General features: G+C 50.0%; 8 protein-coding genes across 12 annotated transcripts; 3 read left to right on the top strand and 5 right to left on the bottom strand.

Annotated features, from left to right (window-relative positions):
- Positions 1 to 3,723: 3,723 nt before the first annotated feature.
- AHSP (alpha hemoglobin stabilizing protein) lies at positions 3,724 to 10,328 on the bottom strand. Its single transcript, XM_059898306.1, has 3 exons — positions 10,138 to 10,328; positions 4,335 to 4,413; positions 3,724 to 4,087 (listed from the first exon to the last, which is right to left on the bottom strand). The coding sequence occupies exons 2-3, from the start codon at positions 4,407 to 4,409 to the stop codon at positions 3,854 to 3,856; spliced, it is 309 nt and encodes a 102-aa protein (XP_059754289.1). The 5' UTR covers positions 4,410 to 4,413; positions 10,138 to 10,328; the 3' UTR covers positions 3,724 to 3,853.
- Positions 10,329 to 10,354: 26 nt separating this feature from the next.
- On the top strand, positions 10,355 to 25,736 carry RUSF1 (RUS family member 1). Of its 3 annotated transcripts, XM_059898302.1 has the most exons (13): positions 10,356 to 10,701; positions 10,912 to 11,026; positions 15,198 to 15,243; positions 16,868 to 16,900; positions 16,983 to 17,088; positions 19,311 to 19,412; positions 21,532 to 21,602; positions 21,682 to 21,866; positions 21,948 to 22,005; positions 22,382 to 22,452; positions 23,524 to 23,667; positions 23,778 to 23,855; positions 24,332 to 25,736. In XM_059898302.1, the coding sequence occupies exons 1-13, from the start codon at positions 10,402 to 10,404 to the stop codon at positions 24,427 to 24,429; spliced, it is 1,407 nt and encodes a 468-aa protein (XP_059754285.1). In that variant the 5' UTR covers positions 10,356 to 10,401; the 3' UTR covers positions 24,430 to 25,736. The 3 variants fall into 3 exon arrangements, with proteins under 3 accessions (XP_059754288.1, XP_059754285.1, XP_059754287.1); XM_059898305.1 differs by lacking the exons at positions 23,778 to 23,855; positions 24,332 to 25,736 and adding an exon at positions 23,282 to 23,396 and having other exon boundaries at positions 10,355 to 10,701; positions 23,524 to 23,647; XM_059898304.1 differs by lacking the exon at positions 23,524 to 23,667.
- Positions 24,184 to 31,433, bottom strand: SLC5A2 (solute carrier family 5 member 2). Of its 2 annotated transcripts, XM_059898301.1 has the most exons (14): positions 30,973 to 31,426; positions 30,366 to 30,437; positions 30,185 to 30,289; positions 29,152 to 29,316; positions 28,736 to 28,841; positions 27,949 to 28,029; positions 27,568 to 27,797; positions 27,120 to 27,255; positions 26,775 to 26,882; positions 26,498 to 26,648; positions 26,208 to 26,376; positions 25,917 to 26,132; positions 25,027 to 25,156; positions 24,184 to 24,951 (listed from the first exon to the last, which is right to left on the bottom strand). In XM_059898301.1, exons 1-14 carry the CDS (start codon positions 31,096 to 31,098, stop codon positions 24,725 to 24,727), a joined length of 2,022 nt encoding a protein of 673 aa, XP_059754284.1. In that variant the 5' UTR covers positions 31,099 to 31,426; the 3' UTR covers positions 24,184 to 24,724. The 2 variants fall into 2 exon arrangements, with proteins under 2 accessions (XP_059754284.1, XP_059754283.1); XM_059898300.1 differs by having other exon boundaries at positions 24,184 to 25,156; positions 30,973 to 31,433.
- Positions 31,434 to 32,092: 659 nt separating this feature from the next.
- Positions 32,093 to 39,893, bottom strand: TGFB1I1 (transforming growth factor beta 1 induced transcript 1). 2 transcript variants are annotated; one of them, XM_059897605.1, is made up of 11 exons: positions 39,831 to 39,893; positions 38,396 to 38,496; positions 38,175 to 38,227; positions 37,938 to 38,080; positions 37,685 to 37,772; positions 37,463 to 37,568; positions 37,156 to 37,350; positions 36,182 to 36,355; positions 35,831 to 35,912; positions 35,381 to 35,529; positions 32,093 to 35,136 (listed from the first exon to the last, which is right to left on the bottom strand). In XM_059897605.1, the coding sequence occupies exons 1-11, from the start codon at positions 39,841 to 39,843 to the stop codon at positions 34,870 to 34,872; spliced, it is 1,371 nt and encodes a 456-aa protein (XP_059753588.1). In that variant the 5' UTR covers positions 39,844 to 39,893; the 3' UTR covers positions 32,093 to 34,869. The 2 variants fall into 2 exon arrangements, with proteins under 2 accessions (XP_059753588.1, XP_059753589.1); XM_059897606.1 differs by lacking the exon at positions 39,831 to 39,893 and adding an exon at positions 39,263 to 39,326.
- A 2,396-nt stretch (positions 39,894 to 42,289) lies between these two features.
- On the bottom strand, positions 42,290 to 49,063 carry ARMC5 (armadillo repeat containing 5). The gene is made up of 6 exons (XM_059898204.1): positions 48,495 to 49,063; positions 46,759 to 46,866; positions 45,874 to 46,660; positions 44,291 to 44,799; positions 43,476 to 43,608; positions 42,290 to 43,372 (listed from the first exon to the last, which is right to left on the bottom strand). Exons 1-6 carry the CDS (start codon positions 48,970 to 48,972, stop codon positions 42,553 to 42,555), a joined length of 2,835 nt encoding a protein of 944 aa, XP_059754187.1. The 5' UTR covers positions 48,973 to 49,063; the 3' UTR covers positions 42,290 to 42,552.
- Positions 48,943 to 52,762, top strand: LOC132349644 (zinc finger protein 501-like). The gene has a single exon (XM_059898205.1). It carries the CDS (start codon positions 49,716 to 49,718, stop codon positions 51,117 to 51,119), a length of 1,404 nt encoding a protein of 467 aa, XP_059754188.1. The 5' UTR covers positions 48,943 to 49,715; the 3' UTR covers positions 51,120 to 52,762.
- Positions 52,763 to 62,695: 9,933 nt separating this feature from the next.
- LOC132349645 (cytochrome c oxidase subunit 6A2, mitochondrial) lies at positions 62,696 to 63,337 on the top strand. The gene is made up of 3 exons (XM_059898206.1): positions 62,696 to 62,836; positions 62,985 to 63,121; positions 63,210 to 63,337. The coding sequence occupies exons 1-3, from the start codon at positions 62,764 to 62,766 to the stop codon at positions 63,291 to 63,293; spliced, it is 294 nt and encodes a 97-aa protein (XP_059754189.1). The 5' UTR covers positions 62,696 to 62,763; the 3' UTR covers positions 63,294 to 63,337.
- A 923-nt stretch (positions 63,338 to 64,260) lies between these two features.
- ITGAD (integrin subunit alpha D) lies at positions 64,261 to 89,869 on the bottom strand. The gene is made up of 30 exons (XM_059898208.1): positions 89,805 to 89,869; positions 87,892 to 87,997; positions 85,776 to 85,879; positions 85,567 to 85,637; positions 85,327 to 85,441; positions 82,211 to 82,341; positions 81,305 to 81,450; positions 78,412 to 78,565; positions 78,162 to 78,312; positions 77,885 to 77,958; positions 76,490 to 76,619; positions 76,237 to 76,379; positions 75,947 to 76,087; positions 75,649 to 75,858; positions 74,831 to 74,961; positions 74,554 to 74,711; positions 73,404 to 73,558; positions 73,008 to 73,139; positions 71,920 to 71,993; positions 71,543 to 71,684; positions 69,573 to 69,686; positions 69,381 to 69,460; positions 69,189 to 69,272; positions 66,450 to 66,528; positions 66,183 to 66,290; positions 65,998 to 66,075; positions 65,691 to 65,804; positions 65,467 to 65,568; positions 65,092 to 65,202; positions 64,261 to 64,629 (listed from the first exon to the last, which is right to left on the bottom strand). Exons 1-30 carry the CDS (start codon positions 89,848 to 89,850, stop codon positions 64,516 to 64,518), a joined length of 3,498 nt encoding a protein of 1,165 aa, XP_059754191.1. The 5' UTR covers positions 89,851 to 89,869; the 3' UTR covers positions 64,261 to 64,515.
- Between the last annotated feature and the right edge of the window lie 29,791 nt (positions 89,870 to 119,660).

The following is a 119,660-nucleotide window of genomic DNA, read 5'->3' as shown; positions in this document are numbered from 1 at the left end:
GGGTCTTGATGAAGGTAAGGGTCATGCTCAAGGTCAGATTGAGTGTCATTGTGAGGGTCAGAATGGGGGTTAGTGTCAGAGTCAGGAAGAACAGTCAGGGGTGTGAGGCAAATGTTCAGAGTCATGATCAGGAAGAGGTCAAGGTCAGTTTCAGCACCAGGATCAGGGTCAGGATCAGGGTGGGGTGCCAACCCGGGCCAGAGTGAGGGAAGGGTAGTGTCAGGGTGATAGTCTGGTTCAGGTTAAGCATAAGTTTCAGATTCAAGGCAGTGTCAAGGGCCTAGTGAAGGTATGTGTAAGGGTCATTGAAGAGTCAGAGTGAGGTCAGGCTCAGGGAGAAGGTAATGGTCAAGTCAGGGTAAATGGAGAGTGAGTATCAGAGTCAGGGTCAGGGTCAGGTAAGGGTCAAGTTTATGGCCATGATGAGAGTCGTGGTGAGGCTGAGATTCAGGGCCAGGGTGAGGGTCTAGTTGAGTGCTGGTGTAGGGTTAGCATCAATGTTAGGGGCAGGGTGAGGGTAAAGATGAAATTGAAGGTAAAGGTGAGAGTGAGAGTCAGGGTTAGGTACAGAATCAGGGTCAGGGTGAGAATGAGATAGAGTGTTTAAATGAGTATCAGGATCAAAGTCAGGGTGAGTGTCACAGTCAGACACAAGGTAAGAGTGAGTAACAAGGTGAGATTCAGGTATTGAATAGAGGTGGTGTCAGAATGAGAGTGAGAGTCAGAGTCAAGGTGAGAGTGCATATACACTTCAGGGTCAGAGTGATGGTTATAATCAGTGTTTAGGTCAAACTGAGGGTCAAGGTCAGGGTCAGGTGAGGATGAGTGTGACAGTCAAGTTCAGTGTGAATGTCAAGTAAGGGTCAGGGTGACAGAGATTCAATGGCAATGTGAAAATCGGGGACGTGGGGAGGGTCAGGGTAGGATCAACATCAGAGTAAGGTGGGGTCATAATGAAGTCACAGTTGGGGTCAGTGTCAGGTTGAGTGTCATGTCAGTGTAATAGTCAGGATCAGTGTGAGTAAGTAGTTCAGGGTCAGGCCAAGGTTAAGAATCAGTCAGGATTAGCATCAAGAGCAGACTCAGGGTGAGGGTCAGGGTGAGAGTCCTTATAACTTTCAGGGTCAGGGTGAGGTTCAGAGTTATGTACTATGTGAGGTTAAGGGTCAGAATATAAGTCAGACATGAGGGTCAGAGTCAGGTTTAGGAGCAGAGTGCTTATGTGTATCAGGGTCAAAGTCAACTTCATAGTCAGTGTCTAGGACAGGATATGTCTGTCAGTCAGGGTCAGAGTAGAAGTCAGAATCAGGGTCAGGGTGAAAAGTAGGGTCAGATAAGGTTCAGGGTCTAGTTCAGCATCAGGATCAGTGTGAGAGTAAGAATGAGAGATAATGTCAGTGTGAAGGTCAGGGACAGTGGGAGGGTGAGGGTGTTTGTCATGGTCAGAATCAAGGTCAAGTGAGAGTGGATAAGCGTCAGAGTCAGGGTGAGATTAAAGTTAAAGGTGAGGTTAAAGTTCACAGCTCTAGGGGCAGAGTCAATGTCAGGGTGAGGATAAGGGCAGGGTTATAGCTATAATATTTCACCTTTTGTTTACAATCTTATTTCTAGTATTAATTCAAGTACTGCTGTCAAAGTAAAAGGAGCATTATTCTTCCTGCTGATTCTGGTTAATTTTTCTGCGGGAACAGTAATGGATTTGGGGTACTCACTGGCCCAGTAATTTTAATTGTATTATTATGGACCATCAGATCCAGATAATTCATACCACTAACTCTGAAAAATCGAAATATTCCAAATTTTACTTCTTTGTAGATTTACTGCCAGATGCTTGGATGGTAGGAATTCAAGAACATGCAGAGCAATTTAACAGATTTCTGGCCTAAAAAATGTTTTGCAACTTCTCAGTTTCATACAGTTAATGGAATGGTCGGAATGGAATTTAGATGATGAGAAACAGTTGGCTTACAGCTTCAAGGCTAGATAGTTCCAAATTTATAGAAAGTTTACCTTCATTAATGGAGCCAAAATGGCTTCTTCTTCTTCTTTTTTTTTTTTTAAGAGAAAAGATATTAAATTATTTCTCGGTCTAATCTCTTTAAGCACTCAGTGTGTTTTCACAGTGCAAGGGGAGGAACTGCTCTCAGCCAACAATTTACCAGTGATTCCGACACACACAAAGCAACTCCAAATCACCATGCTTTATACTTACTTTTAACTGCTGCACTGGAAAAGAAAAGGAAGGTGTAAATGAGGACAGATGAGTTTACAGGGACTCCATCTTTGCCTTTAAATTAATCTTTGTTCTTGGGGGCAGCAGGGGATAAAAAAGACAGGAAAAGAAGTGGCTTCTGACCACACTTTTCAGCTATGCTTCCAACAGCAATGGGGTTAATCTAATATTTTTTTCATGTGGTACCTCTGTCTCTCTCTCTACCCATGCGCAGCAGTCCGGGTCTTTTTGCACAGGTGACGCTATTGACTACTATCCCCCCTGAGCAGGCCCTGGGTCCCCATTAACGGGCTGAGACGTTCTGATGGGCGCAGTGGGAAGGCCTTGGCCTCAGCCTGGGCCACCAGTCACACGGTAGAGGTGCTCGTTGCCTAGTTACCTGGAGGCCGCTACTCTCTTGCAAGGTCTGGGGCCTCCACATACCCCAAGTTTGGAAGGATGGCTGGGGTTACCTAGCTCATTCCCTTTGGACCTTGAACTGGACTACAGAGGCCCCAAAAACCAAAAGTCGGAGGTGCGAGTGCACAGATCCGAAATGAAGGCTCGCCGTAGGTTGGAATGAGAAAACACCCCTTCTCTATCCTCTCGCCAACGCGGTAGAGACAATCACCAGGAGAACTCCCCATTCCCTCCCCCTGCGCGCGCCGAGCACAGCATCTGATTGGTGCGCCCTGCCCCCGAGCCCCGCCCCTCCTGCCCCGCGCCCCGAGGTTTTAGGTAAGGGTCTTCCAGCCAGCGGACCCTTCCTCATTCTCCCTAAGACCTTCATTTCGCTTTTTAAAAGCTCGAGAGCCTGGCCCGGCCCTTGTTCCACCCTAAAGCCCTAAAATAAGGAGGCCTAGGGTCTGGAGGTCGTAGTGAAAGGGGGTCTAGTCCGGGGAGTGACAGGAGAAAGCTGGGGCGGCAGGGACGGCTGGCAGGAATCTTCGCTTCCCAAGCCTGGGATCTGGGGCTGAGGGGTGATAGAGCCAAAGGTTTTCCCGTCTGAAAAATAAGGGGTGTGCTGAATAGTTCCCAAGACCCCTTCCAACTCTAAATCAAGCGGTACTCCCAGGAGGTGTTCTGTGGTCGTCTTTAGAGTTAGAAGATCCTATAACGTTGTTCAAGCTGGGGCCAAGGGCAGCGGATTGGAAAATTGAGGCGGGAGGACTCTTGATTCCATCTAGTGAAGGATAAACAAGACTGGGAGATTTCAACAACTGTCTTCTAGACAGCATGTCACAGGGCCACAGTTTCTGGAGAGCCTCTATCTCCCTCGTTTTGTCTACGAACCCTTCCCCCGGTCCCTCAGCACTTATTCTTTAGCCTCTGCCGGCTGGCCCCTCCTTCAGGCTATTTTAGTGCTGCCCAGTGGTTACTTAAGGCTGCAAACCTCTGCTCTAAGGAATTAGATCTCCAAGATCATATCTAGGAAGCAGGGTGAGGGAAAAGGGACCAACTGTCTCCACGAGGCAGCGATGGAAACCGAAGAAGAGCCACAGAGCCAGGAAAACCATCAAAACAAGTACTGGTCTTTATTGAGGTGTCAGGGTGCAGTAACACCATGAAGGAGCAGAGCCTGAGGCCTTGAAGAACACAGAGGCAGCATTTAAGGGTCTCAGACAAGCCTGGGTCTCCCGGCTAGGAGGAAGGCAGCCTGTGATCGGGTGCTCCCAGGGACTTCAGGAAGTTCCTGTATTTGTCCAGGAAAGAGGCAGACAGAGTATCCAGCTCTTGCCGAAGTTCCTGCACAGCCTTGTCCTGCTCTTGCTGCTCCCCCACCATCTGCTGCCTGTAATAGTTGATGTAGAAGTTCACCCAGTCGTTCACCACAGTCACCATGGCTTCTTCAGGGACAGCAGGATCCGAGAAGACCTGGGGGGGAGGGTGGGATTGGGATGGGGGAGGTCAGGATTTGGCAAGGGAGACCACGCTCGGCCATGTGATTCAGGAATAACCACAAATTCTGACATCCTCTTTTCTCTGATTTGTATTACCTGTCTCTAGTTGTTTCCATCAACTCAACCATTACCCTCCCAGCTCCAAATTATTCTCCCTTCTCTGTCCTTGCCCACCTCCCAACGCTCCAGGCCTGTCCTCTGAAACAGAGCACCAGACTTACCTGCTGATTTAGCAGAATGTTAAATTCCTTTATTCCTGTAGCAATGAGATCCTTATTGGTTTGAAGAAGGGCCATCTGCCTGATTAGAGAAAGAGATGGAATTTAAGAATCTTTTTCTCCCAGGGTATTTCCCCCAATCTCCTCACTCCCCTTAAGCCTCCCTGGGGCCCTGCAGGGTCACCTCCCCTCCACCACCTTTCAAACCCTGCCCTGCTCTGAGATCACATTTCCCCCAGGTTGGCTCACTGTCAGGTCCAACAGTGCTATGTACAGACGTCTCACCCACACTTTTCAGGGTCTGGATGTCCCTCTGTGCCAAGCTAGAGGTAGACAAGGAGTCCAGTGTCAGCCAAAGAGGGAAACGCCCTGCATTTAGGTCCTGAGGGAGGGTGATAGGTCAACCAGGGGAGGGGAAGGAGGGAGAGGCTTCCCTGAAATTAGAAAGATAGCAAAGCCAAGAGAAGAGATAAGTGGGGAGACCCAGAAAACCAAACCAGGGAAAGAGCCATGCCCTCTCCCCCATAACCCAGAATCCAGGCTCCAAATGCTAACAAAACTAACAGTAACTGTTAGATGCCCTGTTATGAGAAAGGCACTTTAAAAATCATCCTAACAAGTGGTGGCAATTATTCTCCCAATTCATAGGTGATATATTAATAGCAGCTAACATTACAGTTATCATTTGTGCCAGGCACTGTTTCAAGCAAGTATTAAGGTATTTATTCTTGGGAGTTCCCTGGTGGCCTAGTGGTTAGGATTCAGGGCTTTCACTGCCATGACCCGGGTTCAGTCCCTGGTCAGGAAACTGAGATCCTGCAAGCCACATGGCGTGGCCAAAAAAAAAAAAAAAGTATTTATTCTTATAAAAACTCCTGTTAGGCAAGTTCCAATAATAGTCATATTTTGCAGATGAGCCACCTGTAAGATGGGGGGGACTGGACTCTACTAGGCTGAGTTCCACAGGAATGGAGACACATGTGTCTTATTCTCTAACATATCATCGGGTACTTAACAAAGCAAAAATACTCTTTTTCTTTTTTTAAAATATTTTCCTAATGTTTTCCATTTTTAATAGATTTTTTCAAATTTCAAAATCACCATATACTAATTGAAATAAGTAAAACATTATAAAAATTCACACTGAAAAGTGGATCATTTTTGCTCCCTTCCCCGACAAAGTAACCAGCATTCAAGATGTGTGTATTTCCTGTCACATCTTCCTCCATTCAAAAACCAGTTTTCATAGGCACCTATACACTCATGGCTTGTTGCTCTGCTTTTTTGCTTATAGCATTATCTTAATTAATACACAGCAAATTAACGTCCTTTTGGTGTACAATGTTTGGATTTTAATACGTAGATTCATGTAACTACCGCCACAATCAGGATACAGAACATTTCCATTGCCCCAAAACTTCTTCGTGCTACCCCTTTGTAGTCACCCTCACTCTCATCCCTAAATCCTGCCAACCACTGATCTGTTCCCCATCACTACAGGTCAGTGTTTTTGAGGATGTCCTGTGACGGAGTCATACAACATCTAACCTTTGAGACTGGCTTCTTTCACTCAGAATAATGCCCTTAAGCTCCATCCAAGTTGTTTCAAGTAGCAGTGAGCTGTTCCTTTCCATTGCTAAGTGTGCACCACATGGATGCACCACAGTTTGTTTATTCATTGACCCACTGGAGGACATCTGGATTGTTTGCAGTTATTGGCAAGTATGAATAGAGCTGCTATAAATATTTGTGTACAGATTTTTGTGTAAACGTGTTTTCATTTATTTAGGGTAGAAAGTATTTGTTACCACTAGGTCAGGAAACTGAGATCCTGCAAGCCACATGGAGAAATAATTGCAATATGACCTGACAAAGAAAATGTATACAGAATTTAAAACAAACTCTTAATAGTTCAATAATAAGACAACCCAGTTTTTTTAAATGGCCAAAAGATTGGAACTGGCACTTCACAAAGAAGATATGCAAATAGCCAATAAGCACATGAAGAGATGTTCAACATTATTACTCATCAGGAAAATGCAAATGAAAGTTATAATGTGATGCCACTACATACCCACTACAGCGACTGAAAGTTAAAAAGACTGATTAAGTGTCGGTAAGGATATGGGACAACTAGAAATCTCATACATTGCCAGTGGGAGGGTAAAATGAAATGTCTGAAAAAACAATTTGGCAATTTCTCATAAAGTTCAACATACACTTACCACATGACCTGGCAACTCCACTCCTAGGTGGAGTCCATACACATCTACAAAAATAATTACAGGCAAATGCAAATGTTCATAGCAGTTTTATTCATAATAACCCCAAACTGGAAACAACCCAAATGTCCAATAACCAGTGAGTGCATATACAAATTGTGGCATATTCATACAATGGAATACTACTCAGCAATAAAAAGAAACAGACTAATGGTGCTCATGACAACATAGAAGAATCTCAGAATCATTATGTTGAGCAAAAGAAGCCAAGCATGAAAGGCCATATACAGTATAATTCCATTTCTATGAAATTCTAGAATAAGCAAAAATAATCTATAGTGACAGAAAGCACATCAGGGGTTATCTGCGATCAGAATACAAGAGTGGACATTAAAATGCACAGATGCCCAAGAGAACTTTTTTAGATAATGGGAATACATATCTTGACTATGACAAGCATTCTTATATACTGTTAGTAGGAGTGTAAATTGGTAAAGCTTTTTAGAGGGATAGTTTGACAATACTTGTTCAAATTAAAATACACATACCCTTCAGCCCAACAATTCTGCTTTGGACTCATTTTAAAGAAATATTCATATTCAATGTACAGAAAGGCCTGTACAAGGAATTTATCATACCTATTTGTAATAATGAAAAAAGCAATATGGGGATCTTTCTAGAAACTATGGCACATTCATACCATGGCATGACATGCAACTATTAAAATAAATGAGGTAGCTACATATGTGCTGATAGGAAAAGATCTCAAAGACAATGTTAAATGAACTATAATTAGAGCAGGCCACCTCAGGCTGTGAGTATGGGAGAGGGGATTAAATGTAAAACTATATTTCTCTCTCTGTGTTTCTCTCTGTCTCTCTGTCTCTGTCTCTGTCTCTCTCTCATGATAAACAATGTTTACTTCTGGGCATTGACTGGTATTTGTTGGAAAATGGAAAGAGGGATAAATGTCAAGGGAGAATTTGACCTTCTCCATCTATATTATTGTTTGAATTATTTTACAGCGAGAATGTATCCTTCCATTATTTTTATAATACCTAACAAGAATACAAAATAAAAAAGAAAGAAACAAGATGGTATAGTTCTAAAACCATTAGCCTCAAATTGGACACCTGCCTCAGGGCCTAGAAGAGTAGCACCTTCTCACTAAATATCTGTTGAATGAATAGGAGAATGAATGCTTTTGCCACTTTTCAGCTCTGTCACCTTGATGAAGTCACTTCACACATGCAAACCCCAGCTTCTTTGTTTAAAGGAGGAATGAAATCATACCTATAAGGGTTATTGAGAAAATAAATTCATTCATTCCACAAATAGGTATTTGGCACCTGCCTTGTGCCAGGCTCCGGGAATACATCAGTGCCAAAGACAAAGTTCCTCTTCTCTGGGAGCTTATGTTCTAGTTGGGGGAGTGAGAGGATGAACCGTAAGGGGTGAAGTCTGAAGGATGAAGCAGGGCCCAGTCTACAGAGCTTCATGGGCCATGACAAGAAGTTCGTGTTTTATTTTCAAATATGAAGGAAAGTCATTGAAGGGTTTGGCGGAGAATACTGCAATCCTCTTCCATAAAAGTAACAGGAAGCTGCTGAAAGGTTTCGAGCCGGGGAGTTTTAAGCTGTGTAGGGAGTAGACCATAAGCGGGCAGTTGTGGAAGTGGGGAGATCAGTGAGGATAAAGTCAAGCAGATGAGTAGCTTGGAGTGTTCTGCCCGGTGCTTACTATACTGCTGAATGCAGGCTGCCAAGAAGTCTCGTGGGGTAGGGGAAGAGGAAGCATCCCTCATCTCTTTGTCAAGCCACTGATCTGGACACTGGGGTTGCAAAGAAGTGTATGAGCCCTCGTCAGGCACTTACAGTCTGCTTGGGAAGACAGGACTTAGATACCTAATAAAAGCAAGTACAAGCTGGCTCCAGAAAGCATATGCTAAGCGTTACATAAGTTCTACAGTGAACAAGGGTTGCCATGGTCTCTGAGCAGGGAGAGGTCAATGTGGACAAAGATGGTCAGTAAAGCCTAGAGGGTTGGTAAATAGTGTGACCGTATTTCTCAGTTTGCCCAGGATGGCTCCAGTCTGTTAGCCCGATGTGATTATTCATGGTGCCTCCTTTAAAAACACTCTCAAAAATCCTGATTTGGGGAATTCCCTGGCGGTCCAGTGGTTAGGACTCGGTGCTTTCACTGCCATGGCGCCGGGTTCAATCAATCCCTGGTCTGGGAACTAAGATCCCGCAAGCCGTGCCGCACAGCCAAAAAAAAATCCTGGTTTGGACAATATGTCATATAGTAGTGCTGGTCATGAGGGCCATATGGAGCAAAAGGCCTCACATTTGAATACTTGACATTAACTCCAGATAATGGTCAACACTTAACTAGCATGTACTATGTACCAAACATAGTTTAAGAGCTTTACACATATGACTCATTTAATCCTCATCCCAACTCTATATGGTAGGTACTAGTATTATTCCCCTTTTACAGGTGAGGAAACTGAAGGACAGAGTGTTGAGAAACTTGCTCAAGGTCTCACAGATACTAAGTGACAGAACCTGCATCCAAACTAAGGCCCTCTGGTGGAATTCATTCCTGGAGGTTAGTCTCAGTTCAATATACCCACAGAAGCTAACATTTAAAATATTACATGTTTGTATTCCTTCAATTTTTCACTCTCACAGGAACCAAACAAACAAACAAAAAATCAAATGCCCTGGGTCTACCTCAGCCTCAGAGACTCTGTCTAGGTTTTAGGTAAGGTGAGGTGGGGTGGAATAGCATTCCAGGCTGAGGTCCAAGAGAAAGATGATAGGTTGGGAGAATCAGAAGTTTCAAGCAGGGAATCAAACTGTGAGGGTCCAAGAATGCTGGGCTAAGGAACCAGGATATTTTAGTTTCTGAAGAAAAGAGAACTCTTTTAGCAAATTTCTATTTTGAAGGCAGCACACTGCACTAGATGGGAAGGGGAAAGGGAGAGAGGGAAAGAGAAAAAGAGGTGAGTTTGGAGGGAAACACTGTCTTTAGACTTTCCCCCCAATTTCATAGACCCTCTCCCCCAGTAAACACAGAAGAACTTCTTGCCTATTTCTCCTATTTGCTGACACTATTCACTACAATCCCTTGATTTTCTCGTTCCTCAGATGTTCTTAGGATCCTTTCAGAAATAATACTCTTCCAGTCGGGAAAGGCTGAAGGGTAGAAAATTTCTAGGGGAGGGAGACGCCCAGAAGGAAAACAAAAACCCCAAAAACCACAAACAAACAAAAAGGGAAGCTATACAGGGCCTCAGGGATCATCTGGTCCAACTTCTCATCGTGCATGCATTCATTCATAAATATTATCTCTTTTACGCACCTACTATGTGTTGGGTACCGGGGATAGAATAGGAGTAAAATACAGGCCCTGGCCTCACAACAAAGAAGCCACCCGAGGACCAGAGAGGGACACTGAGTTGCCCAAAGCCACACAGCTAAGAACTCTGTGGCCGCACCGGGTCTCAACACGATTCCCTAGGGACGCCCTCTTCCCTTCTCCCCATAACCCTAAGTCGTGGGTCACAGCAAAGCAGGTACCTTTAGGGCTTGGCGGGCCAAAGGGCTCCCGCGGCCCCAGACAAGATGCTACAAAGAACCAGGACCGGGACCAGCCCCGAAGGGTCGAGGCGGGGCCGGGAGGTCGGAAAGGAACCATCTGGCTCCTGGGATGGCTGGAGGAGTACGCGGAGGCAGGAGGTCCTTCCGCGAAGGAATAATGCCCCTTTGCAGCCGCCGTAGCCGGGCCGGACGCGTCTTCCGGCCACGTTTCTCTTCCCGCGGAACTAAAGGGAGGAATCCAGGATGGCATATGTCGCCAGCACTGAGGCCCCACTGTGCTCCGAGCAGTTCGGCTCCGGGACGGCCCGGCGCTGTCGCGCCGCCGCCGACGGGAGCCTGCAGTGGGACGCCTGGGGGCGGCGCTGGTGGGCGTTCTCCGGGGCCTTCACAGCGAAACCCGGAGGACGAGATGGGGGCGAAAGGGTGGCTCCCGGCACGGCCGTCCCACCTCTTTCACGGCTCCTGGCTGTCTTCCTGCCTCAGGGCTTCCCCGATAGCGTCAGCCCGGACTATCTGCCCTACCAGCTGTGGGATTCCGTGCAGGTCAGCCCGGCCGACTGGGGAAGGGAGCGACATGTAGCCGGGGCAGGGGAGACAGCGCGCCACCTCTCCCTCCCCACTTACAGACTGGACACTGACGCCCAGAGCCGAGCTGTGACACGTCCCAGGCCACACACCCGGGAGAGCTGATAACAGGTCTTAGACCTCCATGCTCCTGCGCCCACTCCTCACCCCACTTCTTTTCTTCTCCAGGCCTTTGCTTCCAGCCTCTCGGGTTCCCTGGCCACCCACGCAGTCTTGCTGGGCATAGGGGTAGGGAACGCAAAAGCCTCTGTTTCAGCTGCCACGGCCACCTGGCTCGTGAAAGGTGAGCTGGACCCCGGGAGTCTCATCGATCGCTCCTCTCAGCTCTGCCATTTCTCTGTCCACTTCTTCCTTCGGCTGGGAAGCCCAGCCCCTCCTTTCCCCTTCTCCCAGTGTTTTGGCGCCTAGCTCTGGGCTCTGATGAGTATGTTTATTTACGCATTCCTGTCTGATTAGATCCGGGAGCCAAGCCTCCCCACTTCCTAGAAGAGTGCCTTGTACCCCGTTAAAAAACAAAATTCAACTGAGTAAATTTTAAAGATTTGTATTGGCTTTATTGACGACTGACTAGTAACCCATGGCGGGAACACCCTCATCCCGCCCACTAGCCTGGGTAGCTGCACTCCGTTCCCCATTCGTACTGGGCAGTGTCCCTTAATCATCTGGAGCCCAGATCCCTAAGTAAACCGTCCCCTCCCCTTTACTCCTAATCTGTGGAGGACTGCCTAAGAGTTTGGACATTGAATAAAACTGCCAACTGCCTTGGGTGTGGGAAATTAGTTAATTCTAGACAAAAACAGTTTTGTAATAGGTCCTGAGTGGCAGAGAGGAGGTTTGGGGAAGGATGAAAAGCATTTTATATCCTCTGGGATACTAGATGATGCCATGAATAAGAACTATAGTAACTATCTGTTGAATGTGTACCGCTTTTTGAAAAACCACTAACGGGGGGGAAAAAAGATACAGTTTGGTACCGTGCTACCTAGAGAGTGAAGTAGAGAAGAAAAGGGAAACTGTCCACATCAGGAGGGCCCATGGCTCTCTCCACCATCCTTTGTCTTTCACTGTTGTTCCCAGTGGCAGTTTAAATCAGACCCAAGGTAAGGCTCATTCTACACCTGACATCAGCCTGGCCACAGCTCTGGTGAGCCTCTGTGGACCTTTTGGAGAATCTGGAGGCTCCTGCTTATACCCTTACCATTAAGACGAGCATACTGTCCAAATGTGAGTCACTGCTGGAAAGAAGCTCTTTCTCTGAGACTGCATATCAGTGGAGAAGTGGTGGTGATCTGTGCCTCTTGTCCTAGTTGTCTCTTCTTTTAATAATAATAGTTCCCTGAACAGTACTTACCGTGTACCGGTCTTTAAACGTCCTGACTCAGTTTTCACAATAGTTCTGAGATGGGTATTGTCATTATCTCCATTTCATAGATGGGAAAACTGAGGCACAGAACGGTAACTTGCCCAGGGTCACGGATGTGAACCCAGGAGGTTTAGTTCCAGAGTACATTTTCATACCACCACACTGTGCTTAATTTGGATCTTTTCCATTCCTCTTCTATTGGTTAATTGTTTGGAATGCAGTGGGAGCTTGGGTCAGTAGTTCCATGTCATTTCTAAGCACCCTAGTCTTATCACCAACATGTTGCTTATGTATGTCTTCAGCTCAGGCAAGTTACTAAGAAAAAAATAAGACCATTTTAAGATGTGGGAAAATATCCTCTTACTTTAAAGCCTGTTGTTGATATTAAAGGAAACCCCCTTAATTAGAAAGGATATTACAAACTTGTTTCCATGAAACATGGGGAATTTGTATGCAGAGCTTTATATAAGAAACTCCCTTGGAATTTTTTGATGTGGTCACTTTTAGTTACAGATCTCTTAATAGAACATGATGTTAATTGTCATAACTAGCAATAGTAATACTACTAGCAGCCAATATTTTGCCAGCTGAGAGTATGCCAGGCATTTTGACATGTAATATGTAACTTAATCTCTGCAGCAGCCATATTAGGTAGATGCCTTTACGAGTACCTTTTTCAGAGGGGGAAGCTGAGGCACAGAGAGGTTTAGTAACTTGCCTAAGGTCACACAGGGCCAGGATTTGGACCCAGGCCCACTGACTTCTGTGTCCCGCTCTTAACCACCCACTCTTTGGCCAGTTAGGATTTCAGAGTGGAGCCGAGTACAATTTATGGACAGTTGATCCCTTACTAGGACTCAAAATTTTTAGATCTTACAGCATGGCCAGTTGTAAGTGAGGCAGAGAGGAGCAGGTGGGAATTAAGTTTCTTGGTCTAGTGGCCAGTGTTGACTTTCAGATAATAGGGAGGATGTATGTCACTGCATCCTACTGCCAACCTCCAGTTTCTGACAAGGGCCCTGCAGACTGCCTCCGATGAAAGATAAGAGTAGGCCCCTTTCTTGTGTGAAGGACATACATACCTGATTGGCGAAGGCTGTGCAGTCGGAGGGAAGAAAAATAGTCTGGCCCTGTGAGCTCTCAACCAGTAAAAGTAACATTGCCACGTTCAGAGTCACTAAAATGATCCAATACAAAAATTTTGAACAATGAAAATTTTGTGTAGAATTAAAAGTACTTGAAAGGAAGAGGGTGGGTGAGTGACAGCGGGAGGAGGCTTCTAAAGCCACCCTGGGAAGTATAACTTCCAGGGACAGAGGGGACAGAAATAGAGAAGCCGAGCAGGCCAGATGGGAAATGTGTTGTACACACGCCTCTGAATGAGGCAGCTGCTGCTCAGCCCCAGCCAACTGGAGCGGTAAGGGGAAGCAGGCCTGGTGCTGCTGTGTCTTCAGGTTCTTCTCGGAAAGCTGTAAATCCAGATTTTCTTGTAAAATGCCCCATTTTCGTTTATCAATCTTCGAGCTTCAGTTGCTTCATCTTCGAAAGGGGAAGATCCCTCAAGCTCGTAGGATTGTTGTGACGATTGAAAGACACGGGTATTTCAGGTTTCTGCCAGCGTGCTTAGCGGTCTCCTTCAAGTCCAAGGCTGGGTAAAGATGTCTAGCTGGAAGGGGTCAATGCCCAAGGATGGCCGCCGTGGCAAGAGGAGAGGGAGGAAGGCTGGCCCATGTCACCACTTTTATATGTCGTGGGACGTTCTCATCCCTCCTGCCCACAGCCTGGTTCTCCTTCGTGCAGTCCCCCACTTAAGGGTCCCTGCCCTCAAGCTCAAACAAGCTAAGGGTCCTCTGCCCACTCTGCCTGTCCTTCCCCGTGCCCGCAGTGTGAGGCCTTCTCAGTTTGATTCTAGAACAGTCCTTCTTTGTGATCCCCCTGCTGGGCTTAATGAGTACTACTCTCAGTATAAGGTAGGGTCTAAATCAGTGGTCGGCAGACTTTCTGTAAAGGACCAGACTGTAAAGATTTTACACTTTGCAGGCTGTACAGTTTCACTTGCAGCAACTTGATTTTGCCATTGTGTTATGAAAAATGCCATAGACAGTCTGGAAACAAATGGCACAGCTGTGTTCCGGTAAAACTATTTACAAAAACGGCGTAGAAGCCCATAGACCACCGTTAACTGACCCTTGGTCTAAATCAGTGTTTTTCGTAGTGGCTGCTGTCTGCTTTTACACTGGCTTTTGAGCCTGGAGCCATGACTCTGGCTCACTGTGGTGCCCCCCAGGCCTCACGGCAGTGGATAGCCAAGAAGCACTTGTGCAAGTGATGGTCTAGTGGATTCCAGAGACTTCTCTGACTCTCCCTAGTCTGAGGAGGCGTCTCCCTCTGCCCCACACTCCCAGCTCGCTTGTCACCAACCTGCAGTTCAAATCCTTTTTATTATTTATACTCTGATGACCACCTGTGAACCCACTGCGCAACCTAAGAGCTAGAATATCAACAATAACCTCTGAACTTTCCACACAGAATTTCCTGCTTTTTAAAAAAATAGTTTTACCGGATAGATATATATACGCAAACACTATATTGTTTAGTCTCAGTCGTTTTCGAGCTTTATGAAGAGTATACTGTGCTGTATGTAGTCATCATGACTTACTTTTTCATGCAGGATGATAATACTAGGATTCACCCATGCCGACGTGGGTAATTGTCGTCCATTAGATTTTCACTGCTGTCTAGTATGCCCCTGAGTAAATGTACCAGAATTTGTTTATGCATTCTCCTGTTGATGAGCATTTGCATTATTCCCAGTTTTTTTCTGTTATAAACAATGCTGCAAAGAATATTTCTGGTCCGTGTCTCTTGGTGTGCATGGGTACCTAGTTCTCTGGGGTGCATGCTGAGGGACTGCTAAGTCTAGGCACTTCTGACCCCATAATGCAGCTACGTCTATCTAGAACTTATCGTACCAGACTGAGCTCCCAAGGGCAGCGATCCAAGGTGGAAAGCCATCTCAGTGCCAGGGTCTGCCAGGCCCTACAGCCCCCAAGGCTCTTGCTTGTTCCTTACCGATGCCTCTCTCCCCCAGATTCAACTGGCATGCTGGGCCGCATCATCTTTGCCTGGTGGATGGGGTGAGTTTTTCTTCCCAATCTGCAGACTTCTAGCCACTCTCCCTAGACAGGAGTCATGTCTTTCTCAGCCCTGGCTGTATTTTCAGCTCCCCCTCTTTCCTACCAGTCTCCAGGGGCGGGGAGATTTAGCAGGTATATCAGAGCTAAGGAGTCTTTAGTGAGTACCCAGTACAGGTGACTTGCCCAGGGTCACCAAGCAGTGAAGCCACAGAGCCATTGCCAGGATGAGATCTGCCTTCAAGAGCACCAATTTGCCCCTCTGCTGCCCATCATGGAAAAACACAGGGAGCCACAGGCTCTGAGCATCTCTGCTGGCTTGTTAAAAGGGAAGCTTGGATGGGACAGTGCTTAGCCCAGAAGGAATACCTTTACTCCAGAGGCTATTGTGGCGGCTTAGATACTTGGTTGGACTTTGCTGATTGGGGAGTGGGCTTGGGTAGGTCATCAGGATCCCTGTCCGACATGGGATCCACATCACCATTTATCTAGAAGGGATTGAGGGTCTCGTGCTGCCTGCTTCCTCCTTGAGTCACTACTGGGTGACCTCAGGAGTGAGTTAGTATCTGCCATCAGTCGTGCTTGTGAGGTGCAGTGAGCTATGTAAAGAGCTTAGCACATAATAAGTGTTCAGTAAACACCAGCTGCAATTACTAACCCTAACTGGACCTCACCAGCTCTCTGTGTATCCTCTCTAATCCTTATAATAACTGTGTAGAGTAGGATTGAATGTTTACCTTTTCCAGATGTGAAGCAGACCAAGACACACAGCTTGTAACTGGTGAGATGGGATTTGAACCTAAAGCCTGTGGTCTTTCTGTGGCATCAGGCAGAGCCCAAGACCAGGCCCACGTGTGCTAGTCCTGCCTTTGCCGTATATTCGTTCCATCAGGAGTCCCCCATGTGCGTCCCATGCCCCATCCAGGAATGCTCCCTTTCCCTCTAGGAGATTTCAAATTAAGGGTCAGGGCTAATGCTGCAAATTCTGAGCTGGGCAGGGGGCTGCAGCATCTCCTGCCACTGGGATCTTGGAGAAGTAGTCCCTGGGGGTTTGTGCAAGGGCCAGGGTGTCACTCGGCCTGCAGAGGAGGGAACCATCCGCGGCATCGTGTAATAGAGATATCCTAGGCTGGATGTCAGAGCCTGGCTCTTTCGGCCTTTTCCCCCCACTCCCATTTGATCCGAGGGAAGTCATATCCCTCTCTGGGCTAGTTGTCTATAACATGCAAGGTAGTGTTTACACTGTATTGTTTATGGAATATGTGGACTTCTTGCTGGGTACCTTCTATGAAGCAGAAGGAAGAGGAGGGGAGTTGGCAGAGGAACGCAGGGATGGCCTCTCTCCCAGGAGGACCCGAGGGTGGGGAGCAGCCACAAGACAATCAGTTTTTTCCTTTGGTGCCTCATGGGTTCGTAAGGGGGAAATATGAGTGACCACTGAAGGTCCTCCCAGCTAATGGTGGCATTTCAGGCAGCAGTGACAGGGTGTGGGGACAGATGTCTGGCTGGGGTGTGGGTTTTCCTGAGCCCTTTGGACCTTACCAAGGCATAGGAATGGCCTGCACTGCCCACAGGCTGTGTTTTCTCCTTAAATCCAAATTGCAAACCAATCTCTCCTCCCCCACAGGAGCAAAATGGACTGTAATGCCAAGCAGTGGAGGTGAGAAGGGGCTGGAACCGAGGGGAGGGGAGTCTTCTAGTATGAAGGTCTCTGACCTCTGACCTCTTATCCCTTCCCCCAGGCTTTTTGCCGACATCCTCAATGATGTAGCCATGTTACTCGAGATTATGGCTCCCATATTCCCCATCTGTTTCACCATGACCATCTGCATCAGCAACCTGGCCAAGGTACCCACCTCTGGGGCACCCCTGTACCCAAGATACCTGCCCTGGTGGTGCTGTGTGCGGGCTCACTTGGGGCCCACAGGGGATCCCAGCCTGGGCCCAGTGTTCAAGGCATTTCTAGAAGAGTAAAGAAGTTCAGATGTTTCTTCTGGGACTCAGCCATGTATTCTGATCCTCCTCCAGCCAGACAGCCTCTAGAGCCTCAGAGAGTCAGTCTAAGGCAGTGTCTGGAGCCACGGGACTGGTGAGGGAGCTCTGAGCTGAAAGAGAGTAAGGGTGGTCCAGTGTCAACATCTTGGGACCAGCTCCCTAGCTACCTTTCATTCTTTCAGTATAATATTTAGGGTGCCTACTGCATGTTTGGCACAGAATACAGGCCCTCCCATCTTTGAAAAAAAGCCACACATAGTTAAATATTTATCAAGTGATAGCTATAGGTATTCCAGATGAGAAGTGTAGGGGGCTGCAGAAGGGTTCAGCAGGAAATCTGGCCTGGTCCAGGGATGCAGGAAGGTCTTCCCTGGGGCTGGGTCCTGAAGTATGAATGTGAGGTACAGCGTGGGCATTCTGAGCAGAAAGAACAGTGCAGGTCAAGGTCCAGTGGCAAGACAGAGCACAGACCGGACAGCAAGGCTGAAGGGGCGATTGGGGTGAATCCAAGCTCTTCTCTGCCAGGCTGCTCACCCTCATGATTCCTTCAAGTTGGCCTCATCCAGATGAGGAAACTGAGGCCTAGCAAGGTTCGGTAAAGAGCTCAGCCTGTCTTCGCCACAGGGTTAAGAACCTGGCACAGAGTAGAGTCTTAAGATATGTTAAGACCCATCTTAAAGGCCCATCCATCTGTTCAAAATCACTTGTGTTTCTCTGCTGGGCACTACTGATATTTAGGAGCCAACAGTTCTTTGTGGTGGAGGCCACTGAGCTTCCCTGGCCCAGGCACTAAAGGCCATGAGCACCCCCTCCCCCTCCAGGGCAGGAAACCACAGAGAAACCAAGGATTGTGACCTCTGCCTAAATTCTGCACTAAGCTCCGCCTTGGGGGCCTCAGTCTCTTCATCTGTCGAATAAGGGAGTCGAACAGGGCCATGAACTTCCCCTTCCCCACCTTCCCGCCCCTCCCTAGAGTTCCAGCACCTCCATCCCCGAGGTACACCAACCAGAAGCCTGGTTGTCATCCATGCCTTCGTCTCCTCCCCCTTTACCTGTCACCCTCAGCTAAACCTCCATTCATGTCTGTTATTTGCCCTCTTAAATCTCTCCGGTCCTTTCACGCCTCCATCCCCATGTCACCTGGTGGTTCCTTGCTGCTGAAAAAGCACAGTTATTTCCTAGGTCATCTCCCTGCGTCTATTCTCACCCCTCTTCAGTCCTTCTCAGAGCAACCCCATAGTCCTTATTAGAGTGGAAATCAAATCCGGTCACTTCCCTGTGCCCATTGCTCTTGGTATAAAGACCTTAACAAGGCTTGGTAAGTTCTATGTGATCAGGTCCCCGCCCATCACTCCAGCCTCATTTTGATCCACATTCCTCTTACCTTCAAACACTGCCTATGTAACAACTAGTTTATTTGTTTACCATCTGATGATTTATAAGCTTCACGAGGGCAGGGGTTGTATTGAAGTCTCTCACAGCACCTAAATCCGTATCTGACATCTAAAAGAGATTTGATAAACATGAATGAAGTCAGTGACCCTAATCGATGAGCTCTCCCATCTCAGAGGGAGAGCCCTAGGAGGTCAGGGCCATTGATGTGGGTTTTGAACTGGCCTGGAAGGCTTGGCTAGGCCTCGACTGGGGCAGGAAGAGAGTGGAGTTAGTTCCAGGCAGGCAGAATGTAAGCACCAAGTCGGAAACCAGACTTGGCTCTGCAAGGGGGAGGATGCAGCCAAAGCAGAAGTTGGAGGCTGGGGAGGTTTCTGGGCTAAGAATGGTCTGTGGGCCTCCACCTTGCGGGGAGAAAGTGATCCTTGGGGCTGGGTCCACAGGGTGGTGTGACAGGCAGACCTTCAGTTCTCTCCTGGAGCAAGACAGGGGAGGTGGGCCTAGTGGAAATGCGGGGTGAGAACAGGAGACCAAGGACAGCATTCAGGGTTTTGCTGCGGGGTGGCCTGAGGCCTAGTTCTCTTAAACTGGTTTGAGCCATTTATTTGGCTCACCCACAGAAACTCCTGTGTTGCAGCAGATTATGGCCACGCTGACTTTCACTCTTCCCTTTCCCCACCCAGTGCATTGTGGGCGTGGCTGGTGGGGCCACTCGGGCCGCACTGACCATGCATCAGGCCCGGAGAAACAACATGGCCGACGTGTCAGCCAAGGACGGCAGCCAGGTGAGCAGCCAGAATTGCAGGGATGGTGGGGGGAGCACGGATGTACGGGACGGTGGGCAGACATCAGACCAAGCCACGATTTGGGCATATGAAGAGAAGCACCTGAGTGCTCCTGCGGGGCGGGGTGGGAGACAGACGGGAGCAAATGTAGCTTCTCCCTGCTCTGACTCTTAGGATAGGTAGTCGGTGTGAGGGCTCGGGCTCGGGCTCGGGCTCTGGCAGCAACAAGTCCAAGCTGGTCATCTCAGCCCTTGCCTGCTGCCCGTGAGGCCAAGAGGGAGCCCTTGCCCTGGACCTCGCCCTCTCTAGGCAGAGCCCCACCCTGGGAGGTGCGTGTTCTGACCCCATGAGACCCCACGTGTTAAAGCGCCTGGCAAGTCAGAAAGTGCTCAGCATGTGAGGAGGCCGGAGTCACTGCTGAGGCCTCCGCTGGGCAGTTTAGCAAAGCCCTTCCGGCCCAGCCCTCACCTGACCAAAGGAGCCTGAAGTGGAGGTGGAGGCACCCTTAGGCTGAACCCTTCAGGTATCGCCTCCCTCCGTACCCCGGTGCTAAGTGCCTATGTGCACTGCATCGTTTACCTCTCACACCAACCCTCTAAGGTGGATACTGTTATTATCTCTCTTTTACAGATGGGGAAAGTGAGGCCCAGGGTGGTCACAAGTGTGATGGTTTTCTTTGACACTGAAGCAATTTAGAAACCTCTGTTCTCTCCAGTCCTACTTTCTGGCCTTCTCTTATATTGTTTTGTTAAATAGAATTTCATTAAAAAAAAAAAATTGACTAACTCCTTTCAATAATATTAACACAAGCTAACGTTTTTTAAACATTAACCATGTGCCAACTATTTCATTTGTATGAACTCATTAAATCCTTACAATGGTCTTGCGCAGGGGTGTACCTTGTTGCCACTCTACAGATGAGGGGAAAAAAGGCACCGAATGGTTGAGTCTCCCTGGGTCCCCTTGGGCACATCCCTTCTACCCGGAAATGGTTGGATGAGTTCTTCCCCATTATCACTTCCACAGGTTGTTAGGGAGGGGAAATAAGTACAACCAGCCCCGTGCCTGCTGTCTCACCTGCCCTCTTTGTAACCCCCAGCCCCTTCCACCCCCGGATGCATTTTCCAAGGCCCCAGGGCTTCCTCAGTTCACGGAGGCAGTAACATCATTGGGGCAACCGAGGCACGTGCTCAGCCCCAGACTAGGCCCCTGCTTTCTGCTGATGTTGCTTTGCTGCCACTTGATGTGGCTGCTGGAAATGACTGTTCCCACCTGGGGGAGGGGAGGTCCCAAGGCCCCTGATCCCCAGTTTACTGTCACACCCACAGCCTTTATTTCCACGGCCCGCCCCTTTGCCAGGACGACTGGGTAAGAAGAGCTGCAGTCTCAGGCCCCCTCTGCGCCAGAACCGACTCTCCCGGGGAACCCCGTAGTCAGGGACACCAGTCCAGACTCCTCCTCTCTCATGATGAGTTGGGGGGCGGTGGCCAGGGGTCTTCTCCCCTAGGGTAAGCTCAGTCGGGCCATCAGAGGGGTCTGATCATATTGATTCTCAAGGGAAGTTTGGATCTTGTGCTTTTCTTCCTGGGTGGTTCCTTGACTCCTTTGCAAAAGTATCTGCTGGTTACTGGGCGGATGGACCTTTTTTTTGTTTTTCTGTTTTTCAGGGTTTTTTTGTTTGTTTTGGCCACGCTGCATGGTTTGCAGGATCTTAGTTCCCCAACCAGGGATCGAACCCATGCCCCCTGCAGTGGAAGCGCGGAGTCCTAACCAATGGACTGCCAGGGAATTCCCTTTTTTTTTTTTTTAAACCACCAAATAAAGTAGTTGTACTCTGTGGACATTTGCTTGCCTGAGTGTAGGGCTACACTTTGACTCTTGCAAAACAAAGAAGGCATGTTCCACAGGCATTCCAAGGGCATTGCACCTACCTGGGCAGAGAAGCAGCTGGTATCTTAAATGACAGCTCACTCACCAAAAACGTTAAAAATTTCCTAGGCACCCTTATCAGTGTAGGGAGTGTCTGGGGCAGGGAGGGGTGTGGTGAAAGGCACTCAGGGGTATTCATTCTGGCCTGGAGGGGAGCCCTCCAGCTCCCATCCCCTCTGCCATTTTCCAGGAGACGCTGGTAAGCCTGGCAGGGCTCCTGGTCAGCCTCTTGATGCTTCCCCTGGTGTCAGATTGCCCTAGGTAAGCCGGGATCAAGGGCAGGGAGGAGGCGCCCCACTGGGCCTCTGCTCCCATTGACCACCTCACTCTGTCACCCCAGCTTAAGCCTTGGCTGCTTCTTCTTCCTCACTGCCCTCCACATCTATGCCAACTACCGGGCAGTCCGGGCCCTTGTCATAGAGACCTTGAACGAACGCCGGCTCTGGTTGGTCCTGAAGCACTTCCTTCAGCGGGGAGAGGTACTTGGCCCCGCTTCAGCCAATCAGATGGAGCCGCTGTGGACAGGTGAGCCAGCCCCTCGGTTTCAAGTCTCCTATGTCTCCTAGTCTCCCGCTGCCTGGGCCTCCTGACTCCAGCTTCCCACAGGTTTCTGGCCATCTCTGTCTCTATCCCTGGGGGTCCCCCTACACCGTGTGACTTCCAGGTGAGTGGCCCAGCGTCTCCCACCCATCACCACTGTCACGCCCTCCCCACACGGGCTCCCTGTTCTGATTATACACTGGCCTCCCCCAACCAAGCCCCACCTCTCTGGTTCTTTATTTCCACCGAACAGACTTGGGCGTCAGTGTGGGTGCTTGAGGGCAGCAGGTGTATAATATGAAGTAGATATAAGGGATCTTATATTTGTTGGATGCAGGAAGAAAGGAAGGGTTGATGCGGGGGAGGGGTAACGGCTGAGGGATAGATGGCAAGGAGGTGCAGGACGGTTAGGGTTAACAGTGAGGTGGCTGTGCAGTTGACTGGGTGGTCACTGCTGCCTTGTCTTCTCCTCCCCCACTGCACGCTCTTCTCTCCTTCAGTGTCTTTGAGCTGCAAAAGCTGGTTGACGGGCACCAAGAACCCTACCTCCTTCGCTGGGACCAGTCACAGAGTAAGTGTGCTGCGTTCCCCCAGCTTCAGACTCACCCTCCTGGGCTCAACCTCTCATTCCTCCAGCCCCAGGGCCCCAAGCCCTGGACACGCGCTGGACAGTTTGGAGTCTGCCTAGTGTCCTGAGGAAGCTCTAGACTAAGATTGGATGCATTCAGATTATAGCTGCATGCCCCAGTGAAGTTCCCTTACCACTCTGTAAAATGGCGCTAACAATACCTGCCTTATTAGCTGCAGGGTTTTTATGAGGATCAAATAAGGTGACGATGTAAAAGCACTTTGTACATTGCAGCACACTCAGATAAGATTAAGACCCTTGGTTATCCCTGAGGAACCACTTTCCTCCCCTATCCGGGGTGACCTCTTTTTTTTTTTTTTTTTTTAGTGGTTTCACTATTTTCTTTTTTTTTTTTTTTTTTAATTTTATAGCTACTTTTATTTATTTATTTATTATTTATTTTTGGCTGTGTTGGGTCTTCGGTTCGTGCGAGGGCTTTCTCTAGTTGCGGCAAGCGGGGGCCACTCTTCATCGCGGTGCGGGGACCGCTCTTCATCGCGGTGCACGGGCCTTTCACTATCGCGGCCCCTCCCGTTGCGGGGCACAGGCTCCAGACGCGCAGGCTCAGTAGTTGTGGCTCACGGGCCCAGCTGCTCCGTGGCATGTGGGATCTTCCCAGACCAGGGCTCGAACCCGTGTCCCCTGCATTATTAGCAGGCAGATTCTCAACCACTGCGCCACCAGGGAAGCCCCGGGGTGACCTCTTGAGGAAGCATGTACTGAAGTTTACTGGTCTGCTGGTCGTGTGTTAAAAGCTGCTTATTCTCACTAGCCATTAAAGACGTGCAAAATAAACCCACCTCAGGGAGCTGCTCTGAAGTTGTATTTTGGAAATTACTTGGCCGGAGCACTGGGGAGCAACATGAGATGAAGTTGGAAAGGAAAGGGTGAGAGATGGCCTTTCATGCCAGACCAAGGCCTTTGGGCCAGACAGGGATGAAGCAGGCTGGTAGGCCTGAGAGTGTTCGGGGAGGTGGCCCTTCCCTGGTACCAGTCTGTCCCTGGTCTCTCCAGACCAGGTACAGGTTGTCCTGAGCCAGATGGCAGGCCCTGAGACCATTCTAAGGGCTGCCACTCACGGACTGGTGCTTGGAGCCCTGCAGGGAGATGGACCCCTCCCAGGAGAGCTGGAGGGACTGAGGAACCGAGTACGGGCTGGTAAGTGCCTCACAATCTAGGCTGCTTCTGACTCAAAGTAGGGTGGAGAGAGGAAGGACCCTGTTCAGCTTGGGGAACCCAAGAGCTTCTGGTTCTTCACCCCACTCCAGGTCCTGAGAAAGAGAGCTGCGTCATCGTCAGGGAGACCCACCAAGTGTTGGACAAGCTATTTCCAAAGTTCTTGAAAGGTAATATCCTTCTGCTTCATGGCTCCTAGGCCTTCTCCCAGAGGCCCTGTCTACCCCCATCCCCACCCCTTCACCTGGAGGGTGGAAGACCTGGGTTTCTCTCTGTGATCTCTAGTCTGGACCTCAGTTTCCCTGTCTGCAGGATGGGGAGGTTAGGATGGTCTCTGAGGCGCTGTCAGAGTTGACAGACTGTGGAATCCCAGTTGGCACTGGAGAATGGTGGTGGGGGCGGGGAAGGCTCACAAATGACTGATGCTCTTTCATTTAGCACCTACTCCGTTCTGGTCCTTTTTCATGTGCTGCTCAATGAATTCTTGCTGCAACCAGATGAGGTTTTAGGCTCATTTTATGCCAGAGATTACCCAGCAGAGGCAAGGGGAACCTGAGCAGTACACCCAGCCTGTGCTGCTCCTTCCCCCTCCCCGGGGTCAGCCCAGAGTCTCCTCCCCAGCAGTATCCCTATGCCCTCTCCCCAGGACTGCAGGATGCGGGCTGGACGACTGAGAAGCACCAGCTAGAGGTGGATGAGTGGAGGGCCACGTGGCTCCTGTGTCCAGAAAAGAAGCTCTTGTGAGCAGCCCGGCCAGAGGCCCAGGTCCCAGGACAGGAGCCTGGAGCAAGGACACTTTGGCCACAGCAGGACCTGGGAAAGGCAGCTTTATTTTTGCTTAGGGGCACCAATGTGGCCAGTTGGCCAAGGAATTGACTACCAATCAGATGGACTGGGCCCCAGGCAGAGACAAGGTAGAGAGAAGGGGTACCAGGGCCTTCCCCCTGCACTCTCCTGCCCCAGGCCCTTCTCACCACTGCAGGCTCCCCACCCCCACTCACTGCAAGGCTGTGGCTCATGGCGCCCGACACAGTTGACCTCAGGCGTAAAAGCCCCAGAGGAACGTGGCCACAGCCATCATGAGCAGGGCATTGAGGCTGACGACACGGGCCCAGCTTGGGTCCTCACTGATGTCCTCCAGTCGCCTGGCTGCGGCAGCCATCTCCTCCTGGGTAGGGCGTGGGGGACTGCCTGCCCCATCCCTGCTCATTCCACAGAACCAGAGCAGGCACTGGCGCAACAGGCCTGGTGCTGGGGACGGGGGCTCTGGGAGAAATTGCGGCCGTACAGTTAGTCGGCTCCCCCAGCTCCCCCACCCCAGCTCCCCGGGCAGTGCCTTACCCTCCATCTCCACCGCGTGCTCAGGGCGCCCGTTCTGTACAGGGGCTGAGGGTGGACCTGCTAGCTCCTCAGCATCCAGGTCCTCCCGCTCCTCCTTGCTGTACCGGAGACTGAAGACCAGGCGGTGGAGCTGGGGAAGGGTGGGAGCAGGGACCAAGTGGGAGTGCCGTTCCCCCACCCCGAACCTGGAGGTCTCTCATCCACACCGGCACTCCCTCACCTCCCTCTGTCCAGCCTGCACACCCGCCCAGGCTCACTCCAGGATGACCTTCCACAGCTGCCCTTTGCCCTCAGGCTAAACCCGAGCTCCTCAGCTGGGTGTTTAAAGCTCTTGGCTCTGCTCAGCCCTCTGCTTCATCACCCTGTCTACACTCACGATTGTAGTACTTTAGTCTTACAGCCCTGCTAACAGTGTTCCTTCCCGTGGGTGTTTGCTCACAGGGTTCCCTCCTGCTGCCCTTCCCCTTCTCCACCCGTGGGGTCCTGCCCATCCTTCCGGGCCCACCTCTTTTGTCCTCCCCCAAGTCAGCTCTGCCCTGGGGCACCTGCCTTGCCACAGCACAAGACCAAACCCTTTTTGGGCTTTCAGGGTAGTACTCTGTCCCTCTCAGCCACCAATCAGGCCAAGACTCTGGGGGGCTTGAACCTCCCCCACAGTCTTCTTCAAGCCGCCTCCAAACCACCTCAAATAAACGTGATTTAAATAAAAACATTGTACTTGCTTTGCAAATGAAGCTTCAAACTGGACTCTCAGCCTGCCCTCACCAAGCCTCGGTATAGAAATTCAGGTGCTACCCACTGGGAGTTCTGGGAAGCAGGCTGGCCGACTGCTGGTGGAGAGGGCCCGCAGCGGCCCACGTTTGGTGCCCCGTCCAGAGGCCCGCTCTTACGTGCTTGCGTGGGATGGGCGGTGTGCACAGCGAGACCACGAGGGTGAGGAGGCCGGTGCAGACGAAGAGCACGATGGCGAAGTAGAGGTAGTGCACGCGGCAGAGGAGCGCGGGGCACGCCGAAGGGCGCACGCAGCTGCCCGAGCCAAAGGAGAACTCGGGAACCAGGCGTGCCAGACCCATCAGCAGGCCCCCGATCAGTCCCCAGAAGGCGCCCTGCGGGGCCAGAGAGCGCATCAGCCTCGGGTTTCCAAGTCCGGCGCCGAGCTCCCAATGAACACACACACTCACCTTCTCATTAACGCGGGGCACGAAGAGCGCCAGCACGAAGACGGCCGACACCGGCGGCGCCAGGTAGCTGGAGACCGACTGGATGTAATCAAAGAGCTGCCCGCCCTGCGCCGCCTGCACCACGGGAAGCCAGGCCACTGACACGGCCACGATGAACACCACCCAGAGCCTGCGGTGGACGGCCATCAGGTGGTTTCACCCGGGACCCCGTCTCCCCCTGTCCCTACGCGTGCTCCCTGCCCCCACCCGGGGCTGATTCGTGGGGCAGGAGATGGAAAACCCAGGCCCACCGTCCTACTAGCAGCAACTCGCGGTCGCCCGCGCGGGGCCGCAGGCGCGTGTAGATGTCCATGGTGAAAAGCGTGCTGCTGCTGTTAAAGATCGAGGCCAGCGAGGACATGAGCGCGGCCAGCATGACCGCCAGCATGAGTCCGCGCAGACCTGCGGGCCGACGGAGCCGTGAGTCTGGGGCCACGAGGGGGTCCCGGGAGGGTGCGGGCTGGGCGAGGGGTGACTCCTCCCACTGGCGCCTGTGGGCAGCGGGGCAACCCGGGGGCCCGCTCTCACCGTTGGGCATGAGCTTCACGACGAGCCGCGGGTAGGCGATGTTGGAGCACCCCACCTCGGTGCCACACACGCGCTTACACACCTCTGGCACCACGCACGCCACTTCGTCTGCGGGAAAGGGCACGACGCGGCTAGGGCGGCACCGGGTCTGGAACTTCGGATCCCAGAAGTGGGGACGGGGAATCCCAGTGGAGGAGAGATGGGACCCCCGGGTGGGAGGTGGGACTGGGTGGCCCAGATCTCAGGACGGGAACGGAAATGGGAGACAGGCACCTGTATCCTTGCACAAGAAAGGGGATGGATGGGGCACAGGACTCTCGGTCGGGGCGGGGTTGCAGACGTTACCCGGGTAAAGAATGCGGCTGATCATGCCCGGCATGACCATGAGGAACATGGGCATCAGCTTCAAGTAGCCGCACAGGATGCAGCCCGCCTTGATGTGGGTCAGGTTTTTCCCAGCCAGGCAGCGCTGCACTATGACCTGCGACGAGGGGCGTTCAACTACCTGCGTCCAGTCCCGGGTACCCCGCCCCTCCCGCCCTGCCTCAACTCGCTGCTCTAATCCAGACCCCACGGCTGGCCCATCGAAGCGGGCAATTCAGCTCCAAGCGCAGACCCTGACTCGGATCCAGCTCCATCTGGTTTAGCTCTAACTGGCGGGCTTCCCGCCCCCTCGGACCACGCCTTCCACCTGGCTTCCCAGATGGGTTCAGGCTCCACCCATCTCAGCTCCGCCCACCGCGGTTCCAGTTCTGCCCCAGCCTAGCTCCCCGCCCAGGCCCTGACCCCGCACCTGGTCGCTGCACCAGTACCAGCTTGAGACGATGGTAAGCCCCAGAAGCAGCGCAGGCCACGGCAGGTCCCCCGTCACAGGGTCCCGGAGCAGATGGTAGGAGTCGGGCCGGGGTCGATAGCAGGAGCTGGAGATGTTGCCCACCGCCGGATCCTCGGACACCGTCAGGGACGTCATTGCCCCCAGGTATTTGTCGAAAAGCCCCGAATACCCGCCCACCTCGTGGAAGGCTGTGAGGGCAAAGCAGTTAGGGGACATGGTGCCCGCGACAAGGTCCTTCCTAGGACCCACATGCCGCAGACGCGCGATGTCCCTGCTCCCAGGTGGAGAGATCTGCGAACTGTGACCTCTGCGCCCCTCCCCCATCAGCTGAGCCCGTACCGTAACCCATGAGGACGAAGGCCCCCGCGAGAATGACGAAGGTCTGCACCGTATCCGTGTACATCAGCGCTGCCAGCCCTCCTGCAATGGCCTGGGTCAGTGGAGAGAGCCCAGACAGGCTGCCACACTGTACATACAGTGTCTTTGTGCGAATTGGAAAAGGGTTCCCCTTTCCTGGAGGGCAAATTTCAAAAGGATGGCCCATTCCCTGGGCTCACGCACTCCAGCGTCAGGAGGCAGGGCTGCGTGAGCCCAGTGGGGCTGAGTTTTAGGCTCCACTAATGCCAGGTGCCCACGTGCAGGACTTCCGCTACAGGCCCTCCTCTCAGCCCCAGTTTTCTCTTCTGTGTGATAGGAGGAGGTGATTCTCTAAGGTCCGATTCTCATCCCATTTGAAGGGCCGGGCTCCTCAAGCCGGCCTTGGTACCAGGCCCCACCCACGCTGCTCCAGCGTCAGGCCTCGGGCACCACCCCAGAATCCTCCAACCTGCACTGGGTTTGGTGAGCTTTGGAGTCTGGCCAAGTCGGCTCTCCCTTCCCAGGTGTTCAAGAGCTGTTAAATCTTCGTTTTTGCCCAGGCCCAGGACGGGCTCAGATCTCTGAACTTCCAGACCAAATCCAAGGAATGTGGAGGGGGAGAGTAGTTGGCTTTCCAAAGATTTAGGTCCTTCTCCTGCTTGGATCACATCACCCTTAAGAACTTCTCCAGCCCGCTTTCCTTTGGTGACTCCCCTAAGCCCCGCCCACAGATCCACGCTCCCTTCCCTAAGCCCCTGCCACCTGCCACCTGTCACAGTGTAGATCATGGTGATGCCCAGAAGCGCGATGACGGAGGCGTAGATGTTCCAGCCCAGAGCCTGTTGAATGAATACCGCCCCGGAGAACATGTCCACCTTGGGGGAAGGAGCAAGCGCGCAGGTCAGGACCCAGGGGCCAGGGTGGGGACCCAGGTCCACTTTCTGCCCAGATCACGACCCTATGTGGCCACACCTCAAAAGTTCCCTCGTTTTTAGATGCCCTGGTCTTCCCAGATACCTCTCACTATGGTTGTCGCCCCAGAAGCCTATTCCTTCCAGGCCCTGCCTCCATCACGGTTCTTACAGTCATTGCTCCTTGGTCCCGCCCCGCCCAGGGCTTTCCAGAGACCTCCACTGGGTGATCCCACCCTACCAGGGTCCCGACCAACTCCCCGCGCATGCGCACCGAAATCTTGGTGAAGATGTACAGAAAAAGCGAGAGCACGGACAAGTAGAGGCGGATTCGATGGCCGCCAAAGCGCTTGCGCAGGTACTGCGGCATCGTAATGACGCCCGCGGTCAGGTACACGGGCGCGAAGAGCCAGCCAAGTAGCAGCACCACGAACAGCGCCTGCGGGCACAGCGCGACAGCTGAGGGTCACTCCCTGTGGGAGATCCTGCCATGAGTGCGTCCTCGCCCCTGATGGGTCTGAGGAACCTTCTTCTCTTGGTGAAAAGTGCTACTCCAAGGCAAGGTTGCAGGAGGGGCCCAGAGGACACAGATGCAGATGTCCCTGGGCCCTGGTCATTAGGGACAAGGTCTTGATACTTTGTTGGGCCCATAACTAGAGCCCTTCTTGCCCTGCCAGGCCATGACCCCTGGCCATCCCTCCCAAGATGGTCCCTATCCTCCTCGTCCTCCCCCCCACCCCCACACACACCTGAATCCAAGCACAGAACCCTCAGCCTGACCCCCAACCTCTGCCTTCCCTCTCCTCTCCACCCACCCAAACCTTCCGTCCCTCAAGGCTCAGCTCAGAGGCCTCCTCCTCCAGGAAGCCCTGAGCTCAAAGCCCTGATTTTCCCAACCCTCCGTCTCCTGCCCACTTCTGCAAGGGGCTTTCATTTAGCCCAGTGATCCTCACAGGCCACAGATTCAGAGAGCATCAGAAGAAGCACTTCACTATCCTTGAGACTGTTCACCCCACTCCAGAGAGGAGTAAAATCAAGGCCACAGAGGGCGTGGCTGGTCCAGGCTCACATAGCGATAGCGAGTCAGGAGCAGGGCCTACCCCCGCCCTGAACGTGGTATCTCCCACATGCCTCTGCCTCCAAGCTGGCTGCGTGAGCCTCCCTCGAAGCCCAGCCCCACCTCACAGCTGGGAAGTCCCACCTCTGGTCTCACATCCCCACCTCTGCCGCCTGGAGCCTCTCCAGGTGTGACCCTTCCAGGGGTTCCCACGGGGAGGTGGGGGTTATTGGCAAAAAGGGGCGCTCACATTCCACTCAAATCCAGCCACAGCCAGGCCGCTTGCCGCGCCCGTCCCTGCCAGGCCCACGAAGTGGCCACTGCCGATGTTGCTGGCGAAGAGAGAGGCCCCGACCTGGGTAGCCAGAGGTTGGGGTGAGCCAGGCTGCTTCTCTAGGCCTCCTCCCGCTCCACAGCCCAGTCTCTCTCACCGGCCACCACGCCATGCTTCGTCCCGCCAGGAAGTAGCCGCCAACGGTGCCTCTGTTGGTTCTGCACATGGACTGGGGGACGGGAGTGGGGAGACGCCTGGGTTTGGGGCACATCTTTGGACCTCATTAGCCTCCTCAACACATTCCTCAGCCTTGTTTCAGGCTGAAGATTAACCAGCGCACGGCTCCCCTGACGGTTCATACCTGCACCCCCAGCCTCCTCCCAGGCACCCAGATCTACCCAGACCCTAACCTAGGGTCCGGTTCCCCAAGCCTGAGTGTGGCTGCATTCGGCCGCACTTTCCTGGGGGCCCTGGATATGGGTTTCTGGTCAGCCAGCCATTATGTAGAAGAGACCTCATTTACAATGCTGTCCCCATGAAGATCCACCAACCCCTCAACTAGTCCAATCCAAAGGTGGACAGACAAGGCATGCATGAGTGTGGGCTGGGCCACCCTGGGGCTAGCAAAAGACTTACTTGCCCCCCACCTCGGGTTTCTCCCTCAAAGATCCAGGCATCCTTCCCCTACCACACATCGGGACTGTCCGAGACTTTTCCCCCAGGCTCCAAAAGCGGGCCCCCAGCAGCATCCCCCAACTTCTCACCCACAAGCCGACACCAATGACCAGCAGGAAATAAGCCGCAATGACCAGGATGTCGGCAGTGTTGTCAATTAGGGCCCTCTGTTCCCCCAGCCCTGGTGCTGAGCCTGCCTCTGTGTGTTCCTCCATTCTGCCCAGGATCTGCCCCTCAGGGCACCAGCCCCTGGATTCCCCCCGGGGAAGGATTAATGGTTACCCCAGGGGCAATGAGCCGACAAGTCCCCCCTCCCCGGCTTTGTTTAGCTGAATCAGTTCTCACTGAGGCTGCAGGCTGGTCCTGCGGAGCTGGGCACTTTCAAATTCAAGAGCACTCCCCTTCCTGGGCCTTAGCCCCCACCCCTTCTCCAGAGCTCCAGGCTCAAAATCACTTCTTTCACCTGCTAAAAATGCCTACCCTTCAGCTTTGACCTAGGGATCCTGGCTGAGCCAGCCCCCTGATTCTGACTAATCCAGAGGGGTCATTTTCAAACTCAAATCTGACAGTGTCACTCCCCTGCTTAGGAAGACTCCATATCTCCCCATCACACCCCGGAGGAGGCAGCAGCTTCTCAGCCTGATGCCCCGACCCCTGCCCACCCTTCCCCTTGCTCCTCCATACCAAACCCAGAGTGAAATCGTATTTCTTTCCCATTCCCTTGCCCAACCCGGCCCCTGTATTCTCATACCCCCAAACTTTTGTATAAGCTGTGCCTTCTGCCTAGAATGCCTCCCTGCCTCCCAGATGGTCAGCTCCTACTCAGCCTTTAGTGCCCAGCCCATGGCATCTCTTCGGGAAAAACTTCTTGGACTTTCCTGACACAGTTCTGAGCACATTGCATGGACCTTGCCTGGGTCCAGGTCTGTCTCCCCAGTTGACCAAAGACTCCCCAAGAGCAGGAAATGATCTGATTCATCCCTGGAGTCCCATTGCTCAGCACAGGGCTGGATGCAAGAAGGGAGGGGTTGGATAAATATCCATACCTCTGCCTTTCTAGAAGAACTGACCAGACTTGGATGTCTGATTATGGGAACTGGGTTCATGCTGGAGATGGGGAACAGAGAACAATATTTTAGGGGAATGTGATGAGTTATTTAAGGAATGCCTTCATTTTGGTCCCTTCAAAAGCAGACTCTACGATGAGAATTGGGGTGCAAGGACTGTATTGGGGAGCTGATCCCAGTAAGGAGTGGGGAAGAGAGACAAAGAAAGGAGAAAGGCCAATAAAGCATGTGTTGATCGAAAGGTTACCACTGTGACAATCCCAGTGGGGACCCTCTGAGACACTGTGGAGAACTCACCTCAGAACTGACCCCCAAGGGGCCAGAAAGCTGGGGTATTCATTCACCAATCCCTGTCTCTAACTGGCTGGAGGTTACGGAACCTCCCCCACCCACCCCAGGCCCTCCTCCAGAGAGCACCCTGACAGAAACTCAGGGAGCAGCTGGGGAGACTGAGTGTCTGGGAAGTGTCTGCATACGACTTCCCAGATGGGCCAGGTGGATATGGGCAGGGCACCCACAGTGTCTGCTTCAGTGGGCAATGAATTTGAAGGGCCTGGGAGAAATCCAGGGGCAAGCATCAGAGGACACGTTGGGGTTATGGGCACTTAAAATCAAATCTGTGTGCCCTTGCGGGGGCCTGCAAAGCCCTTCGTGATGTGGCACCTAGTTCCTCTTTGACCTCATCTCCAACTACTCTCTCCCTTGCTCACTCTAATCAACCACACTGGCCTCCTTTTCTTTCTTCCAATATGCCAAGCTTTTTCCTACCGCCTGGCCTTTGCATTTGCTGTTTCCTCTGCCTGGGATGCTCTCCTCAGGCTCTTTGCCTGGCTGGCTCTTTCCTCAACCTTCAAAGTCTCAATGTAGATATTCACAGAGGCCTTCTCTGACAGGCTGGTTCAAGTACTCCCTTCCCTACCTTCACTAACTTAGTTCTCTATTTTTTCCTTCTTGCCTTCGCTCCTTTCCTTCCTTCCTCATTCCTTCCTCCATTAGCAAACATTTATGGAGCACTTACCACATGCTAGACAGCATCCTAGACACTGGACAGAAAATGGTCAGCAAAACAAACATGTCATCTGACAAACAAACTCCCAGGAGCTTGCCTTCATTTCAGAAATAAACAAGCAACAAACAAACACCTATTTGCAATAATGATAAGTGAGGGACTAGGGAGGTGCTGTGGGTGGAAACTAGAGGGAAGGGCCAGCTTTACCTAGGCCATCAAGGAAGTCCCCATTACTTCATCACACTTGTCACTGTGTGTTTGTTTTTCCTCTGTCTCCCCTACTAGACTGTGAGGCCAAGGAACATGTTCCCTATGGTCTCCCCAGCACCTGGCATGGAGCCTAGGACAGCACGTGCTCAGTAAACACTTGGTAAATGAATGGCTCAAGACTTGGTGGTGGTTACAAGCCAAGGGATGGACAGCATTCCCCAGGGAGAATTTGTGGAAGAGGAAGAGCAGGAGGCCTAGGAAGACCCAAGGGGTGGAGCCTCAGAGAGGAAAGGATCTGGGGGTTCTGCCCGAGGCCAAGACAGAGAACCTCACCTTTGTCTCTTGCCCACACATGTTCTCCTTGGCTGTTAGCTCCTCCTTGAGATGGAAGGGCCTCTGAGAATCGATTGTTTCCAGCCTCTAAGGTCCCTGTAGTTAGGACCCAGGAGTCCAGGCCCCCTCCCTAGGGAACTTCAGAATCTAAGGTACCAGGCTTAGAAAGGCCTCTGGGACTTGGGGATTCAGATGGAGCCTGAACTTCTCCATACTTAAGAAACCCTGGCCCCACCCTTCTCTGCTGGGGCTAGGCTAAGGTGTCACCACCTCCAGGAAGCCCTCCTTGACTTCCAATCTGAGTTAGAAGCCTCCTTCTGGCTCTTACAGCCCCCAGCGCTTCCCTCAGTCACTGCCCTGACCACCCCAAGTGTCATCCTGTGCCTAGCCGAGCTGTTATGAGTCAATACCCATGTGAGGGAAGCTGTAATTTGATGCCCAGATCCAAAGGGTGGGCATAAATTGGTACTTGAATGGAGCCCCATCTCTGAGGGTCTTTTAAGGAGGGGGAAAAATCTGGAAACCAGCCAAGGTGGCAGGGTGGAAGGGAGTGGGAGGGGTACAGATTAAGCGCTTATTTCGAGGATATAAGAAACTGAAGGATGGGGGGTTGGGGACGGGAAGGTTTGGTGGGTCCTGCTTGAGCTCCCGTCCTGGCTCGTCACCGTCTGTACAATCCTGCGCAGGTGGCCGGCTTTTCCAGCCTCAGGGGCATCTGACAGGTGAAGGACAGCCTGCAAGGGCTGAGTCTGAAGGTCCGGCTCCCGCCCCAGGGCGGTGGCCTAGAACGCATCGCGGCCGGAGCCAGTACAAGGGGCGGGGCGTCGCGACGCGAGGCACTCCCGCCAGTACAAGGGGCGGGGCGTCGCGACGCGAGGCACTCCCGCCAGTACAAGGGGCGGGGCGTCGCGACGCGAGGCACTCCCGCGCAGAGACACAGCACCGGTGTGACGTGGAATGTGTGTTTATGTAGGTAGAAAAAAGTGCACTGAGCAGTGAGGGGCGGGGAGAGGGACATTCTGGCCTGGCCTTGGATTCGTGGGAATTGCAAGGACCCTCCTCCAGTCGGGGGGCTCCCTCAAGGCTGGGAATAAAGTGAAGGGCTCACGCGGGATCGCTTGCCAGTATACGACCCACTTCGTGGGGCGCGTGGCCTTAGCACCGGCGGGGCCTTTTCTGAACTCGCCCATGGAGAACGTACAGTACCTTCGGGGCCGGTCCCTCCAGGGGGTGGGGCCTCACGGAGCTGGGCTGGGGGAGCCCCAAGCTCTAAGAGCAAGGCCTTGGGGTCTGGAGAGCCCGGTCTTTTCGGGAAGGGCGAGGTTTTGGGGGCCGCGCTCTCCCAAAGGGGCGAGCCCGGCAGGCGGTCAGCCGAAGAGCTTGAGGAAGCAGGGCTGGCAGTAGGGCTTGCCTGCTCGCTCCTGGAAGGAGCCCTTGGTGAGCGGGCGCAGGCAGAAGGTGCAGGTGAAGTGGTCCGGATGGAAGCGGCGGCCCAGGGCCGACACGCATCGGCCGGTCACCGGGAGGCCACACGTGGCGCACAGCGACCCGCGCCGCGCGTGGAAATGGTTCTCGCACAGCGGACGGCCCTCGTGCTCAAAAAAGCTGCCTCCCGAGAAGGGCGCGAAGCATTCCTGGGGAAGGGCAACCGCGAAAGGATGTATCAGCGCCAGTCTCCAGACGAAATATCTTGCCTTACGAGATGAATAACCCGCCCCCCGCCCCCGTCCCAAGACCCCCCCGCAGCCCCTCGCACCGCCCTCAAAGGCGAAGCCTCGCCTCCCCAGGACCCTGCTCTGAATAATCGCCCCGCCCCAGGCTCCTAGTCCCGCCCCGCGCTGGCCGGTCCCTCCCAGGCCCCGCCCCCCAGCCACGCACCCTGCAGACAAAACAGTCTGGGTGCCAGAGTGCGCTGAGCGCCGAGATGTAGTTATCCAGAATGGGGCCTTGGCAGCCCTGGCAGCGCGGGGCGAAGAGCTGCAGGAAGTCTCGGCGGCAGTAGGGGCGGCCCTCCCGCTCGTGGAAACCTAGGAGCGGGAACCGAGTAGGAGGAAGGAAAAGGGTGCGAGGTGGCACCAGGAGCCCCACAAGATCTGAGGCTATGGGGCCGGGGGAGGCGGTAGGCGGAGAGGCATGGGGTCTGGGGGCGGGGGCAGAGCGGGAACGGATGGGATGGGAACACACAGGTGGGACAGGTTGGGGCCAGGAGAGAGCAGGAGAAAATTCGCGGCCCCGAGGACTTCGGAGGTCGTAGTGCGCTGGCCCAAAGAGAGCAGGGCGGGATGTCGAGCGGACCCGCGGCTTTCAAGGTGGGAGTCAAGCTCTCACCCTCATCTCCGAAGGGCTCCCCGCAACTGACGCAGCAGAAATGCTCCGGGTGCCAGTGGGTGCCCAAGGCAGTAACCATCTTCTGCGGGGAATAAAAGGGAACACTCAGCGTGGCCCTCAATTTCTACTCCCCTCCCTCTTCCGCCCTGAACCTAGGTGAGTGGGTTGAAGTACGAGTGTAAGGTGTGGGAGACCTAAGCAGGAACTTGGGAATCAAAGAGAGAGGGCGAAGTTTAAAGGGCCGTGGACGAGAACGAGGGACGGGGCTGGGGTGGGCGTGGGGATGGGAGAAGTGTAAGTGGATGAGGCCCATCCCACAGGCGCCTTGGGTGAGACAGAGGCGGGGCTCACGTGTCGGATGGGTTGATTGCAGAGGCCACATCGTGGGGAGAAGCGCTCGAAGTAGCACTCGGGACAGAAGGGAGCTCCATCCTTCTCGAAGAAGCTGCTGCCTCCCAGGGCTGTGGAACAGCCACCGCAAACGAAGTGCTCAGGGTGCCAAGCACGGCCAAGCGCCGTCACCACCTGCGAGTTGGGGGGTGAGGCCTGGGTCAGAGTGGCCCTCGGGCTGCCATGTGCCCAGTGAGTCAAGGTTTACGTAGCACTTTTCGAATCTTATCTCTGAGCAATCAGGATGAAGAATCTAACGTTAAAGTCACTCAGTCTGTAAGTGACGCAGACTGAACCCATCTTCCAGCACGGTGCCTAGGGCCCAGCATACTTTAGGAACCCACAAAAATGTTGTAATTTCTCTTAAAATTAGAAGAAAAAATGAGCTAGGAGAAGAATGACTTCATATATAATACTAATATATTCATCTTTATACCAACACAGTCATAAAATGCAATTTTTAATATATTTTATTAATGGAAGAAGGGGCCCATGAAGGTGAAAGTGCTTAGGCCCCACGAAAGTCATAATGCCACCCTGCTTTGCTGAGATTGGAAATTCTAGGATGGCGGTAGGGCGCTTTATCTAGCAGGAGGAACTAGGTCAACCACTGGGCACAGCTGCCAGTAACATCTGCTCAGTCAATAAGCCAAGGACCGGAGCTCCCGAACCAGACTGGTGGGTGGAGCCAATGAGGCTTTTGTGGAGATTAATTGAGATGGGGGTTTGTAAAGGAGCTAGCATAGAGCCTGGCACACAGTAGGACCAGAATAAATAAGAACTGGATTGGAATTCTTACTCTGCCACTTACTTGCTGTGTGACTTGGAGCTTCAGTTCCCTCATCCATAAAATATGAACAACAATAATACCCACTGGCTCTCAGTAAAGATGGGTCTGTGGGTCTCTACTCCCTTATTCGCAGGGCTCCACTTACTTGCCCAGCAATGGGTTTATTGCAGGAGCCACAGAGGCCCTTGGCTTGGGTGGGAACGCCTCGGCGGCTGAGGTCAGACTGAAGCAGCCCCAGCATGGTGTCTAGGCTGCCTTTGCCAGCGGGCCCTGGTGGGGAGGGGGAGCCCTCATTCACGGAGCTTGGCACCGGTGGCTGGGTTGGCCCAGAGGCCGGAAGCTGCAGCAGAGAGGAGAGTTGAGTCAGCAAGGCAGCAGATGTGGGAGGGTCTAAAATGGATTGAGAGCCACAAATCCACACTGGCCCACCCCTCACTCCCTGAGTGACTCACATGATTCTGGACACGGAAGTCAGAGAGTGAGGCCATCAGCCTATCTAGCTCCAGGGTGGCTGAGGTGGCCGAAGGCTTTGGGAGAACAGGGGATGGACTGGGAGGGCTGTGAAGAACACAACTTGTGTCAGCTTAGAGCCTCAGAGTAATGCTTCCTCCTGTAACTCAGGCATCCAGGACTGATCACCCCTCTCCCAGCCCTGCCAACTATGCCAAACTCACGGGCTGGGCCTTTTCTTGTCCTCAGATTGGTCCTCCTTCTGCTCCCCTGCAGTCTCCTTGCTAGATGGGAACTGAGACATTATTTCATCTGCAGAGAGGATAGAAGGGCACTGGACATGGGGCCATGCTCTAACCTCCTTCCCAGTTAAGGCTTGTATCCCTTTAGCTGCTACTCTGGGAAGTCTATACCCACTTAGCCTCTGCCCTGCCCTGCCCCCCATCCCATCAAGCCCTGCCCCAGTAACCCTGGTACCTGTGATGTTGAACTGAGTAGCGTTAAGTTCCTGAAGCAACCGGTCTAGCTCACAGAGACCCGTGCCCAAGACACCACAGGAAGAGGAGAATGGAGGGGCTGCAGGGGCCGCAGGCTTCGGGGACCGAGGCTTGCATACCGTGCTGGGAAACAGGGTGGGGGCCTGGGTTCAGGGGTGGGGAATACAAGCCTGAGTCTCAACTGGCTCCCCCATCCCCCAGTACCCAGCCCCCTCACCTGTACAGATGATCCTTGTCCCCAGAGGCTCCTGAAGATTCCCCGGACCCCATCTATAGAAAAGGACATGTGTGTGGGATGATAGGCCTGTACTTTACTGTACTGTAAAGTACAGTACTGCACTTGCCTATACTGTACCATACCCACTCAGGCCTAGATTTCCTTTGCCCCTGCCAAACCTGGCCCTAGTGGTTGCCCCAGTCCCCAGCAGCTGATCTCACCTGTGTCAGAGGAGACGTGAGGGGCTCTGGGGGCCGCTCTTTTAGAGCCCCTGACCTTGGCATGTGTGAGGTTGTGGTCTCCAGGTCAGAGAGCAGGGCATCTGCAGGGAGAGGCCGTCAGGGTGAGAGGTTGGGAGGTCAAGGTTAAGGCAGAGACAGGGGCTTAAGAGATCAGAGAACAAGTGTTCTAAGTGGGCAGTGTTTGAGGAGGATGGAAGCCAGTATTAGGAGCAGAGGTCAAGAATCAGAAGGAACACAAAGCCAGACCAAGGCAGAGATGTGGAAGGGCAGCAAGGACTATTTATGATCGGAACATCCCACATGGCTCATCCTGAGATTCATATACAAATTCAGCTACCTGATTCTTTTATTCTCCGAATCTTCCGTAATGCAGTCAAAAGCGGCTTTTTACTGGAGCCAAATTTGGCTTCACCCCAAATTGCTCAATTGGCTGTATGCCTGACACCAGCTTTCTGATTGGAAGCTCTTTCTGCCACACACCCTACACCTAAAGAGACCCCTCCCAGCCCTGGCCCACCTCCAGACGCCACTGGGCTCCACCCTATGCACCTCATTGGTGAGTCTGCTGGGACCTGCTTTCTGATTGGCTTATTCTTCACCGTACCAGTGCGCGTTACCCCAGCTGAGCAGCACCCCCTACTGCAGGGTGCTGGAACCCTTTCTCTCCCACGAAGGGCACAGCCTTCCAGCCCCAGTTCTAACAGACAGGGAGGATGAGATGCCTGGGTGCTCCCTCCTGCCCCAAGACCGACCGACAGACAGATGGATACACACACACACACCCGCCGCCCCCCTCCCCTGCCCCCCACCCTCCATCCCCAGATCCGGATCCTTTGAACTCATTACCTTCCAGAATCTAGAAGTCCCTGCCCCTTTACTCTGCATCTCTGAGCGCCTTGGTGGGACACTTAACCTCTCCCTGGCATCTTGGCATTCGTCTATTATACTTTCTGCCCCAAGGACCTGACACCTACCATACTTAAGGGCTCTTAACCCTTTCCTTCCCAAAACCCTAGGGCAAACCCATTTTCTTCTCCAGAACTTAATGTCATATTCTCCCTTCCCGTCTACTTTCGCAGTCCCTGGACCCAAGGTGCCTTTAACTCCTCCCTTCCCAGAGCTCCTGAGCCCAGGCGCCGACAGGCGCTGCGCCTTCCTGCCCATCCGTCCGCAGCCAGTGATGGAGGAGTGGAGCGAGGGAAGAAGGGAGGGAGCAGCCAGTCTGGCAAAGGCAGGAAGGGAGAGGCAGGAAGGGGGACGTGGAGTCGGAAAGGAGGCGCCGGCAGAGACCAGAAGCGAGAAGACAGGAGGCAGGGATGGAGAGATGCCGGGAGTGCGAGGGGGCGCCTGGATGGGGAAGCGGGTCCAGGCGGTGGGGAGGGACTGGGGACAAGGGGACCCGGGCCCCACTCACCCAGGTCCTCCATGACGGGGCGCGGGCAGACCGCGCGCGGGGCGAGCAGGGCGGGGGCCGTGTCCGGTGGGGGCGGGGGGCGGGGGGACGTCCGGGAGCTGGAGGCCCAGCCGTGACCATGTAAGGAAGCCGGGACCCGCTGGGATAGGGCTGGGGGGGGGGGTGGGCAATGAACGGGAGAACCCGGGGTGGGGGCCTGAAAGGGAGGGAGGGCCCCGGGCCCCGGCCCACTCAGGCCCAGCCTGCTTGCTTGCTGCGGAGACGGCCACACCCCAGCCTTGGCCTCAGCCGCAGGGAGCCCCAGGCGGCCAGAGCCAAAGTAAGAAAGTGGATCTTGCAGACTAAGCTGGGGATCCTCTGCCTGTGAGACCCTTAGACACAGACTGAGGCCCCCAAGCCCACCCCCACCCCAAAACTAGCACCCTGAGTCCTAGACAGAGCTCCCCTCCCACCCAGACTGTTCCTGGGAGCCTGCTCCAGACAGAGTTTTGGGGTTGGAGGTGGGAGCGATGTTCTAAGGATCAGTCAGATCCCAAGTTCGGAGACCTTCCCTTAGAGACTGTGACAATGACATAAACAGAGATCCCAAAGGGCACACAAACTAGATACAAAGAAATCTCTCAGAGACAGAGAGACACAATGAACCCACCCACAGACACTAAGCCATAGTGTTGGAAACAGACATACAGACACAGGTAAAGAGAAGCCGAGGCCGAAGCCCCACACAGACTCAGGGGAAACACTCCCAGCCAGCCGTCCCCAGCACTGAGATGAGCCAGACCTGTCCCAAAAGAGCCCTTTCCCAAGATACTGCTGAACACAGAGAAGAAAGCAAGACACAGACTCCAGCCACAAAGGAACAAGAGGCCTTCCCTGGACTGAGACCCTGAGAAATCAAGTCGGGAACGAGAAACTCTAGAGATAGGTGTGGACAGACACAACAGGTGTGGCTGCAGCCACTGGACTGTGGGTCTCAACCCAGACCTGAGTCCAGACGTGAGCACTGGAATGGGGGCAGGGGGTTCCTCAACCCAGCAGCAAATCAGAACCTGGGAGCTTTTTTCAAAATACTGATGCCCAAGTCACCCTCCCCTCAGTCCAATTCAGTCAGAAAGGGCCCAGGCATCAGTATTTTTAAAAAGCTCTCTGCGGACTTCCCTGGCAGTCCAGTGGTTAGGACTCCATGCTTCCACTGCAGAGGGCATGGGTTGGATCCCTGGTCAGGGAACTAAGATACTGCAGGCAGATCCCACAGGCCGTGTGTCACAAAAAAAAAAAAAAAAAAAAAAAAAAAGCCAGAGAGAGAAATGAATAGATCCTTACATAAATATTTATATAATACATTAAGGGGGGAAAAAAAAAGCTCTCTGGGTGGTTTTAAGGCACAGCCTGATAACAGAGACCTAGACACTCCCTGAGGCACAGAGGCAGCAAGGGGCAAGCTTAGCTCCCCAGAAGCTAGCGGACAGGCCCAGTCCAGACACTGTCCTCAAAGTCAGGCTGCCACCTAAGTGGCCAGTGATCTGGGAACCAGATTATGGAGACCCTGCCTGGACGACCAAAGCAATGCAAGCCCTTTCCTCACCTAAATGCCAGCCTAGGGCTCCAGCTACCTCTGGGCACGACTAAGGGCCTCAGGGGCTTGAAGAACACAGTAGGTCTTCCCTCAGAAAAACGGCAGGACAGTTGGCCCAAGAGATGAAAATGGATCCAGAGACTGAAGACCCACGACGGGTGAAGGGAACTGAGGAAACCACAATGCCAAGGTCTTGGATGTACATCCCCACACTCACATCCCCTCAGCACAACCCTCTTAGTCCTGATCAAGGTCTGTGTCCAGCTGGGTGGCTATCTGAGCAACGAGGTAGCCTCAGCAGGAAGCAGGCTTCCCCTGGGGAATAAAACCACATCCTCAGGAGAAGCCTGGGAACTCAACCATATCCCAGGGCTCCAGGAACCAGCGCATAATTACTTATTAAACTCCTGGGCTTCCCTGGTGGCGCAGTGGTTAAGAATCCGCCTGCCAATGCAGGGGACAGGGGTTTGAGCCCTGGTCTGGGAAGATTCCACATGCCGTGGAGCAACTAGACCCGTGCGCCACAACTACTGAGCCTGCGCTCTAGAGCCCGAGAGCCACAACTACTGAGCCCACGTGCCACAACTACTGAAGCCCGCGTGCCTAGAGCCCGTGCTCCCCAACAAGAGAAGCCACCGCAATGAGAAGCCCACGCACCGCAATGAAGAGTAGCCCCTGCTCGCCGCAACTAGAGAAAGCCCGCGTGCAGCAATGAAGACCCAACACAGCCAAAAATAAATAAATAAATAAATAAAAAAACAACTCCTATACGCCAAGGGTGGCCTGCATTGAGACACAGAAACCGGGACAGGACCCTACTTGATGGGTGAGGGGGTTGGGGTACTACCACAGGGAGGTAAGCAGAGACACCACACAACAGGGGTAGCCAACTCCAAAGTTTTTAATTCCAACTCCAGAAAGCTGAGCCAGGCCAAGTGCCTGGGGCCCTGGGCTGTCCTCCATCTTGTGGGCCCCACGCCTCGCCTTGGCTTCTCACTCCTGAGTCTTCAGGTCATCACCCCGGGGTCTCGGTCCACCCTCTCATCGGTCCTTGACGGGGACGCCTGCTGCCCAGCCTGCTCCTGTGCCGCTCTGGGGGAGAACTCCTCACAGCCAACTCATCCTCGGGTCTCCTCCCAGGGGACATCAACCATCTCGGCTGGGACCCTCGCCCCCCAATTCTACCCCCATCATCACAGCCAGGAAGGCCTCAGTTAGGGGCCCCGCCTCGTCGCCTGCTGCCTCCACAAGCCCCACCAGGGCCAGGGCCCGCTTCCGTGGGCACTGCCCCAGGCCCAGGGTCCAGCGAGCGCAGTGGGCAGCCAGCCGGGGCCGGCCCAGGCGGAACACCTCACCCACTGACTCTGGGCCGCCCTGGGGTCCCAGGTGGATGCGGCCCACGGCTTCTTCCAGCTCCTCCTCCAGCCCGGGCAGCAGGAAACGGCCAGCAGCTTCCAGGGCCTCCTCAGCCTCTGAGCCCAGCAGGGGCTGGCCCGGCGTAGGGACGGGCCCCAGGGTAGCTCCGCAGCCCCGGCAGCCATGCAAGTGATGCAGGACAGGCCAGGCTGCACTGGGTGACAGGCCCCGCAGTGGCACTAGGTCCATGTGGGCTTCGGCAAAGCTGCCAGCTAGCAGGGCCCGAAAAAAGGGGGAGGCGTTGGCTGAGGCGGCTCGCTGGGCAGGGAGCCGGAGGCCTGAGTCCAGTAGGAAGTGGAGGTCAGGGGCTGGCGTGGGGGCTGGGCCCAGCAGAGGTTCATAGAGGCAAGGGGAGGGCGGGTCCAGGTCCAAGGGGATCGCAGGTAGGAGGGCTGGGTTCACAGTGGGAGACACCAGGCCTTGGAGGCAGGAAAGGGAGTCCGCGGCAAAGAAGAGGAAGAGCGGGTGTGGAGCTGGCCGAGTGAGTGCTGAGAGGAGGAGACGGAGGCCGCCCTGGTCCAGAAGCAGCCGGCGCCACAGAGAGGGCTTCCTTCGGGGAGAAAAGAGAACCTTTCAGAAGGTGGGAAAGGGCGGGGCTGGGGGACAGCAGCCTTGCTCCCCCCACCCCTGCAGGGCACCCCCGCCTCCCTCACCGACAGATGAAGGGCAGGGTGAGTGCACAGGCCACGCGGTCCTCAGGGCTCCCAGAGAGCAGCAGGTGAGTGAGGGCACCCACTCCAAAGGGCGATTCGGCCTGCACGGTCAGGTTCTGCAGCAGCATCTCACCTGCCGGGGTGGGCAGAGCAGGTCAGGTTGGGAGCTGGTATCCAAGATGGCGGTGGGACGGGCAAGACAGGCCTCTGGGTCCCCGAAAGGAACGGGGTGGGGGGGGAACAACCCCGGGGGCAAGGAAGAGGGGGATGACTGCAGGCCCTGGAGGGATGGGGTCTGGACACTAGGAACTGGAGGTCAAGGGCAAGAACAGGGAGTGAGATGGTCAGGGAGTGAGTCTGGGCCCTCAAGGACTGAAACAGGGCGCAGAAGCCCGGGCAGTCCCTGGCAAGGCTGGAAGGGGTGGTGGGGCCTGGGAGCACATAGTGCCTGAGCCTGGGTTCACCATCAGTGTGCCCAGTGGTAGTCAAGGACAGTGCAGGAGTCAGGACAACGCGGAACCAAGAAGACACTGGGTAAGGAGACGAAGACAGGCACAATTCTAAGCTGTTCGGGCCAAGCCCAGTGCTGGGGTCTCTGGGCCCCAAGGCTCGGGCAGAGGCTGAAGAACTCTGCGTGTGGGGACAGTGGAGCAGAAGGGAGTCCCTCCCCGCCACCACCTAGTGGCTGAGGTTGTCCAAACGGTGGGCGGCGGGCAGAGGAGGGCAGTGAGACAGCGGGTGAGCCGCAGGGCGCACGGAAGGCATGGAGGGGCGCGTGGCCTCACACGTGGGCAGAGAGGCGCGCGGGGACCCACCCAGCTCTCGGTGCTGGTGCTGGCTGCGACGAGCGGGCCGGGAGCGCAGCGCGGGCCAGTCGTCGGGGGCGACGCCGAGCACGAGCCAGGCGCGCAGCAGCGCCGCCCCGTAGCTGCGCACGAAGGCCTCGAGGCAGGCGGGGTTGCAGGTGAGCCGCGCCAGGATGCGCAGCGCGCGGGGGCTCGGCGAGCCCGGCGCGCCCGTCACGTAGGCCAGCAGGCCGCACAGGGCCGGCCCGGTCACCAGCGCCCCGCTGGGGTCGGGAGCCTGGGAGAAGCGCGACAGCAGCAGCAGCGCTGGCCCCTCGCGGCCCCAGGGCTCCTCGGGGGCAGTGGCGGCGGGGCTGTGGGCGGGCGGGCGCAGGGCGCGGGGCGTCCGCAGCGAGGTCGGGCCCAGGGAGGGGCTGGCCCGACTGGCCGGCTCTGGCGGCGGCGGACAGCGCTCCGGGGACCAGTCGGGAGAGATGTCTCCCGGGTCTGCAGCATAGCCCTCGGAGATCAGCCAGGACCTGCCGAGGGAGAAAGAGGGGATGGAACCCAGAGCCGAGGGGAGGGGGCAGGGCCAAAAGATCGGTTGTGCAAAAGGAGGTGACAGAGGCCAGGAGAGAGGGTGGGCCCGAGCGGGGGACAGGCAAAAAGGGAGGTGGGGGCAAACCCCAGCTCATTCGGCAATTACTGATGCCTATTGTGTGCTAAGCCCCGTTTCAGGTGCTGGGGAGAAGCAGTGAGCAAAAGGTCCTGCCTCCTGGAGTCTATATTCTAGTGAGGAGAAACAGATAACAAAAAATAAGGAAACCACAAGGTATGTTCGTGTGCAGTTAGTGTGGTGTGAAGTGATGCATATGGAGCAAAGTAAAAGGGAACAGAAAAGAGCCCGGGGAGGGGAGAGCTGACATTTTAAAATTGGGTGCTGATGAGGGTGAGATCTAATCAAGGCATCTTGGAGGAAGAGTGCCCTAAGCACAGGGAACAATAACCAAAGAGGCCCTGAGATGGTACTTATCTGCCAGGTTCAAAAACTAGCTAGAAGGCCAGTGTGTAAGAGTGTAGTGGGTACCAGGAAAGCAGTGGGAAATGAGGTCAGGAGTTCACAGAAGGCTGACGTTTACTGAGCGCTGCTGAGTGCCAGGTAAAGTGTAAAGTGCCCTCATTTGATCTTTACAACAACTCTATGGGGTAGGTATGTATTATCCTTCGTTCTACTAACAAGGAATCCGATGCTCAGAGAAGTTAATTAACTTTCCTGAGCTGACTCAGCTTCGGTTCTGGATGCTGTCTGTCTTCACACACTGAAGGTACCAGAATAAGAATTTAGATGCCTGAACGTATCATCAGAACCAGTGCACATACTACCTTCCAGGGAACCTCTCTGGGCCCCAAAGTTCAGAGGTGCTGGGGTGGAGCCAAGGTCAAAGGTGGCCCCAAGGGAGAAGAGGTATATTTAATGGGGACTGGAAAGTGGTCATGTTCAGTGAGAACAAGGAATTAGGAATCAGAGTCAATAAAAGTCTTACCGAGACAGAATGGGCAGAGAGTGAGGGTAGTGGAGAGACCCTACCCCACAGCATCAGGTGGGAACTCACCTGAGGCTTTGGAAGCTTCCGGCCTCTGCCCGCTCAGGAGTCCTCTCCTCAGGGAAGTCCCAGGAAGCAGCTTCTCTTCCCTCTTCTTCCTCATCACCAGCCTCACCACATAGTTGCCCAGCCAGGAGAGGTACAAGTCCCAGAGCCTGCAGCCGGCCCAGGGCCCCAGTGTCATAGAAGAAGCCCACGAGGGCCGCCACAACACGAGGGTGCCAGGCGCTGGCGCGAGGATCCCGCAGCAGGCCCATCAGCAGCTCCAAACCACCAGCATCCCGCAGTCGGGCCCGGTTGATAGCCTCCCGGCACAGCAGACACACGGCCCGCACCAGGGGCTGCTGGGAGGCTGGGCTAGCCCCGCTGGGGCCCCGGCGCCGCCGGAGTTCACCTAGTAGCACCTCCACACCACCAGCATTGCCCAGCGCAGGCCTTACCAGGCCCTGGGCGCACAGATTGGCAAGGATCAGGATGGCTGCCTCACGCACTGCTCTTTTGGGGTGGGAGGCCAGGCTGACCAGTGGGCCTAGTCCTCCACCCAGACTTAGCTGCTCAGCACAGGCCCGGGAGCAGCCTCGACTCAGCTCCAGGAGGGCACGGACTAAGGCCAAGGTCATCGCAGGGTCTGGGGCAGCGGCCAGAAGCTCGGCCAGCGGGCGCACCGCTCCCTGCTTTGCCAAGGCCAGGCGGTGCTGGGGTGAGTCCGCCAGGTTGCGGAGGGCACGAACCACACTCTGGCGGCACTGTGAGTCCTGGCAGGCCGTCAGGCCCTCAACAAGCAGGGGAACAGCACCTGGAGAGGGAAGAAGACAGAAGGTGAGCGAGGACAGACACCCAAGCCCTTCTCCCACCCCCAAGCCCCAGGTGGCTCCACCCTCAGAGCCTGCTCACCAGCAGAGTGGATGTCCCCACAGCTCTCAGGTTCCATGGCTAAGTTCCCCAGAGCACGGGCAGTTCGGTTCTGGATGCTGTCTGTCTTCACACACTGAAGAATAGTCACTGCAAGAGGGTTTGGCCTCTTGAGGTTTCTACTCCTTCTTGTCTCTCTCATTAATCACCTCAAGAACGTGGCCTGAGAGAGTCAGGGAAGGCCTCCAGAATAGGCCTAACACTTGTGGGGTCTGGAAGGTTAGATAGGTAGGTATTTGCTAGAAGGACGGTGGATGGGAGTGTTACAGGGCATTTCAGGTTTCGAAGTAACCTTTGCAAAGGCCCAGAGGTGAGATCTAGTGTTTATGCTATGACTTCATGAAGGGCCTTGATCAGGCCAAGGGCTCAGGACTTGAATGTGAGGGCACTGGGAGCCACACAGGGTTTTAAGAATGGAAGTGACATGATAAAATCTGGAAGCCATGGGGAGAATGGATTACAGGGGGAAAGAATAAGGCAGGGGGAGCAACATGGAGCTGTTGCAAAAGTGAGAAGACAGCTTGACCCAAGTCAGCTACCAGCACAGCCCAGCACAGTCTCTGGGCACGTGATGGAAGAAGGCAAAGAAGTGGATGGATTCAGGAGATATTTAAAATACAAAACAGTGAATGAATAATGGGGGTTATACACTAACAACAAAACTTATATTTATTGAGGACTTATTAACGTGCCAGGCCTCTTGTCAATGAAAATTTTAAATATATTAATGTTTTATTTTATCAAAAAAATTAAGATTTCATCAAAATAGGCATAATTTCATACCTGGCAAAGAAGTAAAGTAAACTGTGTTCACAACGTTGCCACTAGAAGGCGCCAATTTAGCTGGTAAACAGAAAAGCTTGCTATCTTTTGTTAGGATTTGTTCTTTTTTGAAAAATTGAAGTGTAGTTAATGTACAATATTAAATAAGTTTCAGGTGTACAATACAGTGATTCACAAATTTTAAAGGTTACACTCCATTTATAGTTATTATAAAATATTGGCTTAGAATTTGTTTTTTTTTTCTGGCTGTGCCACAAGGCTTGTGGAATCTTAGTTCCCCGACCAGGGATCAGAACCCAGGCCCCAGCAGTGAAAGTGCCGAGTCCTAACCACTGGACGCCAGGGAATTCCCAGGATTTGTTCTCATTGTTTTAGTTTTTAATAACTAGAAGTACCCAGTCCAGACTTAGATATCTGCGTTCTATCTTTGTATTTCATTTTCTCCCTATTCCAGTCTTTTGAGGTAGCTGTTATTACTCCATTTTACAATCCTAGCCTCGGATGGGTCTAGGTGACTGCAGAGCCCACATTCTCAACCACTACACTTTCTGACCCCCGGCTCATCAAATGGGGTTTCAGAGCCCTGCTCAAGGCTGGACACAGTAGACACTGAGTGCCTGCTATGAACATAAATGGAGAGTAAGAACCATTTGAAAGATTCACCAAATAACCCTTTGGCCTCCACCAGCCCAGATGCGAGAGAGGTGTTCCACAACCAATACCCAGGTAATTGGCATCTGATCTAAGAGGGCTAGGGTATAATTTATAGAGAGAGCAGTGACGTCACGGGTCATGACATCATGAGAGCTGCAGGCGCTGCGCCGTCAGAAAGCACGATCTTCCAGGTTACAACACAAAGAACTCAAGACTCCGCCCACGCCCAGACACAGAGGTGTGGGTAGAATCCTTCTAGGAAATGGGGGCGGAGCACTTACCCAAAGGGATAATGCCTCCGAGTCTGCGCACTTCAGCCCGGCACTCCCCTTCCGTACAGCAGTTGGCTAGGACGCTGAGCGCCAAGTCCAGCGTCTTGCGCAGGCGCGCTGGTGGCGAGGGCGTCGATGACGACGCAGCAGAGGGGGCGGGGCCCAGCGAGGGGGCGGGGCCAGAAGAAGCCGCTGACTCGACCGACGAGGGGGCGGAGCCTGGGCCAGCCTGGGACGGGGAGGGACCCGCTGCAGCCGCTCGCCGTAGCAGCGCGAGAAGGGGGCGGAGCCCGCCGCGTGCCCGGAAGCGCTCGATTCCCCCAGCTGCCTTGACGTGGCGCGTACGGAGGGCTAGGAGCGCACGGCCCAAGGGTGTCTCGTTGGTAGCTGTGTCCTTTCCCCCACCTAGACCCTCCCCGGCCGCCGCCGTGAGCTGCGCGAGGCAGAATGAGAGCGAGTCCGCGGGGCTTAGCTTCGCAGCCGCCATCTTAGCTCAGGCCTAAGGCTCCGCCCCTCTCCTCGCAGCTCATCCTAGGGAGCGGAACTGGAAGAGCCGGGCGTGGCCCTGCACCTCCTCTCTGACGCTTTTTAAATAGCGCCGCCGCAGTTGTCAAGCAAGTCGGAAGTTGTAGTTCTCGATCCCGGTGCTCTGGCTTGCACAGTTGCAGAAGGCATGTTGAGAGTAGTGGTTATCTAATCGTTGTGCGAGCCCCAGAGGCGCGTGCGGCGCATGCTGGGATATGTAGTCCGCGCCAAGCTTAAGACGCCTAGCTTAGGATGGATGGGAAACTCTCTCAAGGGACTCGGGTGGGCCGGTGCCTCTGGAGAACCCAGACATCCGATCATGGAGTCTCAGTACAGTGCTGCTCCAGGTGACTTGTCTACTCTACCCCAGCGTGTCCTTGGCAGCAACAGCCTTTTCCTTCAGGCTCGCTTCGCCGCCCCCCATTGGTGGCCGGGGCACCGAAGTCCGCGCTGACGGACTGAGAACCCCGAAACAAGCGGAAAGTATCAAGTTCCTGACAGCGGCTGCAGATGAGAGCACTTGCTCCGCCAGGTGAATGAGAGGGTTAAACCTACCGAGACGGTTCGCTGCCGCTTCCTAGAACTGCCGGGCTGGTGGACATTTCCGTTTCCGGTGCTGAATCCCTGGGTCCCGAGTGTCTCCAGCTGTGGTTGTGCTTGTGAGCTCAGTGGTTGGTATCTAGGAAACGATACGTTGTTACCGCTATGGAGTCGGTGGCTCCAGAAACGGCAAGGGAGGACTCCGACGGGGCCGAGCAGCGGTGGAACCGGTCGTCAGGATCCCAGGGAGTCCCGAGGTCCGCCTTCGATTGCAGAGTTGTTCCACCCAAGCAGCCCTTCCTGGTGTGGCCGGGGCAGCCGGCCGCCCGGGAAATGATGATGGGCCTGCAGTACCTACATAGGTCAGTCTCTGGCCCTGGGGAGGAAGAAGCCCCTGCCAAGACCAACTATCCTGCAGTCTCCAGAGCCTTCGAGTGCCAGGAGTGTGGACTGTCCGCAGCCTACCTCCCTGACCTCATTCACCACCAAAGCAGCCATGGGGGCGACAAGCCCTACTGCTGCCCGGAGTGTAGCAAAAGCTTCCGACGTGGCTCAGATCTGGTTAAGCACCACCGGGTACACACTGGAGAGAAACCGTACCTCTGTCCTGAGTGTGGCCGTTGCTTCAGCCTGAGCTCCAACCTCATCCAACACCGTCGTTCCCACTCAGGCCTCCGGCCCCACAAATGTCTGGAGTGCGGGGAGGCTTTTGGCCGCAGCTCGGACCTGGTTAAACACCAGCGGGTGCACACGGGTGAGAAGCCTTACACCTGCGCTGAGTGTGGTAAGACTTTCAGCGTTAGCGCCAACCTGATCCAGCACCAGCGCACGCACACGGGCGAGAAGCCCTACCGCTGCGGGGACTGCGGCAAGCGCTTCAGCCTGAGCTCCAACCTGGCGCAGCACCAGCGCTCACACATGGGCCAGAAGCCCTGCCGCTGTGCCTGGTGTGGTGACAGCTTTGGGCGCAGCTCTTCTCTGCGCAAGCACCAGCGATCGCACACTGGGGAGACGCCCTACAGTTGCTGTGAGCGTGGCGAGAACTTCACCAACAGCTCGGACTGCCTACGGCACCAGCGCACTCACAGTGGAGAGCGGCCCTTCAAGTGTCCTGAGTGTGGTCGTGGTTTCAGTGAGTGCACCCAGTTCACCGAGCACCAGCGCGTTCACATGGGTGAACGACCCTATGCCTGCCCAGAATGTGGCAAATCCTTCTCCCACAGCGCCAAGCTCCTTAAACACCAACAATCGCACACAGGCGAGAAGCCCTATAAGTGCCCCAGCTGCAGCAAGAGTTTTGGAGACAGTTCACATCTGCTGCGGCACCATTGGCACACTCACACGGGCCAGAAGCCTTACGCTTGCGGCGAGTGTGGCAAGAGCTTCCGCCGGAGCTCCCACCTGCTCATCCACCAGGTGGCGCACAGCGGTGAGAAGCCCTACATCTGCCTGCAGTGTGGCAAGGCCTTCGCCCGCAGCTCCAACCTGGGCCAGCACCAGCGGACGCTCCAGGGGCGCAGCCCCTGCCAGTATCCCTGGCTTAAGTTGCAGCCCAGACTTCAGCTCTGACTTTGGTCCAGTCCTCAAGGAGCCTGAGGGGACCAGCATTTCTCAGCAAACCTCACTTCTGCTCCTCTAGGGCTGCTGATTGGTGGGCTGAATCAGGGAACCCCAGGCTGGAGGAATTGGAACAGAAAAGTGGGCTTAGGCCTGTTCTCTGAGGCCCTAGAGCTGGGATTCCAGCTGGAGGGAGAGTTTGGGGATGGCAAGAGCTGGCCCAGCTGCTTTAAGATGCAGAACACCTTTGGCAGCCTAGGTGTGTCCCTTCACAGGCCTAGGGAGTGATGGGGCTAATCACACCAAGAGCGGCAGTTACCTCAGCTCAGAGGAAAGGGGCTCAACGCCAGGCAAGCCCCCGTGAGGAACGCAGTAGGGGAAGAGGGGGTCGGGGAGATCCTCACCTCCAGAGGGGACCATAAGGAAGGCTGTGTTCTAGCACAAGGATCAGAGTGTTTGAATTTGGGACCATTAGGTGAGCTCTGGGGTTTATGACCCCTTTGAAAGAGAGCTGTCTTTACAGGGTGAAGCTGGTGAGGCCCAGGGCCAAAACAAAGGACCGGGAGGCCTGTCTGTTGAGTTCGGGGGGTGCCTGGTGACATTTCTAGGCAAGGGCAGAAGGCCCGAGGTTGGTCGTCTGCCCCTTCCTCTTCTTTAGCCTCTTCCCTCGCAGGTTCCCCAGGCTTTTTCTCTGATCCCTCAACAGAGGAGAAAATGTGAAGATTCACTTGTGCCCGGACACTGGGGACTGGACATGATCATTTTGCCAGAGCGCTGGGGCGGGCTGCCTCCGTAAACAAATGTGTTTCTATTGGTAAAACTTAAAGTGTATGGGAGCCAGAGGGAGGCTTCCCGAAGCACTGCACAATGTGTGCCCAGAGCAGAGTCTAAGCTGTGAGGCCCTGCTCTCCTCCCTGTAGCTGGCTGTGTTCCTGGGAGAGGCACAGAATGTAGCCCTTATGAGGTTGGGGGAGGCCTAATGCCCACCCCATGGGACCATGAGCCTCATGCATCTGGTGCTGTCCCCAAATCTTGTCTCTCATCAGGCTTGGTGCATCTAGAACCGTATCCACAGGGAAGAGGGGCCGAAGGGGAGGGATGTGAGGTAACTCCTCTCTCAGCTTCTAGCACAGAGTGTCCAGGCTTCTCTCTTTGTGACTGCGTGACCTTGGACAGGTCTGCCTGTTCTGAGCTTCAGCCTCTTCATCTGTAAAACAGGGGTGATGAAAGGACTCATCAAGGAAAGGACTCGGCAGTCCTCAGTTCCCTGCTCCTCCTGAAGTCTGTCACCCTGTCACCGGTGGTGTCGGCCCACAGACATCACGCCAGCGCGCTTCCTAGCTTCTCCCAAAGGTTACAGAAATGAGTGAGACAGCCCCAGTCCTGGAGTAGTTTGGTGTCGTGAAGGAGATGGACTCAGGCTCGATGCTGGCACTGGAGAAAGGGCATCACCTGGAGTAAGTCTAAGAGGCTTCATGAAGGTGACATCTAATGGATGCCACTTGTCTCCTCAAGCTGGGTCTGTGATGAACAGATGGGTTCTGGCATATTCCCCATCAGTGGCATCTCAAAATAGCACAAGCCAGTGACTGAGTTGGAGGCCTGAGCCAGGTGCATCCGTAGTAGGCATTCAATAAACAGTTGTTATGATCAGGTCCTGTTTATACTCTTACTAGTGACCTTGGGACCTCAGCTTCCTCAAAGCTGGATTGCGTTCTCTGCAAAATTGTAACTGCAGATGGACGTTAGGTACATGGCAGAGGTGGGCATGGGAGGAAGATTTGTTTGCAAAATCCCTTTCAGTCAACTGGAAGCTAATTTCTCACATTAAGGTAAATAGCCCTGTGCCCCATCTCCTCTCAATTGTAGAGTAGTGGCTGCCCCGGACATGGACAGTCCCCACCGCTCCCTGGTGTGTCCCTGACTCAGCGAGTTTCATTTGAATTACTTGCCTAACAGCTACAGAAAGGCATTTGCGGGTGACCATCCCTACCCTACACTCTCATGGGTGAGAAAGACCCATGCAGTGGAGGCAGTTTCTCTTTTCCCTCACCCCTTCCTGCCCCCCACGAGCCATTTTCCTCCCTAGCCCCCAGCCCAGGTGACAGACCGGACCTCCTTCCATGAGTTCCCCTGCTTCCCCGACCCCAGATATCACCCTCTAATATTGAAGCTCCTTTCCGTATGTGCCAGGGAGTAGGGGCAGAGCTTACGGATTCAGCAAGGCCAGGCAAACCCCTGTGTGCCTTGGTCAGAGGGCCGAGTATTGGGCCCTGTGAGCCTCAGAGAGACAGTTCCCGGCAGACACCCCTCGCAGGGCTATTTTGGGAAGCAAGCAGGTGTGGAGGTGCTCTATAAACGCTAAGGCCCGGGTGGGCTCGGAGGGAGGGGGAGTCAGTAATACTGGCTCCCCTGGGCTGGCCCTGGCTTCTGGACATGAGCTTGGACTCCATCCAGTTCTGTCTGATCTCACCCAGTCCTGGGAGCCTGGTTCCTCCTCTGAGCCTGGTGGGCGGTACACAGGCTGGTGCTGGGCAGTGGGTGTGGCCACGGGCTGGCAGCTGGAGTCCCACCCACCCAGAAGCTCAACAGTGGCTGGCAGGTGCTTTGAGAGGTGCACTGGCGATGCCAGAACAGCACCTCCCCCTGCCCCAAGCCAAAGTCCCTCCCTCCCTCCCTTCCCTAGACATATTCCAGGAGGACAGGGACTCTGCATTGTCCCTGTTGAGTCCCCAGCATCCCACGTGGGGCAGGTGCAGAACACCTTGAGGAAGGTCTGATCACACTGCCTGGGTGATTCGCAGCTTCTCTTCCATGGGATTCAGGATCTCTTTCTGTTCTTTCTTTTTCTGTTCTTATTTCCTCCCAGTTCAAAATGCTTATCTCTCTCTCTCTCTCTTTATTCCTAAATACTTTAATGTGGATTTGCTAAAAACAAGGAAATTATCAATGATCCAGTACTGTCATCTAATGAACAGACTTAATTACAGTTTCACCAATTATTCCACTAATAGCCTTTATAGCATAAGAAAAAAAATTATGGTCCAGGATATAATCCTAACTAGATGCGCATACTGCATTTAGTTTTCATGGTTCTTTAGTCTCTCTTAATCTAGAATTCTTTAGTATTTTAGGACAATTTCTTTGTTTTTCATGACCTGGAAAAATGCTTACATCTCTTAATAGCCAGCGTTCTCCTGGATCTGAATTAGGCTCAATGCATTCAAACCTCAGTACAATCTTTGTAAATTTAGAAACTCTTTGGGCACCAAGAAGTTTTCTGCAGGTTCTTCTTCCAGCTCACCCGTGCCAGAGTCTTCATACCACTCTTTGTCCAACCCCAATCCCCAATCACTTCCTTTCTCTGGGCTTCAGTTTCTTCAGCTGTAAAATAAGCAGATAGGATGAGGTGGTTTTCAAGGCCCCTCGCAGAGCTTTCCCTCAAAAAGTTTATGATTCTTCTACGTGTAGGGTGCATGTTTGCTAGCATGGGTTTATACCTGCATTCAAACTTGGCTTTCCCATAGTTTGGGATGTCATTTGACACCCAGAATCTATTCTCACTTCCTTCTAAAGAGGCTCTCTGGACTGAAGTTGTTGGAAAACTAAACACTACATTTCTTAGCTTCCCTTGCATATTAGGTTCTTCCAATGTCCTTGCATGAGATTTAGAAGGTGTGAATGAAATGGGCCACTTTCTTGCTGCTATTTTCTGATGACCAGTAAGGTAGAGGAGGCATGGGGGTTTTCTGTTGCAGTGTTGCAGTGTCTAATCTTCAGCCTTGTGGGTGTCAAGAAGCAGGTTAGAGGCAACGAAGCAGCTTCCTAATCCCCGGTTTGCAGCTATGATCCAAGTCTCCTCTAGCTTATGTGACACCACGTGAAGAAAAAGGTGCCCCTTCTGGGAAGACACAGCTCTGGGGGTCAACAGAGGGCGAGGTGGAGCCTGACTGGCCCAAGGTCACTCAGGCAGCTGGTGGCTGAACTTAGACCAAAATCAGGGTCCTTTCCAGATGTAGTCCACTTCTGGGTGCCAGGGCAGATACGTGGCTCCCAAAGGTGAGGGGACTCGGCAGAGGGGCACTAGGGTTAGATGAGCGAGGCACCAGCCTCTAGTGCAAAATTTAAGGGAGCATGAAAATACTCGCAATCAAGATAAATGATACATCTATGCGTATATATATATTTTTAAAGGTTTATTTATTATTTATTTATTTAATTTTATTTATTTTTGGCTGCGTTGGGTCTTAGTTGTGGCACGTGGGATCTTTGTTGAGGCATGCGGGATCTTTCCTTATGGTGCGCGGGCTTCTCTCTAGTTGCGGTGCGCAGGTCTTCTCTAGTTGTGTCACGTGGGTTCCAGAGCGCATGGGCTCGGTAGTTGCCACACCCGGGCTCTAGTTGAGGCACGTGAGCTTAGTTGCCCTGCGGCATGCGGGATCTTAGCTCCCTGACCAGGGATCGAACCCTTGTCCCCTGCATTGCAAGGTGGATTCTTTACCACTGGACCACCAGGGACGTCCCCCTATATATACTTTTAAGTCAGAAAGCTACCACCTGTGCCAGCCACCTGCTTTTGTAAATAAAGTTTTATTGGAACCAGGGCCATGATTAGGGTGAGGTGAGTGAGGCAGGGTGGAGAAAATACAGGGTTGATGCCTGTCTTTATTTAAATCTTCGATATTTTGATATTTTGTTCACCATGAATTTTTTGCATTCATTTTGATTTTTTGAAATATCGCGTTACAAGGTCGCTTCTATTGATTACTGAGTTTGGGGGCGTTCCCTCAAATTCTCTGCCAGAGGCCAGCTCCTCACTCTCGGTCCTTCCTTAAGCGAGAGGTTTTAGGTGCCACCACACCGCGTTAGGCCCGGTCACCTCCACCAGGGCTCGCTCGCCCGGGCGCCCCAGCCTGCTACTTCCTCTCACATTCTAGTTAGGGACTGGGATGTGGTTCCTCGGTGGCTCTTTACGGTGTGCTCACTGCTCTGACCGATTCGGCCCATCTTGGGAAGGCCTGGGGACCGGTGGGGCGGGTTTTTGGGAGGAGAAGCAAGCAGGGCGGCGGGGGAAGGAGCGCCCCGTGCCGGAGGTTGAGTAAGGATGCCCAGGACCCTCCGCATCCGGGTCTCGGCCCCTTGCGGGGACTACATTTCCCAGAAGGCGCTGCGCAGGCTGCCAGCCGTGGAGGCTTGGCGGCCTCCCTCGCAGCGGAGCCAGGCGCTGCCGCTGCCGGCTTCTCTCCGCCTTCCGTCGGGGGTCAGCCCTCTCGGGATTGGGCCCCTGCCACGCCGCGGATGGCCTTCCCGGAGCTGGGGTCTGGCCCTCTCTGGAGAGTGGGGGCTACCGGCCCCGTCTCGGCTGCACTCCGGGTGTGTCATGCAGGAGACACGCAGGTGCGGGGTCTCAGTGGGTAAGGGATGGCGATGGGCAGCAGCGGGGCCCGCCGCCTCCACCTAGAGCAGGGGGCGTTTCTGAACAGACGCCTCCGCCGAGCCCCTTTGATGCGGCGCCCCATGAGCCCCGAAAGCACACGGGCGTTATCCGGGGTAGAAGGGGCGGGACGAGCACCTCCACTGCCCTTTTCAGTTTTCAACCCTCCATATTCTTCCTGGAGTCCAGTTATTCCATTAACTCCCTTAAGCAACCACAGCCCCTCCCGCCTTAAAATCCGGGCCTCTACTACTGTTCCCAAGGTGTCCGCTGCGTTCTGCCTTCACCACCCTACCCCACCCCGCGCACCCGCCTTCCGTCAGGTCCAGCTTTCTCAGCTTTCCACTAGGCCACTGTGTACCCCCAGCCCGGACACAATCATTTAGGCTTAGGCGGTTTGGTGAAGTTAAATTTTATCATCATGTGACACAGTCCAGCTACTGAGAGCTGCACACACCCAAGTTCAGGACTCGATCTTAGTCTATTGATACCCTGGACACATGGCTCAGAAGGGAAACACTGTAGTGAAAGAAGGAGTAACCTGTGGAGGTTACTAAGGATAACCTGAGATACCCCTTTAGTTCAAAGGTTCTCAACCTTGGCTGTACATTATTGTTATTACTCTGGGGTACAGCCTAGGCAAAAGAATTTTGTAAAACTTCTGGCTAATTCTAGTGTGCAGCCAGGGTTGAGACCACTGCTTTAACCCCTAGGACAGATGGGTGGGGCCTGGGATGGCCAGAAGCACTAGGCCAGGCACCTCCAGCTGGAAGCAGCCTCAACCCTTTATCCCAGTGTGCTGCACAAATCATTGTTAACATTTTTTATGTGTCCCAGGCTGTGGAAAAAGGAAGCTCTGCCCTACAGTAAGAAACGTATCTGACAGCCTTATGTAAGGCAGTTGGAAGAAAGGCCAAGTAGGAAACACAATAATCTCGGGAAGAGGTAAGGAAAGCCCAGGCTAGACAGGGAATGTAGGAGGGGAGAGCTATGATAGTCACAGAGAGAGTGATGGATTATGGTGGCTAACAAGATCGAAGTTTTTGGCAACCTGTGGCACTTTCAATTGTCACAGGGGCTGACTGCACTGACTGTGTCCCAGCTGACTCAGAGAGCATTGCCAGAACTGCTGTGTTTTTCCTAGGGCCCCCAAGACCATGAATGGGCCACGGTCATCAGGCTTGGCTCAGTCTCAGACACTAGCAAATTGAACTGCGGCCATTCAGACTTTCAGAAGAGCGTCTACTTTATGAAGGCCAAAGGCCCTTTCTTACATAGGGCATCAGCTGCACTCCTGAGAATGATTCCTACACAAGAGATTCAAAAAAAATAAGCTCTGTGTGTGGCCTGAAGATGCTCATGACAGCATTTTCTGTAGTAATGACATTCCAATAATAAAAGAAATGAATAAAATGTGGGATTTTAAATAAAAATTGTATGTAGCCATGAAAATATCCTTATGAAAGAATATGAATGAGCCAGAAAATGTTCACAAGTAAAAAGAGGATGCACAAATTCTTTTCGGAAAGCAAAATTAGACTCATCTTTTGCTTGGAGTAGTTTTCTCTTGTTCAGTAGCTGAACTATGACTATAGAGTAGTCAGAATATGTAGGCACGTTGGCAAAGCCTGAAGAAACATGCAAACATGAAGATATTATTCTTAGAAGTGGTGGGATTATGGAGGAAAGGTAGTTTCTTTTTCAAAATTGTCCTACTGAGATAGGCATTATAGCAGAGAAATTAGCAGGAAGCTCTCTTGAGCCAGACCGTTTGGGTCCAGGTTCTGCCACTTATCGTATGGATGACCACTGGCAAGGTTAAGACCTTTCGGTGCCTCAGTTTATTCATCTGTAAAATGGGGTGATAGTCCGTCTCTTGGTTAGTTGTCGTGAGGTTTAATCAACGTGCGGAAATTCTTAGAACAGATAATCTCATTAGTACAGATGCGTAGATGAAATGCACTGGACCCAAGTAAACAGCATTGTTTTTAGTTGCTTTTCTCTGTTATTGCTATAGGAATAACCATGATCTCATTGACTGGGAAGACTTAGATTGGGTGTGGTCACTTTCATGGTCCCTTTGGTTAACTTTCCAAGTGTGTCCACATTGTATCTTGGGAGGACAACAAAGATAAAAGAATCTGAGTCTTAGCATAAACAAACTGGAGCAGCCGGAAGTGGTTCCTTGATTCAGTTACCATTTACTGAGTGCCTACTGTGTCAGGCACTAGGCCAGAGCCTCTGCCCTCGCGGAGCTCAGTCTACTGGGGAGTCAGACATGTGACCAGACGTTCGTGATGGTTCTCAATGCCGCCGCAGCAGTCACCACACCAAGTGTGATAGGAGAGTTTGGGAAAGCTTTCAATGGAGCTGGGGCTCACATGATAAGTAAGGACAAGTTTAGGCGACAGGAAAGGGGGAAGGGCATTCTGGGCAGTTGGAAGTAAAATAAGTACAAAAGCACAGAGGTGTGAAAGGCCACGGCGAGTAAAGCTGCAGAGGTGGGGCAAAGCCAGGCTGAGAAGCTCTGCCGTCCGTGCTGAAGCATTTGAACTCTTTTCTGCAGGCCATGTTGTGGGTGGCGTTTAGGCACAGGTGCTTTGAAGCAGGGGAGTGGCATCAGATTTAATGCTGGAGTCTGGGGTTTAAGGGAGAGCTGTCATTGGTGGATTATATGGATGATAAACCAGAATGCAGGGAATGGAAGCAGGGGAGGCTGATAAGGGGTCTTTTGCAATAATCCAGACAAATGATGACAAGGATTTGCACGTAAGGCAGTAGAACTGGCAACAGAGAGGAGAGGATGGAGTTGAGAAATCTTTCTGAAGTAGAAGCAAAAGGATGTGGTGCCTGAAGAGACTTGAGTCGGAGGTGCAGAGCTAGGGGAAAAAGTGGAGTCAAGGACTTGGGTAGGGGAATTCCCTGGCGGTCCCGTGGTTAGGACTCCGTGCTCTCACTGCCGAGGTCCCCCGTTCAATCCCTGGTTGGGGAATTAAGATCCCACAAGCCTCACAGCCAAAAATTAAAAAAATAAAAAATAAAAAGAGAACACATGTACGCATGAAAAGATAAGAATAATAAGTAAAAAAAAAAAAAAAAAAAAGGACTTAGGTAGCAAGCCTGGAAACGGGATGGGTGATGCTCTGAGCCACTTCTATGCTGTTTGAATTCTCATCGAACTCCACATTTTTGTTTATGCTAATAGCACATTGTTGGGAAGACCAACAAATAATTTTTAAATAATTTTTATAAAACACAAGGGAAATAATTTATTAATCACTGATGTTGAGACATCACTTAATATTATGCTTGTCCATACCAAGAATATAAGGATTCCAGTAACATACCTTTGCCTACTACCTCCCTAAATCCTTCTGTAAATTGTGAGATTTGAGGGACAGGAGAGAGGAGAAGTTGTTCCTTTTGAATCTCAAAATGATGTTAGACCAGAGAAGCCAGACACAAAAGAATACATAATATGCAATTACATTTAGATGAAAATTTACAATAGGCAAAACTAATTTATAGGGGCAGAAAGCAGATATCAGTGATTATCTGGGGCTGGGTGGGAGAGGGAGTGGCTGACTGCACAGGGGCATGAAAGAACTTTGAGGGGTGATGGAAATGTTCGCCATCTTGATTGTGTTGGTGGTTATGCCAGTGTATACATTTATCAGTATGGGCTCATCGGATTTTCAGCAGGAGGTGTACTTGGGCAGGTGCGCCACAAGAGGGCAACAGCAGCAGAGGATGCTAGCAACGCTTGCGCCATTGACCAAGTACCAGCTCTTCGTGGGAACCTCCAAGCTGAGGCCAAGGGATGGGAATCCCCAGGGAATTGTTCGGTGATGACCAGCGAAACTGAGTGGAGAGAGGGGCGCCTAGAACCTTTTCAGGTAAAAATACCCCCTTCATTTTTGTTTTCTCCAAGAGCCATAATCATTCAGTAGGGAGGGGGCTTGAGGGGACTGTGTATGGACAAAGAAGCCAAGTAACTTTAACTGGAGTAAGGTCCCATCTTCTCAGCAGCAATTCCAAAATACAACTGGGAAAAAGCAACTCTAGGAAGAATTCTGTTACAGCTCGGTGAGGGCGTGGGAAAAATTTAGCAGCACTATATAACATTTAACTGTTCAACAAAGTTACTAAAAACAAAACAAAACAAAAAGCTGAAAAAAGACAAGTAGAACCAGTTTAGACCCATCAGGAGGAACAGGTATGGAGCCCCTTCTTGAAAATATACCTTCCTCATTTTTCTTTCATATATTTAGATTAGGTATCAATACATAAAACTTATTTTTCTTTTATATATTAAATTCATATCAGGTATATCAGCTCTTGATCAAAGCTGGGGGCATCCTGTTGGACTGTAGTTCTGAAAAGGTGTTTCTATAGCTTTATCCAAAGTAACACGGTCCAAACATTCCTTAAATACACCTTTTTAGAACACCCACTTCATGCCAGGTTCTGTGCTGGTGCTGAGGACAGAACCACGGACAAGGCAGATGTCAGCCCTGCCCTGTCTTGCACTTTTCTAGAGCCTCTAGGGTTCACACAGCCCTGCATGTGCTTTCTTCTTTTTCCTCCAAGTAGTCTGATTTTTCAGACTGAAATAACATACTTAGCAGTAGACACTTGTCAAGTTTGTGGCTGTCCAGCATCTTTGGAATACTCGTCCTACATTATCTCCAAGATACAATTCCTACCTCCTGAAGGCAGAAGACAGAGCTATATGTCCCAGCCTTTCTCAAAGCTATGGCACAGGCAATGACCTAGGTGTTGCCAGTTGGTGCCCACATGATTCTTTGATCGAGAAGGGAGCAACTGAAGGATGCAAGTTTCATGAAGAATCCGTTTTCAAGAGGGGATGAGGGTGGAAGAATCTAGCTTTTGATGAAATAAAATTTTTAAGGCGGGACAAGGAAATTTTTAAGCATAAAGTTCTCTGCCCGTCTGAGCCACTACCCCCTCCCCTTTAGTGTGCATTGTGTATCTGCCTTATACATTAACTAGATACCCTTAGAAGACACAGGAATGCCTACTCGCTCCCCTCCACCCCCCCAAAAAAGCAATTTCCTCCTGGTGCCAGCAAGGTAATTCCTTGGAGATAACATTCCTTTCTCAATCCTGTAAGGGGTCACAATAGCCCACTACATGCCTTCTTGGAGTATGTAAACTGTCAGTATGTTACATTGATGTATAACCCTTTGTCTCAAAAATTTACATAACTGTATCTCGACCTCTAACAGGTGGAACAATCCTCAGAGCTTTCTGAAAGACTGTCTCCCTGGTTATAACCCTCAGGTTGCCTCCAATAAAGTTTTCCATTTCTTTTTTTTTTTAAATTAATTAATTAATCTATTTATTTATTTAGGCTGCTCCCGGTCTTAGTTGCGCCATGCGGGCTCTTAGTGGCAGCATGCATGCGGGATCTAGTTCCCGACCAGGGGTCGAACCCGGGCCCCCTGCATTGGGGGCGGGGAGTCTTACCCACTGGACCACCAGGGAAGTCCCTATGTCTTTCTTAGATTGACTATTGATTAAATTTTGGTGACACTTTCCATGGCAGCGTTGATGAAGATTTTGGCACTCAGTGTCCAGCAGTGTGAACTGTCTGCTCAGCTGGCCCACAGGATGGTTTGTTTCTGGCGGTACCAGAGATACTGCGAGCTACCTAAGATTCACAATTGCCTATCTTTTTAAAGCTAGTTAAAGGGAGTTCTGCTCTTTGCAAAGAACTGTGACTAATACGTATACTGAGCTCCTGTTGCGTGCCAGACTGTAGGCTGGCACAATCCTCTGTTGCTTTACCTAAACTTCATAAAGATCATTTAAGGTACAAATTATTATACAGTTTACACCTGAAAAAACCTGAGATTCAAAAGGACACAAGTCATTCTACAAAGATTTATTAAAGGCCTACTGTGTGCCAGCCACTGGGAATAGAGTATTGAGCAAAATAATTCCCCACAACTATAAAAAGAATGGCATATTGTATTTTAAATGTCCCCTTACCAAAATAAGAGGCACCGTACAGCAGCTGTCTGGAGAGAAAGACCTCCAGACAGTCAGGCCTCGTTTTAAATATAGAAACCCCCTAAAAATAGCCACCCACGTTACAGACTCAACAGGTGATTGGCGGGAACAGAGGGGAGGGGAACCGAGGCCTCAGTGAAGGAGAAGGAAAGGACGGTGCCGTTGTCCCCAGCTTCTCTCACCGACATGGCTTTGCCTCTGAGGTCCTTGGGTCGGGGCTTGGCCAGTGCGGCCAAGGGAGACCACGGAGGGACAGGAGGTGAGTGCAGCCAGGGCCTGATCCTGTGGCTTCCTGACCTTGTCCATCTGTCCTCCACTCCTGCCTCTAGGACCTTCCAGGGTCCTGGCGACGCCGCCCACTCCCGCCCGGTCCATCTCTCTCTCACCCCTGCCTTTCCCCGCTGCAGCCCGCACCTGGCGCCTCCTGACCTTCGCGCTGGCGCTCCCGAGCGTGGCCCTCTGCACCCTCAACTCCTGGCTCCACTCGGGCCACCACGAGCGCCCAGAGTTCATCCCCTACCATCACCTCCGGATCCGCACCAAGGTACACTGGCCGTGCGTGCGGGTGGGCGAGCGAGGGGGTGCGGGGGACCCCCAGGCTGACGCCTCGCTCCCCCTCCCTCTCTCCACAGCCCTTCTCCTGGGGAGACGGCAACCACACTCTTCTCCACAATCCCCGGGTCAACCCTCTGCCCACGGGCTACGAAAAACCTTAAGGCCTTGGCCGATGCCCCCAGACACAATAAAAGTGTGGAAGCTGTGTGTGGCCGCAGGCTCCGTGGGGACCGCGGGGCGGGGCGTCGATGGCTAGAGCTGGGCTCGTGCTCAAAGTGCAGTGGGCGCTCCACGTGCTCTTCCGGAGACCTTGACTTGGGAGGGACTCGAGGGAACAGCCTCGATGGACAGGTAGGAGACGGCCCCTCCCCTCTCGCCTGTTAATAATTAGGGCTCTAGGCTGTGAAGGGCTTTAACATACACTGACTTCTCACGGTAACTCTGGGAGCAAGGTCTAAGTTTGGTTCCACCTTCTCCAGAGGAGGAATTTGAGATTCTCAGAGATTAAATGACTTAAATTCAGGCAGCTCGTCAGAGGCCCAGTGGAGACTCAGGGCTGCAGATCCTGAGGTACCATCTTTTCCTGACACACATTCAGGGCCTCTGTGATTTCCCGCTGTTTAGAGACAGTTGTGATTTCAAACACAGGATCTACAGCCCTCTGTGTAGATTTTGATGACCTAATTCTGGATTTGGAATATTTTGGTCATTCTCTATGACCACCTTTAATGGGTCTTCTGTGTTAGTTGGGGGAAATTAGATGCTCCCTTTCTGGAAGCCTGGTTCTCCTAGTTTGGAGGACCCCATTCAAGGGGAATGTTGGTTCAGACAAGCTCTGGACATTTCATTCACCTCCAGGACAGTCAGCTCACTTGCCATTACCAAGGAGCCTGAAGCCTAAGCTGAAACCCATGACCAACACACACACACACACACACACACACACACACACACAACTTATTTTGCCCTCCTCTCCTAAAACTACTCACAGCACCATTAAGAAAAGATGCTCACAGGCCCCAGTCACCTGAGAAAGAGAGAACATTTTCTGTACCCACAAGCAGCCCCTCCCCCCTTACTAGAACAGCATTCAGGTCCCTAGATTAGAGCTCTTTCATACAAGGAAAGTGTGTTATAAACATCCGCATTTAATGTGACAATTCTTATACATATGAGAATTCATGCTGGCATCATGCCCGCTTCTGTAAAAAGTGGGTCATCACTGAAGAAATCTGGTAGATATGTAAAAATATAAAAACCTCTCAACGCCTTGGGAAGATGACTCAGCACCTGGTAAGTTGCTCAGGCCAGTCCAGATCTACACAGAAGTTATTCCCATGGAAGTCAGCCCACGGGGGTAGAGATAAATGGGAAAGTGGATTCTTAGGACAAAGGCTGATTAGGGGCCTCACAGCTGAGATTCTCCCCATTGAATGTGGCAGTGTCTTCAGGGTTGTCACCCATCATTTCTTTGTACTGACGTTTGAAGAAGCCACACTATGAGGGGAAATAAATCAGAAAATCTGGATCAGAGGGCAGGGTAGGAAGTTGGGAGTAGGAAGAAGCTGAGACAGAAGAAGGAAACCAAACTGACTTGTATTTGTGTGCCAGAACACTTATGTGAACAACAGCTATCACATACTGAGTGTCTTCTCTGTGCCCAGCTCAGTAGCTGTACACATCATCCATAGCAAAAAAGCAAAGATTCCGCATACCCTGGCCTCATGTTTGTCTCATTTCAGTCAGTCTATGATGTAGGTATTATTTCATTTCGAAAATGATGAAAGAGCCTCAGAGAGGTTGAGCAACTTGCCTGACATTATACAGCGAGTAAGAGCCAAAATGTGTACCCGGACCTGCCTGACTTCACTGTCTGAGTTCTTCCTGCTATATCATCCTGTCTGTGGGGGGGCAGGGGTTGGATGCTGGTGGTGTCAAGAGTGGGATGAAAACACTCACCTTGTACAGCGTAGCTGTGATGAGAGCCAGCAGCAGCAGTCCTCCCACAGAGCTGCCCACAATGAGGGGGATGGGGTTATAGACCTCATACTCTTCTAGCACCGTCTCCACCTGATTTGGGGATCAGAAAGTATCAGGCCTTTTGCTGTTCCAGACTCCTCCCAGTTTCCCAATCTTTAACTCCCTCCCTTTCTTCATCAGGCTCTGCTCCAAGGGGTGAGATACAGAAGCACTCATGGGCTAAGGGACAATTGTCCTGCCCAGGGACCTCCATCCTTCCTCCCTCCAGGCTTGCAAGCCCCCCACCCAGCATCACAGATTTAGCATCAGGAGCTCTCTGACCAGCCTGGTCACTGCCTACCACATGGTCACTACCTGGGCTCTCAAAAATGCCTCCTGTCCTGGAAGCTGGGAATACACGGATCTGTTGAAAATGATTTCAGCCACACTCACGACCAATGCCTTCTTCTGCAAAGTCTGCAAAAAAGAAGGGGAGGGCTGGGAACTAGCTCTAGGGAGGGCTTGGGGTTAGAGAAACACCCTGGCTTGAGGTGGGCACAGACACATCTGGCCCCACCTGAGTCTGGGAGGGGACACACCTGGCTGGCCCAACCGAAGCTGAGGTTGCCCTTCAGAATGAAGTCAAGTTCCTCCTGGACGCCGAAGGAGGGGATGTCACAGCGGAACCTCAGGCAGTCAGCAACGGAGCAGTCCTGGGGACAGGAGAGGAATGAAATGGAGGAGGGTCTTCATTTAAGGAGGAACCACAAGGGAAAATGAAATCTATCACATTTGGGGTGGGGAATAGATGGACAATCACAGAACGTAAACATGGTGATACAGCCAGCAGTACATTTCCTTGGATCCCCCAGCTCCTAGCTCACCCTGCGGTGGGATCTTTCTCACCAGCACGAGACTGCTTGGAATCTGGGTCTGGAAGTCAGGTTGCTGGGGAGGTTTCCTCTCTGACACACAGGGGAGACTCTAGGAAGAGAGAGGAATAGCCATAGAATGATCCACAGTCCACTGGTGAGAGGGTGTGAGGCACTGTGGGATCAGACCCTGGAGAGTGACACAAGGCAGGCAGGCACCTGTGAAGGGGCCACCATCGCCACATCCCACACAGCCACACCGTTCAGCAGGACTGGGACCCAGAAATGAATGCTGATGGCCAGATCTCTCTGACTCAGATTATTCACCTGCAGAAAATAGAGACAAAACATTACTGTGGTCCCTGGAGCATCCCAAATCCCCCGCCACCTTTCCTGGCTTCAGCCCTCGGCTCCTCTCCATCCTTGCCCACTAGCTTCCTACGTTCACATGGGCAGGACAGACGTGGATATTCCCTGGCCTCTCACACGATATCGATGCTCGGCTTCTTTTCTGCTCTTCTGGTCAGAAGCTGAAAAATTGAAGTACTTGGTGGATTCTTCCTGCCTGGAGAGAGAGAGGGCTTGCTGGTGAAAAGCACCCCTGGGACCATCCTCAGTTGCACGCCAGCCTGCTGCTGAGGGCTCTGTTGGGCCCAGCAGATGACCCAGGGGAGCGATGATGGTCCCCCTGTGACTGTGCAGCCTCAGCTTCAGGTCCTCTCCTTCGTGGCCTTTGCCCCCGTCCCCCAGAACTGCTAGCTTGTCCCTTGAGACCCCGGCCCTTTCCTCTCCCCATGACTTTGCTCAAGCTCTTTTTTTTCCTGCTTGGAATGTCCTTACCCACTCCCCTTCTGGAAATTTTCACTTAAAGGCCCAACTTGAACATGACCTCTCGTGATGTCTGAACATTTCCCATGGGAAAAAGGCATTCCCATTGCTTTCTCTACTAGGTACACGGTTGGCCTCCCATAATGCTTGCAGAGGCAGCTGCCAGAGCAAATAAACCTAAGGGGACTTGAGGGAACCAAGGCCTGGAGATGGGGTGCAAGCCCTTCCATGATGGGAATGAAGAAAATAGATCCAGCTCTCCTGGGGCAGTTAAGTAATTGGGAGGAAAGATGGTGTGTGGACACAAGCCCACAGAGTGGACATAAATGTCCCAGGCTGCAGGTGGCTTTCTTTTCATCCATCCATCCATCCATCCATCCATCCATGGCCTCCTTTAGTCAACGTTCATCATCTGCCAGGCTGTGTGCTTGACTCTGGAGATTCAACAGTTAACAAGCCATAATCCCTGTCTTCCCAGGGTTTAACATCTAAGGGCTCAGTGGAATCAGGCAAACAAGCAGAGGGACCTGCAGGTTTCACCAGTAACTAGTGTACAGAAACCAGGCCAGCCCTACAGAAACTCCATGGGCCCCACAGTTTTCCCACAGATGTGACTGTCAGCTTGGTGATTAAGCACATAGGCCAGACCACCTGGGTTCACATCTCAGGTCCACCGCTTCCTACCTGAGTAACTTAAGACAAATTCCTTAACCTCTCTGGGCCCCTGTAGTTTTTTCCTCTTTAAAATGGAGATGCTAACAATAATGCCTGTAACAGACTCATGATGAGGTTTGTAGCAGTGCCATAAATGTTAAAATCTACTTTTCCACTTAGTATACTAACCTTCCTCGCTGCTCCCCATCCTACCCCTTTCTCTCTCTGCTTCAGTTTTCTCACCTTAAAATCTCCCAGTTCTAAACCTCTTTTCAAATTTGAGTAGATCACTCAGCTTCTCCAATCCTTGGAGAGGCATGTAGTATATGGCCATGGGCACAGCTCTGGAGCCAAACCACCTGGGTTTGATTCCTGGTTCTGCCACTTACCAGCTGAATGACAGGGGTGAAAACCTCTGGATTTCCTTGTTGGCAAAAAGGTGTATAACAATAACTATATCGGGACTTCCCTGGTGGCGTAGTGGTTAAGAATCCGCCTGCCAATGCAGGGGACACAGGTTCGAGTCCTGGTCCGGGAGGATCCCACATGCCGCGGAGCAATTAAGCCCGTGCACCAAAACTACTGAGCCTGACCTCTAGAGCCTGCGAGCCACCACTACTGAGCCCATGAACCACAACTACTGAGCCCACATGCCACAGCTACTGAAGCCCGCCTGGAGCCCGTGCTCCACAACAAGAGACGCCACCACAATGAGAAGCCCACACACCGCAACGAAGAGTAGCCCCTGCTCGATGCAACTAGAGGGAGCCTGTGTGCAGCAACGAAGACCCAACGCAGCCAAAAATAAATAAATAAATAAATAAATAAATAAATAAATAAATAAATAAATTTACAGTAGCTATATCACAGAGCTAATAGAGTGGTTAAATAAATGTAAAATACATGTAAAGTACTTAAAACAAGGCCTGGCATATCGTAAGTATATATGACTGTAAGCTCTTATTGTAAGTTTCAGTGTTTTCCCATGGATAGAAGGGGAAATTCACACATGGAATTTGGAAGGGCAATGACACTGCTTGAACCCCCTCTCTAGTTCCCCTAAAAATTGGCACAGCAGCAAACTCTGCCCCATGGCAATATTATAAGCTTCTGATCAACTCTAAAGCCTCTGGAATTTAGCCAGGTGGGTGCGGCTCCTTGTCCTGCTCCCAGCCTGGCCCGCGCCTGCCCCTTCCCCAGCCTTTAGAACCCAGAGCAGCAGCCCTACCCTTGCATTTCCTGTGGCCTGCTCAGCCCTGGGCTCTTAAAAACCGTCCCAGCAGTTTCTCACATCTCTGCTCTCCTCTGAGTTTTGTGAAAACCTGACCGTCTCTTCACTCTGTGTGGTGACAGACCATATCCTGTTGGGCACAACCTCCCCACTTCAGAGTGCTCAGAAAAGCCTCAGTCTTAATCTAGTAGCTTCAATTCAGCGTATTTGTGTTTAGCACAAAGGCTAGAATTGGCTTCATGTTAAAGGAAGCCTGCATCTTGGAGAGACAGAAGAGGATACACAGTGATGGCAAGGTATATGTGTCCCACCAGCAGGTCAGTTCATCAGAGAAGAACCAAGAATTGTGGGATATGGTGCTATGGTATAAATATATGGCTGGTCACAAGAATTGCCATGTGGGGAATCAGAGAGGCTAGCTTAGATACCCATCCTCAAAAGAGCAGGCTGGCCTGCAGGGGGAGGTACTAGGCTTGGAGGAGGGTCCAAGGGGAGGGCCAGGGATTAAGTACCTGCTGATCACTGTGTAGACAGCATATTTCACTGGGAGCTCCAGCTGGAAGGTAGTGTTGTTGGATGTAGGCTTATTATTTTCACTGGAGGGAGAGAGGGGTGACTGGTTGGGAAGGAATCCAGGAGAGGAGTTTCTGGCTGGGGCATGAAAAAGGAGAGCGAAGGACACACCATATGTGGCCTGGGCTCACCTGCTTGCATTGGCCCTCAAAAGCAACTTGTCTCCCAGTGTGGCCTTGTAGGAGACATCAAATGTGACTATGAAGGTGCCCTGAGGGAGGAAGAAAGAAGGGTTGGGGATAGGGAAGGCCATGGTGGAGTGAGGGAAGGAAATGGGCCAGGATGAGGGAGAAGAGTGATGAAGACTGGGGGGAAGCTCTGACCTTAGTGCCCTCTTGGAAGACGGGGTGGTTGATGCTACAGCTGCTGCTCCTCAGGCCCTCATTCCCAGTGGGCACTGCCTCACATGCCAGGCGCAGGGGACGCTGATGGGGTTGCTTCCAGAGGAGGAGAATGAATTTTTTAAAATTTACCCACATGTATATATGGGCTTGATGTATAACAGTGGTGGCATTGCAAAGCAGTAGGGGAAATGACAAGTTTTCAGTAAATGGTCCTGGGAAAATTGGCCCATACAAAACAAACAAACAAACAAACAAATACTGGATCCCTACCTCACTCCATACATTAGAATAAATCCTGACTGGATTAAAGACTCAAATGTGGAAAGGCAAAATTAGAAATCTTTTAAAAGATAATATAGGGAAATGTCTTTATGTATAACCTTGGAGTAGGGATATATTTCTTAAACATGATACACACATAAAACACTAAATACAAAGGAAAATTTTGATAAAAATCAACCACAACCAAATTAAGACCATCTATTTATTAAAAGATGCTATAAAGAGACTGAAAAGACAAGCAGTAGGAATGGAAAAGGTATTTGAACACATATGACTGGAAGAGGACGAGTGACCAGAATATGCAAAGAGCTCTTACAACTCAATGAGAAAAAGATGGACAACTCAGTAGAAAAATAAGAAAAAGAGTTGGACAGGCACTTCCTAAAAGAAGAAATCCAAACAACCAAGAAGTCCAAATGAAAAGTTGCTCAACCTCATTAGAGAAATACAAATTAATACTGCAAAGAAATATCGTTACTCACCCACCAGATCAACAAAAATTTAGAAGTCTGACAATGCCAAGTGTTAGGGTAGATGTAAAGCCACAGGAACTCTCATACGTTGCTGATGGAAGTGTAAATAGGTGAAAATGGTTTGGCTTTACTTATTAAAATTGAAGATACACATAGCCAATGATCCAACAATTCCACACGTGGTATATACTTTCCAAATATTATGTGTAGGGGCACCAGGATACATGTTCAAGAATAGTCATGGCCAAAATCAGAAACAACTCAAATGACCATCTATCATCGAATGGGTAAATAAATTGTGATTTAATCATGCAAAGGGATTCTAAATAGCAGTGAAAATATTCCATAGCCACAAGCAACAACATGGATGAATTTCACAAGCATAATATTGAAGAAAAGAAGAAAGATACAAAAGAACATACAATGTTGTTATCACTTATATTTGGAATCTAAAAAATGAGACAAATGAATGAATATAACAAAACAGAAACAGACTCACAGATCTAGAGAATAAACTAGTGATTACCAGTGGGGAGAAGAAGGGGGGCAGGAGCAAGATACAGGTCGTGGTTTAAGAGGTACAAACTACTGTGTATAAAATAAATAAGATACAAGGATATATTATACAGCACAGGGAATATAGGCAATATTTTATAATAATTTTAAATGGAGTATAATCTATAAAATATTGAATCACTATGTCATACACCTGAAACTAATATAAGATTGTAAATCAAGTATAATTTAAAACTTGCAGGAAAAAAAGGAACATACAACATGTCTCCATTCATATAAAGTTCAAATACTGGCAAAACCCAAGAGTATTATCTAGAGATGTATTTATGGGTGGTAAAACTATAAAGAAATACAAGGAATTGATCATTGCAAAGTCAGAATAGTGATTACCTTTGGGAAGAGTGTGAGGTTAGGATGAGGAAAGGCACATAGTGAAAGGGCTTCTGGAGGTGCTAGCAGTGCTTTATTTCTTGACCTGGACGTTAACTGCATAGACTTCTGCTTAATAGTTAGTCATTAAACTGTACATATGCCTTATGCACTTTGTGTGTGTGTGTGTGTGTGTGTGTGTGTGTATGTGTGTGTTTATATTTCATTATAGAAGAAATTAAGAGGAACCTATTATAACCCAGAGCAGGAGAAAGGTCCCAGCCACTAGAGCCCAAGGGAGCTGTTTACCTGGATTCTTAACACTCGTCGATAGGACAGCCCTGCTGGATAGTAGAAGCTGATCACAGTTCCATAGGAATCCTCGCCCTCATTCCACACCGTCACCGTCACATTGAGCTCCAGGGAGCTCCCCACAACCAGGGTCTGCAGGCTGAACAGGGAAGGACAAGACTGGGAGAGAGACTCAAGGAAGTAGATTGGAATTGAATCAGGGGCAGGGGCAGGGCTGTGGGAACTCACGAGCTACAGGCTGATAACCTTCCAATCAAAAGCATTTCTTTGTTAGAAGGAGAGCCAAAGGGAAACACAAGGACTTCTCATCCTATGAGGATGGGAGACCCAAAAGCTTGAGTGTCTGGCTATGAAAGGAGATAGAGCTCACTCACCCTGAGAAGCTGAGGCTGACACTCAGGTCCCCTTCACAGAGGTGATCTTGCCCACAGTTCTTCTCAAAGGGGAGCTGCAGCAAAACAGTATATTCTCTTCCCACCCATGTCTTAATCCATCTCCAATCCCCTCATTAGGAGCACTCATCGACATTGAGTATTAGCCCCCGCCCTGCACCCAGCACCGTGCTAAACACTGGCAAGTAGGGCAATGAGGGAGGGGCAGTTAGCATATAAAGGGAAGGTAAGACAAGATCCTTGGCTTCAAGGAACAGAAAGTTTAGCTGAGGAGTCAAATCCAACTCACACTGGAACAATCATTCAACAAACATTATAGATTGTCAATAATGGGACGGGTTCTGGGTCAGGAAAGGCGGGAACTACAGGTGAATTAGACATGGTTCTTGCACTCAAGGAACCTTCAATACCAAAGGAGCCACAGAAGTAGACACAGATTGCTATGAGTCCAGTCACGTGATATTTGGCATGGTATCACCATGACACAACAGGAGGCCAGAGAAGAGGTGACAGATGCTGAGTGTCGTGTTCAAAAGAGAGGGAGATCAGACTGGGGCTTTGGGGGCTAGAGGAGATCTTTGAGGTGGAGAGAAGGCGATGTTTTCCAAATAAGAAATATGGCATGCAGGAAGGATATAAAAATCAACTGCCAAACAATGTTTTAATCTGTTTATTATGTGCCCATACTAGGAACACTATGAGCAGTTCTAGGTACCTATGATCATTTGACAGTGCCTCCTCTGAAAGAATAAAGGAACTGTAATGTGAAAATTGAAGGAAGGAAGGAGGGAAAGAAGGAAGGAAGGAAGAAACACAACATGGACAAAGGCACAGAGATAGAAATGAGAAAAGTTGGGAAGGGTCTGCAGAATGAGAACCAGAGAGTTTATGTTGGGGTGAAGTGGATAACCAGCTGGGATGTGTGTAGGGATCCAAGCTGGGCAGGGCTGTGGTAATGGGGTGGAAGCATTTTAGATTTGAAGTGGTTGGTGGGAGCCACTGTAGGCTCTTAAGCACATGGAGACACACTGAAAGTCAGCACATCCCTGGGACTTCATCGGAAGACTCACAGAAGCAGTGAAGTGGTCCTGTGAGCCCACAGCCAGCACAGGGCGTAGGTTCTGAGATGAGGAGATGGGCTCCCCAACCAGGGAGAAGTTGAGTCTCAGGATGATGGGGTTCCCCACGTCCTCCACACAGTCCTGAGGGAGAAGGGGCATTCAAGAACCCGCTCTCCTCCTCCTTACTTGCTACTCCTCGGGCTTCGCCTCTACTGCATCCATGCCCCGCTGTCCAGACAGCGCCCCATCCACGCTGTGAAGCCCGGTTCCCCGGGCCCGACTTTCCCCTCTCCAGCTGCTGCAGGCTCCCACCCTTCCCACCTCACTCAGCAGGGAGTGGAGATGCCAGAGGCTAGCCTTGGGCTCCTTCCTCCCTCTCCCTTTCCCAGAACCCAAAGTCCTCACTGGTAAAAGCAGCTTCATGGTGTCACAGTGCTCTCCCAGCCCTAGGGTTTTTCTTCGAGTCAAAGTCCAGTTCTTGGTCTCATCAAAAATGGCACGAGAAATCAGACGACCTGGGTCCAATGCCAGATCGTACATGACAGAGCTTCGGACGTCATCTGAAGCAGAAGGGGGAATGGAAGACGGAAAGTGAGAGAAGCGTAAATGTTCTGTTTTCATTGTTTCATGCAGTAAAGATTTGCTGAGCGCTTTCTGTGGGCCGTGAACTGTACCAGGTGCTGGGGATACATGTGGGGAAGGTGGAGAATTATGGTCCCTGCCCTCATAAGCTCACAGCCTAGAAACAGAGACCAGCATGTAGGACATAACATCACAGCGAGATCCATGCAAGGGTGGGATCCTCAGTGGTACCAAGGAGGGCTTGTTAACTCAGACTGGGGGTCAGAGATGCTTTCCTGGATGGGCCTTTTCTGAGCTCCGACCTGGAGGATGAACAGGAGTCAGGTGAAAAGCGGGGAGGGGAAAATCCCAGACTCTGGGAATAGTGGCTAAGACCAGAAGGGAGAGGGAGGTTGGCACATTAATTAAAAAGGAGTTCCCTGAAGGTCCAGTGGTTAGGACTCTGCACTTTCTCTGCTGAGGGCCTGGGTTCAATCCCTGATGGGGGAAGTGAGATCCCACAAGCCACGTGGCCCGGCAAAAAAAAAAAAAAAAGTGTATGGCGTAGGGGGGAAGGGGACAAGGTGAGGCTGGAAAGGCAGAGAGGGACCAAATCATGTGGTCATTGTGGGCAAAACTTCTGGTCTTTATAAACGCAAGAAGTGGGTGGTTGAGGGGTGTTAAGCAGTGTTTAGGACCAATCGCTGTAGTTCCCTGTGGAGAGTGGAGGGAGCGTGCAAGAATAGCCGTGGGCACAGCTCAGAGTGGGTGGGAAGGAGAAGCCATGTCCTCTAGGAAGGCGGTGGAGAGGGCAGACCTCGGATGTGTCCTGGAGACAGAACCTAGAGGCCCGGGTGTGGGAAGAGGGAGGGAGAAGGACAGCTGGGTGGACATGGAGGTGAGATTTGGGTTCCTGGGCTCATTCTGTCCTGAGGATAGGGCTGGGGGCCTCTCGGGGGCAGCGAGGGTCTGGGTCTACCAGGAGGAAACTCACCTAGCTGGTCCTGTGAGCTTTTGTGGATAGTGAGACAGACTGTGGCATCCCCAGCTTCCAGGGCGGTGGGCAGCTCTTCCCAGCACTGGTACACAGACTTTGTCACCTCCGGGGGCGTGAATCTCATAGCCACCTCCACGTTCAGCACCGGCAGGCTCCTGAGGGTGCATGAGGGGCTGAGGACCGGCCTCTGGCCCCCAGAAAGAGAACACGGGAGGGGGCAGCTTAGTGAATCAGACACAAGGGGCAGGCAAGGCGGGAGTAGGGGAGTTGTCACCTGAGCAGCAGCGCGTGTCCCTGGGCCCCGACGGCCAGGTCCACCAGCCCATCCTGGGTGAGGTCCTGACCCCCGCTCAGTGAATGCCCGAAATACTGGAGCCTGGAGGAGAGCTGGGAGCCTGCAATCCGCTGGCCAGGGAAGGACAAAAGAAGTGAAAGTCAAGGAAAGCGGATTGGAAAGGTTGGAGAAGAAAGATTTGGAAAGGACACTGAGTAGAGAAGTTGAAGAGCGGGGAGGAGTGGAGAGCAAGCAAAGTGAGGGCCCCACAGTCCACAGGCAGAGAGGGGAGCACTTTTGGTCCAATGAGGACCACGAAGGTGCAGGTTAATGACAAAATCAAAGCGTAATGATGGGAGCATAATAGATTCATTTATTCATCGTTTATACGTTGATTCATAAATTACGTATGTTCATTCATAAATATTTGAGGAATGGAGTGCTTAGTGCTCTCACTGAGTTATCTTTACAAGAAGCCAATAGAATTTGCTCATCCTTTCATAGAAGGAAACCAAGGCTCACAGAGGCTAAATCAGTCACTTGCCTGCGGCCATGCAGCTCACAGGGCTGGTCAAGCATTTGACCTGGGGCCTGTGATCTCTTAACTACTAAGCTGCCCACACAGTTTGAAGTCTGGAGTCAAAGGAGAGAAAAGAGAATTTGTGCTTAGCTGGGCCTGGGGAAATTTAGGAAAGTAAACCACTAAAAGGAGGAGGGAAATGGTCACTGCCAAGGCGGGTGGCAGGAGGCGGCATCAGGTGAATCTACGACAGGGGGGAGGAGGCGAACAGAAGAGGCTGAAGGCAGAGGGGGCTCACCTGGCTGTGGGCGGGGCTGATGCCCAGTCCCGAGGTTCCGTGAAACAGGTAGACAGCACCCCGGTTCTCCTGCTCTCCCGGGGCCCCGATGGCCACGTCCGTCAGCCTGTCCCCGTTCACATCCCCCAGCACCGTCAGAGCTGCCCCAAAGCGGGCCCAGAGGTGGCCTTGCTCCCCTCGCAGGACAGCACCACACTGCCACTTAGCCCTCTGCAGAACAAAAACAGTGTCAGGGCTCACCCCAGGCGACCCCTCCACACCCAGACCCCACCCAGCCCGGGTCTCATCAGCCACTCACCGCTTGAGGCAAGGGGCACACGGACACCTGGCCCCCCCGGCTCTGCTCATAGTAATGGGGGGCCCCGATGAGGACCAGGTCGGAGCTGCCATCTCTGTCCACGTCCACGGAGCTGAGGGAGGCCCCAAAGTAGGAGCCGATCTGGAGGGCAGAGCGTGGAGTCATCCTGCCTACCCCTGCACCCGCTCTGGGCCAGGTCCCACCTCTCCCCAGATACCGGCCCCTCCCTGCTGGGCCCCACACCCCCTTCCTCTCCCTCTCTGCCCTGGAGACCCTCCTCCACACCCAACCTGGGTCCCTGTGACTTCAGCCTTCGGCCTCCATTGCCCGGACACCTGGGTGAAGATGACAACCTTCCCGGTGTGCTGATGGCGGGGGGCCCCCAGGACCAGGCTGTGTACCCCCTTCCAAACGGCCAGCTCTGTGGAGTAACCTGAAGGGACCGGGCCTCAGCACAGAGGCTTCCACTCCCCACCCCCGGGCCCCTGCCCTTCCCAGGCAGCCCGTCTCCCGCCCGGCCCTCCGACCACAGCCTTGCCTCACCCAGGTAAGAGTCCCTCATGTCCGCGTGCTCCTGAGACATGTTGATGAAGGTGGGGCTCCTATTTGGGGGGTACAGGAAGGCACCTCCAGACCAGCTGAAGCTCCCCACAGCCCCCAGAACTGGTCCATCCTGGGAGGAAAGGATTCCAGGGCTGAGCAAGTGGGAAGAAGAAGAAGACAGCCTATTCCAAAGCAATGGCTGCCGCTGACTCTGCCCAGCATGTGGAATTGTCTTTGGTCTTCCCTAGCTCTCACCAGCAGCCTCCGTGTCCCTGATTCCTACATCTCTCAGTCCGTCCCCAGCGCCTCTCACCCACTGCCCTTCCTGCCTCCTAGCTTGCTTTCCTCTGCTTCATCTACTGCCCCAGAGATGGGTTTCTTCCAACCCAAACGTGCCGCCACCACGCTGCTGGCCAACCAAGGTGGCTCACTGTCCCCAAGCTCCTGAGGGTGGCATTTAGGATCCTTCCCAATCGAGCCTGTGGAGTGACACTCTGTTCCAAAATACACCTAGCCTCTGGCCCGGACGCTCCTCTCTCCTCCTTCTGGGACGCAGCTCCTCTCTCTGGAAGAGTCAACCTCTAAGTCACCTCTGCGAGGTCTTCCTTGGCTCCCTCAGGAAGTGATCGGCATTTCCTCCTCTGAATGCTTATTGCCTTTTCAAACTTTTGATTATGGCTAATTTAGGACATATACAAAAGTCCAAAGAAATGTGTAATGAACCCATAAGAACCTGTGACCCAGTGTCAGTGATTAACTCATGACAAACCTTGTTCCACGTCTACGTCCCCCTCAATTGCCCTCAAAATTATTCTGAAGCAAATCCCTCTGGATATTTTGAACACACATCTACTTTCAGACAATTGTCTGTCTATATTGTCACTTCTTTGGTGTGCATGGGCTGGTCTTTCCCATCTCCCCCACCCTCTCTCCACGCTGCCCCTAGCTCACTCTGCTCCAGCTGTGCTGGCCCTTCTAGCTCTCTAGTACAGTAACCTTGTTCCTGACTCAGGACCTTTGCACTTGCTTTTTCCTCTACCTGGAGCAATCTCTCGCCAGATTTTTCCAGGCCTCGCCCTTTCTCATCATTCAGCCTCAGCTGTTACTCCTTAGGCCTCCTCTGGTCACCTCTCTTTCTCTATCCCAATGCTTAGCACAATCTGAAAGTCTTTCGTTTGTTGGTTGTTCGTCACCTCCTCCCACTAGTTATGCGATCCAGGAGAGCAGGAACCTCTGCTATCCTGTTCTCTGTACCTACATATGCTGCCTGTGTGTCTCTCCGGGACTAGATGGTGAGCTTGAGGACAGGGTCTGCGTCCTTGTTTATTCTGGTTCCCAGCTCCCCACACAGGGCAGGTGCCTGATACTCGTTAATCAAGCATACACTCCACCCACCGTTGTGAGGATGGAACTGAAGCCTTCTTGAGACATCTCATGCTGGAAGAAGCTACTTGTCTTTGACTGCGTTCCTGTGGGGAAACAGGTCAATCAGGCTCCCAGAGACCTTGAGGCCATGAAGATTCAGAGCAGAGAGAGGAGAATGTGGTCTGGGGCTTGGGTTCTGGGGAACAATTTTGGGTGAGCTACTAGCAGGGATGAACCTTCAGGACTGAGGGGGACAACTGGGTCGCGACTCTTTCAATTCCGAGACCCAAGGTCACTCCCCGTTTACCCTCGACTGCAAAGATCTTCTCCTGCAGCTGCTGCTGGATGTTGCTGAGTGCTGCAAAGTTGTCCACCTTGAACACATGGTCCTCTGAAGGCACCGAGCCAATGATGTTCAGCTCCTGCCTGGCAGTGGGATCCTGGAAAGCATCTCCCACCTGCGGCAGAGAGGCAGCTAAGGAGGAGGAGCCCGCCAGCCCTTCTGCCTGGGGGAGGTGCGGGCTGAGTCTGGGGGAGCCATGGGGAAGGGGACGCACCCCAATGGCATAGCGGATGATGTTGGCTCTGTCCGCCTGGGGGATGACGTCGCTGTATTTCAGGGGGTCTTTGTATTTCTGCCCATCTGTGATGACAATGAGGATCTTCTTGGCAGTTTTACGGGCCCCATTCTTACTGTGAAATAGTTCTTTCCTGTCGAGGAAGAAAAGGGGGGTGACTCTACTGAGATCCTGGGAAGAAATCATTTGCAGCACTAGAAGCTCCTCTGGAAAGACTGGGGAGTCCTGGCACCCTGAGACTCAGGCATGTTAAGACATGGATACATACTGACAATAATTAGTGAGACCGAGAACAAAGGTACTCATATTCCTTGCCCCTAAAGTTCCATCCACTACAGAACCTCACTCCCAGGAGGCAACAAGGCAAGTTACTTCACCTCTCTGCGCCTTTGCTTCTCTCCATGCAAGATGAGAGCAATAATTGTGCCATAGCTGGTCTCCAAAGATGGTCCCCAGTGAGCCACACCTGGTTCCCTTCCCGTATTGAACCTGGCCTGTGACTCCCTTTAATCAGCAGCATGCAACAGAAGTGACCCTGTGCCAGTTATGGGCCTAAGAAACCTTGGTAGCTTTTGCACTTTGGGGAGCCCTGAGCTGCCATGAGAGAAGTCTAGCCAACCTGTTAGAAGCACCTCATGGAGTGGCCACATGAAGAGAGAGGCCCAGCCATCCCAGCTGAGCCCAGCCTTCCAGCCAATCCTGCCAAGGCCGCAGCCACGTGAATGAAGCTCTCATAGTCCAGCCTCAGATGCCACGTGGCCACAGCCACATGAGAGACCCCACCTGAGAACAGCTGAGCCCCAGGATCATGAAAAGTAGTAACAAAAGGGGTGTTGTTTAAGCCACTAAATTTGGGAGTGGTTTGTTAGGCAGCAATAGATAACTGAGACAGATAGTATCAGGTTATTCTGAGGGTCAAATGAGGTGAAGCTTTTCCAACAGTGACTGGCCTACAGGTAAGCACTAATTCTATGGTAGCTGTTACAAATGATTAAAAATGTAACATATATGGTCATGCAGCTCTACAAACTCAGAATAAACACACACACACACACACACATATGCACCAAATAGCATACACATGCCAAATATAATACAGAAGCAACCTAAATGTCCCGTGTTAGGGAAGGGGTTTAGCAAATCATGACCCAGGCCCTTGATGGAAAAGTACACAGCCATTTCAAAGGAAAACAATAAAAGCTGTAGAGAAACATGGAACAGGTTTATGTAACAGATGGAAAAAAATGGCAGGATGAAAATAGTTTCTGCCCTGATTGTGACTATATAAAATATGTCTAAATAAAGACAAGGATGGAAATGACATTGTGCTTTTTGAGAGTAGGATTTATCTATTCATTTGTACTTATTCTTTCTTGTTGCCAAAATGCTGTGAGATGGTTGGCTAGAGGAACTGTAGGTAATATTTCTTTTTTTTTTTTCAAAAATTTCCTTAAAGGGCTTCCCTGGTGGCGCAGTGGTTGAGAATCTGCCTGCCAATGCAGGGGACACGGGTTCGAGCCCTGGTCTGGGAAGATCCCACATGCCGCGGAGCGACTGGGCCCGTGAGCCACAACTACTGAGCCTGCACATCTGGAGCCTGTGCTCCGCAACAAGAGAGGCCGCGATAGTGAGAGGCCCGTGCACCGCGATGAAGAGTGGCCCCCGCTTGCCACAACTAGAGAAAGCCCTCGCACAGAAGCAAAGACCCAACACAGCCAAAAATAAATAAATTAATTAATTAATTTAAAAAAAATGTACTTTAAAAAAAAAATTTCCTTAATGTTGTTGCCTTTTTGTCTTTTTTGTAATGAAACTTCTAAAAGAAAGAAAAAACAAAAACACAGCAACAACCCAGTCAGTGGCAGAGCTGGGCTTGGCTCTAGGGAGCAGGGAGGTGATGGGAGAGGATGGATGTTGATGAGAACCACACCATCGCCCACTGCTGGGAGGAGATTTAGGGACTAGGAAAAGATGCCCCTCCTGTGTGATTTTCAACTCAAGGGACAGAGGCTTTCTTCCTGGTTGTCCAGTCGCAACAGGTCGGTGTTCAAGGCAGAAAAGCCACCCAAAAGTAAAGAGAGTGCCTTTGGAGAGATCATCCCTTTTTCAATATTTCTCCAGCACCATCCCCAGGGCAGTGCCCAAAGGTGTGCAGGAAGTCAAGGATCCCAGACATTCTACCCAGTTCTTTCCCATGGAAACCACACATTCCATTGTGGTCCCACCACCTAAGCCATTTTCTTCCTGGACCACCTAGCCCCCAGTGCTGGGCAGGCACATGGTACATAGAGACTTGAATGGATGAGGGATGAGAGGATGAAGGGATGAAGGGAGCTGAGTGGGGAGAAAGGCACAAAGAAGACACTTGGCAATAATTCCTGAGTCCCTTCCAGGGAGGTAAAGAGGAGCTGCATCATTTTTTGGATAAAATCCCCAACCATTTATCTCGCACTTCTTGTGCGGAAACACCTCACTCATGTTATCTCGCTTAATCCTTACAACCAAGTTGTGAGTTTATCCTCATTGGACAGTTTCCTGAGACTTAGAAAGAGTCAGTAACTCCAAGGGTGGCCCAGGTAGCTAGCGGAGAGCCAGGATGGGAAGCAAAGCCCAGGTGGGCTCAGGGTCCAGCCAAGCCAAAGCCAGGCAAAGGGGAAACACGCTGCAGAGGAGTCCCGCCCTAGATCAGGGGACCGCAATGAGCGATGGGACCAGAAACACTCCAGGGAGGACTCTGCCTACAGCCCCCTCGCTCCCCTGTGAGCCCCTTTCCCCAGAGCCTCCCTCAGCCTCTAAGAAGGGCTGTGCAGAGCCAGCAGGAGGTAGCAGTGAGGTAGCAGCTCATTCACAGGCAGCAGGGGGCGGAGCTTACACCACTGTCTGGATGCCCGTGGCTGTGAACGTCAGGCCACTCAGTTGGACGATGGGATCCACCAGGCTCTGAGGGCTCCGGCTGGTCTGAAATTGGCTGAAGGTGAAGTGGGTCTTCAGAAGGCTTGAGTATTGCATCAGCGAGAACTGTGAAGGCCAAGAAGAGGGCCCTGGGGCTCGGAAGTTGTTTTTTAGGAAGTTTTTTATTTTGGAATAATTTTGCATTTACAAACCATGTTCCATGTGGTTCTGAGGCCCGACAAATATATACTGAGACCCAGAAAAAAATAAATGGCCCCAAAAGAAAACTGGAAAATCAAAACCAAATAATGTTTCTTTCATAGTTTACAAAGAATAGCCTTGCCAACCACAATATTTGTTAAACTTAGATTTTTCTTTTAATTTATAATACATGAAATCAATTTGTAGGTTATATTTCCTTGCTTCTCAAGAATTTGTATATATATATATATATATATAATTATTATATATATATATAATATATATATTTATACACACACACACTGACTACTGGGAAATAAAATAATAAGATAAAGAAATCGTGAGTTACATGGAAAACATAATAAATCATCATTTGGCCAAGTTACCTTCAGTCAAATTTCACAGTAAGATGATTTGATAATCCTTTCAATGTATTTAAACAGCAAAAACATTGTATTTCCTGTGGCATGTGGGGACATAGTACATGTGATGGGGTTACCTCCTCAGGTTAGGGCTCAAATCGGCCCTGCACTGGGACCATACCTTGACCTTGGACCCTGGCCTCCTCATGGCACAAGTCCACTGAGCCAGGCCCCAGCGATGCCAGGCCCGCTCCCAGGTTGACCTTCCCAGAGGTAGACCCTCCCCGATCCCAATCCCCAAGCCTCGGGGGCCCAGCCTTCACCAGTGTGTGGGTGCCCTTGAACTGGTCCATCACAGCTCTGACAAAGTTCTTCATCCGTTTAAAGTCATTTCGGTCAATGCTGCCAGAGCCATCAATCAGGAAGACAATGTCTATCTCTTGGTTTGGACACTCTGCAGAGAGAAAGGGAGGAATCAGAAATGCATGAGCAGGTCCCAGCCACTTCCTGGGACCCAGAAACCCTTTCTACTCCACAGAGTCAGGGGGCCATCCTTGGCGTAGGGATGCCAAGGCCCCCTGGCCCACCCAGTTTCTGACACCCTCCACTGAGGAGGTCCAAATCTGTTGCCCAAGCCCCTTCTCCCTTCAGCAGAATCCCTGTTGCTCCCCTCCTTCCACAAGGCCTACAAAAGGGGAGAAAGAAGTAGAGGGTGGGGGCCGGGTGGGCTCCTCACTCATTTAGTCAACAAATATTTATTGAATACACCACCAGGGATACTGTGGGGCACAGTGGAAGGCAATTTAGCGAAGTGATTCAGAATGTGCATCCTGGAGCCAGCATGCCTGGGCTCGAATCCCACCTCTGCCCACCTCTTAGTGGTGAATGCAGGCAAGTTACATAACTTCACTGGGCTTCAGTTTTCCCCATCTGTAAAATGGGTAATAGTAGTGCCTACCACATGGGATTATTGCAAAGATAAAAAGAATGAATATGTACATAAAGTACTTAAGACAGGGCCTGGCACCCCATAAGGGGTAGCTGTTATCACCATCATCACCACATGCCAGGCATTGTTCTAGGCCCAAGGACACACCTGCAGCGGATGCTAAGGTGTACCACCAAGACCTGCCCCCCATCAGGATGGAGGTGCTCATTCCCAGCTGCAGGAAGTTGGCTGTTGATGGCTCCCAGCAGAGTTCCTCCCTAAGTGTCACCCCACTCAAAAGGGAAGTGCCTTGCCCGAGGTCACCTCCTGCTCCTGCGGGCAACCCATATCCGGCCACGCTCCGAGCTCTCCATGGGGCAGGTGAGGCCTCTCACAGTGCACCCTTTCCATCTGCCAAGTCCTGCTTCCCTCACACTCTCATAAGGGTTGCTCCCGAGAACATTCCCAGGTGAGCCTCAGAGTCTATCTCTGGGGAAATCTGATTTAAGACCATAGCTTTAAAAAAGATCTCATCCCTGCCCTTGTGGAGTCAACACCATAATGGAAAGACACATCATAGGTAAATGAACAAATAAAACATTTCAGGTTGTCCCCAGACTTACGTAGGGGCTTGTGGCCTGCGTGCAAAACCCGGTTGATGCCTCCACCAGCAGCCCACATCCTGTGTTGGTCCCAGGGTGCTGGGAGATCAGACCACCACAGCTCTGAGGTGTGATGCTGAGCTGTGGTACCCTGCCTCAGGGCACTGAAGCAAAAATGCCTTCTCCCATCTCCTCACTCCTCACCCATCCCACCTACTCAACCAACATCACCAGTGCCCAGAAGAAATGGAAGATCACTTCCCTCCCTTCTTCCTTGAAGACCAGGAAATCCAGCCACCAACACAGCAGGCCGAGAAGCCCTCAGATGCTCCCCTTCTCACCCTTGATCTGTCCCCGACAGCTGGGTAGCTGGCGTTCCCTGCCACCACGTCTTGTACTTGGGCCCACATTTTTAGCTGTATCACAAAACCACCCCCACATGCTCTCTCAGATTAGGCCTGGGGCCAGCGCCCTCGCAATGTCACTTCTGTTTCTTGCTCCTTTTATTGCATCCACTGGGCTTCCCATAGCAGGCAGCTGGCTGTAGCTGAATGGCCTTCTGAAAAAGAACTGAGCCAATCAGGCAAGGTTGACTCAAGCTCTGGGCTCTGCCACTTCCTAAAGTGGAAACTCACCTCTCTGAGCCTCAGTTTTCTCTATAAAATGGGGATCATCCTGGCCTCCACAAGGATCTTGAGAGGATGCTATAAAGTGATGCACACCCAGCACCCAGTACCCAGTACTGCCTGGCACACAGTCTTGCCAAATCTAGGCAAACCTGCCTCGTCTGGACCAGTTTTACACATCTGTGTCCCATTTTCATCAGGCATCCCACCTCATGAGCCCCAGAAACATCTAGGAAAAGACATTTATCACTTAGTAAATGTCTGGCTGCACAGACATCCTAGGTGGGCCATGGTACCCACAAGAGTCTTTTCCACTCTCTCTGTCCCCTCTGTAGACTCTGCTCTCACAATTTGGTCTGGGGGCTCTTTCTGCTGCTGTTTCACTTTCTGCTAAAAGCCCACCAAGGCTGGCATCATGGTTTCTCTGGTCCAAAACATGCCTTGAGTTTTGAAACATGCCTGGATCTCACTTGAGGCCCACTATTCCCTCTGATGCCACAGATGGGGCAGTTTATCTGTATCTTCCTCCTAGACGGAACACATGGTCTTCAGCTAGAAAATCAGTCATAATGGCGATCACATACATGTGCCAGAAAGGAGTCTAAGCACTTTATGTGTATTAAATTTTTTAATCCTAATAGCCACCTCGATTATTAAGTTCCATTTTGCCAATGAGGAAACTAAGGTCCAGGGAAAGAAGCCACTTGCCCAAGGACACAGAAGATGAACTTGTAAAGACAGACTCTCAGAGAGAAGCCACGGCAGGGCCCCCAGGCACCATTCTCTGTGGATGACATCAGTGCTGCAAAACTGTGTCTCACGCTCCCCATGGCCAGGTCATTTGCTCCCCTTGGAAGGGGAAGAGTGAGTCTGGGGGGTCCTGGCAGCTCAGCAGTGAATGACCCAGGACTGCTTCCCTCTTGGATTCTTGGACCTATCGTCCTCACCACACATCTTCACCCCCCCAAGTCCCTTCATCTGGAAACCAGGAGGCATCCCTGCACCTGTTGGCAGATGTAGGGCCCTCATGCCTCCTGCAAGGGCTGGATTCCCTCCTGCCCCATCAGAGCCATTACCACTTGGTCGGCTTAGGGCTCCTGCCATGAGCTACCCCTCCTGCCAGGCCAGACCATGGTCCCAGCCCCTCCTGCGCTTGCCGAGGCCTCTGGGAAGGGGCCTGCACACAGGAGGCCCAAGAGGCCGAGACCCAGGCTTCATGCTCTGCGCGCATGAGCAGTGCCAGCACGTGCTCAGCACGGAACTGCTGTCTCTAGGGGACCTACCTGGCAGGGTGGCGGGGACTGTCCGGATGATCTGCAGGTGGGAGCCCAGCAGGAGGCAAGTGCCTTTTGCATACATGTTCTCCCCACAGGCTCTGTGCATGGTCGGGCCACAGGCCTGGGGACAGAGGCCTGTGTGGGCGAGGGGGCCCCCAGAACACTTCCCCTCCTTCTCGCCCAGCCCCAGCCTCCTCTGGCCCCTGTTCCTCCCTCGAGACCCTCCTGGGACCCAGAAACGCTCACCAGCAGCCAGGAGAGATGGGTGGAGGCCACCAGGGACAGGCCCAAGGACATGTTCACGGCCTCTGGGGGTGCTGAGAGGGCAGACACACAGGGTCACACTCAAGGACACACCCTCGTTTGGGGGGACAGCTGAGCTGGCGGCTGAGGAGGGAGGGGGCGGTCTGGCATAGGAGGGTTGAGGGCCCTGATTCCTGGGGCGAGTCACTCACTATTCAGCAAGATGGGCCGACACAAGCCGGTGGCAGCCAGGCAGTCGTACAAACGTCCTGTTTTGTTGACCGCGACCACCTCCAGGGGGGCTCCCACCACGAGTCTGGAGGCACAACCAGGACAGACAGTCACAGGTGGGGCTGGGGCACAAGGCACTTCGGGTGAAGAAGTGTCACGGGGAAGTGAGACTTCATGAGGGGAGCTCTTGGCTTCGGCCACGTGTGAGGCTATTAAAAATCAGGGCCCGAGTCTAACCCACATATGCTGAAGGGCCGTGCTGGGCTTTTTGTTTATTTGTTTGTGTTTGTGTGTGTGTATACATAAATATATGTGTGTTTGTGTATGCAAATGGTTTGGGGGTTGTGTGTGTGTGTGTGTGTGTGTGTGTGTGTGTTAACATTCACCCAAAATAATACTATTCAGAACAAAAACAGCCTTTCCCAGCCACAGGTCAGTGCAATTTGTTTCCTAGGAGCCATCATTCTGAGCCACCCAAGAAATAGGTCGCCTCAAATAGAAAAAATGGAAAAAACGTCCTGAAGCCATAAGCTTTTGAAGCCAAACAGATAATTCTGTAATTAATTGGACAATTTAAATATAAGATAAACAATTTAAATTGGACCATTTTAAGCAGCTGTATCAGAAGCCACATCTATATCTGCAGTCATATAAATGCAACCATTTATTTGCAAAATTCCTTGAGATGAGACAATTTTTTAATTTGGAAAAATGTTCTCACTATCAACAACCTTGCTACTCAGATGAGGAAACTAGACAAATACTAGTGTATTTTAACTAATTAGCCAAGCAAGTCTTGTTAGATTGTCATTTAAAGATTCCTTCTAGAGAGCCATTTCTTTATGGAAACCTGAAATCCCTGTTTGTCTAAGGCTTGAGGATGAAACTGAATCAGATGGCTGGAGATGTAGCTGTTTGGGACCTGCTGGCACAAATGGGTGAATAAACTTTTAGTCTTAGACTATTGATCTGCATGTTTTTCTTCACCCCAACCCATTCCTTAGACGTGGGCTCAGTCTTCTCGTATTTGGGTAACAACTCAGCAGAAACGAGGAAAAACAGTAACTTTGTAGCCATCAGAATATCATCCAATATATATTATTTACTTTACTGTAAATACTGGTGAACAGCAGTCAATCAAGAGTTTTATATTCATTTTTTAAAAAAATAGGCCCCCAACACAAATTGGTGGTGATGGTAAGTGGGACAGAGGCTCTCTCTGGATTTGTTCAGTGTTGTGTGATCAGGAGAGTCCCAAGGGAACCCAGGCGAGAAGGGACTGGAGAGGTTCTACATCTTGATCTAGGTGGTGTTTACCTGGGTACACACATATGAAAAATTCATTGAGTTGGATTTTGGATTTGTGCATTTCAGTCTCTGTGTTATATTTCAACACAAACAAACAAAGAAAAAATAAAACTCTGGCGCCTGGCACTTGCTTCCACATTCCCAGCCTGCCAGCAGGGTGAGGAAGGAGGAGGGATGTACATTTAGAACTCAGTGACCTCTGTGTGCTCCCTCTTGGCCAAGTGAACTGTCCTGTGCTCTCAGGCTCCATTGCTAATGCCACCTCCTCTGTGAAGTCTTCCTGGAATTCCCTCCTGGGTTTGAGGTCTCCCTTCCTCTGCCTCCCAGACTTTGGTTATGCTTGCATCACACTGTGACTTCAACTCCTTGGGTCCCTGTCTCTGGGACCCAAGAATGTGCACTTCTGGAGGTAGGGCAGGTACATAATTTGTTGGTCCCAGTGCAAAATAAAAATGCGGGGTCTCTTGTTCTTGGAAAAATGTTTTTCCCCCTTTCTTCTGCAGTGCCTCCCTCTCTGCCTGTCCTGGTGTTTCCTATTTGCTATTTGGTGTCACACTCCTTCATGCACGGGGATCCTCACAAGGCCAGCACAGACCCTTAAGGACTGGGCAGGCTGGGCACGGCTGACCCTGAACTTGCCCACCTCATGCCAGGGGTCAGTAGTCAGTGGTGTCATGTACAGGCTTCTCACCCATGCTGCCCTTCCTCCAGGGAACCTCCTGGGCTGCCACATGCAGCCACCTGCCTGCAGGCCAAGGGGGTGGAGTTGGGGAAGTGGACGGGGCCTACCTAGATCTGCCAAACTGGACCACGCTCTGCCCAAAGCCGGCTCCGTCCTCTTGGAAGACCATGGGCTCCTCCACATCCAAGTTGAATCCATGATAAGAAGCCAGGACTGAGGAATTCGGGAAGGGGAGGTGAGAGGGACAGCCAGAGAAGCCCCTTCTCCTCCGGACCCCTGATTTCTTGGGGTCTTGATACCCACCCCGCATAGCCTTGGTTCCCCATCTGCCCAAGAGAACGGCATTCTTTCCTTCTTTGTTTCCTGGTTGCCTTCTGTGTGGTTCCCATCTCTCACCCTCCGTCAAAAATAGTCAAATCACAATGCAACGGGCAACCATCCAGAGAAATGCCCCCTCATGGACACTTCAAATACATCCACAATCTGAAATTAGGCCAGTCACCTCCTGATAGCTTAGATCAGGAATGTCCTTTAAAGATAAAGTGACCGTACATTTACTGTCTAAACTGGGACCTTCTGAGAGTGGAAGGGGCACCATTAATAATTACACCAGGCATATTGGGACTGCCCCCAGGACATCCCACTTAAAAACTGTCGTGCTCCATCTTCTCATTATGCAGAGACCCTAAGATCCAGATTGGGGAACAGACTTAGAATCCTGAGATTAATTATTTGTCATTATGTGTTCTCCATGTCCCCGTCCCTGGTGCCAGGCTCTAGGAGGGCAAGCACTACTACATCTCTCTTGTCTTGGTGCCTGGGACAGTGCCTGGCCCTTAGCAGGTGACTTTAGTATTTGCTGACTGACCCAGAACTGCACAGCAAGTCACTGGCACAGCCAGGAATCCAATTCACTCTCACCAACCTTGACTCATCAACGTCCCCCTTCCCAGAGGCTAAGCTAGAAAGCCTCAGGGAAGACCCCCTACATTTCAAGGGCTTTTACCAACCCCCCGCAAGCAATTGCGGGGGGGTTGGAAAAAGCCCTCCCCATTCCTCCCCATTCCTCCTAGAAGGCCCGGCTGCCTCTGGATTGAGGAGTTGCCTCCAACCCCAAGAGTAGGGAAGCTTTAAGGAGGTCAGGCGCCAGGCCAGGCAGTGACAGGGAGGGTCCAGACACCTGAACCCTGGGGTTCTGGGAAGAGGCTAGATGTTTAGGATGCTGGGACCCTGCTGCGGCCACATGCAGGGGAGCCTCACATCCTATGCCTTCCTCACAAAGGGTGATTCTGTTCCTGAAAGTGGCCCCTGTGATCCGACAAGTAGCAGGATACCAAGGGACTCAGACCCAGGTGCCTCAGAAGCCAGGCAGGTGACATCAAAGAGTGAAGTTGGGGATGGTGGCATGAGCACCAGGGAATAAAGTGGGGTAGTCATTCCCAGGCTCTGGTACCCAGAGCAGCCAGACCTTCCCATTTCTCAAGAGAAGCTGGAAATCGGGATTTGGGGGTGAAATCTGATTTTCAACTGACACCCAACTGATTTTTTAAATGACACACGAATGTGGTCCTGATACCGTTGTCAACTTCTGGACTGTTCTCTTGGCAGCAGTGGGACAGCCTGCCTGAAATCAAGACTTGGGGGACATGCAGGACCAAGGAGGTGCTGTCCAAAGTCTTCCTCTTCCTCGTGGCTTCCCCTCCCAGGGGCGCTGGGGCAGACTCCCCTCACTCACAGCACCCACTCCAGGGCCCGCACGGGAGGGAGGGAGGCCGTGGGGAAGGTGGAGAGCAGATCACCCTCCACCCAAGCGTAACTCACGAGCCCACCTCCCTCAGCTTTGCTCAGCTCCCGCCCCTCCCCAGATTCCAGGCCATTCCTCCCTCCAAGCCAGACTGGATACGAGGCTTCTCCCCTTCCTTCAGCTCCTCCTGAGAGCTGAACGAGCAGCCCCCTGCCTGTCCTACCGGACAGAGACCCCACCGCAAGGCTTCTCCCAGCCCTGAGCAGCCCCACTCACCAGCCAGAAGCAGCACAACTCCAAAGGCCATCCCCGGGCAGCGCATCAGAGAAAAAGAGGCCCGGGCACCAGAGCACTGAAGGCTGCTCCGAGTCTCGGGGGGAGTTAAAATAATGACTCAGGGCTTGACGTGGCAGGAGGAAGGCTCAGTGAGGAAGTACTTGGTTAATTATAGAAAGTCAGGGGCCCGAGGCTAAAGGCACCTTGGTGAAAAGCCCCCATACTCTCCCACCACCACCACCTCCGGGGGTCTGGCTTCCTTCTCCAGGGCCTGGCTATCCCAGAAGACCACCGTCCCCCAGCCCTTGAGATCTACTTGATGCCCAGGGTCCTGGTAGCTCTCTGGGGCCTCAGGAATCAGGCTGCATATGAGAGGAAGGGGCAGGACAGAGAGGTGGAGAGGCCCCACTGCATGGACATGAGCCTGGAGAAGAGCACACCACTGCCTCAGAGGGCACTTGTGGGGGGCAGGGCATGGGTGAGGGTGCTGTTTAAAGAGTGGACAACCAAACTGGTAAATTCATACACTGAACTTACCCGTCAGCAATAAAAGAGAACAGACTACAGATATGGGTAACAACATGGATGAATTTCAACTTTGTCATAAGTGAAAGACGCCAGGCACCAGATTGCATAATATATGAGTCCTTTCATATGAACAGGTGAAATTAATCTGCGAAGCTAGAAATCAGAAGAGTGATGGCCTCTGGCAGGGAGGGAACTTGTAAAGTGTTAAATTTAAAATTAGACACACTTAATATTTTAACACTTGTTAAATCGGGGAAGGGTAAATAAATGGGTGGTTGTTATTTATTCTCCATAATTTTCTCTCTCTGTGTGTGTGTGTGTGTGCGTGTGTTTTAACTGAAGTATAGTTGATTTACAATGTTGTGTTAGTTTCAGATGTACAGCAAAGTGATTCAGTTATACATATACATATATTTTTTCAGATTCTTTTCCCTTATAGGTTATTACAAAATATTGGCTATAGTTCCCTGTGCTATACAGTAGGTCCTTGTTGCTTATCTATTTTATATATAGTAGGGTGTATATGTTAATCCCAAACTCCTAATTTATCACTTTCCCCCCTTTCCCCTTTGGTAGCCATATCTGTGTGTTTTAAATATTCCACAGTTATGCATAAATGAATGTCTCTCAAATGCATGAGAAAAGGTCCAATGTATAAAAGCCGAGGAATAGACTTAGAAGGCTAAAATTTGTGACAAATATCCCTAACTATGGCACACTATGTTAAATATATATGTGACAGGCATTTGAAACACTTAAAATGTAGATTAAATGTCAAGCACAGTGGTCCCCCCTCACCCTTGGTTTCGATTTCCACGAAAATATGAAATAAAAAATTTCAGAAATAAACAATTCATACGTTTTAAATTGTGCACCTTTCTGGGTAACGTGACGGGCTCTCCCACCATCTACTCCAGCCCACACAGGACGTGAAGCATCGCTTTGTCCAGTGTATCTCGCCCGTTAGTCACTTAGTAGCCGGCTCAGTTATCAGGTTGACCGTTGAGGTATTCCAGTGCTTGTGTTCAAGTGACCTTTATTTTACTTAATAATGGCCCCAGTGCAAGAGCAGTGACACTGGCAATTCAGATGTGCCAAAGGGAAGCTGTAAAGCGCTTCCTTTAAGTGAAAAGGTGAAAGTTGTCGACTGACTAAGGAAAGAAAAAAAAATCATATGCTGAGGCTGCTAAGATCTACAATAAGAACGGGTCTTCTACCTGTGAAATTGTGAAGAAGGAAAAAGAAATTTGTGTTAGTTTTGCTGTTGTACCTCCAACTGCAAAAGTTATGGCCACAGGGTGTGATAAGTGCTTAGTTAGGATGCAAAAGGCATTTACGTTTTTTTCCAGTTATACTTTCTTTATAAAAGCTAGGTTTCAAATAAAATGACTCTGAAGGGCTTAAAGGTAAGAAATTGGTAAATGCAAACGAAGAATGTAAGTTCTGCTACTCTAAGACAAAGCATTAAAATGTTACAAAAATAATCATGAAGATGAAAAGTATAAGCCACAATAAAGAGATTACATTCATTTTTGTGGGATAAATTACATCACAGCAAACATTAATCACTGGGGAAAAAAGGCATTAAATTTTAATAATAAGATTCTGAGAGAGAGACCACATTCACATAACTTTTATAACAGTAAACTGTTAAGATTGTTCCATTTTATTATTAGTTACTGTTGTTAATCTCTCTTTTTTGATGGCAATAAAATATGATATTTCATTTACATTGCATGATAAATGGTTAACATCCTTAGTCATAAATGAGTTCTTAGAAACCAGTAACAAACACATTGATATTCCAAATGAAATAACACAAGTGACTAGTGAGGATTAGCATACATGAAGATGACTGAGCTGAACAATAACAGAAGAAAAGCAATTTCTTTGTAACATCATATTACCAAAGATTAAAAATCTAACATTTTGTACAGTTTTAGGAAACAGACCCACATAAACTCTGGGGGAAAAGATTGATGAGGTCCCGTCTATATAGTAGGGAGAAATGTTGTTAATCTCTTACTGGGCCTAATTTATAAATTAAACTTTATCATACTTATGTGAGTATAGGAAAAAACATATATATATAGGGCTCAGAACCATCTGAGGTTTCAGGCATCCACTGGGGGTCTTGGAAAACATCCCCCACAGATACAGGGACTCCTGTATAGACAATACGAAATAGTTTTCTAAACAAAAATTTTAGCTTCATTTATTTGAGCTGACATTTAACAGACAGAAGAAATTAGACTCTGAGAAGGGCATTTGGTGATACCCAGTAGGGAATGTGGCTGAAGACTGTGATTGCTGACTTTGAGGCTAACTTACCTATTTCCTGCAAAGACTGTCAAGACCAAGTTGAGCAATAGCTTTCTTCCTCTTGTGCTAAGGGGTCAGTAGCAAAGAGTACCCCGTCATCAGTTCTGTGCATCTGGGAACTTCTCTCTGTGTTTGGAACCACAAAGATGATTTTTTGACGATTCTCCTTAATACAAAAATTTAAAGCTCTCTTCATTTTCTCCATCTTCACCACACCTCATCTTTTAGAAACACTCTTGAATGATATCACATTTTATATGTAATCTTTACTTTTGGACTTCTCTTCACAAGCAAGGCTTGAAGCTAACTAACTTTTGGCTGTTTCAGCAACTGTAAAATTTCCAACTTTGCCTCAGTTGTATTATCACTTGTATCCACAAAAGTTTTTTGTTTTCCACTCATTTTTGAAGAACACTAAGGACGAATGGCAAAAACATATTCAAATATTTGTGAAAACCACGTGTTGCCGTGAGAGTGTCTTTCTGCCAGGCCGGATGCTGAAGATGACAAGATAGTGAGAGATAAAGATAATTATGTTAATGAGGCAACTTTTGGAAAGCAGCTAAATATGGGGGCTGGTGGCCAGGAGAGCCAACCACATGATTAGGGGTTTGGCACTTTCAACCCCACCCTTCAACCTCTTGAGGGGGGAGAAGGGCTGGAGATTGAGTCCAATCACTAATGGCCATAATTTAATCAATCATGGTTACCAAGGGGGAAAGGGGGGAATGGGATGAATTGGGAAATTGGGATTGACATATATACACTATTGATACTATGTATAAAATAGATAACAAATGAGAACCTAAAGTATAGCACAGGGAACTCTGCTCAATGCTCTGTGGTGACCTAAATGGGAAGGAAATCTTAAAAAGAGGGGAAAATAAATAAATAAATAAATAAATAAGAGGGGACATATGTATATGTATAACTGATTCACTTTGCTGTACAGCAAAAACTAACACAACATTGCAAAGCAACAATACTCCAATAAAAATTAATTTCAAAAATGATGCCTATGTAATTAAGCCTCCATAAAACCCCAAATGGATGGGGTTTGGAGAGCAGAGTGGCCCTTTCAGAAAAGTCATGCCCTTTCCCCACACCTTACACCTCTTCCATCTAGCTGTCTCTGAGTTCTAACCTTTTATAATAAACTGGCAATCTAGTAAGTAAAATGTTTCTCTGAGTTCTGTGAGCCGTTCTAGCAAATTAATGGAACCAAAGGAAGGGTGTCGTTGAAACCTCCAATCAATAGACAGTCAGAAGCACAGGTGATAACCTGGGCTTGCAATCGGTGTCTGAAGTGGGGGTGGCCGGTCTTGTAGAACTGTGCCCTTAACCTGTGGGATCTGATGCTATCTCCAGATAGATAGTGTCGGAATTGAGTTGAACTGTAGGACACCCAGCTGGTGTCAGAAAATTCCTTGGTGGTGGGGAAAACCCCAAACACAATCCATTGCTTGGAACTGGGATGTTCAGAATCATTAATTGGTGTCAAGAGTAGGGTATGCTAGAAAGGCCCTGGCTCATGGCAACAGGTGGTTTAAGAAGAAAAAGGTAAAAGGGCAGGGAAAGACAAACCCTTGATCCCTGGATGGCATTCATCCTATGAAACTACAACTATGCTGCAATCTGTTACTAAAGGCAAAATTTACCAAATAAAGTTTAGAAATAATAGTAGCCCGACTCCCAGGGAGTTGGCTATTGGATCTATAAGGAAATGCAAAATAATAAGCATGCTAAACATACAGTCCCTTGATGATTATTATCCATAATAGCTAAAATGAAATTAAAAGAAAGTGTGGGTTGGGCCTTGATGCTATACCAACCACAGATTTAGGTGAGTCTGAGCTATGGCCACTAGCTTCAAACACATACCTCAAGGAAAACATTGTGCTGGATATTAAGAACGACAGGCCCGGGGACTTCCCTGGCGGTCCAGTAGCTAAGAGTCCGTGCATTCATTGCAGGGGGCGCAGGCTCGATCCCTGGTTGGGGAACTAAGATCCCATATGCCCCGCGGTATGGTCAAAAAAACCCAAAAAACCAGGCCCCAAATGGAGTCACTTGTGCTAAACCCCACATCAGCAAACAAAGATTTATTACTTAAACTTTACAGTTACAACCTTTTTAAGAATGTAGTTTTAACTGGTCAATCTGGAATTTTCTGGTCAACACCAGCGAGGTAGTCTGTCACAGGAAAGGAAGAAAGATGAGGTAGTCCACTCTCTGCCTATAAAAGCCTTTCATTTTGTATAGCTCCTTAGAGATTTGCTGGATGGAATGATGCCCGATTCATGAATGGTTCAATAAAAGCAATTAGATCTTTAAAGTTTATTCAGTTGAATTTTGTTTTTTTGACAGGTTTGGTGGCAGCAGTGGAATCCAAAGCAAACTTCTTGACGTCACTTCGGAACAACGAGAAACACAGGCATGGTACTCCATGACCCCTGTCACTATCCTTCTCACCATTTCCAAGTACCGTGGGTAATTTCCTCTTGGTTTTAAACTCCTCTCTCTTTGTATCAAGCTCCCAATCTAATTGACTTTCCTTTACAGTACAGGTCAGCTTGAGCTGACAGATCGTTCTGTCCAGAGCCCAAGCTCCTAGCCTTTCAGACTGCAATTCCCAGGTTTTGAGTGGAAAAATCAGCCCTTGATTCTGCCCAAAGATCCACATGGGAACTGTTAACAGCAGTGTGGACAGTCCTATTCATTCCTATCCATGTGGAGCCCCCAATCCACAGTCACCATTTGTTGAGCTCTGCTGGTTCAATCCTTTTCCCCAGTACAAAGACAAAGTTCTGTAGGAATTGTTGGAGGTTACTAGCTGCAGAAAAAATTTTTGTTTTAAGTAAAAGGAAAAAAAAAAATCCTTAAAGTCTCAAGAGCTAAGTGTGCCACCTTCTGGCACACCTGCTTATTTTTGACTAAGAACTACAGTCCTAGAAGCTATAAATATCAACAAAAATGGCAAAAATCTTACTAACTTGTTTTGTGTCCTGAAAGCTTAGCTTGATAAGCATTAGATTGGGGGCCCCAAACATGGCCGTACAGAAATGTGGGTTGCACCTCATTTGCAGCTAGACTTGGCTGGGCAGAAATGTGGGTTAAACTCAAGATATAGAGAACAAATAGTGGTTACCAGTGCGCAGGGGGTGGGGGAGTGGGAGGTACAAACTATTGGGTGTGAGATAGACTACAAGGATGTACTGTACAACACGGGGAATAGAGCCAATATTTTGTAATAACTGTAAGTGGAGTGTAAACCTTTAAAAATTGTATTAAAAAAGTAAGAGTTCCAGGCTTCCCTGGTGGCGCAGTGGTTGAGAATCTGCCTGCTAATGCAGGGAACACGGGTTCGAGCCCTGGTCTGGGAAGATCCCACATGCCACGGAGCAACTAGGCCCGTGAGCCACAACTACTGAGCCTGCGCGTCTGGAGCCTGTGCTCCGCAACAAGAGAGGCCGCGATAGTGAGAGGCCCGCGCACCGCGATGAAGAGTGGCCCCCGCTTGCCGCAGCTAGAGAAAGCCCTTGCACAGAAACGAAGACCCAACACAGCCAAAAATACATAAATAAATAAATAAATAAATAAATAAATAAATAAATAAATAAATAGGGGGGAAAAAAAAGTAAGAGTTCCTAAATCAAATAAACAGAATGTAATACCTATTTTAACTGGTATGCAGAAGCTCCCAAAAGCCTTTGAAATTCCAAAATAGCTTCACTGAAAGTTTTGTTGCAAAAGACTAATAAAAGATTAAATAAATAAGAGGTACTTAAAACAAAAGACTATGAGAGGGATGCAGCCCCTACTGCTCCCCTTTTTCCTCCTTTAATTTGAGAAACTCATTCTAATCCTTGGGCTGAACTGTCTTTCCACTCTGAAGAGACTACAAGACCATAAACAAAAGTCCACCAAATTAATGGCCTAACAGACACCTCCATATCTACCTTAGAAGAAGGGCTCCCGTATGGGTCCTTCCAGAGTTGACAAGACTGTGAGAAATTTTCTGGTAAACTGCTACATTATTCCCTTAAACAGCCAACAGGGAATTAAAATTAAAATTAATATATTTTTAAAGTAGCTCTAGGGTCAAAAGTGGGCCAGAGGTTGGAAGCTGATATTCAGAGCCTGATAGGAATTTTTTTTAGACCTTCTCCCCTAAAACTAAAATAAAACTATATACCCAGAGGGAGAAAAGCAAATTGGGGATAATGTAGTTGGGTGGGCTGATCAACCTATGATGTCATTTAAGTGGCAACCTAATTCCTTGATGAAGTGAAAGAAACTGTCTTAATCTCACACATCTTTACAAAACCGGAAATGCAGTTCTAGAAAACTTTACCATCCCCAAAACCTCCCTTTTTCACTTTTATTTTTTATTTTATTTTAATTTTGACTGCGCTGCTCAGCTTGCGGAATCTTAGTTCACTGACCAGGGGGATGGAACCTGCGCTCTCAGCAGTGGAAGTGTGGAGTCTTAACCAATGGACCGCCAGGCAATTCCCCCGTTTTCAGTTTTTAAATGCTTACAGATATTGTAAGAGACTGGGACATTGGAGACAGACTTTGTCCTGCACCTAAGAAAAGAAGGAAAATTTAAATAATAATTACTCTAGAACTTTGATAACAGGGAAATATACCCCAAAACTTCTTGGAGAAAACTTGGACAGTTTCTCTGTGCCTTTGTGATATAGATTTTTGACCCCATTTTCTCTAGGACCGGATAGGCAGCTCTTTGAAATGCAAACCGTAGGGAGAAGTTTCTTATCAGAAAGAGAACAAAAAGGGGGAGAGGTAGTACAAAATCTTTTAAGTGTTTCTCTGCAGATACTAGTAGAGGCTTTAGCCATCTGAGCAGTTAAACTTAACCTACTCCATCTGACAGAAAAACAACTTAAATACAACTTGTTTTATAACTAGTATATTTTACATTCTTATACCTGTCTCATGACTAAAATTTTAAAATGAAACTATAAGGTCTCTTTTTGCATGTCTGTGTGTTCATATGCGTGTTTTAGATGTGTGCTATTTTTCACCTCCAGATGGTATTACTAAAATTAATTTGTAAAAGAGCTCTATTTAATTGGTTTAAAAACAAACAAGCACTAACATGAATTTAAATTTAACAGAAACTAACCCAAATGGTTTTCAAGTTCACATGATCCAGGATTAACCTTGAGTAAATAAAAGCTGGTTTATGGTTGTTGGTTTAATTAAAACAAGCATGTCTTTAGAATTATCAACACTGAGTATCATGCAGACATACACCTTTTATTCCACCCGCATTTATTAATCAAAAAAGTTCATGTTATCTCTGTTACGAAATTTGTCAGCAAGAAAAATAACTTGGTATGATAAAATTTTCATAAATAATCTAAACAAATGAACTAAATGGTTGTGAGATAAAAAGTTTCTAGGTGAACTTTTAAAACAGTTTCCCCAAATCATTTGGGCAATCTGAAACCTTAAAGGTATGCTAAGTTAAATTAAATTTAATCATTGAATATCTAAATCATTCTCAAATAAGACAGAATACTGAAACATTGATTACTGAACACACGTTTACATACTTTTGGCTTCATTTTACATAGAATCTAAAGATATTTGGGTTTCTTTTTTTTTTTTTTAAAGATTGATTGATTGATTGATTGCTATGTTGGGTCTTCGTTTCTGTGCTAAGGCTTTCTCTAGTTGTGGCAAGCGGGGGCCACTCTTCATCGCGGTGCGCGGGCCTCTCACTGTCGTGGCCTCTCTTGTTGCGGAGCACAGGCTCCAGACGCGCAGGCTCAGTAGATGTGGCTCACGGGCCTAGTTGCTCCGCGGCATGTGGGATCTTCCCAGACCAGGGCTCGAACCCGTGTCCCCTGCATTGGCAGGCAGATTCTCAACCACTGCGCCACCAGGGAAGCCCTGGGTTTCTTAGTAAACATGTTTGGTGCCATGCTGAGAACTTTTCTATGAGAAAGCACATGTTTCTAGAAATTATAAAAATATTTACAAGTCTGCCAATCCACAAAATACTAATGTAAAAGACAGTTCACAATTGCTTACTTTTTAGTTTTCAGTAAAAATTAAAGATTTGTAGGGTTAACAATTCTAATATATGTGATTAAAGCTAAAAAGAAGTAACAAAGGAAACATCTCTATATGCAAGAAGAGTAGGATGTGTGTTTCTGGTGAAAAAAAAAAAGGTTTATGAAAAAGGAATCTTTGGAAAGGAATTTTTTGTGTGGTCAGGACTGGCTAAGATTGGAATGAATTAAATAAATGCCCAGGTGAGCCTTGCTTCTTCCCCCCGCTACTCCCCTGCCTCCCCCTCCTACTCCTCGGTGACCTCCCCCCACCCCATGCCTACCTCTTCCTCAGATCACCTTCATGGCAACCTTTGACGTCTTCCCCACGGCCATGCTGGGAAACCGGCTGCTTCTTGCAGCCAATGTGAGCAGGTGAGCTGGGCCAGACCCAAGACAGCCCGCAGCCACCTTCTCTAAGACACTTGCCAGCTGGGATCCTCCTCATTTTCCAGTGAGAATAACACCCCCAAGACGAGCAAGACCACCTTCCGGCTGGAGCTCCCGGTGAAGTACGCTGTCTACACCGTGATCAGCAGGTGCCACACCACGACCTCAAAGGGCTCCTCCTCCGTCACTCTGTGGGGCTCGGGGAATTCTCACTCTCTGCAGCAGCTGAATATCTGTGATATTTAAGTTTTATCACCACCCTCTCAATCGGTAGATGACACTGCTAGCAGCACTTACTAATCAATCATCGAGTGCTTATTGTGGGTTATTGATGATAATAGTAATTGTGATATTATTATCATTACATCCTACATTTAACAGAGGCTACAGTTCTCAGAAGCCTTTCTTAAAAGCCTCAATATTGTCCCGGGTTCCCTAAGACATATGACATGTGACCCTGTTTTCAAGGTTCTTACAGCCTTATTGGGGAGCAAGGTCATCCTGATTCAAGGAAGAATCTCATCAGGGGCCTCCCTGTGGTTCTGTATCCTGAGGCTACCTGAGTTTTCAAGGGGGCGAGGGGACGCTAGGGTCTCCTGTCAGGGGAGGCTTCAGCTAAACATTGACGTGTTCATGGCATTGGGCTTAAGCCTTGGCATCTGGGCAGGACAATTCCTCATCGCAAGGAACAGATTTACACGCTGCAGGGCTTTTAGAACCACCCCTCCTCCTTTTCCCAGTCTCCTTTGGGAAGGACAGGGGGAAATGACCTGCTGGCTGCAGAGACTGGGGATCAGGGAAAAGCTGGATGAAAGGGAAAGGGCTTAAATGTTGCCCAAGGAGGGGTACACACGGTGTTTGACACTAAGGAGTCAAGCCAAGGGCTTGAGCAGATACCTTCCTTCAACAAATACCTTCCTAGCATCTGCTATGTTCCAGGCACAGTGCTGCGGTTACTTTCCATAAATTCATTTGTCATTCAACAAAGATTTATTGAGCCCCTATTATGTGTAATCAACACCAGACATAAGCCCCTGCCTTTGTGAGATCCACACACTCATGATGTGAAACAGGCCCACATGGCTTAGCCTGGGTACCTTGCCCTGCTAGTTCTGCCCACGGGCCTCCTTGGATTACCTCCTTCTGCCCAGGGTTTCACACTCTCCTTCACACCTGCACACTGGGGGCTCTCAGCAGCCCAGGCAGGTGCCAGCTCGGAGCTTGCTTGCTGGTGTGAGCACTGGGGTTATCACGCCTGCTTGCAGGGGACCCACAAGCAGGACATGCCATGCCTGTGACTCTACAGCTCAGTTGTACTCTGCAGTTGTGACTCTGTGGGTGGAGGCACTCCGAGGGGCCCCCAGGACAAGGCTGGGGTGTTTGGGGAAGCCCCTCACAGAGGAGGGATGAGACTACAGAGTAGGAGTGGGGGTCTAGAATTTGGACAATGCAGGTGAAGGGCAGGCAACCAAGGAGTGGACGGGGCGAGGCAGAAGGGAGACCAGCCACCCGGAGAGGGGCCAGGCTGGCCAGTGGGTCTCCAGATGGGCCCAGGCAGCCTCAGGGGGTGTTCTTACACTGACACCCAGGGATTTTCTTCTCCTTCCTCCCCAACAGGTCGGCTTCTTCAAACGTCAGTACAAGGAAACGATGGAAGGAGCAAACGGACAGACTGCTCCAGAAAATGGGACAGGAGACCCCCAAGTTGCCCAGTAAGAAACTACCTCCTGCTCTCCTTTGGACCTGCTCTCCCCTGAGAGGTTCCCTGGCCTTCTTACTTTCACCCAAGTCAGGCCTGATGGGGAAGAACATTCCATCTGAGGGAGGCTTGCGTCAGGCTGCTTTCTCTCTTTGGGAGGATGCAGTGTGTTTGCACAAAGCACCTAGCCTGGGAAGGGCCATTGGTCTTGTCAAGGCTCCAACTGGAAATCCCAGGACAGGATCCCTGCCTCACCCCCTCCCCGAGAGCTAGACTTGGAATTTCTACCTAGAAATAGATGGACAATGGCCTCAGGCTCCAGTCTCCCTTCATCCACTAACTACCGATGGTCTTCCTAAAATACAGTCCTGAACCAGGCTCTCATCCTCATGCAACTTCAGTGGCTCCCCATTACTCACAGTGTAACTTCTAAACTCTCCAGCCTGATGTCAGGAATCCAATTCCGTTTCCAGAAGGCTGGCTTCGGAGCACACTGCCTGAGATGCTCTGTGCCTCTCTGTCATCTTCATTTCTGTAGAATACCGTCAGTCAGCTCTTAGCTTCATCCAGGCAATCTGAGTTCACATTTCCCAAATTGAATTGGGGATGAAACGTCTGCACATTTGAACTTGTAAACTTGGATTGGTCAGCGTTGCTGGCTGGGAGGGATGAGTTGTCCCCCAGGAAGGGTATTGCCCTGATGCCACTTTGGCTCAACCAGCTCCAGAGTTCCTCAGTGATCAAAAGAGGCTTAGGCCACCTCCATTTTTTTTAAAAAATATTTATTTATTTATTTATTTGGCTGCACTGGGTCTTAGTTGCAGCATGCAGGATCTTTAGTTGTGGCGTGCAGACTCTTAGTTGCGGCATGTGGGATCTAGTTCCCTGACCAGAGATCGAACCCGGGCCCCCTGCGTTGGGAGCGTGGGATCTTAGCCACGGGACCACCAGGGAAGTCCCAGGCCACCTCCATTTTTTAAGGCTCCAACTATAGTAATTAAGAAATGCTGGAACATGGTTATAAAAATTGTGTATTTAAAATGTTTGTATTAACAAATTAACACATTGCTCAAAAGAGACATATGTGTGTTTATTGGGAAATGTGGCAGAGGTGTAAAATTAAGGCCTTTTTTGGATATAAGTCCTGAACAGTGATGCCCGTGGTGTCCCCTAATCATGGCGGACCCTGGCCAGCCCTGATGCCTGGCGCCAGGAGAAGACAGTTAAACAGAGTGGGGGTTACAAACATCCCTGATTGGGAGTAACCTGGCCAGTTCATCTGCTCACTCCATTTTCAAGGCTGTCACGGATGGGAAGCTTATGGGGATGTGGGGGCGAGGAGACAGAGAGACGAGGAGAAGGGGCAGCTCGCAGTGGCTGCTCTCCCAGCTGGAAAGGTCCCTGGAGTGAATCAACACACAGATGTTTCTTACAAACCCTGGGATGTATTGAAGGAGACATTGTTTGCATACGGTTGGTGACTGGAGAGCACTTTGAAGTCCTCTATCAAGCACCTGCTGGCCACAGAGAGGTCATTCTTATTATTATGCCCCCCGTCTCAGCATAATGCTCGAAGTGGTGCCTGGTGCTGACCTGGGAGTCAACACACAGCAGGCCATTCCCTGCCCTGGAGAGATCCCACTGCTGCCACAACCAACGTGCCTGGGCCACGTGGATGTTTTAGTTAGAAAAGCAGAACGGGAGGCAGTTGACCATGTGATTGGAGGAGAAGCTGGAAAGTGGTCCTTCACCTCCACCCAAAATTATCTCCCCCATCCACCATAGGGTCCAAAACCCTTTAGGATTTGGAAGCTTTGGGATCTCCAGATGGGCCAATTATGATGAATTTGCCTCAAGCCGGGCTCCAATTTAGACTTTATGAGGATTGGGCTTTAGAGGGTTGCTTCTCAAAAGGAGCTCCACGAACCTCTGGCGTCTCCAGTGGTCTCCTAAGTGCTATGTTTTAGAGGAAAAAAAACAAGAAACAGTTTTAAACCCATGCATCTCGCACATTTGAACCTGGTGACTTTCACAGAAATCCTGCTATATTCTTAATAACTGTGCTCCTAAAGCTTGTCCCTGGACTCCAAGGAATGCAGGGGGCTCTTGTCTAACATGCAGGCGATGGGTGCTATTTTTACATAATTTTCCTTCATGTTTTATTGCTTCCCTTCATTATATTTGCATTTTTTCAGGATTATTGTCAAATTGTATTATATCCCTAAATCACAAAATGGATCTATGGTTCAAAAATTATTCATTGAGGCATATATATTGTGATTTAAAAAATAAAACATAATTGTTGCAACTTAGAATAATGTCATCAAAATCAGTACTGAACGAGTTTCTAGTGCACATTGAGTATAGGGATGCGTGAATGCTGGGATGAGTGATTATGAGCCAAAAAATTAAAATCTATCTAGAAAATATACCATCTGAAAATTGGATTTTATTGGGTCAGGTATCTGTTTGTTCCTAGGCTGCTGTCCATTATGAAACTTTGTCAAATCGTACCATGAAACTATCAAAGCTTTTGTGTCATTTTCAAACAAAGTATAATGAGCTCTCACATAAAGCAACAGAGGTTTCTTAGAATGACTGCAACATTATCACTTTCCCATCTAAAATCAATTAATTTTATCATTGAAGACAGAGAAGACAGAAAAACTCCAGTGGCATAAATCAAAGTTGCTTTGATAGCAAAAACATGTGCAAGTCACATAATTTCCAAGAAGCTTGCGTCTGTGACTCTGGAAGTTGTGGGTTGAGCCTGGCAGCAGAGACACTAGAACAGAGTACCCCTAGGTAATTCTTTCTTTGCTGTTAATTTCCTTTTTTCTGCTCCCTCTTTGCCTTTAAAAACCTTTCCCTTTCTGCAGCTTAATGGAGTTCCTTTCTACTGCTAGTTGCAATGTTTCATAAAGCCAATTAGAACTTTGAATTTAACTCTGTTGAATTTTTATTTAACATATTTGGTGGCAGCGTCGGGATCAGATCCAAAGCCACATCTCATGGCATCTGGATACCGAGAAACACAAGCATGGTACCCCGTAAACTCTTTGAGGTCACGTCACTGTCTTTTTTGCCATTTCTAAGAGTTGTAGGTAAGTTTCTCTCAGTTCTGTGGTCCACTCTCTTTACATCGAGCTCCCCATCTAATCGGCTTTTCCGTCCACAATTCCCCTGTTCTTGAGCGGTTAACCCCAAACTTAATTCTATCCTGAGAGCCACGTGGGAACTGTTAGTGGCAGTGCACAGTTCCCGTCAATGTGGAGACCCAATTTGAAGTCCCCACTTACTGAGGTCTGCTGGTTCAAGCTTCTCCCCAGCCCAAGGTTCCACGGGAGATGCTAGTGGTGTGTGCAGGGTCTTGGGTTGGCCAGTCCGCAGTACCTTCTAAACTCAGCCCTTGATTCTGTCCTCAGATTCCACACTGGGAACTGCTGCCAGTTTAGTCTTCAGTTCCCCATTTGTTTGGAATCCTTTCCCAGATTCCATGTTAGGAACTGCAACTAAAGATCCCGCACACCACAATGAAGATACTGCACGCTGCAACTAAGACCTGGTGCAGCCAAAAACATTTTTTAAAAAAAGAAAGAAAGAAACAATGATCAATCACTATTTTTGATGCATTTGTATAAATAATCAGTTCAAGTTTAATGCAAATAAATTAGTTTTACTGTAATTATCCTTGGAAAAAAGAAAAAAATGGGGGTAACTGAGAAAAAAATTATGTTTGCACCTTTGTAGATATTTTATTCTAGTCTTGTTAATTGTCCTTGAGGTTTTATTAAGTACCTATAAACTGGATTGGATCCTGAATTCTTCTAGTTTCCTCAAATATCTGATTATGACTCTCCAAAATAACATTTCCCATTTTCTCCCACCCTTCTGAGTTGGAATCAGTAAGACCGAAGATTGCTCTTGAATATCTTTGGAAAGGACTATACCAGGTCCTCCTCATGACCCAGGTGGCAGCCAAACTTCAGGGACTCGAGCCTTGGGAATACAGCTAAAGAAGGCTCCACCTGATATCTGTACAAATGCTGGAGTTCTCCAAATCAAATTAACTAGGAAGAGAAGTAGCTGACATTAAGGTAGACTGCTTTCTCCCAAGATGGGAGAAAGTATAAAAATCAAGTATAAAATCAAGACTGTATACTTTAACCAAACATGAAACACTTTCTTCTTCCCTTTTTTCCCTTTACTCTGGTATTGGTCTGGAAAGATAATGCCGTCATCTGTATCTCCCAGGCCATTGCTAAATGGGGGGTAACATTTCAGACTGCTGGATTTGTTATCAAAAACTCTGATCTGTCCATTATGCTAGAGACCCCCTGATCCCTTTCCCTATCTCTGGTTAACAACACAAGCTTGGAGAACTTTGCATCCAGGCTTTATGCAAAGAAAGGGACACAAAACAAGGGTCATAAAAAATAAAAAATTAAATTAAAAACAAAAGGAATAAAACTGCCTGTATTGTCTACATACCCCTAACATTTTGTTGGCCTTCATGACTGTCACATTTCCAGTTCTGAGCCATAGATTCAAATTGAAATTATCAGGAGGCGGTCATGATTCAAAATTAGCTCCCTTTACTAGGTTCCTACTTCCCTGGTTATGCATAAATGCAAATGAGGAGCCTCTCCTTAACTATTGAAAATATTACAGAATCTGCTGTAATAGCAATAGCTGCCCAACAAAAATCCTTATACTCTCTGGCCAAAGTTGTGGAGGTTTTTTTCCCCAAAGTTGTTCTTAATAATAGGATAGCCCTTGATTACCTTTTAGCTGAGGAATGAAGTATGTGTTCCATGGCCAACACCACCTGTTGCACCTGGATTGACACTTCTGGGAAAGTTGCTTCAGCACGGTCATCTTTGACTTATTTGACTTTGATTGGTTTGGGTCTTAGGAACCATAGTCCAAAGTGCACTCCAGACACTGGGGCTTATCCTGCTTATTTATAATCATAACACGCTCCGAGGTGCATTGTATTCTCTCAAAAGCTTTAAATGCATGTTTACAGCTGCTAACCACCAAGCAAATGATCTCCCTAAGACTGGGACATTTCAAAAGGAAGAAAGAGAATGACTGACTTAAAGATTGTAAACTTGAAGTTGTGACCTGTAAATATCACAGGGATTAAGCAAAAATGTTATGACCTATGGACACTACACAAAGGACTGACAAAAATTGGAGAACTTCAGAGCAGTAGCTGAGAGTGACACTAATGCCTTAAAATTTTTATCACATCTCTCAGCTAAGCATAGAGTCTGATCAAAAGGGGAGAATCATTAAAAAGGAACAACAGGCCCAAAATGGAATCACTTGTGCTAAGTCCCACATCAGCAAACCAAGACTTAATAACTAACCTAATTGCAGTTTCAACATTTCCCAGGAATGTAGTTTTAACCAGTCGGTCTGGAATTTTCTGGTCAGCACCAGTGAGGTCATCTGCCACACGGGCCCTTCCTATCCCCCAGAGTAAGACAAGGTAATCCACTCTCTGCCTAGAAAAGCCTTCCTTTTAGTACAGCTCCTCAGAACTCCTCTCTACTTGCTAGATGAGATGTTGCCCAAATCATGAATGGTTCAGTAAAGACAATTAGATCTTTAAAACTTATTCAGTTGAGGGACTTCCCTGGTGGTCCAGTGGTAAAGACTCCACTCCCCCAATGCTGGGGGCCCAAGTTCAATCCCTGGTTAGGGAACAAGATCCCATGTGCTGCAACTAAGACCTGGTGCAGCCAAATAAATAAGTACTTTAAAATAAATAAATAAATAATAAAATTTATTCAGTTGAAAAAGATTTTTTTAAACAAGGGACAACAGAAAGTACCTCTAAGATCCCTGATCAAGGTGAAGGAAGGGCAAAACCAAGCAACTATTAAAACCAGGGAGTAGAGTGTGAAGGAGTTGTTTCATTTTGTGAATTGATATTATCAGCTTCCTGAGGAAACTTTACTAAAATGGATTGTGAGAGTAATTAATTGGGGGACTGGTCTCTGGTTGAGTGCTGAAGAGTAGAAGAGCATGTTTGGGTTGATACAGGACCCACAGCTCACTATGGAAAAATCACAGATGGCTATATGTGATCCAGACACACACGAGGTTATTCCTGAGGGCTCAGCCAGCCTGGTGGACTGGAGAAAACATCCGTTAACCCTGAGAAGGGAGATTGCCCATCACCCCCTATGAATGTCAAGTGGAACACCCCAAATGAAGCAGCTGATATGCTTCATATGTAAGCCATGTGGGATGGGCTTTGTGATGACTGAGATATTTACCTGATGAATATGCCCATTACCCAGGACGTGGTAAATACTGTGGTTAATAGGTCCCCTTTCACACAGGCACCCCATATAACCCTATTGTTGCAAAACCAAAAAACAGTGCAGGAAGCTTTATCGAATTTCCTGTCTCAGCTTCCCCTCATAGGTCTTACAGACGTAACCAAGCAAAGGGCTCATGTACCCACAGCGCAGAAAGCCAAACTGTGACAGCAGGCGTTTGCAGCAAGGTAGGAATTTATTGCAGGGTGCCAAGAAAGGGAATGGGAGACAAGCCTCAGATCCACTCCAACTTGATCTTTGAACTAAAGGTTTTTTGGGGTTTTTTTTTAAGGTGAGGAACAAAGAGGCTGGGATTAATCATTTCTTATGACATTTCTTAATCATAGTTTTGGAAGTCAAGATGTCTCTGATGTATGATTCTCTGACCAGGTGGTCCATGGCTTGGGAGTCTGTGAGCTTATCTTACCCTGAAGAAACAACCTGAGTTTGTACGTTAATGATGGTATCTGTAAGAGCAATTTTAGTACATTAACGACTTTATCGACAACAGCAAAATTTTAGTCATCTGACTCTGGTTGGCTAGTGTTCAGTTAGCACAGAATTGAGGTTAGAGGGGACAAGAAGGGGAATAAAGTTTTGCATAAAGGGATTAATCATGAACTCGGTAAGGGAACTTGGTTTTAGGAGAACTCAGTTTCACAGATGGTAATAAAAACATTAAGTTAATTAACAAGAGAATGCAAAGAGGCAGAGGGGAGACTCAAAGGACTTCCCAACAGAGTGGAAATTTTTAAATGGTTATTAAGAAATAAGGTGAATAAGCAAATATTGATAGGAGCAAAACAAAGAGGAAACAGAAAGGGGAGATTCATGGGACCCGTCCCAGCAGGAGGGAAATTTTTAGATGATTTTGGAGACATTGAAAAAGTCAGCAGCTATATTTGTCTAGAAACATTAAACATAACTTTTTCCATTTGTACAGGGCTAATGCACTGTATTAAATAGGTAACATCTTATCTACATGGGTTTGATTACAGAAACTAATAAAGTATTCTCTAAATAATGAAAAAAAAAGAAAGTAAAGTAAATGTCAGAATGCAGAAATTACAGTGAGAAACCTGACTAGTCATCGTTTGGGACAGTGGTTAGATTAATCAGGTTAAAGATTGACAAAAGCGCCTTGCTTCAGTCCCTCACTGGTGACCAAAAGACTTTGGCACAAGAGTGGGCAAAATGGTCAGAGGGTGGAGAAAAGTTTCCAGGACTCCTTGATACAGAAGCCACACCTATTGGTGAAGCCCCTACATGGGCAACAATTAGATTGAGAGAATGTAAACATGTAATGATTGATAGGATTATGAAAGTTGGAATGCTTAAACAGGCTATACGTAAAGAATTTGTGTCTCCTTTTATGGGAATGGATATTTTCTTTGGCTGTGGAACACTTCCCCTACCCAGTATTGCAAACCAAAACCTCTGGATGAAGTCCTAATGGAGGCTACAGCTAGAAATGTAAGGTAAAAGTTTGTAGGAAGATTGATATGTTCCAACAGTCTTTATAGTGGTTGCATCTGTTTTACTTGGTTGTATTATGGGGGTGGACATCAACTCTCACAGGGGAGTATTTCCCCTACCTTGTATTGTGTAAAACAGAAGGCATGTAAATCCGCCCTTCAAGCAATGCTAATTGGACATGCTAAATGGGAATCAGGAAGATTCCCTGAGCTCACACATTGTAGAATAGAAGCTGGAGTGTTGGTGGGGACAAATTCTCCCTGTGATAGCCCTATGTGAGATAGCCCTGCATGGAGCACAGGCTGGGACATATGGCAAAAGCCTATGAGCAATGCCTACTGGGACTTGGGACTAGAGAGTTGAAACACTCTAATGAAGATGGCGGTGCCCAGAAGAGTTCCATAGTAAAATGGAAATTGCTTATATAGGGTCTTATTTTGGGGAGAATGCAAGGAGGAAATAGATACCAGCAGGAAGCCTTTTCCCCCCTAAGACTGACTCTGGAACTGTGTGAGGAGTTGATGGATTCTATTGTCACTTGGTCAGTGCCCTATAAACAGCTCTCCACTGACAGACAAAGAGCTACTTGGTTTGTAGATGGCAGTCCCAAGGTAAATGGACAACATTCTGATTGGAAGGCCACCAATCTGATTGAAGGAGGTAAAAAGAGATCAGCCTGGTGTGCTGAATTGCATGCTGTTTTCCTAACAGTGATGGAAGAGTTGAACAGTGGTAAAAGCCCCTACGTTTGGGTTTTTAATGACTCATGAGCAGTGGCCAATGCCCAGTCCATTTGATCAGGTGAGAGGTTAATGGAAACCTGACCTATTAAAGGGATGCCCATAAGGGGCGCAACCCTATGGAAATCGGAGGAGTGCATTAAATTAGGACATGTCTATGGCCATCAGAACTCCCTTCCAGGTTTGGAAAGTGACTGGAATTAACAAGCAGACATTCCCACATGCTCTCTCTTTTTCTTTTTTTTAATAAATTTATTTATTTATTTATGGCTGCATTGGGTCTTTGTTGCTGTGCTTGGACTTTCTCTCGTTGCGGTGAGCAGGGGCTACCCTTCATTGCAGTGCACGGGTTTCTCATTGCGGTGGCTTCTCTTGTTGCAGAGCACAGGCTCTAGGCACGTGGGCTTCAGTAGTTGTGGTGCGCAGGCTTAGTTGCTCCGCAGCATGTGGGATCTTCCCAGACCAGGGCTCGAACACATATCCCCTGCATTGGCAGGTGGATTCTTAACCACTGCTCCGCCAGGGAAGTCCCTCCACATGCTCTCTTGAGATGGCCCCTTGGATCCAGAAATGAGGGGACATGGGGGCACTGCAGCAATGCAGAGATGGGCTGAATCTAGACGTGTTCCTTTTGCACCTGTTCAATAACAAAAATTCAAACAAGTAAATTTTAAACATCTAATTGGCTTTATAAAATGATTCATGAATTGGGCAGCATCTCATCTAGCAATAGAAAGGAGCTCCATCAACCTGCAGAAAAGAAAAGGTCTTTAAAGGCAGAGAGGGAACAGAAAAAAGGAAATTATCTGCAAAGAAAGCATTGTTTTAGGCAAGGTCATCCTTCTAAGCGGAAATGGAAGGGGTTTACCAGCAGATTTCTTCCTTGTGCTGCCCAGGAAATTCCAGGTTTGCTGGCTAAAGGTCGCATTCCTGGGGAAGATTGAAATTGTAATTAGTTATGTATTAAGTCTTGGTGTGCTGACATGGGAACCTAACAAAGGTTACTCCATTTGGGGACCATTGTCTCCTTTTTATCACACTCTCTAAGGTACAAAATGTCAATAAAAACTGTACTGTCTTCCAGCAAAAGAGACAGAAACTGCAGGTGGTTAGAGACTGCAGATTCCCTGGTGGGAAGGCCCTGAACATAGCTGTCAAATCAGACTGATTCTCGTAGCCCTGGGGGCTGCAGATGGATCCTGACAGGAATAAACACTGACTCTGGAATGGGCTTTGCTTACTTGGTGGTAGATGCAAATGCTTAGAGCATGATGAAAGAACTGGAAGAGAAGATATTATACCAATATGGATGGCTAACCGTCATTTCTTCAGACCAAGGAACTCACTCTAGAGCCTATAATGTCCAACAACGGGCAGAGAGATATCCTCCTTGGAGTACTAGTTTGATAGAGAATTGGAACTGACAGTTAAAGGATTGGTTGTCTAAAACAGAGTGTGGGTGGGGATAAAGGCATGAAAACCTGGCTTACATGGCTTCACAAGTGTGTACTCACATCCAACACAAAAACGAGTGGGGCTAAAGGAGTGTCCCCACTGGATAGATTTCTTCATTTTTTTGGTGGATCTGTTACAGAACTGAACTTGAGTCTGCTCACCCGCCACACAGCAAAGCCAGTCTACTGGTTATGGTGAAGGAATATTGCAGAGCACCAAGCAAGGAGAATGGGCAGCTCATGCTCAAAAGACCTGAGCTCCCCAATGGCTTTCAGGGAAGGGTTTTTAAAGGTAACACTTGGTGTGAGGGGTGCAGCTCCTGCACTTTCTTCTGATTGGTTGGTGGTGAGGTAACAGGGTGATGTTTCTGGAATCTTAGTCATCAACCCTCTGGTTGCAGCCAGTCTGGGATCTACGTGCTTGTAGTCAGCATGTAGGTAGCATCCTCCACCTGGGTAAGGGTCTTAGTTTCTGCAGAACAACTCAAAGACATGCGTCAGATCATTATGTATGTTCCTTGAGGAGGAAATAGGACTCTGTTTTATCATTGAACTATTGTTTAAGCTATCGTTACTTTTCTTGCTTGACTACTTTTCCTTTGTAGCTGCATTCCCTCACCTCCCTAATTAGCAACTGCTTGAGTCTGCTCTTTGAAGCTCAGGGAAAGCTTAGGAGATGAAAGCTTTCTTTCTACAAACAAGAAATGAGGGACTCAGAGGGGCTTTTGTACTTGGGAAGGCCCCCCAGGGTCCTGCTTGGTTTCAGATCTGGGGAAGGGAGGTTAGGGAAGGTGCTGCTATTCTCTCTTCCTTGCATCACTTCAACTGTTTTTTCTTTCCTCCCCTTCTTGATGCAGTGGTTATAAGACCAGGGCTGCAACTACAAAGGCAGGAAATGGGGGTGATTCCTAAGCAAGAAACTCTGACTGTGTTTTTAACCTTTATGTTGGAATTCCTAAGGGCCTGATGGGGCAGGACATACCTTCACCCCATCTGACAAAATTGGGGCTAACAATAAATACAGCTATATGGCCTGGTGGTAAAGATAGCCCACCAGTTCTGCGCCTGTGTAACCTTAGCTTTTCTGAATAGAAGTGGATTGAAGGGGAGGCATTTGCTACACCAGTGCTGCTGCCTGCAATCTAGACCAGCACAGTGGCCAAACTTAATGTCTCTTCCAAAGGTGGAAAAGTTTGGGTATAAAAGGAGAGAAGGAAAAATAGTAGTTCCAGGTAAAGGAATGAATAAATGGGTTATGTAAGAAGGGAAATCTAATATTACATTAACACCTCCAAAGGGGCTCAGAGCAAGAGATGATGTTGTCTCTTAGCTCAATTATACCAAAGGCCTGAAAGGGTGAAGCCACATATTGCTGACTCCACTCCTGCTTTTGGGGCCTCACAAGATTAAATGGAAGCCTGAAAACCTGAGTGGCCTCACCCTGATAGGCTTTTTCATACCATAGGACGATGGACTGGATTGTTATCAGTAGCTGATAGTTATTAATAGGGATTCTAGTAATATACCAGTACTTCTGACTTTTCTGGTTGTTTTACTATAAGAGAACCATGTTGGAAGACCAGCGGTTGGACTGTGATATTATGATTTACAATAAGAAATATATATTTGGTCATGGGCCCTGGCACAGAGCTTCTAAAACTCTTGGAATTCAGTGGCAAAGGTATCTTTTGTTATGTTAATGAGATGACTTTTGGAAAGCACCTAAGGATGGGGGCTGGTTGCCAGTAGAGTGGACCAAGTGATTTCAGGGTTGGAATTTTCAGCCCCACCGAGAAGGGAGAGGGGCTGGAGATTGAGTTCAATCACCACTGGCCAGTGATTTAATCTACATGCCCATGTAATGAAGCCTCCATAAAAATTCAAAAGGACAGAATTTGGAGAGCATCCGGGTTGGTGAACAAGTGGAGATTTGGGTAGACTGATGCGCTCAGAGAGGTCAAACCCTGTACCCTTTCCCCAAACCTTGCCCTCTCTTCCATCTGGCTGTTGCTGAGTTACATCCTTTTATATTAAACCAGTAATCCAGTGAGTAAAATGTTTCTCTGAATTCTGTGAGCCACTCTAGCAAAATTAAGCAAACGTAAGGAGGGGGGATGGTGGGACCGTCTAATCTACAGCCAGCTGGTCAGACGCACAAGTGATAGCCTGGATTTGCAATCAGTGTCTGGTGGTGAGGAGCAGACTTGTAGGGCTGGGCCCTTCACCTGTGGAATCTGATGCTCTCTCTGGGTAGTGTCAGAATTGAGTTAAATTGCAGGACACCCAGCTGGTGTCCTAGAATAGCTTGGTGGTATAGAGAACCACACACACACACACGCACGCACACCATTCATACTGGGGTGCTCAGAACCGTCAAAGCTATACTTAATTGAAGAAGGGTGTGCCTGCCCCCCCATGGATGCCACAACTGTCGGACTTTGGGGGCCCAGCCTAGGGCAGTGCTGCAGGGCCACCCTGATCCAAGTGCTCTTATTGCCTCTATGTATGGACCACTCACCTTCCAGCCTGGGGCTGCTCAGGCCTGGTTGCCTTCATGGAGGAAACCTCCCCAGGAGGGCAGAGATGGGTGCTGGAACCTTAATTTCTCAGCCTCCTGGGATTCGGCCAGCCAACGCTCTCTGTCTCAAATACTGTGCTGCGAGTTGTTTCAATAAAGAGCTCCCAGGGCTGAAAAAAATAATTAAACAACACATTTAATATTCTCTTCAAATCAGTGTGAGGGAGGATATTTTTGCAACCTTTCACCAGAATGATCTGTGCTTGCCTCAGTAACAGAGACATGAACACAGGTCCCCACAGCTTAATTTCCACGTCCGGTGGGTTTTTTTCTTCTTTCTCCTACTGTTTATTTTGATTGAACAAGAAAATCCTAATTCGAAACTATAGGTCAATAGAATGGCTGCATGTGTTGACAGCTGTGCATGATAATTCTAGATTTCCAGATAAAACATGAACACCTAAAGTCATGAAAAAGTCTCTCAGATGACTTTTATTTTTATTTTATTATTTATTTATTTAGGCTGTGGCGGGTCTTAGTTGCAGCATGTGGGCTCTTAGTTGCAGCATGTGGGATCTAGTTCCCCAACGAGGGATTGAACCTGGGCCCTCTGCATTGGGAGTGCAGAGTCTTACCCACTGGACCACCAGGGAAGTCCCTCTCAGATGACTTTTAGAGTTTCATCAGGTGCTAAGTTGATGAACATTCCAAAGAGAGGAGCTTGAGTGCTGGGATTTAGGAAGAGTAGCACATGGATTCCTAGCTCTGTCTTTGATTGCATTTTCTCAGACTCTGTGCTCTGCTGCAGCGTTAAGATGTAGTTTTGAATCATGCCTACCACTGTGTTATTTGTTATTTGTTTTTCTCTGATGAGTAAAGAACATCTTGAAGTCGGGGCAAACAAAAGTTCATAACACAATTTGGTCTTAAGAAATCCCAATGGCTTTTCCTTCACCTTGAAAATTGTGATATTGTGGCCTTAGACAGGTTTAAGCTATTTAAGATACTAAATAATATATTGCTGAGATGTGAAACTTGAACAAACCACTTGAAATTTTTTTAAATTAATTAATTAATTAATTAATTAATTTATTTATTTATTTATTTATTTATGGCTGTGTTGGGTCTTCGTTTCTGTGCGAGGGCTTTCTCTAGTTGCGGCAAGCGGGAGGCCACTCTTCATCGCGGTGCGCGGGCCTCTCACTGTCGTGGCCTCTCTCATTGTGGAGCACAGGCTCCAGACGCGCAGGCTCAGCAATTGTGGCTCACGGGCCTAGTCGCTCTGCGGCATGTGCGATCTTCCCAGACCAGGGCTCAAACCCGTATCCCCTGCATTGGCAGGCAGATTCTCAACCACTGCGCCACCAGGGAAGCCCACCACTTGAAATTTTAAAACTGGGTTTATGGTCATCATCAGAGTCTGATAAAAATGCTTTGTCTCATTAGCCATTTAAAAATCCCATGGAATTACAATGGAATGCTACTCTACAATAAAAAGGAATGAAATATTGGTACCCACAACAATATGGATGAATCTCAAAATCATTATCCTGATAGAAAGAAGCCTAACAAAAAGTAGCAAATCCTGTATGATTCCATTTATAGAAAATCTTTTAAAAATGCAAAACTAACATATAAGGACAAAAAGAAAATCAGTGGTTGCCTGAGATTAAAAAGAGGCATAAAGTTGGGAAAACTGGATCACTACATGCAAAAGAGTGAATGGGGTTGGATCACTCAAGGCAATCACTTGTGTCCTCATGTGGTTTAATAAAGATGATCCATTAGCTGACTCATCAGGTGCGAACACACAACATCCTGTGCCTCCTTGCAAGGCAGCAATAACGTCCAAGGCCATCCTCTCTTGTAGGATGGCTTTTCTCACTAGACACATTTCAGTGTTTAGTAAGGACAAGCTTTGCCTGTTGTCATCGAAGCCTTGCTGGGTAAACTTAGTAAGAGCTTCTATGTGTGCTATGATGTCCTCCAGGCCAATGGAGAGGACAAAGATGGAGGCCAAATGATCGTACCAGTGGAAAACAGAACGTGCCCATCTGGCCTTGAGGAGAGAGGGTTGGCAGTTCTTGTTACTGTGGGTGGATTCTTCTCTGGGCTCAGGAAAACCCAGGGTGCAGCAGCCCAACCACATGGCCAAGGATATGAGCCACACAACCACTGGGTCCCGTTCAGAGCCACCCAATAAGTATCCGGGGAGTGTGACCAATCAGCGCCAAACCAATCGCTATCCTTTCATGCGACAGAATGACCACACAGTTCCAGCGATATCCTTCCCATGTCCCAGGGTACACTTGGGTTGGTTCTTTTTAGAGTGATTTTTCTGTTCCCAACATAGAGTTGCCCAGGTGCTCAAATGTCCACAACCCAGGGTGCCCCACATGAACCCATCCCAAATCTGAGTGCAGCCACCCATGGCTCTGATGGTGGTATTTTTAGGACCCTTCCTGCCAGCAGTTTGATGCGCTGCCTCTGTAGTTTGATTGACAGAAAAAGAGTACTCTTACCCAGTGCTATTGATCATGGGTGCCACAGGCCAGGGTTCTGGATCATATTGGTGATATCAGATGAATTAAGAGTTCTAGTCCTACAAATATTATATGATATCACTTATATATGGAATCTAAAAAAAAATACAAGCGAATTTATTTACAAAATAGAAACAGACTCACAGACAAAGAAAACAAACTTATGGTTACCAAAGGGGAAAGAGGAGGGGGAGGGATAAATTAGGAGTTTGGGATTAACAGATACACACCACTATAAGTAAAATAGAAAAACAACAAGAATTTACTGTATAGCTCAGGGAACTATATTCAATATCTTGCAATAACCTCTAATGGAAAAGAATCTGAAAATATATATTTATATATATATAACTGAATCATTTTGCTGTATTCCTGAAACGAACACAATATTGTAAATCAACAATACTTCAAGAAAAAGAGAAAAAGAGTACTAGTCCTAGCTTGTTTTTCCTTAATGTACTTCTTTAGAGACTTCCAATCCCCTCCCTGGAGTGGTGATACCCACCATGCTAGTCCTGACGAGCTGAGGGGGGCAGCTGCCCACATACCCAACAGGAGGATTGATTCCTTTGCCGGACATCAAGTGGGCCCACCGTAGAAAGGTATCTCCGTCAGGTGCCCATCCATGACGGGACACCACAGGAGCAGAAGAAGTCTAAGGTCAAAAAGACAGATACGTAGTAGGAACTTATAGGGGAGGTCTTCCCCTTCTATATGAACTACACCTGTGGCCTGACCCTTGGATATTAATGTGGCTGCAGCTTTAGGAACTTGACCTGGTCGTGCTTCTGGGGAGGCAGACTGTCAGGCATGAGGAGATGGACTGGGGTGGGGGGGGGGATATGCCGGACCAGGACCCCACCTTCTCCCCTCTTTCAATGGTGCATGTTCCATTCCAGGTAGAGTGCATTTCAACCGGTCCGGCTTACAGCAGGACAATGGGATTCAGCGGAGAAGTAATCTACCCATCCCAGTGGGACATCCCATCGCAAATTCCAGTAGATAACACCTTTCCCGGCGTGATGGGGCTTGGTGTTCTCAGCAGCACACCATGTTGATCCACGGCAATGTCTGTCTCTCATGACTTCCATACCTTTAAGGCATTGGGTGTCTCGGCAGGGGGTCCCCAGTCTGGCAAATGGGGCAACAGGCCCTACTGGTTGTCATCCAAACGTATTAAAGTCTAGGACAGTACTTTAGTCCACTCGGCCAAGGTGGTTTTACCTGTTAGTAATTTAATCTGCTGCTTTAATATTTCATTCTTCCTTTCTACCAACGCTGTTGCCTGCGGCTTATAGGGGAGAGGGAACCTCCATTCAGTGTCATGTTCCTTTGCCCAGTCTTGCATTTCATGACCGTCGAAATGTGACCCCCATCACTGTCTACACGATGAGGGTACCTGGCCATGGTACTCAGCTTCTCTAATCCCCTAACTGCAGCCTGGTTTTTGCAGCAACAGGTGAAAGCTTGAGTCAGACCAGATGCAGTGTCCACACAAACCAAGCCATGTTCAGAGCCCTCGCTCAGAGGGAGCCGGCCAATATACTCAATTTGCCAATCCCTCACCAGTTGGCAACTCCAGTGGATGGCCCCAGACTCCTTTGGCAGTTGCTCTGGTTATTGTTTAGAACATACAGGACATGCTGTTACTGCATTAGCCAAGTCACTGTATTTCAAGGGCAATCCAGCATCCTTGGCAATGTACCGTCCCACTCGGGCACTATAACTGAAGGGTTCATTGTTAGGGCTCATATCCGGGCTACAGCATCAGCTTCCTCGTTGCCAAGGGTGTTGGCGCCCTCTGAGCCGGGACATGGAGGACAGTGAGGACAGACTCAGGCTCTTGCAGGTAAATCCAAATGTCTTTCCACATATCCTGACCCCACAAGTGCTTATTTATGATCATCTGCCCATCAGCTTCCCATTTTCTAAGCTGTAAGGTTAATCCCTTTAGAACAGCCCAACTGTAAGTGCAAAGCGTTAACGGCCAGAGCTCATGAGCAGATCACCAGGCAAACCTCTCTGAGTTCAGCCCACTGATAGCTGTGGTTCATTCCTGTTTCCCTCCAGATGGTGTCAGTGTTGGGCTGAACAGTGACTGCAGTCCCTGTAGACGGGTCACCCCAACCAGACCCATCTGTATACCAGGCATCAGCAGGCATCTCCCCACTCCCTCCCTACAGGCCACAGGGGCAGGATTAGGGGCAGGAGAATTTGGAGGACAGGGGGTGTCCCTCTGCTGCAGACGGGCGAGCCCTTTCATCAACGTGAGAGTTAGCGCCATGGCAGAGGTGGGTCGGTGACACATGTTGTCAACCTGCCCCTCAGTAGGAAGGGAGATTCTTACCATGATTGCTGTTCCTTCGTGAGAGACTCCACTTGGACGAGCGTTGTGTGCACTGCTACGAGCTGGTGCTATATGCAGGTTTATTGGGTTTCTACACCCTTCTAGAACTGGAACCAAAATCCTAGGGATACTCCCTCTTGTTGTCTCTGAGGCTGTGCCGAACTCATACCTCCCAGAGTCACAGACGCATCTGACTCCAATGGTAGTCCTGCCTGGGGGATGCCTGAGCTTTAATCTGCTTCACTAGTGTCTTGCCTTCTCAAAGGCGGCTTGTTGCTCCGATCCCCAGTCCCACACGTGCCCTTCCTTTATCAGGCAGTATAAGGGACGGAGGCACTGTGCAGGGTGAGGAACACAAGTCCTCCAAACCCCAAATCCTACAGACACTTGTGCTTCCTTCCCATTCTTAGGGGTTGGATAGGCTTGCACCTCATCCATCACAGCTTCTGGGACAGTGTGCCCCTTACCCCAACAAAGGACTCCCCAAAACTTTAAGGCAGTGCCTGGGCCTTGAATTTTCTGTGGGATCACCTCCCATCCTCTCCCTCACACATGTTCCAGCAAAGTCTGCAGAGTGTCCTGAGCAGAGGCAAGTCTTCCTATGTTAGTATTCTATCATCAGTGTAATGGGCCCGTTTTACTAACGTGGGGAAGGAGAACAGGAACAGGTCTCGGGCTACCATCCCGTGACATACGGTGGGGCTGTGCAGGTAGCCTTGGGGAGCACTTGAAAGGTTCATTGTTGCCTCTCCCATGTGAAGGCAAATTGATCTTGAGACTCAGTGGCCAGGGGTCTACTGGACCTCTTGGGTGAAGGCCTTTTATATGCCTTTATGTACTCTGTGGGTTCCTGTTACTTGCAAACAAAAGCAATCTTCTGTGGAAACATTAACCTCACTGCTGGTTCTGTAAGCTTCTTGGAAATTATGTGACTTGCACATGCTTTTGCTATCAAAGCAACTTTGATTTATGCCACTGGAGTTTTTCTGTCTTCTCTGTCTTCAATGATAAAATTAATTGATTTTAGATGGGAAAGTGATATGTTGCAGTCATTCTAAGAAACCTCTGTTGCTTTATGTGAGAGCTCATTATACTTTGTTTGAAAATGACACAAAAACTTTGATAGTTTCATGGTACAATTTGACAAAGTTTCATAATGGACAGCAGCCTAGGAACAAACAGATACCTGACCCAATAAAATCCAATTTTCAGATGGTATATTTTCTAGATAGATTTTAATTTTTTGGCTCATAATCACTCATCCCAGCATTCACGCATCCCTATACTCAATGTGCACTAGAAACTCGTTCAGTACTGATTTTGATGACATTATTCTAAGTTGCAGCAATTATGTTTTATTTATTTAATCACAACTTTTATGCTTCAATGAATAATTTTTGAGCCATTGATCCTTTTTTTTT

The sequence above is a fragment of the Balaenoptera ricei genome, chromosome 15 (genome assembly GCF_028023285.1).
Source record: "Balaenoptera ricei isolate mBalRic1 chromosome 15, mBalRic1.hap2, whole genome shotgun sequence".
Taxonomy (NCBI): Eukaryota; Metazoa; Chordata; class Mammalia; order Artiodactyla; family Balaenopteridae; genus Balaenoptera; species Balaenoptera ricei.
The sequence above is the reverse complement of the archived record's forward strand: the minus strand, read 5'-3'. Positions and strand labels throughout refer to the sequence as shown.

Bases quoted from the DNA above. Each gene is read 5' to 3' on its own strand.
- AHSP (XM_059898306.1), bottom strand. From the start codon at position 4,409: ATGGCCCTTCTTCAAACCAATAAGGATCTCATTGCTACAGGAATAAAG. The intron at 4,088-4,334 runs GTAAGTCTGGTG...CCTCCCCCCCAG, and splicing joins ACATTCTGCTAAATCAGCAG to GTCTTCTCGGATCCTGCTGT.
- RUSF1 (XM_059898302.1), top strand. From the start codon at position 10,402: ATGGCATATGTCGCCAGCACTGAGGCCCCACTGTGCTCCGAGCAGTTC. The intron at 22,006-22,381 runs GTGAGTGGCCCA...TCTCTCCTTCAG, and splicing joins CTACACCGTGTGACTTCCAG to TGTCTTTGAGCTGCAAAAGC. The intron at 23,856-24,331 runs GTAATATCCTTC...CCCTCTCCCCAG, and splicing joins ATTTCCAAAGTTCTTGAAAG to GACTGCAGGATGCGGGCTGG.
- SLC5A2 (XM_059898300.1), bottom strand. From the start codon at position 31,098: ATGGAGGAACACACAGAGGCAGGCTCAGCACCAGGGCTGGGGGAACAG. The intron at 27,256-27,567 runs GTGCGGGGTCAG...CCCTCGTCGCAG, and splicing joins GGTACTGGTGCAGCGACCAG to GTCATAGTGCAGCGCTGCCT. The intron at 26,649-26,774 runs GTGAGAGCGGGC...GTCGGCCCGCAG, and splicing joins CGTGAAGCTCATGCCCAACG to GTCTGCGCGGACTCATGCTG.
- TGFB1I1 (XM_059897605.1), bottom strand. The intron at 36,356-37,155 runs GTAAGTGGAGCC...CCCAACTCGCAG, and splicing joins ATAAACCCATTGCTGGGCAA to GTGGTGACGGCGCTTGGCCG. The intron at 35,530-35,830 runs GTGAGAGCTTGA...TCCCGCTCCTAG, and splicing joins GGAGCCCTTCGGAGATGAGG to GTTTCCACGAGCGGGAGGGC.
- ARMC5 (XM_059898204.1), bottom strand. From the start codon at position 48,972: ATGGCGGCTGCGAAGCTAAGCCCCGCGGACTCGCTCTCATTCTGCCTC. The intron at 44,800-45,873 runs GTGAGTTCCCAC...CTCCCTCGGCAG, and splicing joins GGAAGCTTCCAAAGCCTCAG to GTCCTGGCTGATCTCCGAGG. The intron at 43,609-44,290 runs GTGGGTCCCCGC...CCACCCCGGCAG, and splicing joins GCACCAGCACCGAGAGCTGG to GTGAGATGCTGCTGCAGAAC.
- LOC132349644 (XM_059898205.1), top strand. From the start codon at position 49,716: ATGGAGTCGGTGGCTCCAGAAACGGCAAGGGAGGACTCCGACGGGGCC.
- LOC132349645 (XM_059898206.1), top strand. From the start codon at position 62,764: ATGGCTTTGCCTCTGAGGTCCTTGGGTCGGGGCTTGGCCAGTGCGGCC. The intron at 62,837-62,984 runs GTGAGTGCAGCC...TCCCCGCTGCAG, and splicing joins AGACCACGGAGGGACAGGAG to CCCGCACCTGGCGCCTCCTG. The intron at 63,122-63,209 runs GTACACTGGCCG...CTCTCTCCACAG, and splicing joins ACCTCCGGATCCGCACCAAG to CCCTTCTCCTGGGGAGACGG.
- ITGAD (XM_059898208.1), bottom strand. From the start codon at position 89,850: ATGCGCTGCCCGGGGATGGCCTTTGGAGTTGTGCTGCTTCTGGCTG. The intron at 85,442-85,566 runs GTGAGCGTTTCT...CTCTGTCCCCAG, and splicing joins CCCATCTCTCCTGGCTGCTG to GCCTGTGGCCCGACCATGCA. The intron at 75,859-75,946 runs GTGAGTGGCTGA...TTTGTTCTGCAG, and splicing joins TGTGCCCCTTGCCTCAAGCG to AGGGCTAAGTGGCAGTGTGG.